This window comes from Pantherophis guttatus, chromosome 13, assembly GCF_059756535.1.
Source record: "Pantherophis guttatus breed Tessera chromosome 13, ASM5975653v1, whole genome shotgun sequence".
Lineage (NCBI taxonomy): Eukaryota > Metazoa > Chordata > Lepidosauria > Squamata > Colubridae > Pantherophis > Pantherophis guttatus.
The window spans coordinates 1,572,713-1,694,608 of record NC_142075.1 but is presented as its reverse complement, the minus strand read 5'-3'; the positions used below and the strand labels follow the sequence as shown (position 1 = coordinate 1,694,608).

Here is a 121,896-nt window from a genome sequence, read left to right as displayed (position 1 = left end):
TGGCCATGAGCCATCATCTGAGCTATCCAAATGCCCTCTGGCAGCAGGAATCCTGTCCTCACACAGCACAATGCCTGCCCCCAAAGAAGTGGGGCTGGGTAGTCTCCTTTCCCCTTCCAATAAAGATAACAAGTACAATTACAACTATGACCACAATTGAGCCCATAATTTTGGTTGCTAAGCAAGAGCATTGTTAAGTGAGTTTCACCACATTTTACTCAATCCATGACATCTCCTGGCTCTAACAGTGAGTGACATCAAGTTGGTCACGCCCACCCAGTCACATGACCACCAAGCCACGCCCACAGAACTGGTAGGGAACATTTTTGGATTTCAACACTGCTTCACACCTCAAGATATTGGAAACCTGCTCATTTGCAAAGTTTAATTAACATAAATATGTAGACCAGGACAAAGCAGAATCATGATTTGTAACAATTCTCCCCTCCATTGGGGGGGGGGGTAACTAACCCGTGACTACATACATGAATGCTCTGGTTTATCTTGGTTCACATGCAGAAATGCACATGGCATCTTCACGACCCAACCCAGCCACATACAATCTAGTTTAAGCCCCTTCGGTCTGCTGGTTCTTTTCAGTGGAAGGAAAAGCACGCCCAACCCAAGGATTTGGCATCCCAGACAAAGAACCTTCCACTCCATCTTCCTTTGTGTATCAGCATGGCCTTTAATAGAAACAGGTAGTTTTTTCACCATTAAGCTATAGTTACCTTTTTAAAAACCAGATCAAAATCAACAATTAAAAAATAATCCATAAAATGTGGTATAAAAATTCTTTTTCATATGCATTACATATGCATTACAAGGCAAGATCTTCTGCTACACAAATACGTAATTTCCTGTGTTTAATTTTATTTACTCCTTTAGTACAAAAATGCCAGAAACGGGTCTCCCTCCCTGCTTCCTTCCCCACATACACCTTTTGCTCATGCCAACAGGCTGAAATACGGATTGCCAAAAGCCACAGAAATCCCACTCTCCATCTTCATTAGTAAACTTAAAAAACAACCTGCATTTAAACATTATTATCTATTACTTTACTTTCATTGGAGTAAAAAAAAAATCCAACCACAAGTCGCTATTCTTGTTTTCTTGGCTCCCTGAGCATATTAGTTAACTGTTGCGTCCTCTCAGTGTTTGGGTATGAAGGCTGGGATGGGCAAGGCATCCTGTTGCCCCGACTGACAAGTGCTTTGAAAACAGCGACTTCTCCACTGCCATCAGAATCAGGAGAGAAGGGTCCAGCCGGAGGCTCAAACCCGGCCCAGAGAAGACTCAACGCCAGAAGAACCAGTTCACACATCCAAGAGAGAAAACCTTTGCTTAGGCTGGTGACAAGGCTGGTAAGAATATCTCCAAGCACATTTTCAATGGGAGGGGAGGGCAGGGTTGGGAGGAAATGATGGTGGCTACCACCGGAATGGAAGCAAAACTGAAGCAGTTCACAGCGAGAGCAGACCAAGGAAGCAGCAGCGGCGGCAGCAGCAGTAAAAAACAAAGAGGGCAACAACATGCTGCTGGCTAACAGACCAAGGAAGCCTCAGCGTGAAGCTCCTCTGTTATCTACAGTTCCTACAAGTCTGATGGGGAAAGGAGACCCCTGGGCCCCTCCTGAATGCAAATCCAGGGTGTTAGCTGCCTTCTGATCACAGGTGTGAGGCCTAAGAACCAAGAGAAAAACACAAACCAGCATGGACCAAGGCGTTGCCCTGATCAGCTGGACTGAGCTTCAAAGTTCCTTCCAGAGTTATTCCAAGGTCGTCACAGAAGATCCACCCAGGTCATAAAGCCCTCCAGGGGGCATCGAAGGACCCTTCAGCTGCTCTCCTTTTGTGTTCTTCTGCCAGAGTCATTAGCCAAGTCATAGCTACTCAGTAGATTACTTCGTAAACTGTGGCCTTCTTGTCACCCGAACCTGTGACAATGTATTTGTCATCTGCTGAAATATCACAGCTTAAAACGGAAGAAGATTCTTTTGACTTGATGGAGAAAATAAAAAGAAGAAACAATCCTTTTAGTTTTCACAGGATCAGACAGTAATATCGGCAAGTGTCTTGCTGGTGCTTGCATGCACATGCCTCTGCAACTGTGTGTAGGCAGCAAGAAAATGGAGAACAAACACGCAGGTGGCTCTCTTTGCACAGAACATGGGGCAAGTTGCAGACTGCTCAAGACTCAGAGGAGCCACACCTGCTCCCCCCATCAATCTTCCCCTTCCCCCAACCCAGGGGAAGGCTCTCACCTGGAAGATGCTGGCTCCATACGGGGTCCTCCAGGCATTGAGAAGATTGTCTTTACCAGTGCTCACAAACCACTTTCCTACAGACAGAAACTGGGCATTAGCTTTCCCAACAAGAAAACAAGGCTGGAATGCGGATAGCACCATTAATCCAAGGAATTTCTTAAATTCCTGCCAGGAAGTCATTGCTACAGGTGACCTGGCCTCTTCCCAACTCCTATTCGCACCTTTTCTCAAAATGGGCAGGACATGTACTGGGCACCTGCCTCCCCTTATTGCTGCAGGGGTAAAAAGCCAGCTGCTGATGCTTAGTTACAGCTTCAGGAAATGCCTGGTTCTTCCCAGCTCTCAAGTAGCCTTTTCCTACCTCCGGGACCACCAACTTGCAAGGTTCAATCCCTGACACTGAATTGCACCCTCGCCCCAAGAGACACTCACCACAATAGGCAAACTTCAGGGAGAGGACACAGCTTTCGTGCAGGTGAAGCTGATATTTGTCAGGTTTGGTGTGATGCAGCACTTCCACATTGCTGCTCTCCAATCCCACTGCAAGCCACTCGCCTGTTGGGCAGTAGCCGAGCGAGAAGATCTACAAAGAAGACAGGGAGCAGCTGTTCGGAGCTGTGTCTCAGCTCAATCCAACACCTAAGGTTAAAATGAACTGCTCCCAAAGCAAGGAGGAGAAAGAGGAGGGGAGGCTGGTTCTGCGGCCAGGCCGCCTGTCCTGCAAAAGGAAATGTCCCCAGGACACCCCTCTTTTTCAGAATCAGGTTATTTCTTATTTCAGACTGGCTTTGCCTTGCAAACTAAAGCCCCTTGTTGGGTTTCATGAATTTTAAATCCAAGTCAAGCTGGGATTCCAGGAGCAAGTTTGGTAGCTGTGATGGGCCACAAATAACCCCCTGCCTCCACCAGGCTCCTTTTGGTCCTAGAATCCACTTCCATTAACCCAGTGCTTCTTGGATGGTCCTTTTAGTTCTTCCTCCCTGCCAGGCTCAGAGAGGTTGGGCCTCTGGGGTCAAGGCAAAACTCACCTGGGAGGTGAAGTCATGTTGCTGTAGCTGCCTGCCTTCCCGAAGGTCCCAGGAGCGCACAGTGTTGTCCAAGCCCCCCGTCCAGAGTTTAGTGCCGTCATGGGAGATGTCAATGCAGCTGGCGCCATCCGTGTGACCCTGGAACTGCCTGAGAAGGGAACCGAGACAAGGAAAGAGGGTTTCTGAATCTGCTCTTATTTCTTGTTAGTTATCTTATGAAATTTACAGAGTCACTCAATTCATTCTGGCCAGTTTACAATAAAAACTCAATAACCACCCTGACATAAGATGGTGGGCAATAAAACTAATAAAACAAGTAATGAAGCCTAATCATAATCAAAATTCCCACAGAAAGGGCATCTCAGCGCCTGGGGAAGGGACGGGCTTTCACTTCAAGGACCACAAAGTCAGGCAACACAAACTCCTTGGGGGATATTGCTCCAGAGAGGAAGTGACACCACTGAGATGGTACACTTCCTAGGACTCATTAGATGACCCTGTTTTAAGGACGGGACCCTGGGCAGACACAAAGGAAGAAAGGCAGTCCTGGGATAACCAAACCCCATGGCTTTAATTGTACCCGGATGCTCACTGGTAACTAGCCCAACTCTGATATTGTGACTGCTTGTAAACACCCATATGGCTGCATTCTGGATCACTTCCAGCTTCTGAGTGGTCTTGAGGAGCAGCCCCAGGAGAGCACAATGCAACACTCCATACCCGAGTGGCTACGAGAAAGGAACCCTGGTCCAGATGAGGACACAATTGGCAGACCAGATGAACCTGGGCAAAGGTTTTCTTCCTCCTCAAGCAGAATCTGGAAATTCACGAGCCCAAATTTCTTCCCTTGCAAGGATGAGAAGCATTTGGCCGACATCCTGAAGGAATTCTCAGGTATCAGCCTGGAAGACTGGAGAGCCAAGCAATGTAAATAATGCGTCCTGGAGATGAGAGCTTGGTGCTCTCGGTCAGGATGAATGCTGACAAACAAAGAAGAGCTTTGAATAAGCGGCTCTTCTTGTCCTTATTTGGCTTCTGTTCTTTTATTTCCCAGTGGACATAATTTTGTTATGCCAGACAGTGAGAAGCCTTCTTCTCCAATCACACTTGGCCAATAAAAAATTCTACTCTACTCTACTCTACTCTACTCTACTCTACTCTACTCTACTCTACTCTACTCTACTCTACTCTACTCTATTCTATTCTACTATTATTTTTTTTTAATTTGATTTATATACTGCCCTTCTCCGGAGACTCAGGGCCGCTTACAATGCGTTAAGCAATAGCCTTCATACTTTTGTATATTTATACAAAGTCAGCTTAATGCCTCCACAAACTGGGTCCTCAATTTACCTTCCTTAGAAAGGATGGAAGGCTGAGTCAACCTTGAGCCTGGTGAGATTCGAACTTACAGTAATTGCAGACAGCTGATGTTAATCACAATGCTATCAGTCTGCTGAGCCACCAGGCTCTGCTCTGCTCTGCTCTGCTCTGCTCTGCTCTGCTCTGCTCTGCTCTGCTCTGCTCTGCTCTACTCTACTCTACTCTACTCTATAGAAAAGGACGTGGAAGCAACCTGCAAACCCCTCATGCCAGCAATCACTCAGATTTGGGGAAGCTCACCTAACCAATGTCTGGTTGTGGAGATCCCAGACGGCAATGTTTCCATCACTGCAGCAGGAGAAGCACACTTTGGCATCTGGGCTGATGGCCAAGGCATAGCAGGCAGGGGCAGAGGAGGTCAGTTCTGCCTTGATTCTGGGGGTAGGGGAAGCCAGATCCCAAATGGTGAGGGTGCTGGCCTCTCCCCCCACAATAAGTGTGCGCCCATCTGGAAGGAGTTTGCAGGAACGGATGTAGTTATCCCTGTTCTGGAGAGAGAAAGCGAGGACAGGACCCCTTACAAAGGCCTAAAGATCCACCTGTTTCAATTATATTGGGATAACACTTTGTGGAAAAAGGAAGAGAAGTATTAAATATCTGCAAGGCTAAGGGTGCCAAATTTAGCTTGGTTATTTTTTTTAAAAAACAACTATCTCTTTCCCCCAAAAGAGCAATGACATTGGCTTGCCCTAATTAGTGAGCTCATCTCCAGTTACATCTTTTCTGACCTTCAGAATCTTATGTTCTCCCCACAAAAGGCCACCCTACCCATCCTGCTGCTGTAGGAACAGTGAGTGAAAGGCTTTTTTCCTTATGGCCTCCCAGCCACACTCATCTTTGGGCTGTCAGCAACCACTACCACAAAACTGATAAGAAACCAATCAACACTATTTATGGAGTAGTCGCCAAAACTTGGAATCATCACATCAAGGCTCACCCCACAGCCTGGTCCAGGGCTCAAAGGAATCACTGTGTATTTAGCACCTTCAGGAAGGCCAGCAAAGTCAGGACATCCAAACCTTGTGAGGTGGGGTATTCCATCCTTCCTTTCCCATAAGATGTCACAGTTAAAAGAAGGGAGCAAAGGACATCTCCTCTGCTGGATCTCATGGGACAAGCAGAAGTAATTGGAGGTGGGTAGCCTCACAAATAGCCTGGTTGACAGTTCAGTAGGTGCACCCTGACTTCATTCCACAGACCTTGATGCAAGTTCTAATCAAGGTTCAGACAACTGCCAGCCCTGCCACTTACCAAGCAATCTAGCTGGGAGATGGGGTTCTTGGTGCCCGGCTGGCTGATATCCCAAATCTTCACACAGCCCTTTCCCCCTGTGTACACATGCCTGGTTGGGTTGCTGATAGTCACGGCACACACCACTTCACCATGGCTCAGGGTATTGATCTGACGGGCGTGGCGGGGGATGCCAGGGCCAGCAAGGGCATCATGAGGAAACGGAACTGGCTGCATCTGCCCATCTGTGCTGATGTGAAATGAGTAAGCCCTAGGGAGAGGACCCGGGGGGGGGGGGCATGGGAGAGACAAGGGTAGCTCTTGTTATTCAGAGCCGAGTCCTGCTCAGCCAAAGCTTTTTCAACAACCGAATTAACCTTGACCCACAAACCGAGGGTTGCCTTATGCTCCATCCTCAAGACTCTGCTGGTTCGTGTTGAAAGACCCACAGATCATTCTCACCTACAAGCTTTCTTTGTGGCACTTGCCACATTTTGGAAGCCAAGGAACCCCCCACCCCACCCATGCATCCTTATTAAGTAGCTGTCTTTCTACAGAACAGGATTCAAGACTAAAAAAGTTTGAAGTTTGAACTTGGGGACAAAGGCTTAGAGCAACTTACGGTTTGCCACCAGGAATGGAGGGCAGGACAGGAGTCCTCATTGGTGGATGGGGGTCAAATCCAACCTAGAAATTAGATTTTTGAAAGACACTCAATAAAAGGAAAGAAGTCCTGATCTCACCTCCAGGAAAGGATTTAGAGACAGCCCCAATTTCTGATCCTAGGGAGACAAATGTCTTCCCTTCAACCCCTGGCATTTCAGCACAAGTGATCAGAGGCCACAGAGGCAGAAGGACAGAGAAGAACTATCCCAACTAAGAGATCTGCAGTGCAAGTCCTCCAACTCAAAGGCTCCTAAAATGCCACTTGAAAAATACATGGTACGGATGCCAATTCCCCGCTAGGTTACCTGCATGATGTTGTTTTAATTGCAGAACATCTGGACATCCACAAAGAAAGCCTTCAGCCAGATCCCTTGATCCTAAAACTAGGTTTCTCCTCACGTGAGAGGCTGGCAGTAGCTCAGACTCAGTGACCTAAGATACCCTGACTGGGGCCTAGTGAGCCCCTCCTCCTTGAGCGGCTCTGGCTCTGGAGGTAAGCCACAGCCACCAGTCCCTTCTGGAGCCCTCAGCCCACTTCTCAGGGTAAACAGAGCCTGTAGAAATTCATAAACTGTGCGCCTGTTTTGTAAGTGGGGGGGGGGGACTATTATTCCTGAAATGCATTATCGATATTCCACTGGGGGAACAATTCAGGCATGATTTTTTTCTTTTTATGCACATTTCTTTTTTGGTCCTATCTAGTTTTGCTTTGTTTTGTGTTTTCTTCCCCTCCCCCCGGTTTTGAAATTTGTGTTTTTAACAAAAATTTAAAAAATAAAAAAATATTGGGGGAAAAAAAGAAATGAGCATGCTCCTTTCCTGCAAGGGTGCTCCCCCCCGCCCCCTATAGATAGGAGCTTAAAGGTCTACGTACAGCTCCAAAGCTCACCATGGGTGACCGCCCGTAGGCTACGGCGGCAGCTGTCATTTGAGGGGGGATGTTGTGCAATCCTGCATAGGCCCCAGGGGTGGCAAGGGAGCCATTCATCTCGTGATGCCCCATCATGGCAAAGGGGGCCGGATAAGAGCTAGCGAGGGAGATGGGAGTCCTTAAGGCAGATGCTAGAAAGAGTCAAACAATAAGCAAACAATCAAAAACAAAACGCAAGATTGCGCAATCAAACTGAGCAAAAGAAACAAGGCTGGTATGGTGGTTTGTCCAAAGCCCTAGGGGAAGGTCCCTGAGGAGAAGACCAGAAACTGCAGGTCTAAATTGCAGGGAAGCCAATTTTGGCAGGGGTGCAAGAAAAAATTCTGAGCAGCAAGAGCTGTTGAGTCCCAGACCAGCTGAGACAGGAGTTGATGGAGCACTGGAGGCTTTTAAAGAGAGACTGGGAGGGGCTGTGATAGCTGGTTCTTGTACTGGGCCTGGATGATCCCTTCTTGTCCAGCATTTTGTGAGTTTATGAAATGCCCTCAAAATCCAAACCCCTCCCTCCGTCTTTTGGTACAAGCAGCCCTCCCCCCAACGTGGATCAAGGAGAAACACAACCTACCCAAGGGATCCATTCCAGGGGACTTCCGTGGCGCTGGTCGGAGGCCCGGAGTGCTGCTTGTCCCAGGCATTGGTATATCACTCCTTGGCGTGGGAGTGTTGGACTTTAAACCAGGCATAGAAGATTTATCATTCTGAGTCAAAACAAGATTGGAAGGAAAGTTTGACTATTCCTGCTGCCTTTAAACATTTTTTGTTTTTAAGTAGGGACAAAATACATGGTTGCCTTTCAATCTCAAAATCAATTCTAAAATTCGTTTTCTTTAAACAGGATGCAAACCTTGTAAACATCTTACATTTTGCTAAAGATTTTTCATTACACCATCCTGAGTCAAAAGGAATCAGAACTAAGATTTCTCTGCATCCTCTGAACCATAAATGAAGATTGGAGATGGGATTAATTCCCCAAAATTACTTCAAAGTAGTTGGAGTTTCCCATTCGAGTGCCTAATGAAGATACTTTATAGTATGTTCATTAGTCACTAGATGTAGAGAAAGCAAGCTTCATTTTGACAGTTGGTTCATTGCAGCTTTTTCACATGCCTAGCTCTCCTTGGAGGGGAGACGGGCAGCGTAAACTTTTAATAAATTTCAATAAATAAATAATCACAAAATTGAGCCGATCAGAGTTAGCCCAAAACAGAGTTAACCCTTTCCCTTGGAATTTCTGGGGCTGCCCCTTTGTGTCTAATAAGTGGGAAAACAACTGGAGCAGCAGGATGCGACTGGCTTGGCATGAGGTAAGCTTCAGCAGCCTTAGGTTTGTTGGGCAAGAACATCCCACCTCCCTGTCATGGGACCCTTGTAGGTCATGCCCAAGGGACCACTCAATGCAGAGGACCTGGCCAGTGTTCCCAGTGTTCCCACCACACTTGCGGGATGGAGTCCCACACAAAGCATGTGGCTGTTCATGCTGTGGCTTACGTGGTCTTTAGTCTTGGAAGAGGGGGTGCTGCTGGAAGAGGCAACAGAGGCCGGGCTGTTTGGGGAATCCTTCTTCAGTCCACAGGCCTTATCCAGCCCATTCTCCGGAGGCAAGTGGGCAGGGCTCACCCGGGGGGTTGCTGGATCCTGGCAACAAAAGCAAGTGCTCACCACAAGCAGCCCTCCAGGGCCCCTTCCCCTAACTGGAGAGGTTGCGAGTGCAGGTCCAGGCCCAGCTAAACTGTTCTGCACAGACAATGCAAGAGAAATTGCAAGGGAAGAAACTAGGTAGGCCTGCTTCTCCACAGCAGTCTCCATGTAGTGCATACCCTGCCCTGGTTCCCTGGCATTGCCCACCCTCTGCAGATGCCGCCACTGCTCTTCTGAGGAATGGGGTGCAGTGCCAGGGGCAAGAGAGGGCCACTCCAGGCCTACCTCATTGGAGACATCAACCACCAGGTCATCACTCTTGTCGCCATCACTATCCTGAAACAGGAAACCGTTGAGGGCTGTAAAACGAAGCCAGGCCCAGAACCAGCTCCCAGGGCAGCTCCTCTAACTGCTCTGGCTGCACCTCCCCCTGCCACAGCCATTCATCTTCCAAATGGGAAATGGGAAGATTCCTTGACTAGAATTTGGAGCCCTCCTTGACAAGAGCAACTGGTGGCTGCTGCCAACTGGCTGATAGTGACCCAAAAAGACAACTGGAGCAGAATACTCACGTAGCGGCTCAAGCCCTCCTTCTCCTCCATCTTCCGCTTCTTGGGCTCAATGCCACCATAGTCTGAGCAGCCCCTGTGCTTCTCGCTAGCACGCAGACCCTCCGATAGGGAGATGGAGGTGTTCTGGGGAAGCAAGAGAAAATGCCAGTGATAAATCAGATCCCAGATCCAGAAATGTTTTCCCATCAGGAATACGGATATCAGTGTCAGGAGGGAGGGGGAGAGAAAGAGAGAGAGAGGGAGAGGGAGGGAGGGAGAGAGAACCCCTCTGAGGCACAAGGGTGCTGCCTCCCCTATCCAATGACAGTCTCTCCCAGGAAGCTTTTAGAAAATTGCCTGTCTATTCTGTGAAGTGCTTGGGGCACTGTGGATCTTAGCAATGGTGTTTATGTGAGCCAAATAATGGGACTAAAATGTAGGTATGCAAGCACGCATGCACACATAAACACACACATAAATCAAACTTTCCTTCAAGCAGAAGTAATTCACTACATTTTGAAAATATCACTGTGGCTCTTGTGTTTTTACCTATAACCTGCAAGAACAAGCACTGAGCTGACACTGCAATGGCAGAATTGGGAAAAATGTTAGGTTATGCATGGAATGGTCAGCCTCCTGCTAAGCTTTAGGCCAAATCAAAATAATTTCTGGGCAGAGTCTCCTGGCCACGGTAAGAAGGGGTGATAACCAATATTTAAATTATGAGGTAGGAATCAGCACAAAGCATCATGAGAACAAATCCCTCAAGAGAGTCTGCTGACCAAACACTGGGAAGGAGGCAAAGCGAGGGGCTTCCCAGCCCCCAAGAAAGAGGTCTTTGAATTTTATGCAATGCTGGGAAAAGGCAACCCTTCTTGCTGTGGAAGGTCTCCCTTTACCGCCTGAGAGATTTCTTGCTTGGGAAGAGACTTCATGGACACTAATCTTCAACATGGAGAATAATTAAAGCATTTTTTTTTAAATTTTACAAAAGAAGCATCCTTTCTGGATCCAGGCAGAAAAGACTCCGGGTAACTTCAACTTCCATTCTATGACAGAGGACTGGCACAGGGGAAACCTGGGTTCCACTCCACCCTCAGCCCTAGAAACTTGCTAGGGGATTATGGGCAGGCCAGCCATTCAGTCTCAGTCCAAGCCACTAACAACATATAATGTTCTGCACGCCACCTCGAGCACTTGAATGAAAGACAGTTGATCAATTTAACATAGAAACAACCCAATGGCCACAACGTGCTTCCCCTTGAGCCAGCCAAAATTGTAGGAAATGGAGGGAAAAGGACCCAAGGAAAAAGAGTAGCCAATGGGGTATGTTCTTAATTATGGATCCTGCCCAAAACTTCAACAGCCAGGAAGACTCTCCAAATCAATAGAATGAACAGAGAGCAGAGAAGGGCATGCACTCTCCCCAGGAATGAATCGTTTCAATAACCAAAAATTTGGATTTTACCTAGATGTGTGTGTGTGTGGGGGGGGGGGGGGAACGGGACAGGCAGCCAGATTCAGAAGACAGACAACTAATAAAGCAATCGAGGGTCAAAAAATGGAGGTGGCAAAACAAAAGAGACTTACCGCACTAGAGTCACGGTCTTTCCAGAATGCAGCCCAAGTCACAGCAATGGAAAGAAAAGACAAGAAAGGGGGCAGGAGAGAAACAAACATAAAACAGAACATCAGTCTTGCAAAGAGGGCCTTTCTGGTTTGGCTCAATAAAAGTTCCATTTTGGCTTTTGTTCTGAAGAAGCAACCAGGGCCCAGACAAAATAGTGGAGAAGAACACCAAGAGGAAGGCAGGCAGCAATGCAACAGCTTTGCACACACCTGGAAGAAGTGGGAGAAGGCAGTGCAACATTCACACTCCTGGTGGGTAGAGTCCCACTAGTCTGGGAAGAACTCTGGGGAAGAGGGAACTGGTTGACCCTTAGGCCCTCCCTCCCTCCCTCCCCAAGTACTCAAGAGCCTCCAGAGACACTAAAGCAAGAGGCTGGCAGGCCGAAACCTCAAGGAAGAAGCCAGCTTGCATGTCCTCACCTCGAGGGTCCAGGTCGTGCTGATGCTTCTCGTCTTTCACAGCCAAGTGTGCTTGGCTGCTGAGGGCCCCAAGGGCCAAGAGCCCCGAACTGCTCCCTGTGACAGGGGGGATCCCTGGGGGCGGCAGGCCTGACTGGTGAGGCGGCAGCTGTACTTGGGGCCCGTGAGAGGCGTGGGAGAGGTGCTGGGCCTGGAGCTGCTGCTGCTGCGAAAAACCCAGAGTGAGAAACAGCAGGAAGTCCAAATATTGCACAGACCCCTTTGCTTGACCAGAGGGATGGGGGAGGGGAGGGGGGAAGAAAAAGTTCACACCCCTCCCAGAACACCCTCCTGCAAAACCACTGAAGGAAGAGGAATTCAAATGAATTGAGAGCACTTTAGGAGAGTGACCACTTTTAAGTTTAGGATTTAGGATTTCCTGGAGCTTCAGCAAAAGGTCTTAGAAAACATGCAAATCAGTTCCGGTGTGTTCATTCAATTGCAGAGTAGGGGTTTGTTTCAGCATTAGTAAAATAGTCCTTAATTCAACAGAAAATCTGGATTTCTACCCAAGACAGCATTAAAGAGGGGCTGGGAAAAAGACTATTGGGAAGAGCTAGACATTACAGCATGAACAAGAGGCTGGAATCCGAAGGCTGAACGCTATCCCGTATCCCAAAGGTGCTTTTTCAAGAGGCAACTGGACTTCCTGTTTTTTCTTTGAAGACGTTCTGGAAATCTTATTGTGTGGTAGTGATGAACATATTATTGCTAAAGTCTATAAAATGTTATTGAATTTAAATCTGGAAAATGAGCAAGGAAAGTATTGTATATGGGCAAGGAACTCTGGATATAATGTAATGCTTGAACAATGGAAGATTATGTGGAATAAAGGTTTAAAGTTTACATTAAACTATAACTTAAAAGAAAATTTCTATAAGATGATGCATCTTTGGTATTTAACTGCAGATAAGTTGTCAAGAATGCAAACGGTATTTCAAATGAATGTTGGAAATGTAAATGTAAAGAAGGACTTTTTATTATTTATGGTGGATATGTAAAGCAAATAAATTTTTGAGTAGGATTCATATTTTAATACAGAAATTTTTTTAAGTGAATATAAAAAGAAAACCAGAGACATTTCTTTTGGGTTTATTGGAAAAAGACCTGGAAAAAAATTCAGAACCTTGATGTTTTATTTGTTGACGGCACAAGACACTTTATGCACAGAAATGGAAGGTCACCTCGATCCCCACAATGGACGAATGGCTGCAAAAACTGATGGACTTAGCAGAGATAGCTAAATTGACTGTTTTGATTAAAGAAAAAAATACAAATACCTTTATTTCTACTTGGAAACCTCTTCTGGACTTTGTGCTTGAGGTGGAAAAAATGAAACTTTGTTTTTAGGTTTTACCTATTAAATTTAATTATAGAAATGGCTAGTTTATACTATTATTTAAAAGTAAAAAGTTGAGGCTTGATGTTAATGCCTTATTCTACTGCACAAAAAGGGAGTCGGAAATCAATGCCTTTTTCTTTTTTCTCCTTGCTTTCCCCCACTCTTCCCTTCCCTTTTCTCTTCCCTAATTTCCCTACTATTTACTTTTGTATTTTCTTTGTATGCTATATTATAAACTAATAAAATCATTTAAACCATTGAAGATGTTTGCCTTCTCATCCAAGAAGCTTCTTCAGTTCTAGCTGGATGGAGGGGAATGAAAGGATTTATACTCCTTGCAGACAACAGTCTGCCTGGTGCAAATGAGTCTCTTAGTGAGCCATTAAGGCCACCTGAAGGTTTATCTGTTGTCATCAGGGTCACCTGAGTGGTGCAAAAGAGTGTGGCGCCTTCTTAGAACTGTTGGAAGGGCTGTGTTGTAGACTGGCGACAGATGTTGTTGTATCCCTCCCCCTCTGTTAAGACAGGGCTGTTCATTTTGACACAGATGGCCTCTTTGACCCCTCTTTCAAACCAGGGGCCCTCTGTCCAAAATGTGGATTTTGTTGTCTTCAAAAGAGTGGCCTTTGTCTTTTAAATGCAGATGGACTGCTGAATCTAGTTCTGATGCGTTTGTTCTATGTTGTGCCATGTGTTTATGAAGTGATTGTTTTGTTTCCCCAATGTATAGATCTGCACATGGCTCACTGCATTGTACTGCATGTACCACATTGCTCAGTTTGTGTTTGGGTGTTTTATCCTTGGGTGGACAAGCTTCTGCCTTAGTGTATTCTTGAGTATAAATCCTTTCATTCTCCACCATCCAGCCAGAGCTGAAGAAACTTTTGGATGAGAAGCGAAACTTTTTCAAAGAAAAACCAGAAAGTCCAGTTGCCCCTGAAAAAGCACCTTTGGAACAACCATGACCTGGATGACGGAGAATCTCCACAGGTATCCTATATAAGGGGTGGGCAACTATGGCCCTTTTACAACCTGTGGACTTCAACTTCCAGAATTCCTGAGACAGCCCACCCCTGTCCTATATCATAATACAGTTTTACCTCGATTTACAATCACAACTAAGCCCCAAATTTCTGTTGCTAGAATTCAGCTGTTAAGTGAATTTTGCCCCCTTTGTCAAATGCTTCAATGAAGTCCAAATGCACTATGTCCCCAGCATTTCTCTGATCCACTTCTATGGCACGATCCATTTATAACAAACCTATGCTGGCTTATAGTAATAGCCATGTTTGTTTCTAAGTGCTCACAAATCCACCACTCAATTATCTTTCCCAGCTATTGATGTCAAGATGATTGGTTTAGAAGTTCCTGGATCCACTCCCCCTTCCCTCCCCCTTCCTTTTTGTAGACTGGAATCACACACCTCTTTTCTAGTCCTCTGGGATTTCCCCTGGGTTACAGGAACTTTGAAAGATTATGATTCGCTGCAGTCGAAGTTGGGGAGTGAGTAGCAGCTTTGTGCCTGCTCTCCTTTTTACTCTCTATTTTTATCCCTTTTAAATCCTTTTAAAATACTCTTTTAACTTTTAAATCAATTTTAACCTTTATTTCCCCTTTTTACTTTTTATTCTCTATTTTTATTTTTAATTTTTAACTCTCAATTTTAATTTTAATTTTTAACTTTTAGCTATCAATTTTACTATTCGAAAGGTTCACTTTTTATCCCGGCTTTTTACCTCAGCTTTTACTCCAGCTGGTGAAGCATTTAGTGAATGAGAGGAAGTAAGTCTTCCCTACTAAGCAAACCAGCTATCCATGGCAGCCATCCAGTGCTCAGACAACCTAAGATCCTGACTGTGGCTTATTCATATAGCAACTGATTTGCCCCAGGGAAGAACCTTTGCAGCTGTGTTTGACTGGAGTCTGGATGGCCTCTCCCAAGGGGAAGAAAAGAAAGACGGCATATTGCTCACCAATCAGTAAGGAAGGTGGAACCAATCCTCAAAAGCAACAGAAGATTGACAGATTTTGCCAGCCTTTGCACTCAACAGTGGGTCGTGCATCCTCCCCCCTTTCCCTGCCGGTTAGCCGTGATGTTTTGGCATTGTTTGGGATTCCCCCCTGGAGTGGGAATTGCAGGCAGAGGAGAATCAATCAGGAAGTCAGCTGGGAAGCTTGCGAACCCCTCTGCGTAATTTGATGACAAATGACTCAGCAACTTTGGGTGAATCAGCTCCAGGCTGGGACAAGGGCTTAGAGTCGGAGTTTTACAACCATAGTGAATTAGCTTTAGGACTTGAAAACCAGCTAAATGTTAGTATAAGGGATTTCATTAGCTGACACAGTATGCTCACTTCTCAGACAGTCTTGGCCATTTTTGACCAATTTGCAGAGGTGCGTTTAAAGTTGGACTCTGTGATCAATTTTATTGCTGCGGCACAGACGAAAAAGCCGCAGGTATGTTCAACTGGCTGTCAGACAGAATGACCCGTCCAGATGGTGCAACCGAGGGAAAAAACAAGCGGACAATATATTGACTGTAAGCATGGAAAAAAAGCAAGAGATGGTGAGCTGGTTGGACCTGAAATCCCACGGTACAGGAGTGGGGGGGGGGGGGGGGACAGGCGATTATTGAAGGAGCAGATTGTATTGAATATATATAATTCTGAGATAAATGTGGGTAGATGGTCTTCAAAAAGACAGATAGTGACCTCTTTGTCACAGCTTACTCGGTGTGACAAGGGGGCACTAGATTTGGCAGCATATGAACATCTTCCACAACGTGATAATTATTTCAGAATTCTTTTTAAGTTCAAACAACAGCTCTTCCCAAGCCTGCTTATGTGAATGAGAGGATTCTTGGCTTATTATCAAATTTTACCTACCCGAGTTTTTTCTAGTGGTGAGGTCATCCCGCTAATTCAGAGAGCCCCTAGGGAGAGTGTGGCAGTGCATGGGACAGCTGTTTGGGAAAGTGGACTGAATAGGGAAAGCAGGCTGGCCGAGGTAGGGAGGAGATTTAGCATTACAGAGGAAATGTCGGTTAGGGTTTTGGACCCAGCTGAAGTGAAACTTCCTTCAATTGGCTTGGTACAAGATGAGACATTCGATTCTGCCTGTTTGGAAACTTTTTCCTTACTTTCACAAATGGAGCAGCAAGAAGTACTTAAAAAACTTAAAGAGACGAGGAAGCTGCTGAAGCAGACTATTTCCTCTGCCGCTCCTTTAGCGTCGATAGCTCTACCCCCTTCAAGGCATGATGCAGCTCCGGAGAGTCAGCAGCCTATAAACCCAGGAAGCCTAATGCCCACATCTATACAGCACAAGGTACCAGAGACAGTAGATTTGATAACACAAAGTGTTGTGGGACAAACATCGGAGATGGAAGGCACCCAGGAAGGAATCCCCCAATCCCCCTTAGTGGCAAAGATGATACCAAGAAACGACACAAACGCGGTGTCTCATGCAAAATCATTTACCGTGGAGGCAGAGATTAATAGAGCCCATGGACCTGCAAGTCCGAAAGTAACAGGCAGTGCAATGATGCCCAAACAGACTTCTATTGAACTCAGGCGATTAAATGGGTGTGTGTGTGTAAATGAGGGAGGAGGGGTAGGAGAGATTATCCAAGAAGCCTGACTAGGAAATAGCGAGCAACCACGTCCTTCAAGTGTGCACTTCCTCTCTTGGAATGTGGTAGGATGGAGAGGAAGTTGGTGCACAGATGACTGTATTAAATTTTTAAATAGGTACCATGTAATTGCCTTGCAGGAGACATGGGTTAGCAGCGATGAGACCCCAATTGAGCTCCCCGGGTTTAATATTTGGCAACTGCCAGCAAAGAGAGTAGCTAAAAAAGGAAGAGCCTCTGGAGGATTGGGCATCTTGGTAAAAGCCGAACTAGGATGGAAGGGAAATGAGATATGCTTGGAGGATGGCCCTCTATTTTTTCAAGCAATCCATTTGGCATATGAAGGGATGTCAATGATATTTGCAAATGTGTACGTCAACCCAGCAATGGGGGATTTGTGGGAGGCTCTAGAGATAAAAATATTAGATATACGGAAAAAATTCACAAAAATACCTCTAATTTTGGCAGGAGACTTTAATGCGCGTGTGGGTCCCTCGTTGGAATCTTTTATTGAAAACGGTACAATTCCAGAGGGATATTTACATAACCAACAATCATGGGTCTCCCAAGACAGGAAAAAGGACAAAGATGGGGGGAAATTTCTAACTATGGTATACAACTGTATCCTCCAAATTGTAGGCCAGTACTCGGAGCTCAGAAGGTACCCCATAACTTTTTTTGGCCCCAAGGCATGTAGTTCTATTGATTATTTTTGTGTCTCTCACAGCCTAGTAGCAGGGGCAACTTCGGTCTTGACGTTACCAAGGCCAGAAAGTGATCACCTTCCGATTGCGACGTCCCTGGCAATCCCTTCAGATTTAAGGAAAAGGAATCAAACAATCCAACAAATAGGTCTCAACTTAGAAATAGCCCAAGAGAGAAGATTAACATGGAAGAGGGTTGATAGCAAAGCAGTGACTGAATTCATGATTTCACCATGTATGGAAGCCTTAGCGCATATATGCGCAAACAGTACGGGTGAACAAGAGCCTATAGTTTGTTTTGCGGAAATATGCCATAAATTGAAGCATTTTTCCATGACTACCAAGCCAATGGGCCAGTCTGATTCTAGTAACTCAACATGGTTTGACAATGACTGTAAGGAAAAGAAAAAACAGCTTAGGAAATCACTTAGGAGATACTTAAGCAGCCCAAACATGGAACTACAGAAGGAGTATATTACCATAAGGCAGAAATATAAGCAGCTACTGAAGAGAAAAAAGGCCTCCTATATTGACAACTTATGGGCTGGTCTAGAACAGACAGCAAAGCTGGCCTCACCCACACTATTCTGGTTGGAGGTCTCAAAAATTATTAGAGATAGAAAACCAATAAGTGACCCAAACATTAGTGCAGAAAGATGGGAGAAGCATTTGGCCACGCCAGCAGCAGTGGAAAGCTCTGATGAGCTTATATCCTCTCCGAGCTTGATACAGGAATATGAAGCCTTACCGCAGTGGGAAGAAGTGTCAATCACAGAGGTGAGGAGTTTAATCTCCTCCCTGAAGACAAACAAAGCTCCAGGACAGGATGCGCTCCCGGCATCGTTATTTAAAGATAACATAGCCTGGTGGGCGCCCGTCCTGGCGGGTCTCTTTACTTTTATCAATAGAACAGGGCAAATTCCTGCCAGTTGGCGTTCATCAATAATTATCCCCTTACATAAAAAAGGCTCTAGAGATAACCCAGATAATTTTCAATTAATTAGTCTAATCGATATTTCAGCAAAAATTTATGCTAAGCACTTGCTTCATAAATTAGAGGACTGGATAATGAGAAATAACATCTTAGCTGAAGAGCAGTCAGGTTTCAGGAGCGGAAGATCTACTATGGATAATTGTTTTGTGCTGGACCATCTAATAACAAAGTTTAAGTCTTGGAAAAAACCTCTGTATGTGGCATTCATAGATTTGAAGGCAGCCTTTGATACAATTGATAGAAAAATTTTATGGGAATAGAAGAGGCTATGGGAATAGAAAAGAAATTGTTATATTTAATTCGACTGTTATACACGGAAACCCAAGTAAGAGTTTGAGTGAATAGGTCAGGATCGGTAACAAATGCAATCCCATTAAAAAAGGGCGTCAGACAAGGTTGCATTTTAGCCCCAACACTTTTTAATTTATATTTAAATGACCTCTCAAAATGTCTGGAAGATACATCACTCCATGGGCCTAGTATAGGAACAAGACAGGTCAATTGCTTGTTATATGCCGATGATATAATTTTGTTGTCGGCCTCACAGGTGGGGCTACGAAGGTCACTTGGGAGGTTGGCAGCATATTGTATAAAAAAATCGCCTGACAATTAATATAGAGAAATCAAAGGTAATGATATTTAGCAGTCAACAAAATATAAGGAGATGGGTTTTAAATGACAGAAGAATAGAACAAGTTCAGTCATTTACCTATTTAGGGCTAGTATTTCAGACAAATGGCAAATGGAATAAGCAGGTAAAAGCCGGAGCTCGGAAGGCCATGGCTCAGATGGCTCAATTAAACAAATTTATTTTAGAGAAAACTCCATCTTCCTTAATCCCAGTGCTAAAGGTCTTCCAGGCGAAAATCGAACCAGTACTTACCTATGGGGCAGAAATATGGGGGTCAGTTAAGCTGCCTGGGCTGGAAACCCCTCAAAATAAGTTCCTGAGGAGAATTTTGGCAGTGTCCCCCGGAACCCCAGCAGTAAGGGCAGAAACAGGAGTCCATGTGACTGGCACTAGGGCCTTGTTGAAGACTGTTTATTATTGGTTGAGAATAATCGAGATGGAGGAAGGGAGGTTACCAAAATTAGCGCTAATGGAGCAGATTATCTCAAGTAATAAAAATAACTGGTTATCAAGAGTTCTGAAGCAGGTATCTAGCTCTGGTATCCCTTTAAATTGGCAGCAGTACGACTATAGGCAGATCCGAAATTGGATTGCTCAGAGATTTAAGGACATAAGTGCCCAATCGGATATTGCACAGGTGACAGCAGTAAAAGTTTGCCCCTGGTTATCAGCCAATAAACAAATTTTCAAAATAGAAAAATATTTAACTGTGCCTTTGTTTCCCGTCCTGAGAAGATTCTTTACAAAATTAAGGTTGGACCAACTTGGAACAAATATGCTCTGGGGTAGATATAAGGGTATTCCTGTAAGGGAAAGGGTCTGTCTATGTGGGATGGAGGAAGTCGAAACAACGTCCCACGTAATTTTTGATTGCCCCCTATATTGAGACCTGAGGGAACATCAACTGGGCAGGATCATTTATACCAGCACCCCTAAGTCTAAAGAGCACTTTTTGCGATATTGTTTGTTAGGTTCCAACTTGCAGTTGGTAAAATGGATTGCTAAATTTGTGGTAAAGTTGATGGGAAGGAAGACAAAGTTGGTGCAGCAAAATGCGGTAGATTGTAAGAATGATCACTTGATCTAACAATGTAATTTTAATAGCAGTTAACACTGATTGGGTAGATGCAGGGGCGACATTATAATATAAATTTAATTATATTTAAATGGTACTTTAAATTATTGTATTTTATCCCGATTTTATTTTAGATCGTATTTTATTCTAATTGTATTTTAATTGCGAATTATTCCAATCTTACTTAATTTGTTTTACCAAACCTTTGTAATGATTTGTCTTTGTAATTCTGCACTTGATATGGCCCAAAGGGCTAATCAATAAATAAAATTGAATTGAATTGAAAGATTACATCTGCCAGCTCCTTCAAAACCCTGGAACATAAACCCATTTGGCCCAGGTGATGGGCCAACATCTGGTGCTGTTGCGGGGGAGGGGGCGGCGCAAACGAATGCTCATGCCGCTGTCAGCTTTGGAAGCCATATTAGGCCGGAAGCTTCAATGCTGCCACTTCCTCATGTGTGGGAAAGTAGGAGGGGTAATTTAGGAGAGGAGGTTAGTAGACATAATGGCATTCTTCCTGCCAGTCAAGGTCAGGGTGATCCAGCATCTGGAGAAGGAGTAGTTGGGGGGCTGGGTCGAGATGGAACGGACGTTGATTGGAGCATGTGATCGACTGGGGAGAAAGGGGATGGTTTTGGGAGCTTTGTATTACTGAAGGAAAGCCCGGGCTTTTCAGATTTGGGATTTCCCAGATGTGCCAGTTTGCCTATTCTAGTAAAGAGAACTTTGGAAAATGCTTGCTTCTGCGTCTTTACTTGGAGTTGGGGTTTTTCTGGAATGCTGACATTATCCCGAATCTCACTTTTTTCTAACGGCACCCCGTAAGGGGGCTGTCGGGGGTATTGAGCCCCAGCATCTACCTAAACCCTGGGTGGTGCAAAGACTCAGTGAAGATGGAGGAGAAAGGAGAGAGCGAAGAAGGGGCCACTGGGGGACCGGGTGCTCAAGGAATTTCCGACCCCTTGCTTTCCCCCACTGAAGAAATGGGACGGGCCATGGAGGCTGCGGAGGAAGCCTTTCGGCTCAGGGCTTGGTCCAAGGCATCGGAGTCCTGGAAGAGTTGCCAGTCCGACCCAGCTCTAAGAGGGGAATTGAAGTTGCCCCGTGAGCAAGACTGGAGAATGGGAACTAGTGTGGGATCCAGCGACTCCCGGGATTGGGACTGGCCGCACACAGGGCACAGCCAATCATTAACTGGACTTCCTGAGTGGTTTGAGCAGATGGAAGTGGGGAGTTACGTACCCTCTTCCCAACTCCTTGAGGTGAGATGGCAGCTAGCGCAACCTACATACACTTTCCCTGGTCCAGGACATGGAGGGGGGTTTAGTAGCCCCTCCGGCCAGAAGCGCAACGGGAGGATCGGCGCAGCATGGCCATCCGGCAGCAGTGGATCACCAGGCTCAGCTGGCATACGGTATGCAAAACCCCAGCTTGGGGCCCCTCATCAGCCTGCCTTCTCGCTACCTCCTGAGGAGAGCATACGGCCAGATGGGGGTTTTATCCAGGCCAGGGATGGGTTCAGTGCCAGTGGTATCCCTGTTTCAAGCTTCCAGGGATCCCCCTAGCCCCCCTCCTATGCCTCAACGATCCTGGCACCACGGGGGAGCTAATCCAGCAGCTGGTTTGACTACCCCCCCTCCAGCGCAAAAGGCATCTCAGCAGCCGGGCTCCCTCCCCCAGCAGCCAACGACACTAACCCCTCCTTTCCAGCCCAGCAATTCTTACAGCAGCCTGTTGGAATGCAGCAACCAGGAGCGGCCCCGCAGCAAGTTCCAGCCCAACCACCCGCGGCCGGAGCCCCTTCACCCGCGAGGCCAACACCACCCCGTTTCAGAGCAACCTTTGACAGAATGCCAGCCAAGCTAGCTTACTTCCTCAGCAGGGTCTGGGCTCACGTGGATCAGTATGGGGACCTATACGAATCAGAACGGGACTTAGTGTCGGCAATCTCAGATGGGATGAATGAGGTAGCCCAGCTGCACAACTGAATGATGCCGATGGATTTATCACACTGCTCCATTCCTGATTTGACGACCCAGACCGCGTAAATGAAAGCGAAGCCACACTAAAGATCATGAAGCAAGGTAATCGACCTATAAAAGACTTTGTATGGGACTTTAGATGAGTCGCAGGGAATCTGGGCCTGACCGCATACTCCTACACTACTTTAAAGAAGCTATTGACCCAGAAGTCAGAAAAGCCTGTGGGATCCGGGGGTTGCCTGAGCGTCTCCATGACTGGTATACCATGTCCATTGCTCTAGACAGAGAAGTCCACCCCCTCAGCAAAATCCCAGCAGAGCAGGCACCTCGCAGAGCGTTATCTAGAAGGCCCATTTCAAAGACTACAAATTTCACCCCCTCAACCGGGAGGGGGGCAAATAAGCAACATGGCACTCCCGTGTGACACCTCTCCTGCGCGAGCTGCACTGGCTCCTGGTGGTCTTCCGGGTGCGCTTCAAGGTTTTGGTTACCACCTTTAGAGCGCTCCATGGCTTAGGACCTGGCTACTTACGGGACCGCCTACTACCACAAACAGCCTCCCACCGGCCGGTACGCTCTCATAGAGAGGGGCTCCTCCAGGTGCTGTCAGTCAAACAATGTCGACTGGCGGCCTCTAGGGGGAGGGCCTTCTCTGTGGGGGCACCTACTATCTGGAACGAGCTCCCCCTGGAGATACAGAGGATCCCGGATCTGCGCTCTTTCCGCCGTGCTTTGAAGACACTCCTATTCCAGCAGGCCGGCCTGGCCTAATTTTCTCCCCTTCTTTTAAATTTTTAAATTGAAATTTTAATTTGTTTTAAATTATTGGGAATTTTAATTGTCTCGGGCAAAAATTATTTAATTTGCTTTTAATTATGTTTTTTAACTTTTGTATTATGTGTTTTATTTTGTGCCTGTTCACCGCCCTGAGTCCTTCGGGAGTAGGGCGGTATACAAATTTAATAAAATGAAAAAAAAATGAAAATAAGTGCTATCGGTGTGGACAAAGAAGACATTGAGCTTCTGAGTGCCTGGCCCCTGCCCCAGTTCCACAACAACGCCCCGTCACAGCTGCCCGAGGCAGGAGGGCTCCAAAGAAGGCCCCAGACACCAGCCGTTTTGCCAGACAAGCCATTGAAATTCCCCTTCCCACAGAAGAAAGCGAGGACCCTCTGGCAAAAGAAGCCCCTTCCGGCGTGACTAGCGGAGATGAAGACCCGATGGTGACTGCACCCATCCCCCCCCTTCTCAATTAAAGTAAAACTGGTGCTGCCAGAAACAGGCAGCAGAACTCCCAGCAATAATAGATACCGGTTGCACCAGATGTCTAATCGGCCTTAAAGTTGTAGAACAATTGGGGATCAGGACAACACCCTTAAAGCACCCAATTAAATTTCACCGGGTGGATGGAACGTTAATTGGGGGAGTCCCTGCCACCCATATTACTGAACTGATTAAATTAGAGATGGGGAAACATCATGAATTTATACGATTTATAGTAACCCCAAAAATGTCAGAATCTATCATACTAGGCCTGGCTTGGCTGGACAAATGGGGCCCCACCATCACATGGGACTATGGATACCGAAAAATCAAAATAGCAGTTGGCCCATCACCCCCTACCCCGCCCCCCAAACAGCAACCTACCCATAATGGCCAGGGGCTAGAGACAGCAGCAGCTTGTTCAGACGGGCCTCCAGGCGAATACCAAATCCCTAAAGTTTATGCAGACTTAGCTGAAGCTTTCAGTGAGGAAGAATGTAACCTCCTCCCCCCTCATCGGCCCACAGACTGCGCCATCAAATTACAACCGGGGGCAAAATTGCCAAAACCTAGAATGTACTCCATGACACCTGCTGAAATGCTTGAGTTGAGGAAATACATTGACACCAACCTAGCCAGAGGGTTCATCGAGCCTGGGAAATCCAGCATGGCCGCCCCAGTACTGTTTAAAGAAAAAAAAAGATGGTACCTTGAGATTTGTTGATTTTAGATTTGTCAACGCCATTTGCATACAAAATACCTACCCCCTCCCACTGATGAAGGACTTGCTGAACCACCTATTGAAAGGAAAAATCTTCACCAAACTAGATCTAAGAGTTCACATAAAGGAGGGAGACGAATGGAAGACTGCTTTTGACTGCCCCTTGGGCAGCTTCCTTTTGGACTCCATGTCCAAAAGGTCATGCCTTTTGGACTCCAGGGGGCCCCAGCGGTCTTCATGCAACTGATCAATGAAATTTTGCATGAGCATTTATATCAGGGGGTTCTCGTTAATCTCAATGACATTTTTATATTCAGCAAAAACATGGAAGACCATGTCAAATTAGTCAGACAAGTTCTGAAAATCTCCTAGCGGCCAAACTTTATGCAAAATTGTCCAAATGCGAGTTCCATAAGGAGGCCTTGGACTACCTGGGATACAGGGTGTCGAGTCAGGGGATCGAAATGGACCCAGGGAAGGTGAGGGCAGTGCTGGACTGGCAGGCCCCATGCACTCGTAAGCAACTCCAGAGCTTCTTGGGATTTGCAAACTTCTACAGACAATTCATCCCTTCCTTTGCTGAGGTCGCACTCCCTTTGACAGAACTGCTAAAAACTGGCTCGTCTCCCACCAAGCCAAAACCCAACCAGCCCTTAGCTTGGACAATGGACTGCCAAAAATCCTTTGAACAGTTAAAACGCCTATTTGCGATGGAGCCAATCCTACAGCATCCTGACCCAAATAAGCCCTTCGTGATTCAGGTGGACGCAAGTGACGTGGCGGTGGCTGCTGTTCTACTGCAAAGAGACTCCCAAAACAATCTAATGCCGTGTGCTTATGTATCAAGGAAATTAACGGACACTGAGCACAGATGGGCGGTGTGGGAGAAAGAGACATTTGTGGTACAATGGGCTCTCCTATCCTGGAGACACTTCCTGGAGGGGGTTGAGGAACCTTTTGAAGTTTGGACTGACTACAAGAATCTCGAGGCGCTGAAGACCCCGAGGAAACTTTCTCCCAAGCAGGTTTGTTGGGCTCAATATTTCAAACACTTTAACTTTAACCTGAAATACATCCCAGGGGGTAAAAACCTTCTGGCTGACGCTTTCTCCCATAAACCCGAGTTTGACAGCCAACGGGAAGAGATAGTTCACCCCATGATCTCGGAAACTCAGCCAGCCGCCCAAGCCCGCACCAGAGCACAAACGCGCCAAGGTTCCAACCTCCCCGAAGACAAGTTGACAGCGGAGGTAAAAGCGGCGCTGTCCACTGATTCCTGGTTCAGGAAAACCAGGCGGACCTAACCCTAAGGGACGGGTTGGCATGGAAGGAGAGTAAATTTTACGTGCCCCGCAGCCTGCGGCTCCTGGTGCTGAACAGAAGTCATGATTCTCGATTAGGGGGCCACTTTGGGTTTTTAAAAACCCTCCATTTGACTAGGAGACAATTCTGGTGGCCAAAGATGAAAGCTGATGTGGAAGACTATGTGAGGAGCTGTGCCACTATGAAGTCCCGACCAGGAAAGCCCCCGGACTTCTCCAGGCTGTGGCCGAACCCACCAAGCCATGGGAAGAGATTGTGATGGACTTCATAGTTGAGCTCCCCGACAGCGGGGGTAACCGTGTTATTTGGACTGTCATTGATTTATTCTCTAAGCAAGTACACTTCACTGCCTGCAGCGGACTACCATTGGCCAAGAAACTGGCAAAGCTGTTTGTGAAACACATCTACAGGCTACATGGAGTCCCTAAGAGAATAATATCGGACCGTGGCGTCCAGTTTACCACTAAGTTCTGGAGTGAGTTTCTGTGATCCATTGGGTCGTCCCAGGGACTTAGCTCAGCTTTTCACAGATCGGCTGAAAAATTGAACTCAATGGTTGAGCAATACATTAGGTGTTATGTAAATTATCAACAGGAGAACTGGGTGGACTTGCTGCCATTCGCAGAAGTGGCTTATAATAATGCAGTACACACCAGTACTGGGTTGACTCCTGGGTAGACAGATAACCTCGGGCATGGATTTTGTGCCGATGCCTGAGTTTCCTAGAAAGCCGCCTACTTCTATGTCCCTAACGGAATGGATGACCTCGTTGAAAAGGGGTTGGGAGAACACAAAAAAAGCTTTAGCGGAATCAAAGGAACAATATAAGGCCCAAGCCGACAAACGCGGGTCCCCCCAACCACCGTTCTGAATAGGTGATAAGGTGTATTTGTCAACCAAGTACCTAAGATTAAGGGTACCCAGCAAGAAGTTTGGACCCAAATTCATAGGTCCCCTCCCTATAGTGAAAATCATTAACCCAGTGACAGTCCAACTTAGGCTCCCTTGCATATTAGGGAAAGTACACCCCGTTTTCCACAACAGCTTATTAAAACCGGTCAGAGAATCTAACCTAAGACCCTTGCTGGTTGCTCCACCCCCTCCTTTAGTAGTGCAAGGGGAGACTCATTATGAGGTGAAGAAAATCCTGGACTCTAGACTCTACAGGGATCGATTACAATATTTGGTGCATTGGAAAGGCTACCCGTTAGCTGAAGCTACTTGGGTTAAGAGTTGGGATGTAAATGCTGATGCACTCATTAAACAGTTTCATGATAAATTTCCTGAGAAGCTGCAAGGTCCCCCTGGGGGAGGGGAGGGGGGGTTAAGGGGCTTTGCGCTAGGTGTTAACCCTTTCTTTTGTGTTTTGTCTGCTTTATTTTTCAGGATGTGGTTCTTTCTGCAGGGGGGGGACGCCTGTCAGCTTTGGAAGCCATATTAGGCCGGAAACTTCAATGCTGCCACCTCCTCATGTGTGGGAAAGTAGGAGGGGGGATTTAGGAGAGGGGGTTAGTAGACATAATAGCATTCTTCCGGTCGGTCAAGGTCAGGGCATCCAGCATCTGGAGAAGGAGTGGTTGGGGGGCTGGGTCGAGATGGAACAGATTTTGATTGGAACATGTGATTGACTGGGGAGAAAGGGGATGGTTTTGGGAGGTTTGACTTACTGAAGGAAAACCTGGGCTTTTCAGATTCGGGATTTCCCAGATGTGCCAGTTTGCCTATTCTAGTAAAGAGAACTTTGGAGAATGCTTGCTTCTGCATCTTTATTTGGAGTTGGGGTTTTTCTGGAATGCTGACAGCCGCGCAAGTTCAAGTAGTGCTTCGCTCCCACTCTTCTTCCGGCCCTTGTTGGTGCTCTGCGCACCTCGGTCTCTCAGGGAGATGTTTGACTTCCTCTCAGCTCTAAGACACTGGCTGGCCCATGAGATAAGAGAGAGAGAGAGAGAATGAGAGACAGAGAGAGAGAGAGAGAATCAGAATGGGACAGAGAGAGAAAGAGTCAAAGAATGAAAGAGAAAGGCAGAATGAAAGAGAGAGAATGAGAGGGAGAAAGCGACAGAATGAAAGAGAGAATGAGAGAGAATGAGAAGACAGAGAAAGAGAGAATGAAAGAGAGAATCAGAGAATCAGAGAGAGAATGAAAGAGAGAGAGAAAATGAAAGAATCAGAGAGAGAGAGAGAGAATCAGAATGAGAGAGGGGGAGAAAGAGAGAAAAAGGGGGAGAGAGAGAGAAAAAGGGGGAGAGAGTGGGGGAGAGAGAAAGAGTGGGGGAAAGAAAGGGGGAGAGAGAAAAAGAGTGGAGGAGAGAGAGAGAAAGAGGAGGGAGAGAATGAGAGAGAAAGAGTGGGAGAGAGAGAAAGAGAGAGAGAGTGGGGGAGAGAGAGGGAGGGAGGGAGGGAGAGAGAGAGAGAGAGAGAGAGAGAGAGGAGGGAGAGTGCCTGAAGGACCCCATCCCGTCACTTCAGCAAGCAGCGCGCTGGATTCGTATTAGTGGTCCACGAAATTTAAAATTATGAACTTGGTGGTCCCTGAGATCCAAAAGGTTGGGGACCCCTGAACTAGAATCCCTCCCCAGTTCTTCCAGTTCTCCCTGGCAGGACTCTGCAACCCTCTCGTTCCTCAAACATCATGCCCAGCCCTGGTCAGCTGCACCATGTTGTGTTCCTTCTTATATCAGTGCCAAAGGATCGATCTGCACAGCTGGACAACTGCTGAGCTCCAATCCTCCCCCCCCCCATATCTCTAGCTCTACTTTGGCCTTGGAGCCACTTCCCACTGGAGGGAAAACTAGCAATCAACACACCTATTGTTCACTTCAAAGACACACTGCATATGGCAAAACGGCAACAAGAATGTATAAGGAAATCTGGCAGTGGAACATCTTGGGATGTTGAGCAGTTTTAATTGGATTATGCATATCCTGCTTCATGGCTTTGTTACTGATTTAATGGTTCATCACTTTCATTAAATTTGCTCAAGCCTTCTAATCATTTCCAGAGCTACAAAGTGAACCAGGGCTCACTTTCAAAGGCCTGAAGCAAAGTGGGCAGGGGAGGGAGGGAGGACAGTCCAGTTAGGGTCATGAAGAAAGGCTGGCCTGGGGCGGCCCCTCCTCCCCCACCACTTTGTTCTGCTTCCTTCCGGCTTTGGGCTCCTTGCATACCAGGAGGTTAGTGCTAACGAGGGGACCTGGGTTCAAGAGAATGCCCAGACCAAGAGACCCCCACTAAGTGGGAAGGAAACGTTCTGGGAGGGACTGCATCTTCATCTGCATTTTAAGCTCCCACAATAGGATTTCTACCCTATTCCTATTTGGAAAGTTTTCAAAGAAGGGGAAAATGTAAGCACCTTATGGCATCTTAAAAGAAACTAGTAACTCAACTACTCTCTAATGTGCCAGATAGAGCTGTGGAGCTTCTTTTTTTTTTTTTTTAATTTGATTTATATGCCGCCCTTCTCCGGAGACTCAGGGCGGTGCGTTGGATTCATATTAGTGGTCTGCGGGATTTAAAATTATGAACTTGATGGTCCCTGAGGTCCAAAAGGTTGGGGACATCTGTCCTAGATATCTCTGCACAGGCAGGAAAGACAGTCAAAGGGAGGCTCCAGTTCTGATCCTCAAACTATCAGGAATCAGAAATGGTAACCCTATTCTCAAGGCAAGAGGAGAAATGCTATCCTGAGAATTTCAGCTTGAGAATATCTCCCCCCCACCCCCAGCTGATGTTTTAGGGTTGTAAAAATGGGCTTACAAATGATTGGAAAAAAACACTTGGCATAATAACATCTATGGGGAAGCCTCTCATGTTGGACCAAAACAGGAAAAGTGTGCAGTCTGCATAAAGCATAGACTCAGGCTTTGGAGCAGTGACGGAGGAAGAAAAGGAAAATGGGCCTTTTGCCCTCTCCTAATACCTAAGGATAATTAAAAAAGAAAAGCAACCAAGTTGGTTTCTTCCCATCCAAGCTGATACAAATCCCAAACACTACGGGTCAAAATGAAGCCACCAGGCACATACATCTGCTTTGGTAAAGCTCCCGTTGCATGGCTGTCTGCAGTGGCTTCCCAAGGAGATACATGGAACTGTAGCATGACTCCTCCAGGAAGCAATTGTCCCCAATATTTGCTTGGGATTTTGACCTGCCATGCGGCCACCCAAAGGTTTTATTTATTTATTTATTTATTTATTTATTTATTTATTTGTCGCATTTTTATGCTGCCCAACTCCCAAGGGACTCTGGGCGGCTAACAACAGAGAATAAAACAATGCAAACAATATCCCATACAAAAGTTTAAAAGAAAACATTAAAACCCATACACTCCAATTCGTGGCCGGGTCTCGCAAGATCACCATAGTGAGATCAACGGCCCCAGGCCTGCCAGAAGAGCCAGGTCTTCACCGCTTTCCAGAAGACCAGTAGGGCGAGGGCAGTCTGGACCTCAGGGGGTAATTGGTTCCAGAGAGCCGGGGCAGCCACAGAGAAGGCCCTCCCACATGGGCCCACCAGCCGACATTGTTCAGCTGATGGGACCCGGAGGAGACCGACTCTGTGGGATCTTACTGGTCGCTGGGAGCTATGCGGTAGAAGGCGGTCTCGAAGGTAGCCATACAAGGTTATTATAAAAAATTATATGAAAAAGAGAATATAGAGGAGGAAAGTGTTAAAACGATATCTACACAAGGCGAATTTACCCCAGATTTCTAAGGATACTGAAATAATGCTAGAAGGAAACATAACGATGATAGAATTAACTGAAGCACTTAAAAAACAAAAGAATGGGAAGGCACCAGTCCCAGACGGATTGCCAGAGGAATACTATAAGACTTCACAGGAATCACTGAGTCTTCCATTGCTAGAAGTTATGAATGAAGTAATGTTAAAGATGGAAATACCCAAATATGGTTGGAAGCATATATCACACTTGTCCCAAAGGAGGATACTGACCCACAACAAATCAAGAATACAGGCAAGGACCAATTTTTGTCTATGAGTGTGGGATGTGCGATGAATCAGACTGGAGCAAAATAAGAAAAAAGGCAGCCCTGCAAGATTGGGTGTATGTGTGTGCAACAAGGGGATAATACAGCATAGATTTCACAAGTAAACTTTTCCAAACATAAAGAACTGCAGCAGAGCCCCTCCAACTGTTCCATGAGCTCTTGGCTACTCCACAAAACAAGCAGGGGCCTCTGTTGGGGGGGGGGTTTCCTCTTGCAAGGCACGTGAGAAGGAGCCCTGCTTCAGTCCTAGGGGAACCTTCCTGACTCCAGGCTCCCACCAAGGACCTTCAAACAAGAACCCCAAAGCAGAACTTCCCAGCACTGAGGCGAACATTCCAGCTAACATATGTGGCATTAAGAATGGTGGTCTTTTCTCCAACAGGATTGGCTGGCCAAGCCCTACAAAGGCAGGGGCCTCACTTTTAGCCCCCCATCTGAGAGAAGCTCATTTTCACTAGAGCAGGAAAAGAGAGACAGACCAAGCCCAATAAAAGCAGAAGGGCTGATGGTTTCGGGACAATTTTTAATTAGAGAAAGAGAACAATCACCTCAGGGGGATGCATGGGAAGTCATAGGAACCTTACTGGAACAATGGATGGAAACTGACCAAGGAGAGATTCAACCCGGAAATAAGGAGAAATTTCCTGACACTGAGAACAGTCAGCCCATGGAACAGAAGTTGCCTTCAGAAGTGGTGGGAGGCTTTCAAGAAGAGACTGGACTGCCATTTGTCAGAAATGGTGTAGGGTCTCCTGCTTGGGGGTGGGTGGGGGGTGGGGTGGGTTGGACTAAGGGATAATACAGCCCATAGGTCCCTTCCAACTCTCTTAATCTGTATATCTGTATTGAAACTGCTGAGCAAATCTTGTGAACTTAATATTAGGCTAAATGCAATGCTTGAACATGGCTCTGGAGGAATTCCCATTAACCCCATGACTGCTAGATGAGGACAGTTTTTCGAGATGTGCTGTTGGACAATCAGGGAACGAAAGCCGCAAGCAGCAACTCCCTTCGCCTGTGCAACAGCACAGAAATGGTAACCCAAAGCGGATGCTTCCTGCTGTGGCACAATCCCCGGTGCCCACATTTTGACTGGCACATCACCGTCACTGACTACAGATGCATCTTCTTTCCCCCACATGCCCTTTCTAGGAGTCCTGTGGAGGCCCACAGTCCAGCAGCCCAAGCCAGCCAGTCAGCTAGGTTCTCTCATGCTATCCCCAGAGAATGAGAGAATAGAACAGAATAGAGCTGGAAGGGACCTTGGAGGTCTTCTAGTCCAACCCCCTGCTCTTGCAGGAGACCCTACACCAGTGTTGGTGAACCTTTTCAGCACCGAGTGCCAAAATGCGCACCAGAAACCAGAAGAGCAGCCGCCCAGATGATGATCTTCCCGTTTCCAGCGTGTGCATGGGCACCGGCCAGCTGGCTTCGCACGCGCATGCATGCCAGAAACCAAAAGACCAGGTGGCTGGTGCGTATGCATGACCTGGAAACCAGAAGATCATCTTCCTGGCATGCGCATGCGCACTGGGTGGCTGCTCTTCCGGTTTCCGGTGCTCCCACATGCATGAAGACCAGCTGGTCAGCGCGCCAGAACCTGGAAGAGCAACAATTTGCGTGCCGAGAGAGATGACTCTGCGTGCCACTTCCAGCACATGTGCCATAAGTTCGCCATCATGGCCCTACACCATTTCAGAAAAATGGCTGTCCAGTCTCTTCTTAAAAAGCTCCAGTGATGAAGCACCCATGATTTCTGAAGGCAAGCTGTTCTACTGGTTAATTGTCCTCACTGTTAGGAAGTTTCTCCTTAATTCCATGTTACTTTTTTCTTTAGTTTCCAACCACTGTTTCTTGTCTGGTGTTTTGGAGAATAATTTGACCCTCTCTTCTTTGTGGCAGCCCCTCAAATACTGGAATACCCAGACCCAAATCCTGCAACTGTTCTTCATAGGTTTTAGTCTCCAGGCCTTTGATCATCTTACTTTTTCCAAAGTCTTAACATCTCTTTTGTAGTGTGGTGACCAACATTGGTTGCAGTATTCCAGGTGTGGTCTTACTAAAGCTTTGTAAAGCAGTACTAATATTTCATGTGATTTTGATTCTATGCTTCTCTTTATACAACCCGGATTGTATTAGCTGTTTTGGCTGCTGCTGCACACTGCTGGCTTATATTCAAATAATCATCCACTAGGACTCCAAGGTCCCTCTCACAGTTACTGTTTTTGAGCCAGGTTTCGCCTAATCTACACTTACACCTTTTGATTTTTCCTGTCTAAATGTAAAATTTTGCTTTTCTCCACAATGAAATTCATTTTGTTGGATAGGGCCCAGGGTTCAAGTCTGTCAAAATCTTTTTGGATCCTGAGCTTGTCTTCTGGGATACTAGCTATTCCTGCCAGTTTAGTGTCATCTGCAAATTTGATGTTCCCCTTCTATTCCTTCATCTAAGTCATTTATGCTGCCCTTCTGCCTTGGTTCATGGTACACAATAGAAGCAGAATGAATGCCCTCAATGAGAGGCGATCACAACTCCACCTACCCCAATGATGGCATTCAGCTCCGTCATGGTCACCTGCTTGGCCCGCTCAACTGCCTGAGCCACTTGCTGCTGGTGCTGTGGAAAGACAGGCAGAAAGATGGAAGCCTTCTGAGGGCATACCTATGATTCAGAAGTCAGCCAATTCAACAGTTGGAGGTATTGCCCCAGGAGAAGTCCAGAGCTCTTGCAACTTGGTGGGGAAGCCTAAGAGAAGGCTCACCAGATTCTCAAGCCACACTCCTTGCGTGTCCTTGCTCGGTCATTAAGAAAATGGCACTGACAGGGAGGGAGCGAGGGAAGGGGGGAGAATATGTGGCTGTCTAGATGGTGCAATGCTGTGCCCCAGCAGGCAGACCAGTGGGTGAGGGATGAAGGGAACCAGTTATAGATTTCCCAATACTGCAGCTCAATTACTAGCTTGGAGAGTGGAAAAAATGAGCTAGACTTGGCAAGAGAAGAAGTAACTAGTGCATTAGGGCCCATAATTGGCTCAAGCCAATCGCATCTAGTGAGCAAGTCTTTAAAACAGCAATATTTAGGAAAAGAAAGCTTAAATATCACCAGCCAACATGCCTAAGCAAAGAAGTTGTCCCAGAGCAAAAAGGAAGGGGGTGGAAGGGGCAGGGAGGCAACCAATGCCACACAAAAGGAAGTGGTTATCAGCAGCCAAGAAACTGGCAGATGGGACTCTGGGTCTTTGCCCCATGCGCACCTCATTCAAGAAAAACAGGCATATTGAAACCAGGCTGCCATCTGGCCTGGCACAGGACACAGACCACGAGGACTGTGACAGGCTCAGGCAGCTTTGCAAGCAGGTGGCCTTAGAAGAGGGGAAAGTATTCCAAAGTATTTAGGTACAGAAGGGAGAGGACAGACGCTTGTCTCCAGGTGAAAGCAAAACTGTGCCCCTGGCATTCCTGCCACAGGCATGCTCTTGCCATGCTCCTTGGGTTGGGGGAGGGGGGTGGGCAGGAAAGATGCAGGAGGCAGATTTTGACAGTGGGGGCTATAAAGGGGCATCCCAAGTCTGGCTTAGACTTTCTGCCCTGCAAAGTCTCCCCGCATTCCAAAGAGTGTCTTACCTCTTGTGATAGAAAAGGCATGATCTGGGCGAGAATCGTGTTCAGTCTCTTGGCAATCTCTGTCTAAAAGTGTGAAGAGAAAAAGGAAAGAGAGAATGAATCGATTGACTGTCATTGGTGACTTTGTTTTTCAGAAGAAAAAAACTTCTGGAATCAGCATTTATAGAGACTCTGCAAGTACTTGAAAAACAAGAACTTCTTTCCTCACAATGGAGTCACACTTCAACGAGTCAAACCTGGGATGGGGCATCATTCTCAGGTCCAGCTGCAGACTCCAGAAGCTAAAAATGTGCAAGCATCTAAACACACCTGCCCTCAGTCACAACCACCCTGCCGCTGGGCACAGGTGAGGGCAAAGGCCTTCCTCTGAAATGAGCCAAGTGGAGGTGCCTTCATCCAAGGAAGTCTGCATAAGCTAGAGAAAGTGGAGCCATTTGTGGAAGGCCTACAGGTCTGATGAAGCACCATCCTTGGAGCCATGTTGGAGGAGCAGAGCTCCGTTGGAATAAATAACATCATACTACATATTCCTCCTGGGATTGCCTGCTGGGTTTCAAATTGATCACTTCTTACAAGGCCCAACAACAGAGGCTCATCTCCCACTGCTCACAAAGCAGCCAACAAATAACAATAACATAATTTTAAAAAAATCAAGGTGGCTCTATTTTTATTAGTAAAAGTTGCTCTAATTAGAATAACCATAAAGGTAAAATAAATAGTATGAATAAAATGGAAATGCATTTAAAATAGATACAGGTAGTCCTTGACATGACCACAATTGAGACCAATTCTTCTGTTGTTAAGCAAGGCAATCATTAAGTGACTTTTTGGCCCATTTTATGACCTTTTTTAGCCACATTTTTTTTTTATTTAAAAAGTTTTAACAATCATTACAACAACTTTCCCCCCAAGTACTGTGCCACTAAGAGTCTGGCTGCTGTTATTAAATTTAAAATCAACTTAGTCTCTATAACAGTACAATCTGTAATTATGCCTAACAAAAAGAACTGGAGTAAATTTTATCTTCTTTTTGAGAATATTTTGAATAATCCACCATATTTTTATCCAAAATGCCTTAATTTTTTTACATGCCCACCATATATGATAATACGTGGCATCATCACATTCACATCTCCAACACTTAGGTTGCACACTTGGATACATACAGGCTAGCTTTTTAGGATCCAGATGCCATCTATAAAACATTTTATAAAAATTCTCTCTTAAATTTTGGGCTTGCGTGAACTTCACATTTCTAACCCATATTTTTTCCCATGTTTCCATCATTATTGATTCCTCAATATTTTGTGCCCACTTTATCATACAGTCCTTAACTAACTCCGTTTCTGAATCTGTTTCTACCAACACATTATACACATTATATTTACGAGACCGCCTTCTGCCACCAATAGCCTCCCACCGGCCAGTACGCTCGCACAGAGTGGGCCTCCTCAGGGTGCCGTCTGCCAGACAATGTCGGCTGGCGACCCCCAGGGGGAGAGCCTTCTCTGTGGTGGCGCCCACCCTCTGGAACAACCTCCCCCCAGAGATACTTACAATAACAGACCCCCGGATGTTTCGTCGGGCCCTGAAAACCTATTTATTTCAACTAGCTGGGCTGGCTTGAGTTAAATTTTAAATTGATTTTAAATTGGGTTGTTTTAATTTACGGCCAAAATATTTAATTATTTTAAATTGCTTTTAAATTTTGTATGTTCTGTTTTTTACTCTGGCTGTTCACCACCCTGAGTCCTATTGGAGAAGGGCGGTATAGAAATGGAAACAAACAAACAAACAAATAAATAAATACAACCTTTTTGTGTGCATTTGACTTTGATCTCTAATCTGTTTTACCAAATTCTCATTTTGCAGAAAACCAATTTTCTGATCTTCTCTCCATCTAGCTTGCAACTGTACATATTGAAACCATGTTCGAATTGTCCTTTCTTCTCTTAGTTGATTCAAAGATTTTAATTGTAGTATACCTCTTTCCTTGTTAAGAAGCTCTTTATATGTAATCACATCCTGCCTTTGCTCTACACTTATATTCTCTATCGCGTGTCTGGGTATTGCCCACAATGGTAACTTCTCGTTTAGTTTATACTTGTACTTTTTCCAGACACGCAATAGAGCATTCCTTAATATATGACTTTTAAAAGTCTTGTCCACTTTCTTATCATATAATAAATAAGAATGCCACCCGTAAACCAAATCATATCCCTCAATATTTAATATTCTTTCTTCTGTTAAATTCATCCAAACACTCATTGCTGATAGGACAGCTGCCTCATAATATAGTCTTAAGTTAGGCATTTTGAGACCTCCTCTTTCACGTATATCCTGCATTATTTTTTGTTTTATTCTCGGTCTCTTCCCTGCCCAAACAAAATTATTAATACCCTTCTGCCATATCTTCAAATTCTCATCTTTTTTAAGTATTGGTATCATTTGAAAAAGAAACAAAAACTTAGGCAAAATATTCATTTTTATTATTATTATTATTATTATTATTATTATTATTATTATTATTATTATTATTATTATTAATTTAATTTGTATACTGCCCTTCTCCCAGAAGGGACTCAGGGCGGTGAACAGCCAAAATTAAAAAACATACAAATGCAAAAGTTAAGATAATTAAAAGAATTAAATCATTGGCTACCCAAATTTAAAACCCCAAATCCATAAAATTTAAAATCCCAATTAAAAAAACCATTTAGGCTAGGCCGGCTTGATGAAATAAAAACGTCTTCAGGGCTTTACGGAAGGTCTGGAGGTCCGGGATCAATCGTATTCCAGGAGGCAGCTCATTCCACAGGGCGGGTGCCCCCACAGAGAAGGCTCGCCCCCTGGGGGCCGCCAGCCGACATTGCCTGACCGACGGCACCCCGAAGAGGCCCTCTCTGTGAGAGCGTATTGGCCGGTGGGAGGTTATCGATAGCAGCAGGCGGTCTCGCAAATACCCTGGCCCTAAGCCATGGAGCGCTTTAAAGATGAGAACCAACACCTTAAAGCGCACCCGGAAGACCACCGGGAGCCAATGCAGCTCGCTCAGGAGAGGTGTTACGTGGGAGCACCACGTCGCTCCCATAATCACCCGCGCGGCCGCATTCTGCACCAGCTGGAGCCTCCGGGTGCTCCTCAGGGGGAGCCCCATGTAGAGAGCGTTACAGTAGTCCAGGCGTGACGTAACCAAGGCATGAGTGACTGTGCACAAGGAGTCCCGATCCAGAAAGGGGCGCAACTGGCGTATCAGGCGAACCTGATAAAAAGCCCCCCTGGCCACGGCCGTCATATGCTCTTCTAAAGACAGCCGTGTGTCCAGGAGGACGCCCAAGTTGCGAGCCCCCTCTGTGGGGGTCAGTGACTCGCCCCCAATAGCCAGCGATGGCACCAGCTGGCTATACCGGGACGCCGGCATCCACAGCCACTCGGTCTTGGAAGGGTTGAGCCGAAGCCTGTTCCTCCCCATCCAGACCCGCACGGCCTCCAGACACTGGGACATCACTTCGAGGGCATCATTGGGGTGGTCTGGGGTGGAAATGTACAGCTGAGTGTCATCAGCGTACAGATGGCATCGCACGCCAAAACCACGGATGATCTCACCCAGCGGCTTCACATAAATGTTGAACAGGAGCGGCGAGAGGACCGACCCTTGCGGCACCCCGCAAGCAAGGCACCTCGAGGTCGACCTCTGCCCCCCTGCCAACACAGACTGCGACCGGTCAGAGAGATAGAAGGAGAACCACCGCAACACGGTGCCTCCCACCCCCAGTCCCTCCAGCCGGCGCAGCATGATACCATGGTCGATGGTATCAAAAGCCGCTGAGAGGTCTAACAGGACCAGAACAGAGGAACAACCCCTGTCCCGAGCCCTCCAGAGATCATCCACCAATGCGACCAATGCCGTCTCCGTGCTGTACCCAGGCCTGAAGCCGGACTGGCACGGATCTAGATAGACGGTTTCATCCAGGAACTGTGGGAGCTGTCGCGCAACCACACTCTCCACAACCTTTGCAACAAAGCGAAGGTTGGAGACCGGACGATAGTTTGCCAAAACGGCCGGGTCCAGAGAAGGCTTCTTGAGGAGGGGCCTCACCACCGCCTCTTTCAAGGTGGGAGGCAAGAAACCCTCTCTCAGAGAAGCATTTATGATCCTCTGGAGCCAGCCTCGTGTTACCTCCCGGGTGGCCAGTACCAGCCAGGAGGGGCACGGGTCCAATAAACATGTGGTTGTGTTTAACCTCCCCAGGGTCCTGTCCACGTCCTCAGGAGTCACAGGGTCGAACTCATCCCAGGTAACATTCTCAAGACCAGCCTCAGTCACCCCGCCGGGATCTACCCAGTCAGAGTCCAAGCCTTTCCGAATCTGAGCGATTTTATCGTGCAGATACTGTGCAAAATCCTCAGCCTGCCCTTGCAAGGGGTCTTCCCGCGCTCCCTGATATAGGAGGGAGCGGGTCATCCTAAACAAGGCGGCTGGGCGGTTATCTGCCGATGCAATAAGAGCGGAAAAGTGGTTACGCTTTGCCGCTTTTATCGCCACTAGATAGGTCTTAATATGAGACCTAACTAGTGTTCGGTCGGATTCGGAGCGACTAGCCCTCCAACCACTCTCTAGGCGTCTTTTCCGGCGCTTCATCTCCCTCAGCTCCTCGGAAAACCAAGGGGCCGGGCAGGTTCGGCGTCGGGTCAGAGGCCGCAAAGGCACGACTCGGTCCAGAGCACCGGCGGTTGTCCTATCCCAGGCAGCCACCAGATCTTCAGCCGAGTCGTGAGCCAGAGTTTCAGGAACTGGCCCAAGCTCCCTCTGGAACCTATCAGGATCCATCAGGCGCCTGGGGCAGAACCACCTGGTTGGTTCCGCCTCCCTGCAGTGGGGTGCAGCGGTCAAAAGGTCCAGTCTCAGGAGAGAATGGTCCGACCATGACAGGGGTTCGATAACTATATCCCCTATATCCAGACCACTCCGCCACTGACCAGAGATGAAAACCAAGTCCAGAGTGTTTCCTCCCACGAGTGGGGCCATGAATTAATTGTGTCAGGTCCATGGCTGTCATGGAAGCCATAAACTCCCGAGCCATCCCAGACGCCCCACCGGTAAATGGCAGGTTGAAATCCCCCATGACCAAAAGTCTGGGGGTATCAACCGCCACCCCGGCAATAACATTGAGAAGCTCGGGCAGGGCCGCTGTCATGTGGCAGGGAGCCAGGTACGCGATCAGCAGGCCCACCTGCATCCCATGGCCCCACTTCACCAGGAGAGACTCACATCCGGCTATCTGAGGTACAGTGGCCTCCCTCGGATCAAGACCTTCCTTTATAACGACCGCCACCCCCCCCCTGCCCTGGGCCCGTGGCTGATGGAATGTGCGGAAACCTGGTGGGCACATCTCTACGAGGGGGACCCCCCCCCTCTTGGCCCAATCAGGTCTCTGTAATACCTGCCAGGTCCGCACCCCCCACCTGTATTAGCTCACAAATGAGGGGGGCATTAACCACGGACCTGGCGTTTCATAACATCAGTCTAAGGCCTGGGCTCTGAGACTCTGGACAGCCGGGGAGACGAGAAGAGTCATGGGGGCCGAGGCATGCCACCGCTTGGAGATAGCGGGTGCGTGCCCCCACCACCTGATGTGGCCCCCTACTCCCGCCATATCTGCCCCTCCCAACCACGCTCCTGATAGAACTGCCCTCCATCCTATCCACACTGAGCTCCTCCACACCCCGCTCCCCGCCTTCCGTTCCATGCCCCTGTAACGGGCCTGACCTATGCCCCTCCCTCCCCACCCCCCGCCCTAAGCCCCTTAAAAGATTACAAAAAGACAATTTTAAAAAACCCCACAACCCCCTCTTTGCGGCATACCACCTCTCGGGGTTCCAAAGCCCGTCATCGAGGTAGGCCCTCGATAGAGTGGAGGGCCAAGCCTGCGAGAGGGGGGAGTCTCGCAGACCAAGAAGCTCCGCTGCTGCTATTCTTACTAACAAGGATAATTGTAATTTTTTCCAGTTTTCCATCTCTCTCTGTATTTTTTGCCACAACGGATCATAATTATACTTAAATAATTTTGCATTTGATGTCATAATATAGACCCCTAAATACTTAACTTTTTTTACAATTTCAAATCCTGTTAGTCTTTCTAATTCTTCTTTTTGATTTATAGTCATATTTTTAATTATCTTCGTTTTCCCTGCATTTATTTTAAATCCAGATACTTGTCCATATTGATTAATTATATCCATTAGACCTACAACCGACTGTAATGGTTGGGTTAAAGTAACAACCAAGTCGTCTGCGAATGCTCGTAATCTATAGTCATACTGCCTAATCTTAATTCCACTTATTTTGTCCAACCCACGTATCTTACTTAACAAAAATTCCAAAGTCAAGATAAATCCTCTTCTAAATCTTCCTTTTTTTTCCTGTTTGCGTCTATATTTATTATTCAAATATATCAAAATGCCTCTCATATATGCTTTACTTGCATCCCAAAACCATTTCCATAGATGTACCCTTATACATATTTATGATAAAAAATTCTTTCATAAATTTTTTACATTCTTTTACATTTTCCTCATATCTAAACAGATTTTCATTTAACCTCCAAGACCTCTTAGATCCCCTTCTATACTCTAATTCCATCCAAACTGGACTATGATCTGTTAAAACTCTTGGACAAATCTTTGTCTTCTTCACCCTGGAAAAGAGATCATTTGTAATTAATATAAAATCAATCCTGCAGAAAGATTGATGTCTATCAGAAAAAAAGGTAAAGTCTTTTTCTTCGGGGTTTCTCTCTTGCCAGATATCTCTCAGCTCCATATCCTCCATCATTTCAAAAAACAATTTTGGCAATCTGGCACGCGTTGAAATGTTCTGCAAGAGCCCCTTCTTATCTTTTTTAGTGTCCAAAACTCCATTCCAATCACCCAATAAAATACACGATTTATAGTCCCATTGTAGTAACTTGGAATGTAAAAGCTTATAAAATTTTTCCTGTTGTTGGTTCGGTGTGTAGACTCCAATTAAAAGTATTTTTTCTCCTTTTATTAAAAGTTCAATTGCTATAAATCTTCCTTGATCATCTGCTTCAATTAATTTGGCAATTAAGTCTTTTTTAGGTATATAACTATACCATTCTTCTTATCGGGAGCAGATGCAACAAAATGTATACCTAACCTTGCATTTATTAAGTACTTTTGATCTTTACTTCTAATATGAGTCTCTTGTAAACAAATTACATCATTTTTAAACTGTTTCAAATAATGAAATATTTTTCTCCTCCTTTGTGGTGAATTTAGGCTATTAACATTCCAGGTCAAAAATCTAGTTGCCATTCTTGGCCCCCTGAAGCATTTGGAGCATATGCTGAAAATCTCCATGCATTTTACTTTTTGGCCTTGCTCCTCCCACTGCTTCTGTTTTTGTAGTATCTTGAATCATTTGAAGTTGCTGCACTCTTAATTCTTCTTGACGCTTGGCTGCCGCTCGAGTCTGTCTTTGATCCTTAGGTTCTTCTATCTCCAAAGCTTGAACAGTAATCAAAAATTGTATTAATTCTTCTTGAATAATCAAATCACCCTTTTGGGCCTGTGCCAACAATTCTTCTTTCTCCCCCTTTCTTGCCCCCTCTATTTCCATCTTCCTTCTAGCTTCCTGGGCAGGCATCCAGCCTTTAATACATTGGTATAGAAATCTCTTGCCTTCCACACGGAATTGAGACGATATCTTTCTCCTGAATAATTCACCACTAGACCAGCTGGAACTTCCCATCTATACTGTATCTGACAGTTTCTCAGTTCTTCCACCAGAAAGGCATAATCTTTTCTGGCTCTCAACATCTTGGCATGCTCCAAGATGGCGGCGACCAAATAAGCTCCGTTTCGGAGATGGGAGAGTTGCCGGTTGTCAGGGTCTTCAGGAGCCCTCTTGTCCATCTTCGGCTCCAGTCCCAGTGAGGGGAGCATCCGCCTGCCTGTTGAGGGCTTTTTCGCCCTCCGGAACATCAGGGCAGGGCTGGACGGCTCCGCGGGAGATGGGGCGATGGGCCTGGCTGCAACAGCTGTTTCCGGTGTCGGGGGAAATGGAGGCCAAGGCATCCTGCGGCGGGCGGCGTTTGTTCGGCGGCGGCTTGAGGTGGCCCCCACCGCTCCCTATAGCCCTCTAGATCCCTGGGGCGCTCTTTTCCGGCGTTTTCGGGGCTCCGGTATGCCTTGGAAGCTTGGGGTGCCTGATTACGGGCTGACGACGGCGGCGGCGGCGGCGGCGGTGGCAATGGCTGACATGGACCGGCCGGCCAGAAGAACAACAGGCAGCAGGTTGATGGGGGAGAAGCTGACAGCCTCACCCCTAGAATTACCATCTGGCTCACAGTTGATTTTTACTGTGATGGGGTGTTTTAGAACAAAGCTGTGTCTGGGGGTTGTGGAGATTGGGGCTGGAGAGGCAGGAGGCTGACCATGGTTTGGTTGGTTGGTCGCCTCGGGTGGCCTCTCCTCCCCCCCTTTCCCCCAGGTATGGGTGGGTGTTGGCCTCAATGGCCAACCACCCCTGGATTGGACTTTCCTGTCTTGCTACTCCTACTCTCACCTCAAAGAAGATCTTGTGCCCATGGGTCTATTATCATCTTTATTAACATCTTTATTATTACCATCGTTATTAACATCTACACTTTGGACACTCTGGACCCCTTATTATGCTCCACTCACGCCCTCACTGCTAGGAGAGACTGTGCACCATTTGAGAGAGCTGAGGGATTTTCCACATCCCAACGGAGAGGATAGAACTTTGCTCCCATTAACTTTCTAACGGGACCGGCCGTCATGAGAGGATGGTTGGCCATTAACCTCTGTTGGAGAAAAAGAACTTTGGACCTTCTCCCTGTCGTGAGAGGACAGTGGAGTCCAGCCCTATAAATGGACATTTTATGACCTTTATGCTCAGTTATCCCTTGGACTATGACAGATTCCTGGACTGGCTTTTCTTTTCCCATCTTTGGTTCGGTTGATGCTCCAAAAAACCGACCTTCTTGCGCTGCGAGACTCCCCCCTCTCGCAGGCCTGGCCCTCCACGTTATCGAGGGCCTATCTTGATGACGGGCTTTGGGACCCCGAGAGATGGCATGCAGCAAAGAGGGGGCTGAGGGGTTTTTTAGCTAAATTTTTAAGGAAAATTTTAAGGGGACCCGGGAGGGAGGGAGGGGGTTGTAAAAGTGGACCTGGGGGGGTCCAGATAGCGACTGCACGGGATGATGGGTTAATTAGCTGCAGCAGAGGGGTCGCGAAAGGAAATTTAACCGGGGGACAGGGGGACGATAGAAAGGGCTGTGTAATTGAAATCATGAGTGGGAGGGGCAGGTATGACGGGCGCAGGGGGTCATATCAAGTGTCGGGAGTGCGCACACGCTGTCTCCGAGCGATTGCGCACTCCGGCCCCCAATGCGTGACTCGTGTCCTGGGTTGTGTAGAGCCTCATGCCCAGGGTCTGCGGCTGATGTTATGTAATGCCAGGTCAGTGGTTAATAAGGCCTCCCTCATCTGTGATCTTATTTCGGAGGGGGGTGCAGACCTGGCAGGTATTACGGAGACCTGGTTGGGCCAAGAGGGGGGGGTCCCCCTCGTAGAGATGTGCCCGCCAGGTTTCCGTGCATTTCATCAGCCAAGGGCCCAGGGGAGGGGTGGGGGAGTGGCGGTGATCATTAGGGAGAGTCTTTATCCGAGGGAGACCACTGTTCCTCAGATAGCCGGATGTGAGTCCCTTTATGTGAAGTGGGGCCGTGGGGTGCAGATGGGTCTGCTGACTACGTACCTGGCTCCCTGCCACGTGGCAGCAACCCTGCCCGAGCTACTCGACGTCATTGCCGGGGTGGCGGTCGATACCCCCAGACTTATTGTCATGGGGGACTTCAACCTCCCATCCACAGGTGGGGCGTCAGAGGTGACTCGGGAGTTCATGGCTTCCATGACGGCCTTGGACCTGACCCAGTTAGTTCAAGGCCCCACTCACATAGGGGGACACACTCTGGACCTGATTTTTATCTCTGGTCAGTGGTTGAATGATCTTGGTAGAGGGGACCTAGACATCAAACCCTTGTCATGGACAGATCATTCGCTCCTTCACTTAGACTTTCCTACCGCTTTCCCCCGCCGCAGGGAGACGGAACCAACCAGATGGTTCCGTCCCAGGCGCCTGATGGATCCCGAAAGGTTCCTGACGGAGCTTGGGCCGTTTCCTGAGACTCTAACACACGACTCGACTGAAGAACTGGTGGCCGCCTGGGAAAGGGCGGCCGCTGGAGCTTTGGACCGCGTCGTGCCTTTGCGGCCTCTGACCCGATGCCGATCTCAATTAGCTCCTTGGTTCTCTGAGGAGCTGAGAGAGATGAAGCGTCGGAAAAGACGCCTAGAGAGCATTTGGAGGACTAGTCAATCCGATTCTGACCGGACACAGGTGAGGTCTTATATCAAGACCTACCTAGTGGCGATAAAAGCGGCAAAATCTAACCATTTTTCCGCTCTTATCGCATCTGCAGAGAACCGCCCAGCTGCCCTGTTTAGGGTGACCCACTCCCTTCTTCGGGGGGGAGTACGGGAAGATCCCTTGCAGGGTCGTGCTGAGGATTTTGTGCAGTTCCTGCATGATAAAGTCGCTTGGATTCGGGATGGCTTGAACTCCGATTGGATGAGTCCACGGGAGGAGACCGGGGCAGGTCTTGAGAATGTTATCTGGGAGGAGTTTGATCCTGTGACTCCCGAGGATGTGGACAGAGTTCTGGGTAAGATTAGTGCCGCCACGTGTTTATTGGACCCGTGTCCCTCCTGGTTGGTACTGGCCTCCCGGGAGGTTACACGAGGCTGGCTCCAGGGGATTATAGGTGCTTCTCTGAGTGAGGGTGACTTTCCTGCCGCCTTGAAAGAGGCGGTGGTGAGGCCCCTCCTCAAGAAGCCTTCCCTGGACCCGGCTGAATTAGCTAACTATCGTCCAGTCTCCAACCTTCGTTTTGTGGCGAAGGTTGTTGAGAGCGTGGTGGCACGACAACTTTCCCGACACCTGGATGAAGCTATCTATCTAGACCCGTACCAGTCGGGCTTCAGGCGGGGGTACAGCACAGAAACGGCATTGGTCGCGTTGGTGGATGATCTCTGGAGGGCTCGGGACAGGGGTTGCTCCTCTGTCCTAGTCCTATTAGATCTCTCAGCGGCTTTTGATACCATCGACCATGGTATCATGCTGCAGCGGTTGAGGGGGTTAGGAATAGGGGGCACCGTTTTGCGGTGGTTCTCCTCCTTCCTCTCCGACCGCTCGCAGTTTGTGTTGGCAGGGGGACAGAGGTCGACCTCGAGGCGTCTCACATGGGGGGTGCCGCAAGGGTCAGTCCTCTCGCCCCTCCTGTTCAATATTTATGTGAAGCCGCTGGGTGAGATCATCCGTGGTTTTGGGGTGAAGTGCCATCTGTACGCTGATGATACTCAGCTGTACATCTCCACCCCAGACCACCCCAACGATGCCCTTGATGTGATGTCTCGCTGCCTGGAGGCCGTGCGGGTCTGGATGGGGAAGAACTTGCTCAGACTCAACCCCTCCAAGACCGAGTGGCTGTGGCTTCCGGCGCCCCGATATAGTCAGCAGGTGCCATCGCTAACTATTGGGGGTGAATCTCTGCCCCCCACAGAGAGGGCTCGCAATCTGGGTGTCCTTCTGGATGCACGGCTGTCTTTAGAAGAGCATATGACGGCCGTGGCCAGGGGGGCCTTTTATCAGGTTCGCCTGATTCACCAGTTGCAGCCCTTTCTGGATCGGGAAGCCCTACGCACGGTCACTCATGCCCTTGTTACTTCCCGGTTGGACTATTGTAATGCTCTCTACATGGGGCTCCCCTTGAAGAGCACTCGGAGGCTCCAACTGGTCCAGAATGCAGCCGCGCGGGTGGTTATGGGCGCAACTCGTTGTGCCCATGTGACACCCCTCCTGCGCGAGCTGCACTGGCTCCCAGTGGTCTTCCGGGTGCGATTCAAGGTGTTAGTTACCACCTTTAAAGCACTCCATGGCATAGGACCCGGGTACCTCCGAGACCGTCTTCTGCCACCAATAGCCTCCCACCGACCAGTCCGTTCCCACAGGGAGGGTCTCCTCAGGGTGCCGTCAACCAAGTTATGTCGACTGGCGACGCCCAGAGGGAGGGCCTTCTCTGTGGGAGCCCCAGCCCTGTGGAACGAACTGCCCCCGGAAATTCGTAAGATCTCCGACCTCCGGGCGTTTCGCTGCGCACTGAAGACCCTGTTGTTCCGCCAGGCCGGACTAACAACACAATAGTTTTTAAATTGGGATATTTAAATTTATTGGGGTTTTAAATCTGAGCCACTTTATTTAATTATTTTAAATTTTATATTGTTGTTTTCTTTGTGTTTTTAAACAGGCTGTACACCGCCCTGAGTCCTTCGGGAGAAGGGCGGTATAGAAATAAAATTATTATTATTATTAATTATTATTTTGGGGGGAATTTCTTTCAATGTTAAAACCTCCTGCCCCTGCACTTGAAGTTTATTTTTAAAAGTGACTTGTAGGATTTCATTGTGTAGTCTCCTTGTTGTAAAATAAACTACACTGGTAGATGTTTCTGTCTGGCCACCCATGAATTGACACAATAAATTTTGTCAATTTGCCATTCAAAATTTGCTTTTTGATCTCCCATTATCTGTGCAAATGCTTCTGAAAAGATCTCTCTCAAATTCTCATGCTTATTTTCCTTGAGGCCTCTTATTCTCAGAGCAAATTCCATGTCTCTATATTGTATCATCACATCAGCCTCTGCTCTTTCCATCTTGTCCTGGATCTCCCCCATTTTATTTTCCAAGTTCTCATTAGACTGCTTAATTTCTTCCACTTTTTCATCTATTGCTTCAATATGTCCTGCCAACCCTTGTACTGCCATGATATTATCTTCTCTAATTTCTTGGTTTCGTTTTTGAATAGTCTCTTTGACTTGAGCTATCTCTTCAGCAACCTCTCGAGTTTGCTCCTGAAACATTGAAGCATTTTTTTTTTCTGTAACAGAGGCTTGTGTTTTGAGGGCTTCTTGCAACATTTCAAATCTTAATATTGTTGGTTCCATTGGAACAGAGAGAGATTGCAATCTGGACGTTTGAGCTGGCGAAGTCCCAACACTTTTGGGGACAATAGCTTTAATTTGTTTTGAAGCCATTTTTAGTTTCCAATTTAAATTTAATCAGCTGCCAGAACAATAAATCCACCAAATCCAGAAATCAGTCTTTAAATAATATCAATCCTTTTTTAAAAAATCACTGCTATAATCTTTGATCTTCTCCTTTTTTTTAAAGCACAAATCTCTAATTTTGAACAGGGGCTGCCAACACTAAAAGAAACTTCCTTTTTAACTTTCGCTTTCACACCCCATTAAAGCTTAATCGCCATCTTGGTTTCACTTTCTCCCCTTAATAAGTCAGAAGGAAGTAATACACATTTGGAGTTAAAGTTCAGTACTTGCAGATCTAATCTCTCCTGAGTTTGCTCAGCCTGCTTCCAAATGATGTTTATTCCAAGCGTTGTTTGCAGGGGTGGTCGCGGTGTCTTCTTCTGCTTAAAGCAGAAACGTCCCGGATCCGGAGCTCTGTTGGGCTTCCAGGGAGCTCTCACCCTTCGAGCCCCAGAATTGTTCCTGGGGCTCCTTGGGGAGCTCTACCTACGCCCATCTGCTCTCTTCCTCTCCTTTTCCCGGGGAGAAAGTTTCCAAGCCTCTAGACAGCTGATTTGCGCTGTTCTAGCGGCTTTACGAGATCGCAGGGCTGGCGCTCAAGAAAAGAGCATCCTCAGTGCCTGAGGTGCCACCGGAAGGCTTTAGCCGCATTTGTTAAGCAAATCACTGCACTTAAGTGAATTGTACAGTCGTTAAGTGAATCTGGCTTCCTCCGTTGATTTCGTCAGCTGGAAGCCAGCTGGGAAGGTTGCAACTGGTGATCACATGACCCTGGGACAGGGCAATTGTCATGAATACATGCCAGTGGCCAAATGCCCGAATTCTGGTCATATGACAATGGTAATACTATAGTGGTAATAAATGTGAAAATGGTCATCAATCACTTTTTTCAGTGTGGTTGCATCTGAATGGCTGATGTTGGAGAAAGACCATCCTATTCAGGAGGACCACTAAAGCGGGGAATTAAACTGGACTCCTTACATAAAGACAGGAAGGCAAGGTCTGACACCCCCCCCCCACTTCCTAATCTTTAGTCTTTCCCAGGCAGAAGCTGCCAGTCTGGGAAAATTCCTGTGAAGTAGGCATAGTACAATAGAATAGCTAGTTTGGACTCTACCATGAGGGTCTAGTTGTTCATGCCTGACACTTTCTGCCAAGGGTTCCTGTGGAAGATGTTTGCCTCCTGCTCAGTCTCTGCCAACTGCCTGGCCACAAGAAAGCGCACAAGCTAACTGTCGGTCAAGACTGGGACATCTTCACCAGGAAGACTCGGGAACTCAACTGATTCAGATTCTGTGTAGTTTGATCTCTTCCTCTCCTTCCCGAAAGCAAAACAATTGTGTGTCCATGGATTGCTCTGCAAAGCCATTAGGGAGGGAAGCGTATTCCCAGATGCAGAGAGGCTTGTATCTTTGTCATTGTCATATGACTTTACCAGGTTTGCATTTCAATCTGCCCTCAAGGCAAGCCCGATCATTAAAAACAGTGTTCCACCTTTAAGCAGTTAGAGGAAGCTTAAACAATTTGCTCCACAAGCTGAAACTGTTGCAGAGAAGCACAGAAAGGCCTCAAATCCATTCATTTCTGAGAAGGATTTAGACACACTTTCATGTGGCTGTTATGGAAGCTTCCTTCCCAAAAGGTTGTGATTTTCCATAGATTCGGGAAATGCCCCCCCTCCTTTCAGACTGAAGGGAGACTCAGGTGCCAAAGCCAGAGGAGTCCTGAACAGGCATCTTGAACATGAGCCTTATCCCAAATGGACCTTCACTCATCACCCTCTGGTTTCCATGCCACATCCACCTAATCCCCATCAGAGGATAACCATGGACTGCAGCAAAATCACTTGGCTAAACCAGGTCATTAAGCCATGTACACTGGGGCTGCCAATCACTGGGAGGTCAGGTTGGGAAGAGGCAAGGAGGAGGAACAGGTGTGTTCTGTCCCCCTTCCCCACACAGGCAAACACACAACCAGGCATGCCTGCCAAGATTTTATTAAGCAATCAGACTAGAAACCCTTGCAGATAAGAGTTTTGGCAGTAAACTGCGAAATGCCTGCCAAGTCAGTTTTCACTCACAGTCAGCAAGAGAGAGTTTCTCCTCAGTCCGGTTCAGTAGCAAAAAGTAATCCCCGAAGCCAGAATTGGCCAAGGTCCAATCCAAATATGCCCAAGCCAAATTTTAGGTAACGCGATGTGACTCTCAGATTTTTAACTTTGACCGTCACAAAGCCTGAAGAGCAATCACACCCACTTTTATTCCTTGTGGGGTGTGGCTCAGTGACTCAGCTCAATCTCTGGCCCTCCCATGCCTCTTTCGTTGCTGCGCACGCTTCTCCCTCCGACGCTGCCTGGGATCAAGCCAGGATTCATCATCCTCGTTCCCTATCTGTTGTTGTTCCGATATGCTTTCCTCCGGGCATATCCCAGGCTGTTCCTCTTGGCCTTCGGATGGAACCTGAGGCACTGCCAGAGAGGAAGGTCCTGGAGAGGGAGGTCTTATCAGTTCCCCCCCTTCACCTTCTGAGTCCTCTTCCTCTGTTAGGACAGGCTCCGGAGTCGGGGTCACAACAAGGTGGCTCAGATCAAGCAGCTTGATGCCAGGTGGCTCTTTCTCCCTTGGGAGTCAGCTCTTCAAGTGACACTCAAACCAAATTGCTCTTTCTGCAGAGACGTCTTATAGCACCACCCAAATCCCGTGTTACCAGGAGGAAGGACCCCCAGAGAAATGAGAAAAGGCCTCATCACCTTCTCCTGAACAGAGATCTGGAAATCCAGGGCAACTTGCTCCCTGCCAGCTCAAGAGTACAGCTTTGCTTACAGTTGTCATTGAATGCAAAAGATGTTAAATTTAACGCCCAGTTGTTCTTTCAAAGGCTCAGACCAAACACATGACTCTTGCCTGCAGGATGGGCCACCCCAAAAGGATCAGGAGCTTCACAACAAGAGCTACAAAACACAAGATTACAGTGCAACTGTCAAGATTGAATTGCTTTGCTTCTCGAAGTTGAAGTGCTTTTCAACTTGCCAATGAACCGGGGAGAGGGAAGGGAAAATGGAATGTGGAGAATGGATGCAGAGATCATGAGAGCATGGAAGCCATCAAGGTCACCGCTGCAGGTGCTTGAGAAAGAGATGGACTGTTCCCATAACAGAAGGACGTTTCATAATTGGATTATGTGATCACCCAGGGTGGGGAGAAGGGAATTGTTTAACTGGGCAAGCATTTGCGTGGGAAAACCAGAGCTGGTACCAACATGGTGTATCCAATGAAGTTTTACTTCTTCCGAGAGTGTTTCCTTGTTTTGGATTCATTAGTTGGACGGTTGACAGCAACCTGTAATTTTTGCCCAGTACCAGAAAAAAAAAAAACGTGAGAAAATATCCTTTTAAACCACACCAGTGACCAAATTCTTTTGACAAACCCTAATCCAAAGCACTACATATATTGTACCTCACAGAGTGCAATACATTACTTTGTTCTCCTGCTTATGTGGAATTACAAAACAGTCAAGTTGGAGACGGCCATCAAATCTAACCTTCTGCTCATTCAGGAATCCAAACTAAAGCACCCCCAGCGAATGAGAGCCCACACCTCCCAGGCTGTGCTTATCTGTCAAAGTATGTCGTTTGTTTTTTTTAGTTAGAATCTGTACTCTTGTGATTTTTCTCTGTAATGTTGTGTCCTGCCAGAGAGAATGTAAGACCAGTCTTGGTCTTCTGTGTGTGACACCCTTTCAGGTAGCTAGCTCACTGAGGCCAGCTCCCATTGCCAAGTCGCTTCTGCCAACTCACCACCACCAAGTTGCTGCAGGACAACTTCACATGGGCGGCTGGAAGAAGAAAATGTTTCACTTCTCATCCAAGAAACTTGTTCATTTCTAACTCAGAGCTAAGCTAGAACTCAAGAAGCTTCTTGGATGAGAAGTGAAATGTTTAAAAAAAAAACCCAAGAAAGTCCGGTTACCTTTTGGAAAAGCACCTTTGAGACAATAACTTGAATGACTGAGAATCTCCACAGAGACTCACACACACATTGTTACAGTATATACATTGTTGAAATCCACACCATTCCCACCATCAGTTAAGGAAGTTACCAGATCAGAATATGAGACAAGATTAGTTTGGCAATATTTCTTTATGACAAATCCAGGCTGACTTTGGTAATTACCATATTTTTGGACTATAAGATGCACCGGAGTATAAGACGCACCAGGATTTCAAAGAGGTAAACAAGGAAAAAAAATGTTTTCCCTCCCTGGCCTCCAGGAGCACTCTGCAGGCCTCCCAAACCCTCTGCACGTCCAGTTTTTATGAAAAATGGGCCCATTTTTCTCAAAAACAGGATGCGCAGAGGGTTTGGGAGGCTTGCAGAGTGCTCCTGGGGGCTGGGGAAGGCAAAAACGTGACGTGTTGGGGGTTTGGAAGTCCAAAAATGGGGCCTGTAGAGAGTTTGGGAGGCCTGTAGAGTGCTCCTGGGGGCTTGGGAGCGCAAAACGGACGTTGACTTACCTGAACGTCCCTTTTGGGAGTGCTGCGACCACTGTCCATAGCTGGGAGTCCACTTCAGATCTTGACAGTAACTGAGTGAGAGCTGATCAAACTGTCCCTGTTAAGACACGCCTCCAGTCCCATCATCCTCCAGTCTATCACGAAGACACAGCAAGAATCCACAGTGAACCACCACGGAAAAGCCACGGGAAAGAAGTCTCCAGTCCGGAATGAAGGCAGACAGTCTAAAGGAAGCTGAAACACCAGAACATTAACATAAAAAAACAGGGTGGGAAATGGACAGTGGTCGCAGCACTCCCAAAAGGGACGTTCAGGTAAGTCAACGTCTGTTTTCCAGAGTGCTGCTCCCACTGTCCATAGCTGGGACATACCCAAGCTCAGAGCTCTAGGGCGGGAGACTGGCTGCCCCCGAACCCTTGTCCAAAATCACACTCTGCAGGACCCGTCGACCAAAGGACGCGTCCGACGAGGTGTATGAATCAATCTTATAGTGGCGTATAAACTGTGACACCGATGACCATGTGGCCGCGCAGCAGATGTCTTCCACCGAGGCCTGAGTCGCCCACGCAGCAGAAGTGGCCGCGCTGCAGGTGGAGTGCGGCAGAATGCGTCCTGGAACAGGCTTTGCTGACAATTCATACGCCAAGGAGATACACGCCTTGAGCCACCTGCCGACCGTGGCTGCGGATATCTTCTGGCCCATGGAGGCCGGGTGAAATGAAACCAGCAATGCCTCCGTCCGACGAAAAGTGGCGGTCCGGCGGATGTATATACGAAGCGCCTGTTTAATGTCTAACTTATGCCATCGTCGTTCGGTAGAGTTCCGTGGAGACGGGCAGAAGTCTGGTAAGGAGAGTTCTTGAGTCCGGTGAAAGAGAGAATTCACCTTTGGGACAAACGTAGGATCAAGTCTCAGAGTCACCACGCTATCCCTGAAAAGGCAAAGGTCCTCACGGATCGAAAGGGCCGAGAGCTCTGACACCCTCCTGGCAGAGGTGACAGCTAACAGGAACGCCACCTTAAGCGACAAGTGTTTCAGAGACGACGTCACCAGAGGTTCAAACGGGGAAGATGTCAGAGCCTGGAGGACAAGAGGCAGGTCCCAGGTAGGGTATCTGTGTACCTGAGGTGGGCTCAAGTTCGTAGCACCATGCAGAAAACCTCTGATAAGGGGATGGTGCACAAGAGAGTCATAGGGGGGACACTTCAGGATGGTGGATAAGGCCGCTGTTTGACGCCTCAACGTAGCTGGGGCCAGACCTTTTTTTAAGCCCCTCATGTAGAAACTCCAAAATTTCCTCCACCTTCGCCGAGGAGGGGTCCACATGCTTCACGGCTCCCCAAGCGCAGAAGGCCCTCCAGGAAGCTTCATAAATACGGCACGTGGATGGCCGTCTGGCCGCCTGTATAACTTGAACAACGCCGTCTGACAAGTGGGCCTTTTTCAGGATGACGCGTTCAAATGCCAGATGGCCAAGTGGAGCCATTGGGGCTCCGGGTGACGAACGGCCCCTTGGTGAAGCGATATTAGGTGATCTGAAATCAACCAGGGCGGCCCGACGGAGAGAGATACTAGATCGGCGTACCAGGCCCTGCGAGGCCAATTGGGTGCCACCAGAAGCAGCTCCGCCTTCTCCGAGAACAGTTTCCGCACGGCCCGTGAGAGAAGTGGAATGGGCGGGAAGGCGTAGAGAAGACCCTTCGGCCAATGACACCTTAGAGTGTCCCAATCCTCCGCCGACGGGTCCGGATAACGGGACACAAAGCGAGGCAGTTGAGCATTTCTTCGAGTGGCGAACAGGTCTATCACCGGCGTTCCGAACCAGTGACAAATCTCGCGAAACAGAGGGGGATGAAGCTGCCACTCCGCTGGGTCGATTTGTTCCCGGCTGAGCCAGTCGGCCTGTACATTGTCCACCCCCGAAATGTGGTCCGCCTTTATCGATCGCAGGTGACGCTCCACCCAGCTGAAAAGATGTTCCGCTTCAAACATTAGCGTCTTGCATCTCGTGCCCCCTTCCTTGTTTATGTGCGCTTTTGCTGATGTATTGTCCATAAGGATCAGTACGTGGCGGTCCTCCACTGACCTCTGAAAGCGCAGAAGTGCCAACCTGACCGCTCGCAGCTCGAGCAGGTTTATGCTGCAGAGGCGTTCTACAGGAGACCACTGACCTTGAGCCACAAGGTTGCCGAGATGAGCCCCCCAGCCCCGAAGGCTGGCGTCCGATGTTAAGGTAAGTCTCTTCGGTTCCAGGAAGTCGCAGCCCCGGAGGATCACTCGAGACGTCCACCAGGTCAGAGAGAGACAGACTTGAGGAAGAAGGTACACCTTGCGACTCGAGGACGAGCTGCCCGATCTCTAGAACGGGAGAAGGAACCACTGTAATGCACGGGAGTGTCTGCGTGCCCACGGAACGATGTTGTAGCAAGACACCATTTTTCCGAGTAGTTGTGCGAGGAGGACCAGTGGAACCTTCTCCAGGTCCTGAATGTGAAGGACCAGATCTATGATGCTCTGAGATCTGTCTGTAGACAGGAAAACTTGCCCTTTGACGGAGTCTATTAGCGCCCCCAGGTGAACTAGTCTTGTGGACGGGACCAAGTGACTTTTGTCTAGGTTTATCGAAAAACCGTGGCATTGGAAGGCTTCCAGTACGAGACCCCTTGATTGGGAGACGACGAGAGTATCAGGACATCGTCTAGATAACACATTACACGCACTGGCCGCTGTCGTAGGGAGGCCGCCACCACTGCTACCAGCTTCGTGAAAATGCGTGGCGCGGAGGACAGGCCAAATGGCATCGCTCGATATTGGAGGTGTTGGCCGGCATATTCGAATCTCAGAAACTGTCGGTGGGACGGATGCACTGGGACGTGCAAGTACGCCTCCCTCAGGTCCACAGACTGAAGCAAGTCTCTGCGTCTGACCCCTGCCAGAATCGACCGGAGAGAGTGCATTTTGAACCTGCGGTACAGGACTGACAGGTTCAATGTTTTTAAGTTTAGGATGCCCCTCCAGCCCCCCGAACTTTTGGGAACCAGGAAGAAGGTCGAGTAAAACCTGATCTGTGTTGATCTGACGGGACTGGTTCTATTGCCTCGATGTGAAGGAGGTGGGCAATTTCCCGTAGCATTAGCTGGTGGCGGTCCGGGGAGGCCGGCACCGGGCAGGATACAAAACGAGCTGGTGGGGGTCCCACAAATTCGATAGAAACGCCGGAGGAGACAGTGCGCAGGATCCAAGGGTCTGCTGTCGAACGGGCCCATTGGTGATGGAATAATTGAAGTCGGCCGCCAATAGAACCCATCAGGAGCGAGTCATTTTCCTCTACGGGATTGTCTGTAATTGGTGCCACGAAAGGGGCGCTTAGATTGCTGTTGGAATCTGCCCCGTTCACGAAAGGCGTCTCGTCCCTGTGAACGATCTGGACCAGAGAAGTAGGGTCTGCATGAGGAAAAACCGCTAGAGGCCTGGGGGGGTCGAAAGGACTGCCGTTGACCATATGGTGAGAACTGTCTCTCTGAACGTCTGAAGGAGGAGGGCAGTACCTTCCGCTTGTCATGGTCCTCTATCAGGAGGGGCTCCAATGCGGGTCCAAATAGGAAGGGGGCCTTGTAGGGCGCGGACGCCAGTCGCCATTTGGCCTTAAGATCCGCCCTCCAATGGCGGAGCCAGAACATGCGCCGGGAAGAGACTGTAGACGCTAAGGCACGGGATGCAAATTTTAGCGAATTTAGCGAAGCATCCGGCGAGTACTCGGTGGCGGCCACAATTTTATTTATATCTTAATGTATTCTAGTCTCGTCCGGAGGCAGACGCTGTTGAAGTTGTTTTAGCCATATGAGCGATGCTCTATTAAAGAATGAAGTTGCAGTTGCAGTCCTGATCGCCCAGGATACAGCCTGATGCGATTTGTGAAAGGCAAGTTCCGCCCTACGGTCTTCCGCTTTCAAGCCATCCAGTGAGTCAGTCGAGACGACAGAACCCGACGTTAAGGCTGCCACCGGAGCATCCACTGCTGGAAGCGCCAAAAGGTCGTCCAATTCCGGAGAGGCGCAATACAACTTCTTGTCAATCGTACTGGGCGAGGTGAGAGATCCCGGCTGACCCCAGGGTGCCTGCAACACATCCAGAAATAGCTTGGGACAGGGAATGAAATCCTTGTCAGGTTTAGAGGAGAGGAACAGAGCATCATGAGGACCTGTAGGGGCCGACTGACTGGACGAAGCAACCTCCGGAGAAGTTAGGTTAGTAGTCAGGCGAGCCTTATGCAGAAGAGACTTAAACATGGAGGGGCGAAAAAGTCCCGAGAAGGCTGGATTGTCTGGAGGCAATTCATCATCCTCAGAGAGATCAAGGTCCTCCGGGAACTCTTCACCATGGTCCGATTCGGCCTGAAGGTTGGTAGAAGCTGTAGCCCGTGCATGACTGGATGATGCATGGTGTTGATGTTGCGAAGGCTGCCCAGACAGCGGCTGCAGTGGCAATTGAGTGGCCTGTTGAGAACCAGCCGCAAGGAAAGACGAAAAGGCCGAGGAAAGAAAGGTCTGAAAGTCTAATGGAGCCACAACGGGAGTGCCTTCCGGCCCACGGAGGCCCGCAGCTGTCGGGGTGAACGAAGCCTCAGGCAAACTGGGGGGAGGCCTCTGTGGACAGGCCAACCCCGCTGCAGAGACGTCCGGTAGGGATTGCGAGACCCTTTTGGACCGACCAAGGGACTGGGCCGGTTGCACTGTCTCTTGCATCTCTCTGACAGGTGAGGAGGCAGGAGATTCCGATGAAGAGGAGATCTCCGCCATAGCAGATGAGGCAGCAGCTTGTGGGGGACCGCTGTCCAGGCCCACTTCAGTTAAGGCCGCTCGACGCGCCCTATCCCACTGACGCTCGAGGGCATTATGCCTGCGTTGGGCATCCTTGTCCAGGCTTTTGGATGCCTTGGACTTATGGCCCTTGCTGCTGGAAGCGCCATGCCGCTCCCTGGAAGACTTCTTAGTCTTCTTGGCTGGCCTGTGAGTCGGGCTCAATTCGGGCTCCATATCAGATGATAGGGCGGAGTCAGCCATGGCGAGTGTTGAATCTCCACCAGGCCTGTTGGAGCGTCAGAATGGTACTTATTTATTATTATTATTATTATTATTATTATTATTATTATTATTATTATTATTATTATTATTATTATTATTATTATTATTATTATTTTGGTGCACTATATACAGTCTACAGCTAGGCAGGTGCAGCAGCGCAACAGAATAGTCCAGAAAGGGCGCTGAGTAGAATAGCGCCACTCAGACCGCCCCACGTAATGGCTGCTACAGAAGGCCGCCCGTCATCTCACCAGTCAGTAACAAAATGGCGGGCGCTCCAAACAAGCCAAAATGGCGGGCGCCGCTGTCACGCTAATCCCTTCCCTCGGCGCCAAACAACAGGAGCGAAGAAAGGAGCTCCCGACCTTGCAACCGCCCTCCTCGATGAATGAGAGGAGGCGGAATCCGAGGCGGAGGGCGCACCGCCAAGTGACGCACCTCCGAAACCGGCAACAGCGATCCCTCGGCGCAACGGGGAAGGCGAAATGGCGGCAAGCCTGCGCGCCAAATCTTGACTCCGACGCCGCCGGCACACAAAGGGATGACACGGGGAGTGCACTGAGCGTGTGACACAACCCCGGAGCCGCCACTGATGAAAAGGAGCTGTGAAATGAAAGTGGCAAGCCTGCACGCCCGGCCCACGCTCGCGGCTAGTTAGAGGGAGCCGGATCCACCCCGCAGGGTCGGAATCTGGCGGCTGCAACCTCCTGAGGCGCGGGTGGCCCGGCGAGCCAGACACGCCGCACGCAATTAGCAGCCCGATCTCACTTTCCTAAACGCGAAAGCAATAATCAAAAGTAAAGAAAAAACCTAAACGAAGCTAGAAACCAGGGAGAGAACTAAGGATTAAAAACTATAGAGAGGAAAGGAAAGGCGAGGAATAAAACCTAGGCCAAATAACACAGCTCAAAAACTCACGTCAGTTCTTGTCAGTAACTGAGTGATAGACTGGAGGATGATGGGACTGGAGGCGTGTCTTAACAGGGAGAGTTTGATCAGCTCTCACTCAGTTACTGTCAAGATCTGAAGTGGACTCCCAGCTATGGACAGTGGGAGCAGCACTCTGGAAAAAACTGTTTTTGCAAAAAAAAGGGCCCATTTCTAGCCTCCCAAACTCCCGTGTCACACTTTTGCCCTCCCCAGCCCCCAGAAGCACTCTGCAGGCCTCCCAAACCCTCTGTAGACACAGGCCTGTTTTTGGCAAAAATGGGATGCGCGGGGCGGAGTTTCAGAAGGCCAAAAATAGCTGTTTTCGGTGTATAAGACGCACCAACATTTCCACCCTCTTTTGGGGTGGGGGGAAGTGTCTTATACTCCAAAAAGTACAGTTTTTGTTTTACAGGTCTTTATAATGTGTTCCAGAAGGCATCAGCATCAGACTAATTGGTCTGCTGAATCTTCCTTCTTCCCTTTTTAGAATATGGGGGAAAAGGTTTGCTCTTCATCGGTATCACAGCGTTTAAGGATTACACATAAAGAGCCAGCCAAACGGTCAGCTATTTGCTTCAGTATTACAGGAAGTAATTCATCTGGTCCCAGAAACTGAAATTCAAAGTAAAGAGTGGTAACTTGATCATGTCACTCTTCAATCCTGCCCGAGTTTGTCTCCCAACAGATATTAAGGTAATTAAAGACTCTTATCTTTGTAATACCCCCTGAAAGAACTGCAATTTCCTGCTGGAAGTGTTCCCCTTATGTGGGCAGGTGACAGAAGATACAAAGGTTGCCTATTTCTTCCTTCACTTATTTCAACCCAGAGAAAATCTACATGCCTGCCAAATTCATTCACATGGCTTTTCCAGCAGGAATGGGTGAAGTTAACTTCCAGTGCAGACCCATCTACCATTTCTAGTGTTTCTGCTCCTTTTGAACAACTGTCTTTCATTCCCTGTATTCCATGGAATCACCCTTTCAGGTCTTCGCTTTGCCTGTTAAAATTATATTTGCCATTTTGTTCTCTTGTTCATGCCCCTTGCTCTTGGTGTTAGTGGAGAGACTTATACAGAACCTTGTCTTTATCTGAGGTCCCCAACTCAGGTTTTCATTCCTTCACATTTTATCCACCAAGTTGAGTTTCAGAGCTGTCCACTGCAACATAATTTGGCAAATTAGCAGGAAGCGGTACCTGATGTGATATTTTGTCTTGCCCCTGAACTTTATCCCTTAGGCATCCATTAAGAACGCTGGTTCTTTTTCTTCGAGGGCACAGATGCCCCTTCCCTGCTCTTTAGCAATTTTTTAAATTTATTTTTTTATTTTATTTCCAATTTATATACCGCCCTTCTCTCTGAGGACTCAGGACAGTGTACAGCCAGAATTAAAAAACATGAAATACAAATATTAAAAACAATTAAAATCTATATAAATTTGGCCCAAAATTAAAAATACAAACCAATTAAAACATTTAAAAATTCTTCTTAAGCCAGCCCGGCTTGCTGGAAAAAATGGGTTTTAAGGGCACGGTGGAAGGCAATGCAATCTCTTGTCCCCAGGAACCTTGTTCTTCTGGACAAAACCTGTTTCACCCCTTAGGACTTGAAAACCATTTGTTTCTAGCTCCAGCCATACAGGATATTCTTCTGTATCTGTTGAGATCACCTCCTTGCCCCACTCTTTACTAGGCAGCCTCCTGACAGAGAATTGCTTCTGCTGCCAATTCTAGCTATAGAATGTCCTTTCTTCGAACTCGTCTATCCTTACCCTTCTATCAGTGATACTGAGGCCATTTGCTGCTTCAGGCTTTCATCATGCCAAGTACAAACCTGTGAGTTAGAGGAAGGTGTGGGTTTCCTTACATTCCCTGATCAATTCCAGTCCAAAGACTCACATTATTCCTCTTTATTCAGTAGAAAACAGTTACAATCAACCACACAGCGCAACGATAGAGTGGAACAGTCCAGGATCTGTTAAAGTATTTTGGATAGATGGCCATTCAGTCTCTCCCTGAAGATCTCCAATGAAGGGGAACATCTGAAGGCAGCCTTTTCTTCAGCCAACAGAACATACCCTGCTACTTTAAGAGTTCTTCACGACCCTCACTGCCTTGGCAGCCCTTCTCTGAACTATCCATTTGTTCTTGTCTCAGAACAAATCTCTCTTGCAGGAGCCTGGTGACTGAAAGCAACCAAGGTATCATCTCTTTTGTTTTAAGCATCCCTTTCCCACCAGGAATTCCTCTTTTCTGTACACAGCAGCCACTGCAGCCCCCGTCCAAGCCTATTCTTTCCTTGGTCCTAGAGCCCGCAAGGCCCAGTACAGTTTAGCATCCTGTATTTCTCACCAATCTTCCCCTATTTGCACCAAAGGCCTGAGAGGTAAGGTGCTGCTAAGGAAGACTGCAAGGTCCCTGGACCATCACTTGACTATCACATTCTGAAGCTTCTCGCCTCTGCTGGAAATACTGGATATTCCTCAAAGACCTTCGTTGTGGCTTTTGTTCACTGCCTATTTCCCAACAGTCTCAGAGTTAAGAGAGATGCAGCCATCTACCCAAGTGCCTCCAGTATTTGCTGAAAGCAGAATACTGTCTCTCTAAGCAGATGAAAATAAGTCCTTGAGCATCGGCAGTTCTCACTCAGGCAGACAATTAAGGGCACTTCCAGCTGTCTAGCACACATTCAAGTGCTCTCTCCTGTCAGACGCTCCACAGCATCTTGAAAGCTATTTGTGGTTGCAAGTCATCATGAGTAGGGTTGGAGAACCCTGCTGATGAGAATTACTCATAGGGAGTAATCTGCATGCAGACACAAGCAGATGTTATGGAGTTCCCAATTGCAGAGAAAAGAGGACCAACGTGGAAACAAAAATGAGAAAACCAAGCCCAGATCAGCATGACTTGAGGCCATGGATCTGCAAGGACAAGATTTCTAAGAGCAGACACGGGAAGGAAGAAGGCTATCTGATATACCCCCGGGCAGATTGCGGGAGGCTATGACTGATGGAGTGCACATATGGGGAGGCACTTTTGCACAATTTTAGAACCTTAAGGCGGAGCAGTTTACTTTTGTTAAAGGATTCCTTCATATTTAAAATACATGTAACATCCCCACTCCTATGCAGTCGGAGCCCTTAGCTTAGGTAGCACTTTAATCGGCCTCATCAGTAAATGATCACCAGGATACCTGTACCAAATGATCAGGAATCTGATTTTCTTCTAGACCGGGTATCAGCAACCTGCAGCTCTAGAGCTACATGCGGCTCCTTGGGCTCTCTGCTGTGGCTCCCTGTCCCATCACTGGCTGGCCCTACCCCTCACCCTCCCCTCCCAATCACTCCTCACCTGGCCTGAGAAGGTAAGGGCGACAGCGGGGGTGGGTGGGTGGAGAAGCAGCTGGAGCTGATTCTCCAGCGCCTCACTCTTGCTGGTGCTTCTTCCGGCCCTTGTTGGTGCAGGGCGTGCCTCAGTCTCTTGGGGAAATGTGCAACCTGCTCTCTACCCCGAGACACTGGGCCGACCCAGCCGCAATCGACGCCAGCCTCACTAACACAAGGGCTGGCAGGGTGGGAATGGGATCCAGGAGGATGGGATGACGGAAAAGGGGACAGCCCGCAGTGCACAGCTGTGGCTTTAAGCTCAGGGCAGTGGGAAAGGGGGGCTGGCCCCATCGAACCTTGCACGCCCACCCCAGGATAGCCCTCTCCTATCTCCTACTCTCCCTCAGGCTTGCTGCACAGAGGCCTCTTCTATCCTATCCTTCTCTCCCTCAGCCTTGCCCCACAGAAGCCTCCCCTATCCTACCCCCTGCTTGCTGCTGTGAAAGTAAAACTGAAACTCCTCTCCTTGTTTTGCATTTGGAACATATTTCTTTTCAGGTGGGGAGGGGAAGTAGAATTTGTAAGCATCAGAGAGCTTCTTGGAAAGTGAAACAGTATTTGCTGGGTGAGCAAGAAGGAGACAGGAAGGAGCCTGGCCGTGGCTTAGCTCAACTGTTCTGTAGTAAAGCTGCTTGCTGCTGTGAAAGTAAAACTGAAACTTAAACTCCTCTCCTCTGCTTGTGTTTTGCATTTGGAACAGATTTCTTTTCAGGTGGGGAGAGAAAGTAGAACTCCTTATTAGAGCGAGTTAATAATAATATAGAAAATAGTAATGCTCTGATGGTCATTTTGAAAAATCCTTTCTTAGTGCTCACCTAGAAGCCAAGAGGATACCTGGCAAATTTCAAGTTTGTAGGCTTTACTGTTCTGGACATTTTGTGATGATGTGTGAGTGGTATTTCGCTTTTATATAAATATAGATTGGCTGACTTGATTTACGCGGCCATCCAATCTCGTAGAACGACTCTGGGTAACATACACCGTACAATATGGATGGTGCTTTGCCTTTTCTCTCCTAGACTGCTCAAAAAATCCTATTAATAAAGAAGCATCTTTGATGCGTACCCTGATGTTCTACTCTGGTCTTACAGCACTTTACATAAAAATCCTCCCAATACAATCATAAAGATACCATCCTTGAATTAAGCTCAGAAATGGAAAATGGATTGCCTGAATATTAACAATAGTACTAGCACTTAAGACTTATATAGCACTTCATAGTGCTTTACAGCCCTCTCTAGCAGTTTTACAGTCAGCATATTGCCTCCAACAATCTGGGTTCTCATAATATCTGTTATTTCTCTGCCACTCAATCCCATCTAGCAAAGCATTACTAATATATCTGAATATATATGCATATAATGCATATTATATATATTATTATATATAATATATATGAAATGGTACAGTGTTTTCCCAAAAATAAGACCCAACCTGAAAATAATGGATGCTCATGAGCCCTACCCCAAAAATAAGCCTGTTAGGATCATTCAGCCCGAGATCCATTGCAACACATGACAGACATACTGAATTATAAAACAATATTAATATAAAGAAATATTATTGACATTAATACTTAAAATAAATGATAAATTATAAATAAGTATTTGTACATACCCAAGCGGACGGATGGGTGGCCAAGGATACTCTTGGGGTGGTGGGGCCTGCAAAGCCCTGATGCTGGTGGGGTGAGGTGGCAGCGGCACAGCAGTGGCAGGAGTCCTGTCCACTACCATGGCACCCTCCTCCAGGAGCAGCGTGGGAGCCGGGCCAGCCGCCACTGCCCCTCCCACCAGGGCCGGCTTCAGTGGCGACAGTGACCGGAACAGCCTCTTCCCCGTCTCACTCAGCAGTGGTAGCCAGCAGGGTGCCTCCTGCTGCCAATCCTGTTCCACCGCTGGTTGCCATGGCAGTGGTTGGGACTCCTGCCACTGCTGTGCTGCCACCTCATCCTACCAGCATTAGGGTTCTGCAGGCCCTGCCACCCAACAGTATCCTTGGCCACCTGTTCAAATGGGGCCTGCACAGAGGTAGGCCCGAGGGCGGCTGCAGCTGCAGGAAGGATGGAAAGGGCCCTTCGGGAGGCAATGAACTCCTTCCTGGTGGGGAAGGCTGGCCAAGACTGGCCGGCGCTCCACAGGGCAGGCTGCCTGTGTGCCCCGCTCTGCACTCCACCCCAGAAGTGGGATTGAAATTTTGCCTTCTCTCTGGAAGGGTGAAGCGACCTGGCGGGCAGAAAAATGTGATTTTTCACCTGGCTCTTTCTGCCTTTCCGTTTCTTTTTCCTGGACAGACCTTTTTCTACACCTCACCTGCTTTCTCTTTTGCTTTGTCTTATAGGAGGCAGCGAGCGTGTGCAGGCCATGGCGTGGTGCCACCCCTGCCCTGCTCCCTGTCTCACCACACCTCGTGGCAGTGGCACAGGCCCACTGGATGCACTGTATAGTTACCTGCCCCATCGCAGCTGTGGGCAAGCAGAAAGTGGGCAGGAATGGGTGGACGGCCGTGCGTGTCCGATGGGGACTGGCCTGGCGATAGCAGTGCTCCCACTCACCTGCACCGTGTGGGCTTCGCAGCCCCAGAGTGCATCAGCCAAAGGGCACCTTCGGCCACCACTTGCTCACTGCCTCCCATATATGGAAAAATAAGTCTTGCCCTCCCAAAATAAGCCCTAATGGGTCTTTTGGACCAAAAATAAATATAAGACCTGGTCTTATTTTCAGGGAAACATGGTATAAGGGTCTCCTGTCAGGTCTACCATCATCTCCTGCCATTCTGTTGGAAGGAGAGGCGGGGAGAGGAAGGCTTGATGGTATTTTTTGCATGCTTTTGTTGTAACTGTTTGGCAATTAGGGAGGAGGATTGTCTGCGGAAATGGAACAGACTCCATCCCAGCCTGGTTCCAAGGCCATTGTGCCTTGATAGTGAACCGTTATCTGCCTAGCACCTTGCAGTTCTCAAAGCAACCTTGTGGCATCACATTGGCTGCTGGTGAACTGGTCAGGGGGATGGGATTTGGGGAAACGGAAGAATTGCTTTGTGCTTTGTGCGGGACCTTCAGTTTTCACCTGACTTTGCTGCAACCATTTTCTCTCAGTAAAAGTTCCTTTGATTCAATGGAGTCAAGAGTTTTGCTTTCCTGAGGAATCAGCTAGGGCAGGTCCTTACATCTCCTGCTTGAGCAGGTGGTTGGACTAGAAGACTTCCAAGGTTCCTTCCAGGTCTATTCTGATTGATTGATCGATTGACTGACTGACTGATTGATTGATACTAATGCCCTGAAGGAGTTGATACTGCTCTGGAAGGTGATCAAACAAACCTTATAATAATGACACCATACATTCCAGAGTTGTCAATTGGTCCACTTTCTTATTTAATGCAACAATAGGGAACAGTATTAAATGAAAGCTCAGGAATCCAGCAGCCAAAAAATGTAATACATTTATGTAAGAGACCTATATGGCCTTCCATCTTATATACAATAACCCTGAGGAACTCACAAAATGTCAGCCTTCAATGTAGTCTGAATAGGAAGCCAAAACTATGAATACTAATACTATCTTGATGGTAAGTAACAGAATTACTGTAACAGAATTGTGCAAGTCTGAAAGTGTTTTCCCCCTCCCCTGCCTTTACTTCCCATAGAACTAGGGAGAGTCCCTTCTGAGATGCTTTCTCCACCCCTACTCTATCTTATCAGGCCATCGTCTAAGTCAGTGTTTCTCAATCTTGGCCATTGTATGAGCTTCAACCTCAATTTTCACCCTGAGAAATGCTGCTGTAGGTTGTGGCTCTTCCTCCCGTCTCCCCCAAGGCGATTCTCATAGCTTGTTACACAAAAGCAGAAATACCAACTTCAGAGAAACAACTCCCTGTTGTCCCTCCTCCACTGGCATTTACTGGGCTCCAACCCCATGGTAGCCCAATGATAGTGCAGAACAGAGGCCCAGAGACTCTCCACCAATGGGCAATTGTGCTATACAGGGCCTTGTGGCCAGGTTCTGAAATAGCAAACTTGGGTTTGGGAATTGTACTCTAAGAATCTCTTGAATGTAATGTCCAATGGGGTGGGGGTGGGGGGGGCTCCAGCATAGTTTGTTTAGTCATCCATCTCCAAAGAATCAAAGCCAATCAGATACCCATCCATCCATCAGGAAGGGCTCAGTTCCAGTAGGCATGTCTGCAGGGCACATAAAACTGCCTGAATTATTCTGGGACTCAAGGCCCAGGAATTGTGTGCAGAGAAAGGGCAGCTGGTCACCTAAGAAGATGCTCGTTTATTCAAAACTTGGCTGAAAGGCCTACAGAATTTCATACTCCTATTAGGAGCCGATTTACTTGTTGAAAATCTGGACAAAAACTGGGAGAGGACGAGAAGGCAGCTTTTCATTAAGGCTGCTGTGCCCTTTAACTTTCATTTCGCTCTCCTTGGCTGGGTTTCCTCAGCCAGCTTGTGTCAATTTCCCCAGAATCACAAGTAGCTCAAGGCAGTAAACTAACAGGCAGAGGCAACAAAATGAACAGTACATCACTTGAGGCAACTCAGATAATGAGAATTTTAGTTCACACTATTCTTATTCTCAAGGTGTTCTGCCCCAGCTCCGGATTTCCAAGGATATTGACACACACCAACGGTCCTTATAAAATTTATTAAGTAGCAAGAATAAACAAGACCAGCAAAGGTTGGCAACCAGCCCAGAAAACAAGATATGATAAACCAAAATACTCTGATAATAAATATGAGTTGTTTCTAGCAAGAAACTTACTAACGGTGTGTGACTTAAATAGGCTAAGGGAGTGGCCAATTATCCTCAAGCCTTACTCTCGAGGAGACCTCCTCCTCCTGAGTAGCCACTCCTGCCTTTTGGCAGCCCTGCGTGCTCGAGCATTGAAGAGAGGCTCCTCCACTTCGCTCTCTCCACTTGAAGGAGCCTCTGGAGGTTCTGAAGGCCCTGGCTGAGTCTCTGCCTCTGGCATCACATCCTCTTCAGCCTCCTCGCTGTCCGACGCGAGCGCCGGCTGTGCAGGCTGTTGGCATGACACCACACCAGCCTCGTCGGGATCAGCCACGATCCGCACAGGCCGCTGGCAGGCCACAACACAAGGCTTTTAACATGACGTATGTTCATTTCACATGCATACCAGCGATTCCCAAAAATCTCTCCTCATCCCCCCCAGAACCTATTTGCAGCCAAACATCCATAGCTGACCAAATTAAGTAACTGACCTTTTCTTTGAGGATGTGGTCAAGAAGAGCCATGGGAAATAAGCCAGGCTCTCAAGACTGGTTTCCTCTAATGGTTAGCCATATGCACCCCCTTTTGCTCCCAAAAGCAGCCGAGGCACAACCTGAACGTTTTCTTTTAACTACATGGTTAACACCTACGGAGGTTTCTCTGCTCTGCATTTGATTAAGAATGCTACGGAGTGAAGTCTAAGCACACAACCCTCGTACCCCAGCCGTATGGTTCTTCCACAGCCACCTTTGCTTGGATGGAACGGCAACCATGCTGCTGTCAGATCTAGCACACAATCTGCCAAACCTCCACGTCAACTTCTACAGTCTTACTCAAAGTCTTACTACGGTTGCCTGTTATTCCTGTCTTCAAGGGACGCCCAAGGACACTTTCTCGGAAGGACACTGGAGTCTCACCAGGCTTGCTAGTAGGCATAGAACTGCCGTGCATGCCTGATTCATCTGATTACAGCTTCATTTGGGAAGCTTGGAAGAATTTCAAAGGTTTCAAGTGTCCTCAATAACTAAACAAATTTCTTGTATCTGACAGGTATGCACTACACAAGACAACGCCAAGATGCCTGGTTTTTAAAAAAATTCTGAAGCCACATTGTACTGTCTTCTCTCCTCAGTCCCAATATTTGCCTCCAGGTTCAGTTCCTCAAAGTCAAAACCACTCAGTCACCGGATGGGTCTGAAGACAGAACTGTGTGTACTGGTTCAAGAAAGTCCAGCATAGCATTCAGGAAGAAAAAGACAAAAGCAAAGCCAGCACCACCAAAGATGCTCATTTGATGTCATCCAGCAATCTTTCCCCATTAAAAAATTGAAATGCCCTCCAGATACACCTGTAACAATCAACAAGGGAGCCAATGGCTCATCAAAAAGACAGTCATCCAAAACAAGCCACAGATTGAATGTGGACAACAGAAAGAGAGGAAAGAATAACCCCAACCTAATTTCCTTGCCCCAAATCTATCCATTATGTACCTATGGTACTCATGACAATAAATCAGCCTTCTTCAGTCTGGGACCTGAAATATGATGAAATCGTAATTCCCAGAGGCCTGAGCCAGTTGGGACTTCTGAGAGTTATAATTGGCATCGCTGGAAGGCATCCAGCTGGGGAAAACTGGCTACATTAATCTGTAGCTACCTACATCCATAGTAGCTTAGAGAAAAGGATCAGGTAACTTGAAGGTAAAACCAGAAAGCATCAAGTGCAACTAAGGACATCTATCTGACTGGATTGTGAAGGAGAAAGGCCAGAAATGATGGAGGAAAGAGCTCCATTTTTCACAAGTAGCCAATGTAGTTTGCATGTACCTTACAGAGAAAGCAGCTGACTCGGGGTGACAGGGGAAGCCTTCAGCAAGGACGGTGCTCTCCAATGCCTCCTCCCCTCTTTTGAGCAAGCTTCATCCCAGGGCTGCAGACTGGAGACTGGTCCTAGCATGCTTGAGCCATAGGCCAGGCTTTACTGTTTATTAAAAAAACATAGCCCTGCCTCTCTCCCTCCACATTTCAGCAGAATGGATCTCAATAACAATTCCTTTAAGTTTTACTTTCACAAGGGAGACTTCAGGCTCATCAAGGGAGAAAACTCCTCCCCTCGTTTTGCTCAAGGGAAGGCAGCCAAATAAGGGCGCTGGATGGGCTCCCCCCCCAAAAAAAATTTCTCTCTCTCTAGAGGAGAGGGGACAAAGTCAATGTACATCTCTGTCCGGGAACTCACCTGCCTGCCCTGATGGTCAGGCAGTCTGGAGGCACCTTAAGTGGCTGGGGAAGAATGAGCAACTTCATTAATTCCCCAAACACAAGGGATTACATAGGCTGTGTAATTTCACAGCCTTTGCTGTATGTCACATCATGCCAGTTTCTTTTCAAAGCCATCCTCTTTGCCAATACAGGACACATGCTTTACTCCTGACCACTTATAGCACAGTGCTCTTCCACTATTTCCAATCAAATAGTAGTGAAAAGTGTTTTCTTATGACAAGCAATTGGCCCCTCACTTTTGACTACTTAATAAAAATAATGATGATGAATCTGCATACAGATGGGAGGTTGAACAACTAGCCTCGTGGTGCGACCGGAACAATCTGGAACTGAACACACTCAAAACTGTAGAAATGGTAGTGGACTTTAGGAGAAACCCTCCCATATGACCACCACTTATAATACTAGACAACACAGTATCAACAGTAGAGACCTTCAAATTTCTAGGTTCTACCATATCGCAAGATCTAAAATGGACACCTAACATCAAAAACATCATCGAAAAAGCAAAACAACGTTCTTTCTGCACCAACTCAGAAAGCTCAAACTGCCCAAGGAGCTGCTGATACAGTTCTACAAAGGAATTATTGAGTCCGTCATCTGCACCTCTATAACTGTCTAGTTTGGCTCTGCAACCCAACAAGATAGACACAGACTTCAGAGGATAATTAGAACTGCAGAAAAAACAATTGGTACTAACCTGCCTTCCATTGAGGACCTGTATACTGCACGAGTCAAAAAGAGAGCTGTGAAAATATTTACAGACCCCTTGCATCCTGGACATAAATTGTTTCAACTCCTACCCTCAAAACGACCCTATAAAGCAGTGGTTCTCAACCTTCCTAATGCCGCGACCCTTTAATACAGTTCCTCATGTTGTGGTGACCCCCAACCAGGGGTGGGTTCTAATTTTTTTTACTACCAGTTCTGTGGGCGTGGCTTATTTTATGGGCGTGACTTGGAGGCCAGGTGACTGGGTGGGCGTGGCTAGCTGGTCATGTGACCGGGTGGCCATGGCTATGTGTATAGGGACTACTCAGAGGGCTGAAAAAAGTCATTTCTGACAGGTCCTCGCACTTTTGACTGGTCCTCACACTTATGACCATCCTCACATTTATGCCCGTGCAGCTTTCTTAACAACCATGTCACTCATTTCACAACTGCTTCTTTTCACCATGGTGATAAGATAGGGCAAAAAACATAAAATGTGAGGATAGTCGTAAATTCAAGATCTGGTCAAAAGTGCGAGGACCATCAAAAATGACTTTTTCAACCCTTTGAGTAATCCATATGCACAAAAGGACTACCCAGAAGGCTGAAAAAAGTGATTTCTGACAGGTCCTCGCACTTTTGACCGGTCTTCGCACTTATGACTGGTCATCATTTATGCCCATTATAGCATTCTTAACAACCATGTTTATCTTGGAATGTGAACGGATTGAACTCACCACAGAAAAGGAGGAAGATATTTCATTATTTGAGACAATTTAATAATGATGTTATTTGCTTACAGGAAACTCATATTAGAATACAAGATCAAAAATATTTGATAAATTCTAGATTAGGAACACAGTTTATAGCTTCAAATTCGGAGAAAAAGAATGGTGTAGTGATTTATACAAATAAAAGACTGCCAACAAAAATTATAGAAGCAGATGATTGTGGAAGATATATAGCAATAGAACTTCTTACAGATAATGGCCCAATCTTGGTGATTGGAATTTATGTTCCTAATCAGCAACAAGAAAATTTTTATAAATTATTGCATTCTAAAATACTACAATGGGACTATAGATCTATCTTACTTATGGGAGATTGGAATGGAGTAATAGATCTTAAAATAGATAAGAAGAGCTTGGCAAATTCATGTGTCAAACTACCACAGGCTTTTTTTGATATGAAAGAAGATTTGGAATTGAAAGATATTTGGAGAGTGCATAACCCAAAAAAACTGGACTTTACTTTTTTTTCAGATAGACACAGATCCTTCTCTAGGATTGATTTTATTTTACTTACAGTTGATTTGCTCTCAAAAACAAAGAAAACAAAGATATTTCCGAGAACTTTATCAGACCACAGCCCGGTATGGATAGAAATAGAAATGGGAAAGAATGAGAGAAGATCTTGGAGAGTAAATGAAAATTTGTTTAGATATGAAAAGAATGTAAATGAACTTAAGAAACAAATGAAAGAATTTTTTGAAATGAATTTGAATAAGGGTACTCCTATTGAAATTGTTTGGGATGCGAGTAAGGCGTATATGCGGGGGGTACTGATTTATATGAACTCTAAACACAAATCAAATCGACAAAGAAAAAGACTAGAATTGGAAGGAGAGATAAAGAAAAAAGAACAATTGCTTATAAAAAATCCAACAGATGAAAAATTACAAGGAGTTATAAAACTTTTGAAAGATCAATTCCATATGCTTACAGCGGAACAAGCAGCAACTAATTTACAATTTGCGAAACATAATACATTTTGTAATGCCAATAAACCGGGCAGGTGGTTGGCTTACACATTGAGGAAACAGCAGAGTACTCGGACTATTGGGAGTATTGAGTATAGAGGAAAGGAAGTATTTCAACAAAGACTAATTAAAGAAGCCTTTTTAGATTATTATACCAAGCTATATGCTAAAGATGATATACAGAATGAACTTATAAATAAATACCTAGAAAAAAAGAGAGTTATAAAAATCTCTAATGATCAAAAGGAAAGAACGAGTTTACCAATAACAGCTGAGGAGATTATTGTTGCTATTAAACAACTGAAAACAGCTAAAGCTCCAGGAACGGATGGTTTAACTGCGGTGTATTATAAAACTTTACAAGCAGAAATGATTGAACATCTTAAAGACTTATTTTGTAGTATACAACAAGGGGGAAAAATACCCCCTTCATGGAAAGCAGCTTTTGTTTCTTTGATACCGAAAGAGGAGGTAGGTTCTACAAAACCAGAAAATTTTAGACTAATATCTCTCCTGAATACGGATTATAAAATTTTTGCGAAAGTATTAGCCAACAGATTAATGCCAGTTATTCAAGAGGTGATTCATCATGATCAAGCAGGATTTATAGAAGGCAGATATATGAAGGATAATGTGAGGCAAATTATAGACTTATTGGAATATCTTGAGAAGAATAAACAGATCTCTGCAGTGCTGGTGTTTTTGGATGCGGAGAAGGCCTTTGATCAAGTGAATTGGAACTTTCTATTAAAGACTTTAAAAAAGATGGACTTTGGGGATCAGTTTGTACAGGCGGTTGTAGCAATTTATCAAGAACAAACAGCACAAATTATTATTAATGGAAGTTTAACTACAAATTTTAGTATAGAAAAAGGTACAAGACAAGGTTGTCCGCTATCCCCGTTGTTGTTTATTCTAACTTTAGAAGTCTTGTTGAATACAATACGGGATTCGAGCATTTTGAAGGGAATAGTGATAAGGCAAGAGGATTACAGAACAAGGGCATTTGCAGATGATCTGGTTGTTACCCTAACACAGCCGATGGAATCAATAATCCAGATGAAGACATTATAGAAGAATATGGTATGGTATCAGGATTTAGATTGAATCAGAAAAAAACCAAGATGATAGTTAAAAATATGACAGTTGATCAAAAGAAGGAACTGGAAAGGAAGGCAGGCTTTGAAATAGTATCAAAGGTGAGATATCTAGGAGTTCAAGTTGCAGATTCAAATATAAAACTGTTTCAAAATAACTATGAGGTGTTGTGGTGAAAGGTACAAAAGGATAAGGAAACCTGGAAAAAACTGCAGTTGTCTCTACTTGGTAGAATAGCAGCAGTTAAAATGAATGTTCTACCTAGATTTTTATTTTTGTTTCAAATGATTCCGGTGCTTAAAAGTGATAAATACTTGATGGAATGGCAAAAAGGAGTGAATAAATTTGTTTGGAATGAGAAAAAGCCAAGAGTTAAATTGAAAATTATGCAAGATGTTCGTGAAAGGGGTGGTCTTAAACTTCCAAACCTGCGACTGTATTATGAAGCTGCAGCATTTACACAAGCAAGTGACTGGTTTGGAAGGACAAAGACTGGAATATTGAATATAGAAAGTCATGATCCTGAATTTGGTTGGCATGCATATTTATTTTATGAAAACAAGATGGATAAAGTATTCAATAGCCATATACTTAGAAGCTCCTTGATGAGAGTATGGAAGAAGCACCGACTCAAATGGGATTATAAAATACCGTTGTGGTTGGATCTTGGTCACATTATACGGAATATAAATTTAAAGTCACTCGGGGGGGGTTATATAAAGAAGTACTTTTTAATGATGGGGGCAGATGGCAACTAAAGACATTGAGCACACTGTTGGAAGAAGGGATTAATTTAACTTGGTTATAGTATAATCAACTTCAACTGAGATGGAGAGAAGATCAAAAAACTGGTTTAATGTTGCATGAAGAATTGGTTAGACAGATAAAAGAGAAAGGCCCAATGCATATTAAGAGGGTTTATAATGTTTTGTTAGAGATTCAGAAAATGAATTGGTTAAAGATTGTATGATAAAATGGGCGCAAAATTTTGGAGAATCAGTTATGATGGAAACTTGGGAAAAAATATGGGTTCAGAATGTTAAGTTTACACAGTCGCAGAATTTAAGGGAGAATTTTTATAAAATGTTTTATAGGTGGCATTTAGATCCTAAGAAATTGTCATGCATGTATCCTAATGTTCAACCGAAATGTTGGAGATGTGACTGCTTAGATGCTACATATTATCATATATGGTGGACGTGCAAGAAAGCCAAGGCTTTCTGGATAAAAATTTGGTGGGTTATGCAAAATGTTTTAAAGAAAAAAATTCAATTTTCTCCTCATTTGTTTTTACTGGGTATAGTTAAGGGTTTTTCAGTGGGTGAAACAAAATTGATATTGTATATGGTGACAGCAGCTAGGTTATTGATTGGTCAATATTGGAAAAGGGTTGATATGCCTTTTCCAATATGATATGATATGTATGATATTCAAGAATGGACTTTGAAGATGGCCAGTTTTGCAGAAATGGCGAAGATATCAGCATACTTAAAAGACACTTATGTATGGGAGTGGAAGAAATGGATAGATTATGTGCAGAATAAATATCAAACTAGGAAGTATCAAATAGCTTTTAGCTAAATGTTGTGTAGAAATGTATAGTTTATAGGGGGCAAAATAGATTACTGCTATGTAGAAATGTATAGTGCACAGGGGGGAGAATAGAAGGGTGGTAAAGTATGATATAATATAATGTGGATGGATTTCACCTTGGGGAAGTCATGGGGAGGGAGGGTTTGGGGGGGGTTAGGGAGGGATGGGGGGGAAATGGGGGAAAAATTGATGTTTGTAAAACTTTTTCAATAAAAAATAAATAAATAAATAACTTTTTCAGCCCTCTGAGTAGTCCATATGCACAAAAGAGGGCTGAAAAATTGATTTCTGACAGGTCCTCGCACTTTTGACCAGTCTTCACACTTATGACTGGTCATCATTTATGCCCATTGTAGCATTCTTAACAACCATGTCACTCATTTCACAACTGCTTCTCTTCACCATGGTGACAAGATAGGGCAAAAATGTAAAATGTGAGGACAGTCGTAAGTTCGAGGACTGGTCAAAAGTGTGAGGACCAGTCAGAAATAACTTCTTCAGCCCTCTGAGTAGTCCATATGCATAAAAGGATACAGCAATAGAGAGGGATGAAGGAAGGGAAGGGAAATTAGAGTAGGAGTGAGGGTAAGAGAGGGAGGAAGAGAGGAGGAGAAGAAGAAAGGAAGAGGAAGTAGGGAGGAGAAGAAGAGGGGCAGGAAGAGAAAGTAAGAAGGAAAGAAAAGAGAGAGGTGGTAGGTTTGAGGAGAAAGACTGCTGTACAATAAAAAAGATGAAAGGGAAGAAAGCCAACTCCAAACAAATCTAAAGATATTAAGATAAAGAATGAATTGTTAAACTTTAAGGAATAAAAGAGAATAAATATGAATAAATAACAATAATTAGAAACACACATACAAACATATAATGTATTTTCTTTTGTAGGAAGTTAGCACCCACCCCTTTCCTGGAAGAGTGAAATATTTTAGGAAATATGAAAAAGGCAGAATATTATATTTCCCTGGGATAAGGATGTTTTGAAGCAGCTCCCATCTTCCTGCCCCCACCCTTTGTCAATGGGCCATTAAGGCCTGGGCCAGTCTATTCTACATAACAAAGATCTACCTCCTTCAGGCAGAGCCATAGTAGGAATTGCCCAAGATCCAATAAAGATAGGATTAGCCCTTTACCCATCGAGCAACAGGAACTCACCACATGTGACCTGGGAAGCACATGTGACCATCAGCCAGAAGGCTAGCTAAGACCCCCATCCCCTGGGAGTCTGACAAACAATCAGGATACTCTTTCGTGGCCCCAAGAAATGCAGAGCCAGAGAGAGCATAAAAACCCGAGGATTTACTGTATCTGCCCCTTTTCTGTTCAGGAACTCAAGCCATGTGATCCTGTCCACCATTAAACCATCTTTCCAAGCAGTCTCCATGTTTCCAGTGTCTTTTTCCCCACTTGGAGCAGAACCTAGAAGGAGATTTCTTCCAACACTTTGAACAGAGTATTTGGCCGGTTCACAAATTTAAAGTGTTTAGTCATTTCAATTAAATTTACAATTTCTATATTTCCTTTTTGCCATATTTATTCCTCATCTATTTTTGTAAAAAACCAATATTACACTTCATCCTCATCTCTAATCTTAATCAAATTCAAGTTTTCCCTTCTATGCTATATTATGCCCCTTCCCATTGTCATCTATTTTTATATTAATCCTCACATTGGTTAATTATGTAATATTACAGTTGTTTAATATAAATTCAACATTTTAATGTAGATCAATTAGTTACATAACTACCTTTTTTGTATATTAATCAATATGAACATGAATATTGCAATTATTTCCATGCAATCCAATTTCTTACAAATCAATTAATTATATTTACCAATAATAATAAACCAAATAATTTCCCCCATATATTCCTCCAAACCACAACTTAACCATTTCTGCTTTCAACACAATATACAATTAATAGTATCTCAATTATTACAATTCCCTAGTTAAATAGAGCTTTTTTTCTTTTGTGTTTTAAAATCTTGAACTCTCCTCTTTTTCCCTAAATTTCCCATTGTTTGCACCTACTTTTTTTGGTGAGGAAAAAGAAAAGAAATCTGCCTGCCTAATTTTTCAACTTGCAGCAACAGCAAAGCCAACAGCCTCTTTACTTCCAGTTTCGTTTTTCAGCATAGCTAGGGGGAAAAAAATCAGCACTCTTTGCAAGCAAGCAGCAGAGCCCTGAGCAAAACAGCTGAGAGCAAATCAGCTGAGGGTCGGGAGCCGATTTAATCAAGGGCTAATTAGCCTATGCTGAAGCTCCGCGGGCCAATAAAATTACAAAAAAACACAGAATCATTTGTTAAATTGCTGTCTCGCCCGCCCCCACCCACCACTACTTATTGGCAATAAATAGTGGTGCGGAGGGGCGGGGCAAGCCAGCAATTTAACAAACGGTTCGGCTGCACCACTGGCTATAGGGCGGCCCTTTGAAGCCCCGCGGCAAGAATTTAAACCGTTTTTTTTCCTCTAGCCATCAGCTGGGACTCAGGAAGCAGCAATAGATTGGGAGTGGGCGGGGTAAGCGAACGGCCGGCGAGCCAACAGAGCAGAGAGTGAGAGTGAGTGAAAGTGTGGGGGGGGGAGACGGCTTTGGCGACCCCTGTGAAATGGCCGTTCGACCCCCAAAGGGGTCGCGACCCCCAGGTTGAGAACCGCTGCTATAGAGCACTACACACCAGAACAACTAGACATAAGAACAGTTTTTTCCCGAACGCCATCACTCTGCTAAACAAATAATTCCCTCAATACTGTCAAACTATTTACTAAATCTGCACTACTATTAATCTTCTCATCATTCCCATCACCCATCTCCTCCCACTTATGACTGTATCACTGTAACTATGTTGCTGGTATCCTTACGATTTATATTGATATTGTTTCCTGATTGTTTATTTGTACCCTATGACTATCATTAAGTGTTGTACCTTATGATTCTTGATGAATGTATCTTTTCTTTTATGTATACTGAAAGCATATGCACCAAGACAAATTCCTTGTGTGTCCAATCACACTTGGCCAATAAAAAATTCTATTCTATTCTATTCTATTCTATTCTATTCTATTCTATTCTATTCTATTCTATTCTATTCTATTCTATTCTATTCTATTCTATAATCAGAAATCCACTTTTCAAGGCACCTGCAAAAAGAAGCAGCCAGATGCTTTGTGACCTTAATGAAGCATCTGATGGGGTGATACCAATTCATAGCCATCAGCCAGATGAGTGCCATCTCTGCTAATTGCAAGATGCCCAGCAGATGGTGGACGAGGGAAGAAACTGGAAAGGGGAATCTGGGTTCAAATTGGGAAAGGTTCACAGGGGTGTCAAGCAGGCCACCTTCTGTTTGCCAACCAATTTGGCAGAGCTGTAATTAGGGGAAATGAGAGGACAGCATGCTAGGATCTGGCTTGAGCTCCTGAATGAACGGTGGGATATTTTCCCAATAAGGAAATAAATATAGTAAAATGCACTCTTGAAATTCCAAGATATATTACAGTTGAAAAAATGCTGCCAGAATTTAGCTACAACAGCTGAAATGAAGTTTACTCGCAAAGTCAAGGAAGCCCCATTGTTCTATGGATCCTTTAGTCATCCTGAATTCAGGCCAAGGGAAAAAAGCACTCCCCGTGCTTTTTGGCCCCACCCACAATTGCACCCCAAAGTCTACAGCAGGCATCCTCAAACTACGGCCCGCAGGCTGGATGTGGCCCACCGACTCAATTTATCCGGCCCGCGGAGTGGTGGGGTTAAGCCCCACCCCTTGCCCCTCTCCTCCCAGCCACTTCCTGCATAGCTGGCTTTTCCTGGCTGATGGGGGCCTGGGGAGGCCTCCTCCAGCCGTCGCCCTTATCTTCCACTGTCCAGCCACACTTCCCACTTCTGGTCATTTCAATGGTTCAATGCTCAACACACATTGCTGTCACAAAGGTAAGGCCGAAGGGTGCGGGTGGGCAGAGGAGGCCTACGGGCGGGCGGGGGTTAAAGGAGGCAAAAAAAGGATGAAAACTGCCCGTTTTGGGCCAAAAAATGAGCCATTTTTGCCTGGTTTTGGGCTGCAGAATACTTCTGGAGGTGGGGTGGGGTGTGTGAAAGGAGACAAAAAAACAGGCGAAAATTGCTGCAAAACAGTTTCTTGAAGTGGACCACTAGACTCCTAAACAACTGAAAAAACGATCTAGTAAAAAGAAAAGGCAACCAAAAGAGCAACGTGCAAACAAAAGCAATTAAAACACCCCCAGGAGCAAAACAAATTAAAGTTTAATTTGTGTGCATTGTTCAATGGACTGTCAAATTGGCCACACCCAACTAATCACATGACCACCTGGCCACTCCCACCTAGTCACATGACCACCTAGCCACACCCACCCAGCCGATCCGCGGGACCGTGAATTCCCCCCCCCCCGTTTAAAAAGTTTGAGGACCCCTGGTTTACAGAGTTCATTCTGAGACTCCCTTGGGAAAGACAGGGGCTTTCAAGGAAGACACTCACCTGCTTGTGCATTTCAATGTTCAACCCGTAAGACATTTCATAGTACTGAAAAACAAAAGAGGCACAAGCTTTTTACTAACGATGCAAGAAATGTTTGGCTGAAACTAAGCATGCCCAAAATTCAACATCAAAATGATAACACTGGATTTATTAGGACCTTGAACACCTCAGTTTTATTACAGGTCACCCTGGCAAAACTAGAAAAAGACTGACATCACAAACTGAGCCCCCGCTGCCTCCAGGAAGTGCACAGCTCAGGCAGTTCTGAGAAGCCTCCCTGGGGCTCCCTCCAACACTACAAAGTAAGGCATAAGGTGCTCAGCATAGAGGAAGCCATGGGGTTGGATACCATCACCACCCATCAACTCAGGAACATAATGATCCAGGACAGCAGAAGCTCCCTGCCGCAACCACCCAATTTACAAACAATGCCAACTAGGCCAGCTTTCCTATATAGAGTGACACAATACAATGCTTAGACCAGCGGTTCTCAACCTGGGGGTCGCGACCCCTTTGGGGGTCGAACGGCCATTTCACAGGGGTTGCCAAAGCCCTCTCTCGCCCCCCCCCACGCCTTCACTCACCCTCTCTCTGCTCTGTTGGATCGCCGGCCATTCGCTTACCCCGCCCACTCCCAATCTATTGCTGCCTCCGGAGGCCCTCTGATGGCTAGAGGGAAAAAAGCTGTTTAAATTCTTGCCGCGGGGCTTCAAAGGGCTGTCCTACAGCTGATCAGTGTTAAAAGAAAACAAATGAGTAGATCGCTGCCTGCAAATATAAATGGGTAGACCCAGTGGTGGGATTCTACTTTGGTAGAACCGGTTGTTAAGTAGTTAAGCCAGTGGTTGCCAAAGTGGGTGGTACCGCCCCCTGGGGGGCGGTAAGCGGCAAGGGGGGCGGCAGAGGGACGCTAGAGGCAAAGGGGGGCGACAGGGGGGGCTAAGTGGCAAGGAGGGTGGCCCCCCCTTTGACCTGTGCCTCGCAGCACTTACCTCCTTGCAAGCAAACAGCAAGAAAAAAACAGCATCTTTCAGCTTCAGCATAGGTTAATTAGCATGATTAGATCGGCCTCCGACTCTCAGCTGATTCGCTCTCAGCTGTTTTGCAGGCTCGTTTGCAAGCTCTTGTTTTGCAAGCTCTTTCCTTGCTGCAAAGAGTGCTGGAGCAGATTTTTTTTTTCCCTAGCTAAAAGGAAACTGAAAGTAAAGCAGGCTCTGCTGCAACGTGACAAAATGAGGCAGGGAGAGAGATTTCTTTTTCTTTCTCCTCACCAAAAAAGGTAGGTGCAAACAATGGGAAATTTAGGGAAAAAGAGGAGAGTTCAAGATTTTAAAACACAAAAGAAAAAAAGCTCTATTTAACTAGGGAATTGTAATAATTGAGATACTATTAATTGTGTATTGTGTTGAAAGCAGAAATGGTTAAGTTGTGGTTTGGAGGAATATATGGGGGAAATTATTTGGTTTATTATTATTGGTAAATATAATTAATTGGATTGCATGGAAATAATTGGAATATTCATGTTCATATTGATTAATATACAAAAAAGATAGTTATGTAACTAATTGATCTATATTAAAATGTTGAATTTGTATTAAACAACTGTATTACATAATTACATAATTAACCAATGTGAGGATGGATATAAAAATAGATGACAATGGGAAGGGGTATAATATAGAATAGAAGGGAAAAATTGAATTTGATTAAGATTAGAGATGAGGATGAAGGGTAATATTGGTTTTTTTTAAAAAATAGATGAGGAATAAATATGGCAAAAAGGAAATATAGAAATTGTAAATTTAATTGAAATGACTAAATGCTGTTTAACTTTGTGAACCGGCCAAATACTCTGTTCAAAGAAAATACATTGTATATTTGTATGTGTGTTTCTAACTATTGTTATTTATTCATATTTGTTCTTTTTTATTCTTTAAAGTTTAACAATTCATTCTTTAGCTTAATATCTTTATATTTGTTTGGGGTTGGCTTTCTTCCCATTCATCTTTTTTATTGTACAGCAATCTTTCTCCTCAAACCTACCACCTCTCTCTTTTCTTTCCTTCTTACTTTCTCTTCCTCCTCTTCTTCTCCTCCCTACTTCCTCTTCCTTTCTTCTTCTCCTCCTCCTCTCTTACCCTCACTCCTACTCTAATTTCCCTTCTCTTCCTTCATCCCTCTCTATTGCTGTATCCTTTTATGCATATGGACTACTCAGAGGGCTGGAAAAGTTATTTTTGACTGGTCCTCACACTTTTGACCAGCCCTCGAACTTACGACTGTCCTCACATTTTACATTTTTGCCCTATCTTGTCACCATGGTGAAGAGAAGCAGTTGTGAAATGAGTGACATGGTTGTTAAGAATGCTGCACGGGCATAAATGTGAGGATGGTCATAAGTGTGAGGACCAGTCAAAAGTGTGAGGACCTGTCAGAAATGACTTTTTTCAGCCCTCTGGTTAGTCCTTTTGTGCATATGGACTACTCAGAGGGCTGAAAAAGTTATTTTTGACTGGTCCTTGCACTTTTGACCATTCTCGAATTTACGACTGTCCTCACATTTTATGTTTTTTGCCCTATCTTATCACCATGGTGAAAAGAAACAGTTGTGAAATGAGTAACATGGTTGTTAAGAATGCTGCACGGGCATAAATGTGAGGATGGTCAAGTGTGAGGACCAGTCAAAAATAACTTTTTCAGCCCTCTGAGTAGTCCCTATACACATAGCCATGGCCACCCGGTCACATGACCAGCTAGCCACGCCCAACCAGTCACATGACCTCCAAGCCACGCCCACAAAATAAGCCACGCCCACAGAACCGGTAGTAAAAAAATTTAGAACCCACCCCTGTTTGGGGGTCACCACAACATGAGGAACTGTATTAAAGGGTCGCGGCATTAGGAAGGTTGAGAACCACTGGCTTAGACAATAGTTATCCTAGAAAGACTCCATTCACAACTCGAGCTGAGCAGGAACAGGAAACAGGTTGATGGTCTTTCAAAGAATACATAACCAACCTATTTTCTTTACAAGCCCTTTCAACATGCAAGAAAATGGCCACAAACATGCCAGTCTATTTGGAAACCTGGCAGAAGAATCAGCCACTGCTCTGAAGTCAGGCTGTCTCAGTTTCCCCAGCAAGATGAAGCCACTGGAGAGAGAAGCCTCCTACCCAGAGCAAATCGGGGGTTTTGGGACAGCTTCAGCTGCCTTAAAATCTCAGCAAGCTCCACATACCCAAACGTCATCATATAGGCCAGGCCACCCAAGTTATTGATGTCTGCCTGGAATAATGATTGAACAGCCACAACGGTAGGGATGATTTGTGGCAGCAGTGAATGCGGTGAGGAAAGGATGTCAGGAAGCAAAAGCAGCTGACTACATAGCACAGTGTTCAATTTACCCACCACTGATCTTATATATCCCCTGGGGCAATTATGAGGCCACCTCCAGCCCAGTAATCCTTCTGGGTGAGTCCCCAAAAAGAGAAGTGACACTGAACACAATTTTGGTACTTTAGCAGAGCATCCCTTCCTGACGTATTCTTCAAGTAGAACTTTGACATGCACCAGCAATCTGTTCAGAGGCAGCAGAAGGACCTGAAGCTCAGGGCCTGCAAAACCCACAAACCACACAGAGCCCTTGCCACACGAGCCTTAAGAGAAACATGCATGCCAGGAACCTCAAACCAGGATCCACAATACAGCAAACAGTTTTCAGGTCACACAACCAGGGCAGTCAGGATACGGACCACCTTTTGAGCAAAAGGCCCATGTTAACCAGAGAATTTTCAGTGTCTTCTGTGCAGAGCTGTGCATGCGAGAGTACCCAGGCACCACAGCTAGGGAGATCGGAGACTGCAATTCAGCCAAGCTGTCTCTCCCCTCCAGAGCATGATCATTGGCACTACTTTTCAGAGCCCCAATAAGCGGGACTCAAAAGTGATGAGCAAGCAGATCCCTCCCAGTCCTGTTCCTGCAGAGCCTGAAAAGAGGTCGCTTACCATGACATAGTGGCGCTGCATTTCCGTCTTTTCATTTGCAAGCTTATCATACTCCACTTTCAGACTAAAAAATAGGAAATTTTAAAGTGACATGACATACATACAAAACATCCTTCAAATACAAAGGAAGGAAACAAGAAAAAAGATGCCCACAAATCCAATATTTTGACATGAAACCCTTCCTTCCTACATGTCTACTAGTTGTGCTCATAAAAAGGTTTAAGCCTTCACAAAAATGAACTCTGGCACTCAGCACGGGAGGCCCAAAGGTCTAGAGAAATACACTCCATTCTCTAAAGCACCCAGAGTGACCGTCCTTCTGAACTCCCTGAATCACAGCCTGCCAAGTATCCATCCAGAGAAAGGATACTCAGGCTGGAAAAAAAGTAAATCCTTGGAGGCTTTAGTTAAAGAGCCACCATTCCTGGAGTTTTTTTTTCATACAGGTAATCCTCAATTTACAACAATGGAGCCCAACATTTCTGTTGTTAAGTGGGACCTTTGTTAAGTGAGTTTTGCCCCATTTTATCACCTTTCTTGCCACAATTGTTAAGTGAGTCATATCAGTTGATAAGTTAGTAACCTGGTTGATAAGTGAATTTGGTTTCCCCATTGACTTTGCTTGTCAGAAGGTCACAAAAGGTGATCACTGAACCTTGGACCACAGCAATGGTCGTAAGTATGAATCAGTTGCCAAGCATCTGAATTTTGATCATGATTATGGGGATGCTGCACTGGTCGTAACGATTATTATGATTCTTGATGTACACTGAGAACATATGCACCAAGACAAATTCCTTGTGTATCCAATCACACTTGGCCAATAAAAAATTCTATTCTATTCTTTTTTTAGTGCCGTTGTAACTTTGAACGGTCACTAAATGAACTGTTGTAAGTCAAGGACTACCTGTACAGTTAAAGCAAACAGCAGGCAAACCCAGTGGGGGTAGGGGTAAGGAAGCCACCAGCTGCTTTGGGCTTCCTTAACACACCGGAAGATGGTATTGCCAAGGCAAAAGAGCCAGCAGCATTCAAGAGCCAATGCTTGGCACCACCACGATTTCCAAAGGTAAAGGTTACCCTGTCAGTCGTGTCCGACTCTGGGCCATAGGGCTCATCTCTGCTTTTTGGGCGAGGGAGCCAGAATTGTCTGAAGACAATTTCCAGGGTCACGTGGCCAGCATGCTTATATATCAAAAGCGCACAGAACCCTGTTACTTTCCTACCGAAGTGGTACCTATTCATCTCCTTGCATTTGCCTGCTTTCGAACTGCTAGGAGGGGAGAACCTGGGGCGAGGAACGGGAGAAGTAATGGTATTTTACTCCCAAGCAAATGGGGGGCACTGAGGTTCAGAAGCTTTAGGGCACAGCTTGGAATTCAAAGCATTTCTCAGGGGAGCCGATGAAGCTGACTTTGTATAAATATACAAAAAGGATGAAGTCTATTGCTTAGCACATTGTAAACTGCCCTTAGTCTCCGGAGAAGGGCGGCATATAAATCAAATTAAAAAAAAAAAAAGGAAGGGAAGGGAAGGGAAGCAGAAAACAGCATTTGAAGGGGGGGGGCTTTCCACAGAGAAGGGACGCCTACTTCCTGCCCCCCTTATTTAAGCATGCCCCTGAAGGCCTGGCTGAAGGATCCAGCAGACTAAGTGGAGGATGCTCACCTGTGGTACTGCGCCTGCAGAAACTGGAACTCGTCCTTAATCCTGTCACAGGATTCAGCCACTGTGAATTTAAAGCCAGGCTGTCCAGGCTGGTGGGGGCCCTGAGGAAGAGACATGGTGACTGGTGGCCAAGGGGAGCACAGCCACCCCTCCTCATGCTCGCACAACTGGGGTGGAACTTCAGACCCTTTCCCTCCCAACATCATGGGGAAAGGCTGGGAGAACCATCTGGGCTCTCCCCGCAAAAGAGCCGAGCTCAACAGAGGGGGGTGGGTGGGAATTAAGGGTTCCTTGAAAAGCAGTGAAAATTGGAGGGGGCACTTAATGAGCAAATGACAACAGATATTATATTAATAAAAATATTCCAGACCCTCCCTGACACCTGAGATGCGGTTTTACACACATTTGATTCATACATCAAGTAAACCAACTTGCCAGGACCCCGGCGACTTTCAATGAGCCGTCGTGGCGGATCTATTGCTTCATCTTTCCCCACCCAGTTTAACTGATTGCACGGAAGGAGGGACCGAAGGAAAAACATCGCTAGCCGACCCGACGGGGGTGGGGCTGCTTTGAACCTTGAAGGCGGCCCCGCTTAAGAAAAGGTTCTCCGGGCGAGGCCCGGCGCCACTCACCGGGTGCCGCCCCTGCGGATACATGGCCCGCCCCAGCAGGCCCGCCGCCACGGGTACCAAGTCTCTCTTGAAGCCGGGACAAAAGAGACGAGCGCGGGCGGCTCAGCACCCGCCGCCCCCAACCACCGCCGCCGGCCCCGGGAGCCTGGCGCGCCTCCTCGTTGTCGTCCTCCTCCGGGTGGAGCGGCGGCGGCCGAGATGCCTGCGCCGCCGCTCCCGGGCATCCTAGCCCCCCAGGCTCGCGAGGATTCTCCCCGGCCCGATCCGGCGCCGCTCAGCCAAGCCGCAGAGCTGCGCGCACTACCGGCACTTCGGCTACGCGCCTCGCCAGGCCGCTTCCTGGGATCCGAAGCGGACTAAGTCTGGGCGAAGCGCTGCGCTCCTTCCCGCAGGTAGCCGGGAAACGGCAGGCGAACAAAGCCCGGGTGGACGGGCGGGCCAAGAGAGGCGTCTCCCCCTCCTGCCGCTCCGCGGAAATCTAACGAGGCCGCGGAAGCGCTTCCGCCGCGGAGGCTCCCCGAGCGAACTTCCCACGGTCCGCGCCCCAAGGCGCCCGCTCCGGCCAGGTTCGAGGGGTAAAGCAGGGGCCCCGCGGGGAAAGGAGCCCCTGCTTTCTGCTCCTCTCTCGCCGCGGGGGGAGGGGTCCGCCCGGTTTCCCAGGTCGCCCCGCACCGTCGGCCTCCACTCCAGCTGCGCGGGGGGGGGTGCGGGGGGAGCAGCGGCGGCCGGAGGAAGAAAGAGGGAAGCGAGGCCAGCAGGAGGGGAGGGGCGCGTCCCCGCCGCTCTGCGCCAATCACCGCGCCGGGATCCCACGTGGGGAGCTCCCGCTCTGATTGGGGCCTGGGCGGAGGGGGCGGGGAGCGTCCCGGAGCCCGCAGCGGAGGCTGGCCGGCGCTCCTCCTCCGGCGGCTGTAGCTGCGCCGGCCCGGCTCCCTTCGTGCCCTTGGCTTCCGCGGGCGGCGGAGTTCGGCCGCTGCCGTCCGTTCTAGCCGAAGCATTTCGGGGCCGTCCAAGGCTGGGAACCGGGGGAGATGGCAGGCCTCCCGCGGAGAAGGGAAAAGCGAGGCCGCTTCCTTAACCGCGGCTGCTGCACCGCACCGAGGCTCCCGTCCGCCGTAGCCGCCCCGGTCAAGCTAAGCGCGGGGCGGCTCACGGGACGCGCCAAGCCAGAGATTCGTTCCCGCTTCCCTCGGACTCGCAGCCTCCGCGCGCCAGTTCCCGGTGCTGAGGGCCTGTTCTCGGCGCCCAACCCCGGCCGGGCAGGGTCGGAGCGCTGGCGGGCTGCTGACGGAGGGCCGGGGTCGCGGCGGCCTTTGCGAAGGGCTGGGCCCGGGGCGGGGGGTTGTCGAGCCGCCGGGAGGAGGAAGCAGCCGCGCTTCGCCCGCGGGACATTTCCACAGCGGCGACGCGGCCGGGAAGCGCCGGTGGGAGAAGGTGCCGAGCGCTGCCTCCCGGGCGAGGGTGGTCGCTGTGCCTGAGGCAACGGGACTCCTAGGGGCGTGCAAAGCGCCGGCCGGCCCGCCTCCTCGGGGAGTCGGGGCTTGCCTCACGCGACAAGCGGCCGCCCCGCCCGTTCAGCCAAAATGGCTTCTGGCGTTGCGTCACGAGAGAGGCTGGCTCCCCGCCCCACGTGGAGCATGGGCGCGCTAGGGAAGGATGGCCAATCGGCGTCCGGGCAAGCGCCTCCCCGGCCGCCCATTGGCCCGCTTGACCGCCGGCTGCCTCTCCGATTCGGCTGTTTGTCAAACCCACGCGGGCCGCGGAGCCGCTGCTTTCCTGCGGCTGCGCGCGGGGCTCCTGCTCGGGAAGGCGCTTAATTGGCTCGGCTTCTCCCTGCGGCTGAGGCTTCGGCCGCTACCGGGTCTCGCAGGAGTCCAGCACAAGGAGTCCAGTCTCCTGCGAGACTCCTCGGTAGCCTCGCCCGCCCATCCCGCGCCCATGCTGGAAGCGCGGCTAAGGACTGCGGGCGCCGGACCTGCCAAGGCTTCCAAAGAGGCCGCCTCGCCTGTCGGAAGCCAGCAGTTCTCCCGCCGCCAGACGGCCGGCTAAGCCCGCCGAGGGCCCGAGTGCGCGCGGCACGAAGAGGGGTTTCCAGGTTCGCGCTCTGTTTGAACCGGGCTGCAGCGGGCGACGGGTCGCTGCAGGTCTGCCGACTGTGAGCTCCGCCAAGTGAGACTCGGGGAGCGCTGCTTCTTGCGGAAAGTGCGGAGGAAGGGTCGCGATCCCCGCAATTCCGTCACCCAGATATAAGAAATGATACTTCAAGGAGCCAATATTGTCGGAAATTGCAATATGGCGCTGCTGGCATTGAAAAAGAATGACAGTCCTCAGAAGAGTTCATTAATTACAACTTTACAGCTGGCTGAAAGGAAAGCAGATTTGGAGTGGGGAAATATACAGTCCTGGCCAAAAGTTGTGAGAATGACACAAAGATTAATTCTCACAAAGTCTGCTGATCCAGGTGGAAGATGGCAATGTGCCATCTAACTCCAGGATGTTAGGAAGAGTGATCAGATTGCTTGCAATTAATTGCAAAGTCCCTCTCTGCCATGAAAATGAATTTAATCCCCCAAAACATTTCCACTGCATTTCAGCCCTGCCACAACAGGAGCAGCTGACATCCTGTCAGTGATGCCATCCTTAATACAGGCATCACTGTTGACCAGGACAAGGTTGGAGACCACTCTTGTCATGCTGATTGAGTTAGAATAACAGAAGGGGAGCTTTACAAAGAGGGTGGGTGGTGCTTGAAGTCATTGTTCTTCCTCTGTTCACCATGGTTACCTGCAAGGAAACGTGCAGTCATTGCTTTGCACAAAAAGGGATTCACAGGCAAGGATATTGCTGCTGCTAAGATTGCACTTACATCAACCATTTATTGGATCATCAAGGAGAGGGAGGTTCCCACCATTTCAGCTTGCAAAGTTTTGTAATACACTGCGGTCAAACCATCCGTGCCAGGAGCTTTGGCTGTTTTTAACTGTTTAATTGCTACTATTATCTCCTCCTCTGTTATAGGATAATTCATTCTTTCCTTTTGTTGATCAGTAATTTTTGTAACTCTTTTATCGTTTAAATATTTTTCTATAAGTCCATTCTTGCACCTCCTCTTTGGCATATAGTTTGGTATAATAGTCCACAAAAGCTTCTTTAATTAGTTTTTGTTGAAAGATTTCTTTCCCTCCAATATCAATACTATCAATAGTCCGTATACTTTGTTTTTTCCTCAATGTGTAAGCCAACCATCTGCCCGGTTTATTAGCGTTACAAAATGTATTATGCTTCGCATATTGTAAGTTTGTTGCAACTTGTTCCGCCATAAGCATTTGAAATTGGTCTTTCAAAAGTTTTATAGCACTACATATTCTTTCATCTGTTGGATTTTTAATAAGTAACTGTTCTTTATTTCTATTTCCAATTCAGATCTTTTCTTTTGTCGAAACAGTCTATGTTTAGAGTTCATGTAGATAAGTACCCCTCTCATATAAGCTTTACTTGCGTCCCACACAATTTCAATTGGGGTACCTTTATTCAAATTTATTTCAAAAAATTCTTTCAAATGCTTTTTAAGTTCTGTTATATTTTTTTCGTATCTAAACAAGTTCTCATTTAATCTCCAAGAACGTCTCTCAACCTTATCCATCTCAATTTCTATCCATACTGGGCTATGGTCAGTCAAAGTTCTTGGAAAAATCTTTGTTCTTTTTGTCTTGACAAGTAAGTCATCTGACAACAAAATGAAATCAATCCTAGAGAAGGATCTGTGTCTGTCAGAAAAAAAAGTGTAGTCCAATTCTTTTGGATTATGTATTCTCCAAACATCTTTTAGTTCCATATCTTCTTTCATGTCAAAAAAGGTCTGTGGTAATCTGATCCTAGACTTTGCCAAACTCTTTTTATCTAATTTGGAATCAATTACTCCATTCCAGTCTCCCATAATTAAAATAGATCTGTAGTCCCATTGCAGTATTTTAGTATGTAACATCTTATAGAAATGGTCCTGTTGTTGATTGGGAGCATAAATTCCAATCAGAAGAATTTGGCCATTTGCTGTAAGCAATTCAATTGCTACAAACCTACCATCTTCATCTGCTTCTATAACTTTAGCTGTTAGCTTTTTATTTACATAAATAACCACACCATTCTTTTTTTGCGAAGTTGAAGATATAAAATGTGTTCCTAGTTTGGAGTTTGTCAAATATTTTTGATCTTGAGTTGTGATATGCGTTTCTTGTAAACAAATTATATCATTATTAAATTGTTTCAAATATGTAAATAATTTCTTCCTTTTCTGTGCTGAATTCAACCCGTTAACATTCCAAGATAAACACTTAAACATCATCTTCATCTTTCTGGAGCAAAGAGCTGTCTTGTCTTTCCTGTTGTTGTTGTTGCTTTTGTTTAAGTAACTTAGATTGAGCTCGAGTTATACGTTGATCCTTAACTTCAATCATCCGAACCGGGTCCAAGATTGGAGAGGATTCCAGCAAAGGCTCATCCAGAAAACCTCCTTCTGCGCCTTGCATTTCCTCTAATTCCTGCTTTTTTTTTTTTTTTTTTTAATTTGATTTATATGCCGCCCTTCTCCGAAGACTCAGGGCGGCTTACAATGTGCTCAGCAATAGACTGCTTAGACTGTTCTTGCAGTTCTCGTTGAGGTTGCTTCTCTTCACTCTCCTTAATCTCCAAAACTGTAGATGTACGTGGAGATGGTGTTCTTTCCTTAAGAATAGTAGTGTAAAAGTGCTGTGCCTTCTCCACGGTATTCAAACGATATCTTTCTCCCTTGTATCTGAAAATTATACCAACTGGGGCGTCCCACCGAAATGGTATCTGTAAATTTTGCAATTCCTTAACAAGAAAGCCAAATTCTTTTCTAGTTTTCAGCATTTTAGGAGGTAATTCTTTATAAATTCCAATTCGTGAGCCCCCCACTTGCACAGAAGTGTAAAAGGATTTTTGCAGGATGTCGTTTCTTATTTCTCTATCTGTAAAATATATGACCACATCTCTGGGCAATTGTCTTTGTCTGGCCACCCAAGAATTCACTCTGTAAATTTTGTCTATTTTGTGAAAAACCACATCAGGATTAACTTGTAGAATTTTGGCCAAGGCCTCAGAACAAACTTGTCTCAAATCCTGTCTTTCCTCTTCTCGAATTCCTCGAAGCCGTATGGCAAACTCCATTGCCCTGAATTGTACCATGACAATCTCATTTTCAACTCTTTGCATTTTATTGTCAACATCAGCAATTTTATAATCATTGTCTTTCATCTTAACATTAACTTCTGATTTAAGTTCTTCAACTTTAGAATCAACTTTCACAATAAATTCTGCCAGGCCAGACGCCACTTCTGATATTTTTTGGTCACCTTGTTTTGATTCTGTTTCACCATATCTTTAACTTCATTAATTTCCTGCATAAATTCCTGATGTGATTTTTGAAGTTTATCATCTATCTCCTGTTGAGATTTTTGAAATTTATCATCCAAAGTTTTAGAAATAAATTCTTTTAAATCTCCCACATCAAAATCTTTTTTCTGAGTCTGTATCTGTTGTACTGGGGGAGGCTGTGCTTTATGTGTGGGAGATCCACCTCCTGTTGCCTTCGCTTCCTGCTTCTTTGAAGCCATCCTGCCACGTAGGCTGGTTTTACTAAAAAGGGAAGTTCTTCTTCCTCTCCCACCTCCACAAAGACTTCTGAAAAAGTCCCCCAGATTTAATCAAATAAAAACCAAAGTAAAGCAAAGTCCAGTATTAAAAAAGGAGAAATTTCTCTGTTATTCTCTTGTTACAAGCGAAGCAACTTTGTAGCAACTTAGTAACTTTGTAACAAAGCAAGATAACTTCACCAATCCACACTTGCTGGCTCGTTAACTCTAATGCTGAGTGCCATATTTTTTCAAGTCACTTTCACTCATTCGCATTTTTTCTTAAATTGAAAAGTCAACAAAGCGCTAATACTTGCGATTCCAAGTTTCAGGGTTCAAGTGTATATCCGCTGCTTGTTAAAGTTGGTTCCTTTCGCTTTAAATGTTTACTGCAGCCGGCTTGTTCTGCAGAAGCAGAATTGTCCCACGCCGCCCGGAGTCTCAGCAGGTTGGGAGGGAGCCGCGCCTGTTTCCTCCCCAGAAACGATTCCCTGGGGGGTTACAGGGGCTCGACCTGTGCCCTGCTATCTCTCCTCCAACAATCCTCAGGATTTTGAAGTTTTCGAGCCGCTTCTCGATCGCGAAGCGGCTCTACAGGCGGCGGGGCTGGCTGTTGCACGAAGAAGAATTGGTTAGACATATAAAAGAGAAAGGTCCAATGCATATCAAAAGGCTTTATAATGTTTTGCTAGAAAGGGATTCAGAAACAGAATTAGTTAAAGATTGTATGATTAAGTGGGCACAAAATTTTGAAGAACCAGTGATGTTGGAAACATGGGGAAAAATTTGGGTTCAGAATGTTAAATTTACACAGTCGCAGAACCTGAGGGAAAATTTCTATAAAATGTTTTATAGATGGCATTTAGATCCCAAAAAGTTGTCATGTATGTACCCTAATGTTCAGCCAAAATGTTGGAGATGTGAATGTTTGGATGCTACGTATTATCATGTTTGGTGGACCTGTAGGAAAGTTAAGGCTTTTTGGATAAAAATCTGGTGGGTCATGCAGAATGTTTTGAAGAAAAAAATTCAATTCTCTCCACAATTGTTTTTATTGGGTATAGTTAAGGGTTTTACATCGGGTGAAACAAAACTGATATTGTATATGATAACAGCAGCAAGATTGTTGATAGGTAAATATTGGAAAAATGAAGCTTTGCCCACTATTGAGGAATGGACTTTGAAGATGGCCAGTTTTGCAGAGATGGCGAAGATTTCAGCATACTTAAAAGATTGCTCACAAGAGACTTATGAATGGGAATGGAAAAGATTGATAGAATATGTTCAGAACAAATATCAAACTAGAAAGTATCAAATAGCTTTTATTTGAAAATAATGTTTTAGAAATATTTTAATGTAATGAGGTAAAAAGAAAAATTATACAGGGGAGGGAGGGGTTCAAGTTTACATATAAGTGTCATATTAAGGGGTTTTTTTGTGTTTTTTTTACGAGTTATGAGTATATTATAGGGAAGTCTGGGGGGAGGGGAGGGTTAGGGAGGGTTGGGGAGTTTGGGGGGGGTGGAGGGGGGGGGAAAGGGGTGAAAATGTAATTGTAAAACTTTTGCAATAAAAAAAAGGAGAGGGAGGTTCAATTGTTGTGAAGAAGGCTTCAGGGCGCCCAAGAAAGACCAGCAAGTATCAGAACCAGCCAGGACCATCTCCTAAAGGTGATTCAGCTGCGGGATTGGGGCACCACCAGTGCAGAGCTTGCTCAGGAATGGCAGCAGGCAGGTGTGAGTGCATCTGCATGCATGGTGGCCAGTTCCCAGTTCTTTGGGCTGCTATAATCCCGGTAGAGTTTTTCGGCAACGGGCCAGAGAAGACCACTGTCATGAATTCCGGCAAGCTGGAAGGTCTCCAAGACAACTCCAAGCCACTACTGCTTGGAGCTGAGGCCCTGACTGAAGCCATAGTTGGGGAAACGCTGGCTATGGGATGTATGAGCTTGGAAAAAGGAGTGGTTGAGCGCCTCAGCAGGTACCTGGAGGCCAAAGGCCTGGGCCTCAGCGGAGTAACTCTGCCCCACGGGAACCCGGAGCCGAAGCAGGGTGTCCTTGAACAAAGAGAAAAGTGGGGCTCATCCTGACCTGTTTTTCTCAGGGACTGAGCATATCCTGCTCAGCGAAGATTAGAACCATCCTAAGTTATTGTTATTGTGAGTTGCAGCTCTTAATCAGGTAACAGAACAGATAACAGAATTGGAAGGGATCTTTGAGGTCCTCTAGTCAAATGGCTGTAGTCTCTTCTTGAAAATCACCCACAACCTCTGGAGGCAAGCCATTCCACTGTTTAGGTCACTAAGTCCAGCTTCTTCACAAGCACCAAGGAAGCCCTTGTCAACATGAACAAAAGGACCCCATGATCAGCCCAGGGACTCAGCCCAAAGGCGTCCTGAATCTGGGCAAGCCAGACTCACAACTCTCCAGAAGGGCATGATTTCACTGAAGCTAGGCCCAGTAGAAGAGACTACAGCCATTTGTCTGAAATATTCTAGGGTATCCTGCTTGAGCACGGGTTAGACCAGAGGACCTCAAAGATCCCTTCCAATTCTGTTATCTGTTCTGTTACCTGATTAAGAGCTGCAACTCACAATAACAATAACTTAGGATGGTTCTAATCTTCGCTGAGCAGGATATGCTCAGTCCCTGAGAAAAACAGGTCAGGATGAGCCCCACTTGGCCTGCCCTCTTCTGAAAATCTGATCTTGTATCAAATTGAGCCCTACTGACCCGGACCCTGACCCGGGTCCGGGTCCGGGTCTGGGTTCCAGTCTGGGTCAGGGTCCGGGTCCGGGTCAGTAGGGCTCAATTTGACACAAAATCATATTTTCAGAAGAAACACATTCATGTTCCTGTTGTGGCCCCGCCCTCTGAGCCTATCCCATCGGAGGAAGAAAGCTCCGAGCATGAGGAAGAGGAGTCAGCCAGGCCTCCCTCTCCAGGCCCCTCCCCTCTGGCACTGTCTCAGGTGCCGGCCGAGGGAGACGAGATTAGCCAGGAGACAGGTGTCTCGGATGAGAGTGAAGGAGAGACATCATTCCTGGACGCACGCCTCCGAAGGCGTGATAAACGATTGCAGCAGCTCAGGAGGCGTGCTAGGGATTAGAACTGAGTCACTGGACCACACCCCAGAGACTATATAATAGAGGGTGGTGGCCAGTGATCCCTGTGACGAACAAAAATAAACCTTGGATAGTCACTAAAGCATCGTCTGGAACTGCTGAGAGGAATATTATTTTCTGTTGGACTTGTACGCTGAGTATATTATCTTTCTGTTTCTGTGGAAATAAAAGCACTTGGCAGACGGTGTGTATATCGCTGCCAAGTTGGAGATAAAGACCTGGGTGTGTGCCAAGTGCTTCCTTAACCCTCGGCTGGCTGTGTTTGTGTATGTGTGTGGACGGGGACAGATCTGTTCCCTACGGTCTAAAAAAGGGCCAAAACACATTCAATTTTCAAGTACGAGGTTTCCCTGAGGATTTAGACCAAAATTTTATCTCGGAATTAGCAGTAGGACTCAATTCAACCAGAAAATTTAACTTTTGAGACAGAGCTCAGATTTGCAGAAGAAACACATATTCATATTCCCCACGGTCTGAAAAAGGGCAAAAACACATTCAATTTTCAAGTACGAGCTTTCCCTGAGGAGTTAGACCAAAGGGTTTCAGAATTGGCAGTAGGGCTCAATTCAACCAGAAAACTTAACTTTTGACACAGAGCTCAGATTTGCAGAAGAAACACATATTCATATTCCCCACGGTCTGAAAAAGGGCAAAAACACATTCAATTTTCAAGTACGAGCTTTCCCTGAGGAGTTAGACCAAAGGGTTTCAGAATTGGCAGTAGGGCTCAATTCAACCAGAAAACTTAACTTTTGAACACAGCTCACATTTGCAGAAGAAACACATATTCATGTTCCCCACGTTCTAAAAAAGGGCAAAAACACATTCAATTTTCAAGTACGAGCTTTCCCTCAAAAAGCTCAAAGCTCTGTTTTTTGGCCCAAAAAATAGAATTTTTTTTCAAATCTGAGCTTTCCCTGAGGAGATAACCAGAGTGTCTCTCAGAATTGGAAGCAGGGCTCAATTGAGCCAGAAAACTTAACTTTTGACATATAGCTCAGGTTTGCAGAAGAAACACATATTCATGTTACGGAAAGTATGAAAACACCAAAAACACAAAATTTTCAAATCTCAGCTTTCCCTGAGGAATTAGACCAAACCTGTATCTCATAATTGGCAGTAGGGCTCAATTCAGCCAGAAAACATCATTTTTGCACAAGCTCAGATTTCCAAAAGAAACATATATTCATGTACCCCACAGTCTGAAGAGCCCAAAAAACAGTCAATTTTTTCAAATCTGAGCTTTCCCTGAGGAGATAGACCAAAGTGGATCTCAGAATGGGCAGTAGGGCTCAATTCAGCCAGAAAACTTAACTTTTGACACAGAGCTCAGGTTTGCAGAAGAAACACATATTCATGTTCCCCACGGTCTGAAAAAGGGCAAAAACACATTCAATTTTCAAATCTCAGCTTTCCCTGAGGAGATAGACCAAAGTGCATCTCAGAATTGGCAGTAGGGCTCAATTCAGCCAGAAAACTGAACTTTTGACACAAGCTCATTATCTCAGAAATAGGTAGTAGGACTGCATTCAACCAGAAAACATAACTTTTGACACAGAGCTTAGATATGGAAAACAAACATATATTCATGTACCCCACAGTCTGAAAAGCCCAAAAAACACTCAATTTTTTCAAATCTGAGCTTTCCCTGAGGAGATAACCAGAGTGTCTCTCAGAATTGGCAGCAGGGCTCAATTGAGCCAGAAAACTTAACTTTTGACATATAGCTCAGGTTTGCAGAAGAAACACATATTCATGTTACGGAAAGTATGAAAACACCAAAAACACAAAATTTTCAAATATCAGCTTTCCCTGAGGAGTTAGACCAAACCTGTATCTCATAATTGGCAGTAGGGCTCAATTCAGCCAGAAAACATCATTTTTGTACAAGCTCAGATTTCCAAAAGAAACACATATTCATGTTCCCCACGGTCTGAAAAAGGGCAAAAACACATTCAATTTTCAATACGAGCTTTCTCTGAGGAGTTAGACCAAAGCTGTATCTCAGGATAGGCAGTAAGGCTCAATTCAGCCAGAAAATATCATTTTTACACAAGCTCAGATTTACAAAAGAAACACATATTCATGTACCCCACAGTCTGAAAAGCCCAAAAAAAGGTCAATTTTTTCAAATCTGAGCGTTCCCTGAGGAGATAGACCGAAGTGCATCTCAGAATGGGCAGTAGGCCTCTATTCAGCCAGAAAACTTAAGTATTGACAAACAGCTCAGATATGCAAAACAAACATATATTCATGTACCCCCCAGTCTGAAAACCCCCCAAAACAGTCAATTTTTTCGAATCTGAGCTTTCCCTGAGGAGAAGGTGCATCTCAGAATTGGCAGCAGGGCTCAATTGAGCCAGAAAACTTAACTTTTGACATATAGCTCAGGTTTGCAGAAGAAACACATATTCATTTTACGGAAACTATAAAAACACCAAAAATACACCATTTTCAAATCTCACCTTTCCCTGAGGAGTTACACCAAAGCTGTAACTTACAATAGGCAGTAGGGCTCAATTCAGCCAGGAAATGGAACTTTTGACACACAGCTCAGATTTGCAAAACAAACATATATTCATGTACCCGACAGTCTGAAGAGCTCAAAAAACAGTCAATTTTTTCAAATCTGAGCTTTCCCTGAGGAGTTAGACCAAAGCTGTATCTCAGGATAGGCAGTAAGGCTCAATTCAGCCAGAAAATATCATTTTTACACAAGCTCAGATTTTCAAAAGAAACACATATTCATGTTACGGAAAGTATGAAAACACCAAAAACACACAATTTTCAAATCTGAGCTTTCCCTGAGGAGTTAGACCAAACCTGTATCTCATAATTGACAGTAGGGCTCAATTCAGCCAGAAAACATCATTTTTGCACAAGCTCAATTTCCAAAAGAAACACATATTCATATACCTCACAGTCTGAAAGGCCCAAAAAACAGTCAATTTTTTCAAATCTGAGCTTTCCCTGAGGAGATAGACCAAAGTGGATCTCAGAATGGGCAGTAGGGCTCAATTCAGCCAGAAAACTGAACTTTTGACACAAGCTCAGATGTTCAAAAGAAACACATATTCATGTTACAGAAAGTATGAAAACACCAAAAACACACAATTTTCAAATTTCCCTGAGGAGTTAGACCAAACCTGTATCTCAGAATAGGTAGTAGGACTGCATTCAACCAGAAAACATAACTTTTGACACAGAGCTTAGATATGGAAAACAAACATATATTCATGTACCCCACAGTCTGAAAAGCCCAAAAAACACTCAATTTTTTCAAATCTGAGCTTTCCCTGAGGAGATAACCAGAGTGTCTCTCAGAATTGGCAGCAGGGCTCAATTGAGCCAGAAAACTTAACTTTTGACATATAGCTCCGGTTTGCAGAAGAAACACATATTCATGTTACGGAAAGTATGAAAACACCAAAACCACAAAATTTTCAAATATCAGCTTTCCCTGAGGAGTTAGACCAAACCTGTATCTCATAATTGGCAGTAGGGCTCAATTCAGCCAGAAAACATCATTTTTGCACAAGCTCAGATTTCCAAAAGAAACACATATTCATGTTCCCCACGGTCTGAAAAAGGGCAAAAACACATTCAATTTTCAATACGAGCTTTCTCTGAGGAGTTAGACCAAAGCTGTATCTCAGGATAGGCAGTAAGGCTCAATTCAGCCAGAAAATATCATTTTTACACAAGCTCAGATTTACAAAAGAAACACATATTCATGTACCCCACAGTCTGAAAAGCCCAAAAAAAGGTCAATTTTTTCAAATCTGAGCGTTCCCTGAGGAGATAGACCGAAGTGCATCTCAGAATGGGCAGTAGGCCTCTATTCAGCCAGAAAACTTAAGTATTGACAAACAGCTCAGATATGCAAAACAAACATATATTCATGTACCCCCCAGTCTGAAAACCCCCCAAAACAGTCAATTTTTTCGAATCTGAGCTTTCCCTGAGGAGAAGGTGCATCTCAGAATTGGCAGCAGGGCTCAATTGAGCCAGAAAACTTAACTTTTGACATATAGCTCAGGTTTGCAGAAGAAACACATATTCATTTTACGGAAACTATAAAAACACCAAAAATACACCATTTTCAAATCTCACCTTTCCCTGAGGAGTTACACCAAAGCTGTAACTTACAATAGGCAGTAGGGCTCAATTCAGCCAGGAAATGGAACTTTTGACACACAGCTCAGATTTGCAAAACAAACATATATTCATGTACCCGACAGTCTGAAGAGCTCAAAAAACAGTCAATTTTTTCAAATCTGAGCTTTCCCTGAGGAGTTAGACCAAAGCTGTATCTCAGGATAGGCAGTAAGGCTCAATTCAGCCAGAAAATATCATTTTTACACAAGCTCAGATTTACAAAAGAAACACATATTCATGTACCCCACAGTCTGAAAAGCCCAAAAAAAGGTCAATTTTTTCAAATCTGAGCGTTCCCTGAGGAGATAGACCAAAGTGCATCTCAGAATGGGCAGAAGGGCTCAATTCAGCCAGAAAACTTAACTTTTGACACAAGTTCAGATTTTCAAAAGAAACACATATTCATGTTACGGAAAGTATGAAAACACCAAAAACACACAATTTTCAAATCTGAGCTTTCCCTGAGGAGTTAGACCAAACCTGTATCTCATAATTGACAGTAGGGCTCAATTCAGCCAGAAAACATCATTTTTGCACAAGCTCAATTTCCAAAAGAAACACATATTCATATACCTCACAGTCTGAAAGGCCCAAAAAACAGTCAATTTTTTCAAATCTGAGCTTTCCCTGAGGAGATAGACCAAAGTGGATCTCAGAATGGGCAGTAGGGCTCAATTCAGCCAGAAAACTTAACTTTTGACACAGAGCTCAGGTTTGCAGAAGAAACACATATTCATGTTCCCCACGGTCTGAAAAAGGGCAAAAACACATTCAATTTTCAAATCTCAGCTTTCCCTGAGGAGATAGACCAAAGTGCATCTCAGAATTGGCAGTAGGGCTCAATTCAGCCAGAAAACTGAACTTTTGACACAAGCTCAGTATCTCAGAATAGGTAGTAGGACTGCATTCAACCAGAAAACATAACTTTTGACACAGAGCTTAGATATGGAAAACAAACATATATTCATGTACCCCACAGTCTGAAAAGCCCAAAAAACACTCAATTTTTTCAAATCTGAGCTTTCCCTGAGGAGATAACCAGAGTGTCTCTCAGAATTGGCAGCAGGGCTCAATTGAGCCAGAAAACTTAACTTTTGACATATAGCTCCGGTTTGCAGAAGAAACACATATTCATGTTACGGAAAGTATGAAAACACCAAAACCACAAAATTTTCAAATATCAGCTTTCCCTGAGGAGTTAGACCAAACCTGTATCTCATAATTGGCAGTAGGGCTCAATTCAGCCAGAAAACATCATTTTTGCACAAGCTCAGATTTCCAAAAGAAACACATATTCATGTTCCCCACGGTCTGAAAAAGGGCAAAAACACATTCAATTTTCAATACGAGCTTTCTCTGAGGAGTTAGACCAAAGCTGTATCTCAGGATAGGCAGTAAGGCTCAATTCAGCCAGAAAATATCATTTTTACACAAGCTCAGATTTACAAAAGAAACACATATTCATGTACCCCACAGTCTGAAAAGCCCAAAAAAAGGTCAATTTTTTCAAATCTGAGCGTTCCCTGAGGAGATAGACCGAAGTGCATCTCAGAATGGGCAGTAGGCCTCTATTCAGCCAGAAAACTTAAGTATTGACAAACAGCTCAGATATGCAAAACAAACATATATTCATGTACCCCCCAGTCTGAAAACCCCCCAAAACAGTCAATTTTTTCGAATCTGAGCTTTCCCTGAGGAGAAGGTGCATCTCAGAATTGGCAGCAGGGCTCAATTGAGCCAGAAAACTTAACTTTTGACATATAGCTCAGGTTTGCAGAAGAAACACATATTCATTTTACGGAAACTATAAAAACACCAAAAATACACCATTTTCAAATCTCACCTTTCCCTGAGGAGTTACACCAAAGCTGTAACTTACAATAGGCAGTAGGGCTCAATTCAGCCAGGAAATGGAACTTTTGACACACAGCTCAGATTTGCAAAACAAACATATATTCATGTACCCGACAGTCTGAAGAGCTCAAAAAACAGTCAATTTTTTCAAATCTGAGCTTTCCCTGAGGAGTTAGACCAAAGCTGTATCTCAGGATAGGCAGTAAGGCTCAATTCAGCCAGAAAATATCATTTTTACACAAGCTCAGATTTACAAAAGAAACACATATTCATGTACCCCACAGTCTGAAAAGCCCAAAAAAAGGTCAATTTTTTCAAATCTGAGCGTTCCCTGAGGAGATAGACCAAAGTGCATCTCAGAATGGGCAGAAGGGCTCAATTCAGCCAGAAAACTTAACTTTTGACACAAGTTCAGATTTTCAAAAGAAACACATATTCATGTTACGGAAAGTATGAAAACACCAAAAACACACAATTTTCAAATCTGAGCTTTCCCTGAGGAGTTAGACCAAACCTGTATCTCATAATTGACAGTAGGGCTCAATTCAGCCAGAAAACATCATTTTTGCACAAGCTCAATTTCCAAAAGAAACACATATTCATATACCTCACAGTCTGAAAGGCCCAAAAAACAGTCAATTTTTTCAAATCTGAGCTTTCCCTGAGGAGATAGACCAAAGTGGATCTCAGAATGGGCAGTAGGGCTCAATTCAGCCAGAAAACTTAACTTTTGACACAGAGCTCAGGTTTGCAGAAGAAACACATATTCATGTTCCCCACGGTCTGAAAAAGGGCAAAAACACATTCAATTTTCAAATCTCAGCTTTCCCTGAGGAGATAGACCAAAGTGCATCTCAGAATTGGCAGTAGGGCTCAATTCAGCCAGAAAACTGAACTTTTGACACAAGCTCAGTATCTCAGAATAGGTAGTAGGACTGCATTCAACCAGAAAACATAACTTTTGACACAGAGCTTAGATATGGAAAACAAACATATATTCATGTACCCCACAGTCTGAAAAGCCCAAAAAACACTCAATTTTTTCAAATCTGAGCTTTCCCTGAGGAGATAACCAGAGTGTCTCTCAGAATTGGCAGCAGGGCTCAATTGAGCCAGAAAACTTAACTTTTGACATATAGCTCCGGTTTGCAGAAGAAACACATATTCATGTTACGGAAAGTATGAAAACACCAAAACCACAAAATTTTCAAATATCAGCTTTCCCTGAGGAGTTAGACCAAACCTGTATCTCATAATTGGCAGTAGGGCTCAATTCAGCCAGAAAACATCATTTTTGCACAAGCTCAGATTTCCAAAAGAAACACATATTCATGTTCCCCACGGTCTGAAAAAGGGCAAAAACACATTCAATTTTCAATACGAGCTTTCTCTGAGGAGTTAGACCAAAGCTGTATCTCAGGATAGGCAGTAAGGCTCAATTCAGCCAGAAAATATCATTTTTACACAAGCTCAGATTTACAAAAGAAACACATATTCATGTACCCCACAGTCTGAAAAGCCCAAAAAAAGGTCAATTTTTTCAAATCTGAGCGTTCCCTGAGGAGATAGACCGAAGTGCATCTCAGAATGGGCAGTAGGCCTCTATTCAGCCAGAAAACTTAAGTATTGACAAACAGCTCAGATATGCAAAACAAACATATATTCATGTACCCCCCAGTCTGAAAACCCCCAAAAACAGTCAATTTTTTCGAATCTGAGCTTTCCCTGAGGAGAAGGTGCATCTCAGAATTGGCAGCAGGGCTCAATTGAGCCAGAAAACTTAACTTTTGACATATAGCTCAGGTTTGCAGAAGAAACACATATTCATTTTACGGAAACTATAAAAACACCAAAAATACACCATTTTCAAATCTCACCTTTCCCTGAGGAGTTACACCAAAGCTGTAACTTACAATAGGCAGTAGGGCTCAATTCAGCTAGGAAATGGAACTTTTGACACACAGCTCAGATTTGCAAAACAAACATATATTCATGTACCCGACAGTCTGAAGAGCTCAAAAAACAGTCAATTTTTTCAAATCTGAGCTTTCCCTGAGGAGTTAGACCAAAGCTGTATCTCAGGATAGGCAGTAAGGCTCAATTCAGCCAGAAAATATCATTTTTACACAAGCTCAGATTTACAAAAGAAACACATATTCATGTACCCCACAGTCTGAAAAGCCCAAAAAAAGGTCAATTTTTTCAAATCTGAGCGTTCCCTGAGGAGATAGACCAAAGTGCATCTCAGAATGGGCAGAAGGGCTCAATTCAGCCAGAAAACTTAACTTTTGACACAAGTTCAGATTTTCAAAAGAAACACATATTCATGTTAGGGAAAGTATGAAAACACCAAAAACACACAATTTTCAAATCTGAGCTTTCCCTGAGGAGTTAGACCAAACCTGTATCTCATAATTGACAGTAGGGCTCAATTCAGCCAGAAAACATCATTTTTGCACAAGCTCTATTTCCAAAAGAAACACATATTCATATACCTCACAGTCTGAAAGGCCCAAAAAACAGTCAATTTTTTCAAATCTGAGCTTTCCCTGAGGAGATAGACCAAAGTGGATCTCAGAATGGGCAGTAGGGCTCAATTCAGCCAGAAAACTTAACTTTTGACACAGAGCTCAGGTTTGCAGAAGAAACACATATTCATGTTCCCCACGGTCTGAAAAAGGGCAAAAACACATTCAATTTTCAAATCTCAGCTTTCCCTGAGGAGATAGACCAAAGTGCATCTCAGAATTGGCAGTAGGGCTCAATTCAGCCAGAAAACTGAACTTTTGACACAAGCTCAGATGTTCAAAAGAAACACATATTCATGTTACAGAAAGTATGAAAACACCAAAAACACACAATTTTCAAATTTCCCTGAGGAGTTAGACCAAACCTGTATCTCAGAATAGGTAGTAGGACTGCATTCAACCAGAAAACATAACTTTTGACACACAGCTCAGATTTGCAAAACAAACATATATTCATGTACCCGACAGTCTGAAGAGCTCAAAAAACAGTCAATTTTTTCAAATCTGAGCTTTCCCTGAGGAGTTAGACCAAAGCTGTATCTCAGGATAGGCAGTAAGGCTCAATTCAGCCAGAAAATATCATTTTTACACAAGCTCAGATTTACAAAAGAAACACATATTCATGTACCCCACAGTCTGAAAAGCCCAAAAAAAGGTCAATTTTTTCAAATCTGAGCGTTCCCTGAGGAGATAGACCAAAGTGCATCTCAGAATGGGCAGAAGGGCTCAATTCAGCCAGAAAACTTAACTTTTGACACAAGTTCAGATTTTCAAAAGAAACACATATTCATGTTAGGGAAAGTATGAAAACACCAAAAACACACAATTTTCAAATCTGAGCTTTCCCTGAGGAGTTAGACCAAACCTGTATCTCATAATTGACAGTAGGGCTCAATTCAGCCAGAAAACATCATTTTTGCACAAGCTCAATTTCCAAAAGAAACACATATTCATATACCTCACAGTCTGAAAGGCCCAAAAAACAGTCAATTTTTTCAAATCTGAGCTTTCCCTGAGGAGATAGACCAAAGTGGATCTCAGAATGGGCAGTAGGGCTCAATTCAGCCAGAAAACTTAACTTTTGACACAGAGCTCAGGTTTGCAGAAGAAACACATATTCATGTTCCCCATGGTCTGAAAAAGGGCAAAAACACATTCAATTTTCAAATCTCAGCTTTCCCTGAGGAGATAGACCAAAGTGCATCTCAGAATTGGCAGTAGGGCTCAATTCAGCCAGAAAACTGAACTTTTGACACAAGCTCAGTATCTCAGAATAGGTAGTAGGACTGCATTCAACCAGAAAACATAACTTTTGACACAGAGCTTAGATATGGAAAACAAACATATATTCATGTACCCCACAGTCTGAAAAGCCCAAAAAACACTCAATTTTTTCAAATCTGAGCTTTCCCTGAGGAGATAACCAGAGTGTCTCTCAGAATTGGCAGCAGGGCTCAATTGAGCCAGAAAACTTAACTTTTGACATATAGCTCCGGTTTGCAGAAGAAACACATATTCATGTTACGGAAAGTATGAAAACACCAAAACCACAAAATTTTCAAATATCAGCTTTCCCTGAGGAGTTAGACCAAACCTGTATCTCATAATTGGCAGTAGGGCTCAATTCAGCCAGAAAACATCATTTTTGCACAAGCTCAGATTTCCAAAAGAAACACATATTCATGTTCCCCACGGTCTGAAAAAGGGCAAAAACACATTCAATTTTCAATACGAGCTTTCTCTGAGGAGTTAGACCAAAGCTGTATCTCAGGATAGGCAGTAAGGCTCAATTCAGCCAGAAAATATCATTTTTACACAAGCTCAGATTTACAAAAGAAACACATATTCATGTACCCCACAGTCTGAAAAGCCCAAAAAAAGGTCAATTTTTTCAAATCTGAGCGTTCCCTGAGGAGATAGACCGAAGTGCATCTCAGAATGGGCAGTAGGCCTCTATTCAGCCAGAAAACTTAAGTATTGACAAACAGCTCAGATATGCAAAACAAACATATATTCATGTACCCCCCAGTCTGAAAACCCCCCAAAACAGTCAATTTTTTCGAATCTGAGCTTTCCCTGAGGAGAAGGTGCATCTCAGAATTGGCAGCAGGGCTCAATTGAGCCAGAAAACTTAACTTTTGACATATAGCTCAGGTTTGCAGAAGAAACACATATTCATTTTACGGAAACTATAAAAACACCAAAAATACACCATTTTCAAATCTCACCTTTCCCTGAGGAGTTACACCAAAGCTGTAACTTACAATAGGCAGTAGGGCTCAATTCAGCCAGGAAATGGAACTTTTGACACACAGCTCAGATTTGCAAAACAAACATATATTCATGTACCCGACAGTCTGAAGAGCTCAAAAAACAGTCAATTTTTTCAAATCTGAGCTTTCCCTGAGGAGTTAGACCAAAGCTGTATCTCAGGATAGGCAGTAAGGCTCAATTCAGCCAGAAAATATCATTTTTACACAAGCTCAGATTTACAAAAGAAACACATATTCATGTACCCCACAGTCTGAAAAGCCCAAAAAAAGGTCAATTTTTTCAAATCTGAGCGTTCCCTGAGGAGATAGACCAAAGTGCATCTCAGAATGGGCAGAAGGGCTCAATTCAGCCAGAAAACTTAACTTTTGACACAAGTTCAGATTTTCAAAAGAAACACATATTCATGTTACGGAAAGTATGAAAACACCAAAAACACACAATTTTCAAATCTGAGCTTTCCCTGAGGAGTTAGACCAAACCTGTATCTCATAATTGACAGTAGGGCTCAATTCAGCCAGAAAACATCATTTTTGCACAAGCTCAATTTCCAAAAGAAACACATATTCATATACCTCACAGTCTGAAAGGCCCAAAAAACAGTCAATTTTTTCAAATCTGAGCTTTCCCTGAGGAGATAGACCAAAGTGGATCTCAGAATGGGCAGTAGGGCTCAATTCAGCCAGAAAACTTAACTTTTGACACAGAGCTCAGGTTTGCAGAAGAAACACATATTCATGTTCCCCACGGTCTGAAAAAGGGCAAAAACACATTCAATTTTCAAATCTCAGCTTTCCCTGAGGAGATAGACCAAAGTGCATCTCAGAATTGGCAGTAGGGCTCAATTCAGCCAGAAAACTGAACTTTTGACACAAGCTCAGTATCTCAGAATAGGTAGTAGGACTGCATTCAACCAGAAAACATAACTTTTGACACAGAGCTTAGATATGGAAAACAAACATATATTCATGTACCCCACAGTCTGAAAAGCCCAAAAAACACTCAATTTTTTCAAATCTGAGCTTTCCCTGAGGAGATAACCAGAGTGTCTCTCAGAATTGGCAGCAGGGCTCAATTGAGCCAGAAAACTTAACTTTTGACATATAGCTCCGGTTTGCAGAAGAAACACATATTCATGTTACGGAAAGTATGAAAACACCAAAACCACAAAATTTTCAAATATCAGCTTTCCCTGAGGAGTTAGACCAAACCTGTATCTCATAATTGGCAGTAGGGCTCAATTCAGCCAGAAAACATCATTTTTGCACAAGCTCAGATTTCCAAAAGAAACACATATTCATGTTCCCCACGGTCTGAAAAAGGGCAAAAACACATTCAATTTTCAATACGAGCTTTCTCTGAGGAGTTAGACCAAAGCTGTATCTCAGGATAGGCAGTAAGGCTCAATTCAGCCAGAAAATATCATTTTTACACAAGCTCAGATTTACAAAAGAAACACATATTCATGTACCCCACAGTCTGAAAAGCCCAAAAAAAGGTCAATTTTTTCAAATCTGAGCGTTCCCTGAGGAGATAGACCGAAGTGCATCTCAGAATGGGCAGTAGGCCTCTATTCAGCCAGAAAACTTAAGTATTGACAAACAGCTCAGATATGCAAAACAAACATATATTCATGTACCCCCCAGTCTGAAAACCCCCCAAAACAGTCAATTTTTTCGAATCTGAGCTTTCCCTGAGGAGAAGGTGCATCTCAGAATTGGCAGCAGGGCTCAATTGAGCCAGAAAACTTAACTTTTGACATATAGCTCAGGTTTGCAGAAGAAACACATATTCATTTTACGGAAACTATAAAAACACCAAAAATACACCATTTTCAAATCTCACCTTTCCCTGAGGAGTTACACCAAAGCTGTAACTTACAATAGGCAGTAGGGCTCAATTCAGCCAGGAAATGGAACTTTTGACACACAGCTCAGATTTGCAAAACAAACATATATTCATGTACCCGACAGTCTGAAGAGCTCAAAAAACAGTCAATTTTTTCAAATCTGAGCTTTCCCTGAGGAGTTAGACCAAAGCTGTATCTCAGGATAGGCAGTAAGGCTCAATTCAGCCAGAAAATATCATTTTTACACAAGCTCAGATTTACAAAAGAAACACATATTCATGTACCCCACAGTCTGAAAAGCCCAAAAAAAGGTCAATTTTTTCAAATCTGAGCGTTCCCTGAGGAGATAGACCAAAGTGCATCTCAGAATGGGCAGAAGGGCTCAATTCAGCCAGAAAACTTAACTTTTGACACAAGTTCAGATTTTCAAAAGAAACACATATTCATGTTACGGAAAGTATGAAAACACCAAAAACACACAATTTTCAAATCTGAGCTTTCCCTGAGGAGTTAGACCAAACCTGTATCTCATAATTGACAGTAGGGCTCAATTCAGCCAGAAAACATCATTTTTGCACAAGCTCAATTTCCAAAAGAAACACATATTCATATACCTCACAGTCTGAAAGGCCCAAAAAACAGTCAATTTTTTCAAATCTGAGCTTTCCCTGAGGAGATAGACCAAAGTGGATCTCAGAATGGGCAGTAGGGCTCAATTCAGCCAGAAAACTTAACTTTTGACACAGAGCTCAGGTTTGCAGAAGAAACACATATTCATGTTCCCCACGGTCTGAAAAAGGGCAAAAACACATTCAATTTTCAAATCTCAGCTTTCCCTGAGGAGATAGACCAAAGTGCATCTCAGAATTGGCAGTAGGGCTCAATTCAGCCAGAAAACTGAACTTTTGACACAAGCTCAGTATCTCAGAATAGGTAGTAGGACTGCATTCAACCAGAAAACATAACTTTTGACACAGAGCTTAGATATGGAAAACAAACATATATTCATGTACCCCACAGTCTGAAAAGCCCAAAAAACACTCAATTTTTTCAAATCTGAGCTTTCCCTGAGGAGATAACCAGAGTGTCTCTCAGAATTGGCAGCAGGGCTCAATTGAGCCAGAAAACTTAACTTTTGACATATAGCTCCGGTTTGCAGAAGAAACACATATTCATGTTACGGAAAGTATGAAAACACCAAAACCACAAAATTTTCAAATATCAGCTTTCCCTGAGGAGTTAGACCAAACCTGTATCTCATAATTGGCAGTAGGGCTCAATTCAGCCAGAAAACATCATTTTTGCACAAGCTCAGATTTCCAAAAGAAACACATATTCATGTTCCCCACGGTCTGAAAAAGGGCAAAAACACATTCAATTTTCAATACGAGCTTTCTCTGAGGAGTTAGACCAAAGCTGTATCTCAGGATAGGCAGTAAGGCTCAATTCAGCCAGAAAATATCATTTTTACACAAGCTCAGATTTACAAAAGAAACACATATTCATGTACCCCACAGTCTGAAAAGCCCAAAAAAAGGTCAATTTTTTCAAATCTGAGCGTTCCCTGAGGAGATAGACCGAAGTGCATCTCAGAATGGGCAGTAGGCCTCTATTCAGCCAGAAAACTTAAGTATTGACAAACAGCTCAGATATGCAAAACAAACATATATTCATGTACCCCCCAGTCTGAAAACCCCCAAAAACAGTCAATTTTTTCGAATCTGAGCTTTCCCTGAGGAGAAGGTGCATCTCAGAATTGGCAGCAGGGCTCAATTGAGCCAGAAAACTTAACTTTTGACATATAGCTCAGGTTTGCAGAAGAAACACATATTCATTTTACGGAAACTATAAAAACACCAAAAATACACCATTTTCAAATCTCACCTTTCCCTGAGGAGTTACACCAAAGCTGTAACTTACAATAGGCAGTAGGGCTCAATTCAGCTAGGAAATGGAACTTTTGACACACAGCTCAGATTTGCAAAACAAACATATATTCATGTACCCGACAGTCTGAAGAGCTCAAAAAACAGTCAATTTTTTCAAATCTGAGCTTTCCCTGAGGAGTTAGACCAAAGCTGTATCTCAGGATAGGCAGTAAGGCTCAATTCAGCCAGAAAATATCATTTTTACACAAGCTCAGATTTACAAAAGAAACACATATTCATGTACCCCACAGTCTGAAAAGCCCAAAAAAAGGTCAATTTTTTCAAATCTGAGCGTTCCCTGAGGAGATAGACCAAAGTGCATCTCAGAATGGGCAGAAGGGCTCAATTCAGCCAGAAAACTTAACTTTTGACACAAGTTCAGATTTTCAAAAGAAACACATATTCATGTTAGGGAAAGTATGAAAACACCAAAAACACACAATTTTCAAATCTGAGCTTTCCCTGAGGAGTTAGACCAAACCTGTATCTCATAATTGACAGTAGGGCTCAATTCAGCCAGAAAACATCATTTTTGCACAAGCTCTATTTCCAAAAGAAACACATATTCATATACCTCACAGTCTGAAAGGCCCAAAAAACAGTCAATTTTTTCAAATCTGAGCTTTCCCTGAGGAGATAGACCAAAGTGGATCTCAGAATGGGCAGTAGGGCTCAATTCAGCCAGAAAACTTAACTTTTGACACAGAGCTCAGGTTTGCAGAAGAAACACATATTCATGTTCCCCACGGTCTGAAAAAGGGCAAAAACACATTCAATTTTCAAATCTCAGCTTTCCCTGAGGAGATAGACCAAAGTGCATCTCAGAATTGGCAGTAGGGCTCAATTCAGCCAGAAAACTGAACTTTTGACACAAGCTCAGATGTTCAAAAGAAACACATATTCATGTTACAGAAAGTATGAAAACACCAAAAACACACAATTTTCAAATTTCCCTGAGGAGTTAGACCAAACCTGTATCTCAGAATAGGTAGTAGGACTGCATTCAACCAGAAAACATAACTTTTGACACACAGCTCAGATTTGCAAAACAAACATATATTCATGTACCCGACAGTCTGAAGAGCTCAAAAAACAGTCAATTTTTTCAAATCTGAGCTTTCCCTGAGGAGTTAGACCAAAGCTGTATCTCAGGATAGGCAGTAAGGCTCAATTCAGCCAGAAAATATCATTTTTACACAAGCTCAGATTTACAAAAGAAACACATATTCATGTACCCCACAGTCTGAAAAGCCCAAAAAAAGGTCAATTTTTTCAAATCTGAGCGTTCCCTGAGGAGATAGACCAAAGTGCATCTCAGAATGGGCAGAAGGGCTCAATTCAGCCAGAAAACTTAACTTTTGACACAAGTTCAGATTTTCAAAAGAAACACATATTCATGTTAGGGAAAGTATGAAAACACCAAAAACACACAATTTTCAAATCTGAGCTTTCCCTGAGGAGTTAGACCAAACCTGTATCTCATAATTGACAGTAGGGCTCAATTCAGCCAGAAAACATCATTTTTGCACAAGCTCAATTTCCAAAAGAAACACATATTCATATACCTCACAGTCTGAAAGGCCCAAAAAACAGTCAATTTTTTCAAATCTGAGCTTTCCCTGAGGAGATAGACCAAAGTGGATCTCAGAATGGGCAGTAGGGCTCAATTCAGCCAGAAAACTTAACTTTTGACACAGAGCTCAGGTTTGCAGAAGAAACACATATTCATGTTCCCCACGGTCTGAAAAAGGGCAAAAACACATTCAATTTTCAAATCTCAGCTTTCCCTGAGGAGATAGACCAAAGTGCATCTCAGAATTGGCAGTAGGGCTCAATTCAGCCAGAAAACTGAACTTTTGACACAAGCTCAGTATCTCAGAATAGGTAGTAGGACTGCATTCAACCAGAAAACATAACTTTTGACACAGAGCTTAGATATGGAAAACAAACATATATTCATGTACCCCACAGTCTGAAAAGCCCAAAAAACACTCAATTTTTTCAAATCTGAGCTTTCCCTGAGGAGATAACCAGAGTGTCTCAGAATTGGCAGCAGGGCTCAATTGAGCCAGAAAACTTAACTTTTGACATATAGCTCCGGTTTGCAGAAGAAACACATATTCATGTTACGGAAAGTATGAAAACACCAAAACCACAAAATTTTCAAATATCAGCTTTCCCTGAGGAGTTAGACCAAACCTGTATCTCATAATTGGCAGTAGGGCTCAATTCAGCCAGAAAACATCATTTTTGCACAAGCTCAGATTTCCAAAAGAAACACATATTCATGTTCCCCACGGTCTGAAAAAGGGCAAAAACACATTCAATTTTCAATACGAGCTTTCTCTGAGGAGTTAGACCAAAGCTGTATCTCAGGATAGGCAGTAAGGCTCAATTCAGCCAGAAAATATCATTTTTACACAAGCTCAGATTTACAAAAGAAACACATATTCATGTACCCCACAGTCTGAAAAGCCCCAAAAAAGGTCAATTTTTTCAAATCTGAGCGTTCCCTGAGGAGATAGACCGAAGTGCATCTCAGAATGGGCAGTAGGCCTCTATTCAGCCAGAAAACTTAAGTATTGACAAACAGCTCAGATATGCAAAACAAACATATATTCATGTACCCCCCAGTCTGAAAACCCCCAAAAACAGTCAATTTTTTCGAATCTGAGCTTTCCCTGAGGAGAAGGTGCATCTCAGAATTGGCAGCAGGGCTCAATTGAGCCAGAAAACTTAACTTTTGACATATAGCTCAGGTTTGCAGAAGAAACACATATTCATTTTACGGAAACTATAAAAACACCAAAAATACACCATTTTCAAATCTCACCTTTCCCTGAGGAGTTACACCAAAGCTGTAACTTACAATAGGCAGTAGGGCTCAATTCAGCCAGGAAATGGAACTTTTGACACACAGCTCAGATTTGCAAAACAAACATATATTCATGTACCCGACAGTCTGAAGAGCTCAAAAAACAGTCAATTTTTTCAAATCTGAGCTTTCCCTGAGGAGTTAGACCAAAGCTGTATCTCAGGATAGGCAGTAAGGCTCAATTCAGCCAGAAAATATCATTTTTACACAAGCTCAGATTTACAAAAGAAACACGTATTCATGTACCCCACAGTCTGAAAAGCCCAAAAAAAGGTCAATTTTTTCAAATCTGAGCGTTCCCTGAGGAGATAGACCAAAGTGCATCTCAGAATGGGCAGAAGGGCTCAATTCAGCCAGAAAACTTAACTTTTGACACAAGTTCAGATTTTCAAAAGAAACACATATTCATGTTAGGGAAAGTATGAAAACACCAAAAACACACAATTTTCAAATCTGAGCTTTCCCTGAGGAGTTAGACCAAACCTGTATCTCATAATTGACAGTAGGGCTCAATTCAGCCAGAAAACATCATTTTTGCACAAGCTCAATTTCCAAAAGAAACACATATTCATATACCTCACAGTCTGAAAGGCCCAAAAAACAGTCAATTTTTTCAAATCTGAGCTTTCCCTGAGGAGATAGACCAAAGTGGATCTCAGAATGGGCAGTAGGGCTCAATTCAGCCAGAAAACTTAACTTTTGACACAGAGCTCAGGTTTGCAGAAGAAACACATATTCATGTTCCCCACGGTCTGAAAAAGGGCAAAAACACATTCAATTTTCAAATCTCAGCTTTCCCTGAGGAGATAGACCAAAGTGCATCTCAGAATTGGCAGTAGGGCTCAATTCAGCCAGAAAACTGAACTTTTGACACAAGCTCAGTATCTCAGAATAGGTAGTAGGACTGCATTCAACCAGAAAACATAACTTTTGACACAGAGCTTAGATATGGAAAACAAACATATATTCATGTACCCCACAGTCTGAAAAGCCCAAAAAACACTCAATTTTTTCAAATCTGAGCTTTCCCTGAGGAGATAACCAGAGTGTCTCTCAGAATTGGCAGCAGGGCTCAATTGAGCCAGAAAACTTAACTTTTGACATATAGCTCCGGTTTGCAGAAGAAACACATATTCATGTTACGGAAAGTATGAAAACACCAAAACCACAAAATTTTCAAATATCAGCTTTCCCTGAGGAGTTAGACCAAACCTGTATCTCATAATTGGCAGTAGGGCTCAATTCAGCCAGAAAACATCATTTTTGCACAAGCTCAGATTTCCAAAAGAAACACATATTCATGTTCCCCACGGTCTGAAAAAGGGCAAAAACACATTCAATTTTCAATACGAGCTTTCTCTGAGGAGTTAGACCAAAGCTGTATCTCAGGATAGGCAGTAAGGCTCAATTCAGCCAGAAAATATCATTTTTACACAAGCTCAGATTTACAAAAGAAACACATATTCATGTACCCCACAGTCTGAAAAGCCCAAAAAAAGGTCAATTTTTTCAAATCTGAGCGTTCCCTGAGGAGATAGACCGAAGTGCATCTCAGAATGGGCAGTAGGCCTCTATTCAGCCAGAAAACTTAAGTATTGACAAACAGCTCAGATATGCAAAACAAACATATATTCATGTACCCCCCAGTCTGAAAACCCCCAAAAACAGTCAATTTTTTCGAATCTGAGCTTTCCCTGAGGAGAAGGTGCATCTCAGAATTGGCAGCAGGGCTCAATTGAGCCAGAAAACTTAACTTTTGACATATAGCTCAGGTTTGCAGAAGAAACACATATTCATTTTACGGAAACTATAAAAACACCAAAAATACACCATTTTCAAATCTCACCTTTCCCTGAGGAGTTACACCAAAGCTGTAACTTACAATAGGCAGTAGGGCTCAATTCAGCCAGGAAATGGAACTTTTGACACACAGCTCAGATTTGCAAAACAAACATATATTCATGTACCCGACAGTCTGAAGAGCTCAAAAAACAGTCAATTTTTTCAAATCTGAGCTTTCCCTGAGGAGTTAGACCAAAGCTGTATCTCAGGATAGGCAGTAAGGCTCAATTCAGCCAGAAAATATCATTTTTACACAAGCTCAGATTTACAAAAGAAACACATATTCATGTACCCCACAGTCTGAAAAGCCCAAAAAAAGGTCAATTTTTTCAAATCTGAGCGTTCCCTGAGGAGATAGACCAAAGTGCATCTCAGAATGGGCAGAAGGGCTCAATTCAGCCAGAAAACTTAACTTTTGACACAAGTTCAGATTTTCAAAAGAAACACATATTCATGTTAGGGAAAGTATGAAAACACCAAAAACACACAATTTTCAAATCTGAGCTTTCCCTGAGGAGTTAGACCAAACCTGTATCTCATAATTGACAGTAGGGCTCAATTCAGCCAGAAAACATCATTTTTGCACAAGCTCAATTTCCAAAAGAAACACATATTCATATACCTCACAGTCTGAAAGGCCCAAAAAACAGTCAATTTTTTCAAATCTGAGCTTTCCCTGAGGAGATAGACCAAAGTGGATCTCAGAATGGGCAGTAGGGCTCAATTCAGCCAGAAAACTTAACTTTTGACACAGAGCTCAGGTTTGCAGAAGAAACACATATTCATGTTCCCCACGGTCTGAAAAAGGGCAAAAACACATTCAATTTTCAAATCTCAGCTTTCCCTGAGGAGATAGACCAAAGTGCATCTCAGAATTGGCAGTAGGGCTCAATTCAGCCAGAAAACTGAACTTTTGACACAAGCTCAGATGTTCAAAAGAAACACATATTCATGTTACAGAAAGTATGAAAACACCAAAAACACACAATTTTCAAATTTCCCTGAGGAGTTAGACCAAACCTGTATCTCAGAATAGGTAGTAGGACTGCATTCAACCAGAAAACATAACTTTTGACACACAGCTCAGATTTGCAAAACAAACATATATTCATGTACCCGACAGTCTGAAGAGCTCAAAAAACAGTCAATTTTTTCAAATCTGAGCTTTCCCTGAGGAGTTAGACCAAAGCTGTATCTCAGGATAGGCAGTAAGGCTCAATTCAGCCAGAAAATATCATTTTTACACAAGCTCAGATTTACAAAAGAAACACATATTCATGTACCCCACAGTCTGAAAAGCCCAAAAAAAGGTCAATTTTTTCAAATCTGAGCGTTCCCTGAGGAGATAGACCAAAGTGCATCTCAGAATGGGCAGAAGGGCTCAATTCAGCCAGAAAACTTAACTTTTGACACAAGTTCAGATTTTCAAAAGAAACACATATTCATGTTAGGGAAAGTATGAAAACACCAAAAACACACAATTTTCAAATCTGAGCTTTCCCTGAGGAGTTAGACCAAACCTGTATCTCATAATTGACAGTAGGGCTCAATTCAGCCAGAAAACATCATTTTTGCACAAGCTCAATTTCCAAAAGAAACACATATTCATATACCTCACAGTCTGAAAGGCCCAAAAAACAGTCAATTTTTTCAAATCTGAGCTTTCCCTGAGGAGATAGACCAAAGTGGATCTCAGAATGGGCAGTAGGGCTCAATTCAGCCAGAAAACTTAACTTTTGACACAGAGCTCAGGTTTGCAGAAGAAACACATATTCATGTTCCCCACGGTCTGAAAAAGGGCAAAAACACATTCAATTTTCAAATCTCAGCTTTCCCTGAGGAGATAGACCAAAGTGCATCTCAGAATTGGCAGTAGGGCTCAATTCAGCCAGAAAACTGAACTTTTGACACAAGCTCAGATGTTCAAAAGAAACACATATTCATGTTACAGAAAGTATGAAAACACCAAAAACACACAATTTTCAAATTTCCCTGAGGAGTTAGACCAAACCTGTATCTCAGAATAGGTAGTAGGACTGCATTCAACCAGAAAACATAACTTTTGACACAGAGCTTAGATATGGAAAACAAACATATATTCATGTACCCCACAGTCTGAAAAGCCCAAAAAACACTCAATTTTTTCAAATCTGAGCTTTCCCTGAGGAGATAACCAGAGTGTCTCTCAGAATTGGCAGCAGGGCTCAATTGAGCCAGAAAACTTAACTTTTGACATATAGCTCCGGTTTGCAGAAGAAACACATATTCATGTTACGGAAAGTATGAAAACACCAAAACCACAAAATTTTCAAATATCAGCTTTCCCTGAGGAGTTAGACCAAACCTGTATCTCATAATTGGCAGTAGGGCTCAATTCAGCCAGAAAACATCATTTTTGCACAAGCTCAGATTTCCAAAAGAAACACATATTCATGTTCCCCACGGTCTGAAAAAGGGCAAAAACACATTCAATTTTCAATACGAGCTTTCTCTGAGGAGTTAGACCAAAGCTGTATCTCAGGATAGGCAGTAAGGCTCAATTCAGCCAGAAAATATCATTTTTACACAAGCTCAGATTTACAAAAGAAACACATATTCATGTACCCCACAGTCTGAAAAGCCCAAAAAAAGGTCAATTTTTTCAAATCTGAGCGTTCCCTGAGGAGATAGACCGAAGTGCATCTCAGAATGGGCAGTAGGCCTCTATTCAGCCAGAAAACTTAAGTATTGACAAACAGCTCAGATATGCAAAACAAACATATATTCATGTACCCCCCAGTCTGAAAACCCCCCAAAACAGTCAATTTTTTCGAATCTGAGCTTTCCCTGAGGAGAAGGTGCATCTCAGAATTGGCAGCAGGGCTCAATTGAGCCAGAAAACTTAACTTTTGACATATAGCTCAGGTTTGCAGAAGAAACACATATTCATTTTACGGAAACTATAAAAACACCAAAAATACACCATTTTCAAATCTCACCTTTCCCTGAGGAGTTACACCAAAGCTGTAACTTACAATAGGCAGTAGGGCTCAATTCAGCCAGGAAATGGAACTTTTGACACACAGCTCAGATTTGCAAAACAAACATATATTCATGTACCCGACAGTCTGAAGAGCTCAAAAAACAGTCAATTTTTTCAAATCTGAGCTTTCCCTGAGGAGTTAGACCAAAGCTGTATCTCAGGATAGGCAGTAAGGCTCAATTCAGCCAGAAAATATCATTTTTACACAAGCTCAGATTTACAAAAGAAACACATATTCATGTACCCCACAGTCTGAAAAGCCCAAAAAAAGGTCAATTTTTTCAAATCTGAGCGTTCCCTGAGGAGATAGACCAAAGTGCATCTCAGAATGGGCAGAAGGGCTCAATTCAGCCAGAAAACTTAACTTTTGACACAAGTTCAGATTTTCAAAAGAAACACATATTCATGTTACGGAAAGTATGAAAACACCAAAAACACACAATTTTCAAATCTGAGCTTTCCCTGAGGAGTTAGACCAAACCTGTATCTCATAATTGACAGTAGGGCTCAATTCAGCCAGAAAACATCATTTTTGCACAAGCTCAATTTCCAAAAGAAACACATATTCATATACCTCACAGTCTGAAAGGCCCAAAAAACAGTCAATTTTTTCAAATCTGAGCTTTCCCTGAGGAGATAGACCAAAGTGGATCTCAGAATGGGCAGTAGGGCTCAATTCAGCCAGAAAACTTAACTTTTGACACAGAGCTCAGGTTTGCAGAAGAAACACATATTCATGTTCCCCACGGTCTGAAAAAGGGCAAAAACACATTCAATTTTCAAATCTCAGCTTTCCCTGAGGAGATAGACCAAAGTGCATCTCAGAATTGGCAGTAGGGCTCAATTCAGCCAGAAAACTGAACTTTTGACACAAGCTCAGTATCTCAGAATAGGTAGTAGGACTGCATTCAACCAGAAAACATAACTTTTGACACAGAGCTTAGATATGGAAAACAAACATATATTCATGTACCCCACAGTCTGAAAAGCCCAAAAAACACTCAATTTTTTCAAATCTGAGCTTTCCCTGAGGAGATAACCAGAGTGTCTCTCAGAATTGGCAGCAGGGCTCAATTGAGCCAGAAAACTTAACTTTTGACATATAGCTCAGGTTTGCAGAAGAAACACATATTCATGTTACGGAAAGTATGAAAACACCAAAACCACAAAATTTTCAAATATCAGCTTTCCCTGAGGAGTTAGACCAAACCTGTATCTCATAATTGGCAGTAGGGCTCAATTCAGCCAGAAAACATCATTTTTGCACAAGCTCAGATTTCCAAAAGAAACACATATTCATGTTCCCCACGGTCTGAAAAAGGGCAAAAACACATTCAATTTTCAATACGAGCTTTCTCTGAGGAGTTAGACCAAAGCTGTATCTCAGGATAGGCAGTAAGGCTCAATTCAGCCAGAAAATATCATTTTTACACAAGCTCAGATTTACAAAAGAAACACATATTCATGTACCCCACAGTCTGAAAAGCCCAAAAAAAGGTCAATTTTTTCAAATCTGAGCGTTCCCTGAGGAGATAGACCGAAGTGCATCTCAGAATGGGCAGTAGGCCTCTATTCAGCCAGAAAACTTAAGTATTGACAAACAGCTCAGATATGCAAAACAAACATATATTCATGTACCCCCCAGTCTGAAAACCCCCCAAAACAGTCAATTTTTTCGAATCTGAGCTTTCCCTGAGGAGAAGGTGCATCTCAGAATTGGCAGCAGGGCTCAATTGAGCCAGAAAACTTAACTTTTGACATATAGCTCAGGTTTGCAGAAGAAACACATATTCATTTTACGGAAACTATAAAAACACCAAAAATACACCATTTTCAAATCTCACCTTTCCCTGAGGAGTTACACCAAAGCTGTAACTTACAATAGGCAGTAGGGCTCAATTCAGCCAGGAAATGGAACTTTTGACACACAGCTCAGATTTGCAAAACAAACATATATTCATGTACCCGACAGTCTGAAGAGCTCAAAAAACAGTCAATTTTTTCAAATCTGAGCTTTCCCTGAGGAGTTAGACCAAAGCTGTATCTCAGGATAGGCAGTAAGGCTCAATTCAGCCAGAAAATATCATTTTTACACAAGCTCAGATTTACAAAAGAAACACATATTCATGTACCCCACAGTCTGAAAAGCCCAAAAAAAGGTCAATTTTTTCAAATCTGAGCGTTCCCTGAGGAGATAGACCAAAGTGCATCTCAGAATGGGCAGAAGGGCTCAATTCAGCCAGAAAACTTAACTTTTGACACAAGTTCAGATTTTCAAAAGAAACACATATTCATGTTAGGGAAAGTATGAAAACACCAAAAACACACAATTTTCAAATCTGAGCTTTCCCTGAGGAGTTAGACCAAACCTGTATCTCATAATTGACAGTAGGGCTCAATTCAGCCAGAAAACATCATTTTTGCACAAGCTCAATTTCCAAAAGAAACACATATTCATATACCTCACAGTCTGAAAGGCCCAAAAAACAGTCAATTTTTTCAAATCTGAGCTTTCCCTGAGGAGATAGACCAAAGTGGATCTCAGAATGGGCAGTAGGGCTCAATTCAGCCAGAAAACTTAACTTTTGACACAGAGCTCAGGTTTGCAGAAGAAACACATATTCATGTTCCCCACGGTCTGAAAAAGGGCAAAAACACATTCAATTTTCAAATCTCAGCTTTCCCTGAGGAGATAGACCAAAGTGCATCTCAGAATTGGCAGTAGGGCTCAATTCAGCCAGAAAACTGAACTTTTGACACAAGCTCAGTATCTCAGAATAGGTAGTAGGACTGCATTCAACCAGAAAACATAACTTTTGACACAGAGCTTAGATATGGAAAACAAACATATATTCATGTACCCCACAGTCTGAAAAGCCCAAAAAACACTCAATTTTTTCAAATCTGAGCTTTCCCTGAGGAGATAACCAGAGTGTCTCAGAATTGGCAGCAGGGCTCAATTGAGCCAGAAAACTTAACTTTTGACATATAGCTCCGGTTTGCAGAAGAAACACATATTCATGTTACGGAAAGTATGAAAACACCAAAACCACAAAATTTTCAAATATCAGCTTTCCCTGAGGAGTTAGACCAAACCTGTATCTCATAATTGGCAGTAGGGCTCAATTCAGCCAGAAAACATCATTTTTGCACAAGCTCAGATTTCCAAAAGAAACACATATTCATGTTCCCCACGGTCTGAAAAAGGGCAAAAACACATTCAATTTTCAATACGAGCTTTCTCTGAGGAGTTAGACCAAAGCTGTATCTCAGGATAGGCAGTAAGGCTCAATTCAGCCAGAAAATATCATTTTTACACAAGCTCAGATTTACAAAAGAAACACATATTCATGTACCCCACAGTCTGAAAAGCCCCAAAAAAGGTCAATTTTTTCAAATCTGAGCGTTCCCTGAGGAGATAGACCGAAGTGCATCTCAGAATGGGCAGTAGGCCTCTATTCAGCCAGAAAACTTAAGTATTGACAAACAGCTCAGATATGCAAAACAAACATATATTCATGTACCCCCCAGTCTGAAAACCCCCAAAAACAGTCAATTTTTTCGAATCTGAGCTTTCCCTGAGGAGAAGGTGCATCTCAGAATTGGCAGCAGGGCTCAATTGAGCCAGAAAACTTAACTTTTGACATATAGCTCAGGTTTGCAGAAGAAACACATATTCATTTTACGGAAACTATAAAAACACCAAAAATACACCATTTTCAAATCTCACCTTTCCCTGAGGAGTTACACCAAAGCTGTAACTTACAATAGGCAGTAGGGCTCAATTCAGCCAGGAAATGGAACTTTTGACACACAGCTCAGATTTGCAAAACAAACATATATTCATGTACCCGACAGTCTGAAGAGCTCAAAAAACAGTCAATTTTTTCAAATCTGAGCTTTCCCTGAGGAGTTAGACCAAAGCTGTATCTCAGGATAGGCAGTAAGGCTCAATTCAGCCAGAAAATATCATTTTTACACAAGCTCAGATTTACAAAAGAAACACGTATTCATGTACCCCACAGTCTGAAAAGCCCAAAAAAAGGTCAATTTTTTCAAATCTGAGCGTTCCCTGAGGAGATAGACCAAAGTGCATCTCAGAATGGGCAGAAGGGCTCAATTCAGCCAGAAAACTTAACTTTTGACACAAGTTCAGATTTTCAAAAGAAACACATATTCATGTTAGGGAAAGTATGAAAACACCAAAAACACACAATTTTCAAATCTGAGCTTTCCCTGAGGAGTTAGACCAAACCTGTATCTCATAATTGACAGTAGGGCTCAATTCAGCCAGAAAACATCATTTTTGCACAAGCTCAATTTCCAAAAGAAACACATATTCATATACCTCACAGTCTGAAAGGCCCAAAAAACAGTCAATTTTTTCAAATCTGAGCTTTCCCTGAGGAGATAGACCAAAGTGGATCTCAGAATGGGCAGTAGGGCTCAATTCAGCCAGAAAACTTAACTTTTGACACAGAGCTCAGGTTTGCAGAAGAAACACATATTCATGTTCCCCACGGTCTGAAAAAGGGCAAAAACACATTCAATTTTCAAATCTCAGCTTTCCCTGAGGAGATAGACCAAAGTGCATCTCAGAATTGGCAGTAGGGCTCAATTCAGCCAGAAAACTGAACTTTTGACACAAGCTGAGATGTTCAAAAGAAACACATATTCATGTTACAGAAAGTATGAAAACACCAAAAACACACAATTTTCAAATTTCCCTGAGGAGTTAGACCAAACCTGTATCTCAGAATAGGTAGTAGGACTGCATTCAACCAGAAAACATAACTTTTGACACAGAGCTTAGATATGGAAAACAAACATATATTCATGTACCCCACAGTCTGAAAAGCCCAAAAAACACTCAATTTTTTCAAATCTGAGCTTTCCCTGAGGAGATAACCAGAGTGTCTCTCAGAATTGGCAGCAGGGCTCAATTGAGCCAGAAAACTTAACTTTTGACATATAGCTCAGGTTTGCAGAAGAAACACATATTCATGTTACGGAAAGTATGAAAACACCAAAAACACAAAATTTTCAAATATCAGCTTTCCCTGAGGAGTTAGACCAAACCTGTATCTCATAATTGGCAGTAGGGCTCAATTCAGCCAGAAAACATCATTTTTGTACAAGCTCAGATTTCCAAAAGAAACACATATTCATGTTCCCCACGGTCTGAAAAAGGGCAAAAACACATTCAATTTTCAATACGAGCTTTCTCTGAGGAGTTAGACCAAAGCTGTATCTCAGGATAGGCAGTAAGGCTCAATTCAGCCAGAAAATATCATTTTTACACAAGCTCAGATTTACAAAAGAAACACATATTCATGTACCCCACAGTCTGAAAAGCCCAAAAAAAGGTCAATTTTTTCAAATCTGAGCGTTCCCTGAGGAGATAGACCGAAGTGCATCTCAGAATGGGCAGTAGGCCTCTATTCAGCCAGAAAACTTAAGTATTGACAAACAGCTCAGATATGCAAAACAAACATATATTCATGTACCCCCCAGTCTGAAAACCCCCCAAAACAGTCAATTTTTTCGAATCTGAGCTTTCCCTGAGGAGAAGGTGCATCTCAGAATTGGCAGCAGGGCTCAATTGAGCCAGAAAACTTAACTTTTGACATATAGCTCAGGTTTGCAGAAGAAACACATATTCATTTTACGGAAACTATAAAAACACCAAAAATACACCATTTTCAAATCTCACCTTTCCCTGAGGAGTTACACCAAAGCTGTAACTTACAATAGGCAGTAGGGCTCAATTCAGCCAGGAAATGGAACTTTTGACACACAGCTCAGATTTGCAAAACAAACATATATTCATGTACCCGACAGTCTGAAGAGCTCAAAAAACAGTCAATTTTTTCAAATCTGAGCTTTCCCTGAGGAGTTAGACCAAAGCTGTATCTCAGGATAGGCAGTAAGGCTCAATTCAGCCAGAAAATATCATTTTTACACAAGCTCAGATTTTCAAAAGAAACACATATTCATGTTACGGAAAGTATGAAAACACCAAAAACACACAATTTTCAAATCTGAGCTTTCCCTGAGGAGTTAGACCAAACCTGTATCTCATAATTGACAGTAGGGCTCAATTCAGCCAGAAAACATCATTTTTGCACAAGCTCAATTTCCAAAAGAAACACATATTCATATACCTCACAGTCTGAAAGGCCCAAAAAACAGTCAATTTTTTCAAATCTGAGCTTTCCCTGAGGAGATAGGCCAAAGTGGATCTCAGAATGGGCAGTAGGGCTCAATTCAGCCAGAAAACTTAACTTTTGACACAGAGCTCAGGTTTGCAGAAGAAACACATATTCATGTTCCCCACGGTCTGAAAAAGGGCAAAAACACATTCAATTTTCAAATCTCAGCTTTCCCTGAGGAGATAGACCAAAGTGCATCTCAGAATTGGCAGTAGGGCTCAATTCAGCCAGAAAACTGAACTTTTGACACAAGCTCAGATGTTCAAAAGAAACACATATTCATGTTACAGAAAGTATGAAAACACCAAAAACACACAATTTTCAAATTTCCCTGAGGAGTTAGACCAAACCTGTATCTCAGAATAGGTAGTAGGACTGCATTCAACCAGAAAACATAACTT

General features: G+C 44.9%; 1 protein-coding gene across 38 annotated transcripts; it reads right to left on the bottom strand.

Moving 5' to 3' along the window:
* Positions 1-668: 668 nt before the first annotated feature.
* On the bottom strand, positions 669-85,766 carry LOC117676249 (transducin-like enhancer protein 3). Of its 38 annotated transcripts, none has more exons than XM_034435634.3 (20): positions 84,182-85,766; positions 83,547-83,647; positions 81,879-81,942; positions 77,875-77,919; positions 34,082-34,144; positions 33,000-33,074; positions 11,743-11,947; positions 11,284-11,300; positions 9,715-9,837; positions 9,428-9,478; positions 8,993-9,139; positions 8,070-8,202; positions 7,463-7,635; positions 6,530-6,594; positions 5,929-6,178; positions 4,918-5,165; positions 3,295-3,442; positions 2,699-2,849; positions 2,264-2,340; positions 669-2,000 (listed from the first exon to the last, which is right to left on the bottom strand). In XM_034435634.3, the coding sequence occupies exons 1-20, from the start codon at positions 84,203-84,205 to the stop codon at positions 1,893-1,895; spliced, it is 2,268 nt and encodes a 755-aa protein (XP_034291525.1). In that variant the 5' UTR covers positions 84,206-85,766; the 3' UTR covers positions 669-1,892. The 38 variants fall into 38 exon arrangements, 36 of the variants coding, with proteins under 36 accessions (XP_034291525.1, XP_034291530.1, XP_034291521.1 ...); XM_034435639.3 differs by having other exon boundaries at positions 11,743-11,944; positions 84,182-85,657; XM_034435630.3 differs by having other exon boundaries at positions 7,448-7,635; positions 84,182-84,962.
* Between the last annotated feature and the right edge of the window lie 36,130 nt (positions 85,767-121,896).

Excerpts from the sequence above, each read along its gene's own strand:
- LOC117676249 (XM_034435623.2), bottom strand. The coding sequence starts at position 83,752 with ATGATGTTGGGAGGGAAAGGGTCTGAAGTTCCACCCCAGTTGTGCGAG. Across the intron at positions 9,479-9,714 it reads AGGAGGGCTTGAGCCGCTAC|GATAGTGATGGCGACAAGAG; the intron begins GTGAGTATTCTG and ends TTCCTGTTTCAG. Across the intron at positions 3,443-4,917 it reads CACAACCAGACATTGGTTAG|GCAGTTCCAGGGTCACACGG; the intron begins GTGAGCTTCCCC and ends TTCCCTTCTCAG.